The sequence below is a fragment of the Glycine max genome, chromosome 8 (genome assembly GCF_000004515.6).
Source record: "Glycine max cultivar Williams 82 chromosome 8, Glycine_max_v4.0, whole genome shotgun sequence".
Taxonomy (NCBI): domain Eukaryota; kingdom Viridiplantae; phylum Streptophyta; class Magnoliopsida; order Fabales; family Fabaceae; genus Glycine; species Glycine max.
In genome coordinates, this window is record NC_038244.2 from 39627067 (window position 1) to 39760584 (window position 133518).

At 31.5% G+C, this 133518-nt stretch overlaps 8 protein-coding genes across 14 annotated transcripts in view; 2 read left to right on the forward strand and 6 right to left on the reverse strand.

The window, feature by feature from the left end:
- LOC100818135 (RING-H2 finger protein ATL47) overlaps positions 1–539 on the reverse strand; it is a 1999-nt gene extending 1460 nt beyond the window's left edge. Inside the window, exon 1 of the mRNA XM_003531973.5 lies at positions 1–539. This exon is cut by the window's left edge and continues 1460 nt beyond it. The gene's annotated coding sequence lies outside the window, so the exon portion shown is untranslated.
- Positions 540–60040: 59501 nt separating this feature from the next.
- Positions 60041–63880, reverse strand: LOC100818479 (protein RICE SALT SENSITIVE 3). Its single transcript, XM_003530605.4, has 7 exons — positions 63744–63880; positions 62971–63021; positions 62690–62866; positions 62305–62389; positions 62028–62069; positions 60648–60704; positions 60041–60529 (listed from the first exon to the last, which is right to left on the reverse strand). The coding sequence occupies exons 1-7, from the start codon at positions 63878–63880 to the stop codon at positions 60041–60043; spliced, it is 1038 nt and encodes a 345-aa protein (XP_003530653.1).
- A 17974-nt stretch (positions 63881–81854) lies between these two features.
- Positions 81855–83898, reverse strand: LOC102670486 (uncharacterized). Its single transcript, XM_006586486.1, has 5 exons — positions 83770–83898; positions 83538–83682; positions 83077–83375; positions 82712–82899; positions 81855–82434 (listed from the first exon to the last, which is right to left on the reverse strand). The coding sequence occupies exons 1-5, from the start codon at positions 83896–83898 to the stop codon at positions 81855–81857; spliced, it is 1341 nt and encodes a 446-aa protein (XP_006586549.1).
- A 944-nt stretch (positions 83899–84842) lies between these two features.
- On the forward strand, positions 84843–90063 carry LOC100818672 (uncharacterized). 2 transcript variants are annotated; one of them, XR_003267954.2, is made up of 4 exons: positions 84874–85073; positions 85816–86014; positions 88660–88948; positions 89844–90063. XR_003267954.2 is itself a non-coding variant. In XM_003531974.4 (3 exons), exons 2-3 carry the CDS (start codon positions 85835–85837, stop codon positions 88831–88833), a joined length of 354 nt encoding a protein of 117 aa, XP_003532022.1. In that variant the 5' UTR covers positions 84843–85073; positions 85816–85834; the 3' UTR covers positions 88834–89045. The 2 variants fall into 2 exon arrangements, 1 of the variants encoding a protein (XP_003532022.1); XM_003531974.4 differs by lacking the exon at positions 89844–90063 and having other exon boundaries at positions 84843–85073; positions 88660–89045.
- Positions 90064–90751: 688 nt separating this feature from the next.
- LOC100305925 (uncharacterized) lies at positions 90752–91549 on the reverse strand. The gene is made up of 3 exons (NM_001364436.1): positions 91467–91549; positions 91158–91239; positions 90752–90996 (listed from the first exon to the last, which is right to left on the reverse strand). Exons 1-3 carry the CDS (start codon positions 91521–91523, stop codon positions 90917–90919), a joined length of 219 nt encoding a protein of 72 aa, NP_001351365.1. The 5' UTR covers positions 91524–91549; the 3' UTR covers positions 90752–90916.
- A 4222-nt stretch (positions 91550–95771) lies between these two features.
- LOC100820082 (gluconokinase) lies at positions 95772–98191 on the reverse strand. Of its 4 annotated transcripts, none has more exons than XM_006585900.3 (4): positions 98080–98191; positions 97948–97990; positions 96577–96656; positions 95772–96457 (listed from the first exon to the last, which is right to left on the reverse strand). In XM_006585900.3, the coding sequence occupies exons 1-4, from the start codon at positions 98093–98095 to the stop codon at positions 96015–96017; spliced, it is 582 nt and encodes a 193-aa protein (XP_006585963.1). In that variant the 5' UTR covers positions 98096–98191; the 3' UTR covers positions 95772–96014. The 4 variants fall into 4 exon arrangements, with proteins under 4 accessions (XP_006585963.1, XP_040874440.1, XP_014634808.1 ...); XM_041018506.1 differs by having other exon boundaries at positions 96577–96807; positions 98080–98139; XM_014779322.2 differs by lacking the exon at positions 97948–97990 and having other exon boundaries at positions 98080–98151.
- A 2726-nt stretch (positions 98192–100917) lies between these two features.
- LOC100819740 (uncharacterized) lies at positions 100918–103502 on the reverse strand. The gene is made up of 2 exons (XM_014779323.3): positions 103346–103502; positions 100918–101406 (listed from the first exon to the last, which is right to left on the reverse strand). Exon 2 carries the CDS (start codon positions 101391–101393, stop codon positions 101139–101141), a length of 255 nt encoding a protein of 84 aa, XP_014634809.1. The 5' UTR covers positions 101394–101406; positions 103346–103502; the 3' UTR covers positions 100918–101138.
- A 6027-nt stretch (positions 103503–109529) lies between these two features.
- On the forward strand, positions 109530–118036 carry LOC100820272 (transcription factor SRM1). Of its 3 annotated transcripts, none has more exons than XM_041018508.1 (4): positions 109530–109742; positions 110362–110710; positions 111357–112028; positions 117031–118036. In XM_041018508.1, exons 3-4 carry the CDS (start codon positions 111643–111645, stop codon positions 117533–117535), a joined length of 891 nt encoding a protein of 296 aa, XP_040874442.1. In that variant the 5' UTR covers positions 109530–109742; positions 110362–110710; positions 111357–111642; the 3' UTR covers positions 117536–118036. The 3 variants fall into 3 exon arrangements, with proteins under 3 accessions (XP_040874442.1, XP_040874443.1, XP_006585964.1); XM_041018509.1 differs by having other exon boundaries at positions 110408–110710; XM_006585901.4 differs by lacking the exon at positions 110362–110710.
- Positions 118037–133518: the final 15482 nt, after the last annotated feature.

Genomic DNA, 133518 nt, shown 5'->3' on the forward strand with positions numbered 1-133518 from the left:
ATAATGTGTCTCAGTGTGAGGTTAAGCACAGAAGAGACACTGATAAGTATGCCTATTTTGCTAGAACAAAGTTAGTGTCTTTGCCTCTTTTGGGATTGAACCCAACTCACACATTGTGTGGAAAGCAATCAACATACACATCAACCTTGAACTCCATAAAGGACAAAAAAAAAAAAAGAGTGGCACCTAGGGGAAGTGAAAGAGGAAACAGATAAAATAAAAATTAAGAACAACCTTACACAAATTTATGTTGCTCTTTGAAGACCAGAAAGTGTAGCAGTTACAGAGGGAGAAACATGCTAAAGGAATTTTAAGGTTGCAGTTGACCCACCTCAAGTGTTGGAGCCATTCTCAAGTTGTTATTTTTCTACCTGGGACAGTTCTCTTCTGTCTGTAAAATGAACGGAAAACGGAGTCACACTTCCAAAACAAACCCAAGGTGTTTTGGTTTTGGATCCATAGGGTGAAAAGTAGATACTTGATAGATCTAGGAATATTACTTAACTCACCACATATTTTTTTGGTGCACCCCATAAACATAATATTTCCCTTTTACTCTTCTTTTTCCTCTCTCCCACCACCTTTGTCATGGCTACCATCACCGCTCACCTCATAATTACTACAAGCCAAGATCACACGACCCTTCTTTCACCACTCCACCTCAAATCCATTCCCTCTTTCGTGCATGACTATGACATTATCATCCACAACTTCACCTCAAGCCAAAACACATTTGTGATGTATTACAAATTGATTAATTCATAATGTATTTTTTGTATTATGAATTGACCAATTCTTAAGACAAAAGAATACATTACAAATTGGTCACTTTGTAATACATTATTTTTTGCATTAGGGATCGACCAATCCATAATAGTCATTGGTGGTGAGTGCAACAAACCTCCCATTCCATTTCTCTTTAGCGCAATGCACATTCCCCTACCCGAACCTTCTTCCTTGCAAACACTCCAAACTCAACAACCTTCCTGAACCTTCTTCCCCCTCACTCCACCAACCCTTCCTCCTGAAGCTTCTCGAACCTTCCACCCCGCAACAACACCCTCCTTCCTCTTCCAAATCGAGACTGTCGAACACACCGCCAAACCTTCAGATTATTCCCAACATCACCAGTACACAATGTTGAATGAATTGAGCCGTTAAAGTTATTGAAGCTTAGATCCAACGACTCCAAAGTGTAGAGCGATTCACGGAGAGGGTCGAGGAAGCCGTTGAAAACCTCAGTGAGCTCCTTGAGGCTGGTCATTTGCATGAGAACATCCATCGACAATGCGTCGTAGAAGAGGTTGTTGAAGATGTCGAAGGACTAGAGGGAGGTGCACACGTTGGTGAGGTTGTTGGAGGAGAGTGGACCAAAGGTCTGAGAGGGAGGAATCTGGCCATGGAAGCCGGTGTTGTAGCCGTCGGAGAAGGGAGCGAGGGAGAGAGGAAGCTTGGATGAACAAGGGTAAGATGAAGACTTTACAAAATTTGGAGGGTACACCAAATAAAAATAGGGTGCACTAAGTAATTGGGTATATCTAGTTGCATTGAATAATTGTTCTTTGGTCTTTATCCAATTCTTGAGTTACTTTCTTTATGACCAAAGAATTTTGGTGCATCGAGTCTACATTATCGTTGGATAAAACTTAGAAAAGTTGTGGGGACTACTATTTGCAGTACCATTACTGTTATTGGCACTACCCATGTGGGCTTCAATCTTTTTCCCCAAAAATATTCTTCCAATGGAAACACGATTTCACCAATCAAGTCTATAATGAAATTGTAAAACATTACACACATGAGGAGTGAAAAAAAATAAAGTAACAAAATACGATTTTGTTGGTTAGTGTATAACAAAATCATATTTCGATTACACACCTGATGGATGAAAAAATAAAACAACCAAAATACAATTCTATTATACATTGGGATTGATACTAGTTACAACCTCAATGAACCACATGTCTTGCAAATTTTATTGATTTCCATTTGATATAAGTAACACTATTTCCTCACTAGTCTCAAGACAACTTGTTTTGCAGTCTTGTGATTTCTTCGGACATTCATAATGGAAATGTCCAAAATAGTCGCAGTATCAAATGCAGTACCAAAATACTTGCACTATTGCCACCTTGTCTACTAAATAGGATAGGCAATTTAAGATGAGGTTATATGTCCATATAAATATCAAATTGATATTAAGTAAATTTATTTGATACATATACAAGGTGCACTCTGAAAATTTAGATAGATGGTGTGAAACTTCACAGCATTACTCCACCTTGAAAATCACTTCTTCTATGGCATTAATTCTCATAACTTTCAACATTTTTCATGTGAATTATGGTCATTCATCCATTGAATAATTGAATAACTGTTCTTTGGTCATGCGCATAAATGAACCACTCTAGATCTCATCTACAGTCACGGAATCCAAATCTCATGAGATTCTACAACACAACACATTACATAATCGTACTAGGAGTTCTTTGAGGAGCGAATCTTTTCGACAAGACTAAGATTAGACACTTGTTCACCAAAAATAGGGAAGTTCCTTATTTGAATATTTACACAACTATAATTATATCTAATAAATAATTAAATTATAACTAGATATTATAATTATAATCATAATTAACTTTTGAAATATAAATATAATTTGATATGACTAATTTTTATTTTTAAAATATGGGTATATAACTAGTTATAAATAAACTAGTTATATATTTAATTATATAATAAGTTGTATATAAAATCAATTACATAGTTATGAATGAATAAAAATAAGTTATTTGAAATAATTATTTCTATAAAACTACTTATATTTTTTATAATTATAATTATTTTTAAAATAAAAATAAATTATTTGAAATATCAATAACTATAAAATTAATAATTTTATACATAGTTTTATATAACTAGTTATAATTATACTTATAATTATTTTTTTAAAACTAATTTTTTTGAGCTCCCTAACCATACATCCTCATCTTGTTTGCAATTGTGAGAGTTCAATCAAAATATATACTAGTTGTTAACCAATTCTTCGTTTCTTTATCTGCAGGATATGCTAATCACGTCATATATATATAGGGCCTAAAGTTGTGCTTGCCACTCTAGTTGTACTATGTTATTTTTGTTTTAAGGAATCCCTTGCAAGATCTCCTTTGGCGTCCTCTGTTGTGAAACATTTCAAGCACAACTCAATCTTGAAACAAATAATTTTTCACCATTATATCTTTCAACTAAAGCTCCTTCAATGTTTTGTTCTCGTTCTCCATTCTCAACATGTAGGGGATTCCCGCCGGGATATATATAAGATTCCAATACTCTTTTGACCTTAAAAAGTTCTCTATGAGCATTCCCAATTCTCACAGTGCTCATTTAGTTTTGGAATCATAAGTTGCATGAAGTTGTCATCATCCGTATGCATGAATATTGCAGCCTTGATTCAAGTCTACTACTTCCTTTTGCTAACAACCTGGCTCTAATATTAAATGTTAACTTAAAGAATAGTTAATTAAGAACACTATATATGAAATAACTTAAAACGGTTGGTGCATCTTATAATTAATTGTGACTAACAACATGATCTTAAAACAACAATCCCACGTATTAACAACATGGGTAACTGAACAAGAACAGATAAACATTGAAGAAAAATAAAATAAACAGAAACTGATAAATTGAAATCATCATCTAAACTGAAATTTTTTACTTATTAGTCACCATTCCAGAAGTGATTTCTTTATTATGGGAATGTTTATTAACGTGCACCCACAAAGAACCACGATCATGTGCAGTGCGTTCTCCCCCATTTGACAATTATTATGACCTTTGTTGTTCGCCAAGTATTGCTTCTTAAATCATAATGGATTCCCCTACTGCATGGGATTCTCGGGCACTGATTAAGTGGTTGTTCACCCGCGAACTATGGCCAGGGATGTTCCACATGTGTGGCAACTGAAGGCATAATTTCTAGCCCGCGCAGAAAAGCACTCGTCATGTTTCACCTTCAATAATTATTAATTTACATATGTACGTACACACCAATTCAAAGAATGTTTTTAAATATAGTCACAAGACCTTTTCCAAACACGCCAACGCTGCCAAATTAACTACGAATTTAAAAACGGGGTTATAGCCAATTATAAAAACTAAAGAAGTATTAAGTTCAAGTATGAAATATACAATGGCAATAGCATGCATTGTAAAACAAAAGTGTTAAAAGAAAAATACTCAACACAAGGAATGGAACAACTTTTGTTGTCTCTTTTGATTTTGAGGGACTATTTTCTAGATACATTCACATAAATAAGACAGAAAATAAAATAAAAAAAAAACATGGAGAATTTTAAATATTTACATCAACTTGACTTAGTTTTGGATTGCCTTGTTTGCACAATAGCTTAGCTTAACTACTATAATTATAGTCTTACGTATGGAAACCAGCAAGCGTGTTGATGGATTGGTGTGGAGTTTATTCAACTTTTAATCGGTGGTCTTGGTTTAAGTTTTGAGTATACTACATTACATATTTTATTCTTTCATAATTATTTTACTTAACTCAAACATAATTATCTTTAGTGAATGATAATTGTAATTTAGACAAAAAAAAAGTCTTACATACAAATTAAAAGATTTTAGTTTTAATTAGACATTTATAATTAAGACTTCTAGCCTTGGTCCTTTATCTATATATAAAAGAAAGTAGGTGAGGATAGTATTGAAAATATATTTTTGGCTAGTAAATGAATGAAGAAAAAAATAGGCTTTAATTGACCTTAACTAGAATAGGAAAAGAAAATAATGTATGATATTTGTCATGGACCTTGAACATTAGAACAAAATGAAAAGGTTATAACATAAGAATAATGGAAGAAAAAAATGTGTGAATAGATAATTAATATAAAAGATTTTCTACTAAGGGGTTTATCTCACTTAATAAGTAGGATGTGTAAATATTGTAAATCCATATAAGATTTTCTTTTCATATACCTTCTTCTTTTCATTATAAATAGAGAATCAATCCATATAATCAATTATCATTTTATTTTCTGTTATCCATCGATAGTAAGTATTTTTTATATATCAAATTTAATTTTTTAAATTTTTATTACTTTAATTATATTATGAGATTTTCTCTTGCATGTTCTAATGTAAAAATAGAAAATGTATTTTAAAAATAAAAAAAATATTTTTCAATACTTTAATGCTTTTTTAGAAATTCCAAAAATTAATTATAGTAAGCACTATGCATAAAAAAATGTTGTAACCACCGATACAATTAAAAATATTAAATACTATAATCAATTTCTCCCCACTATAACCTAATATAAATAGCAATTATAAGATGTTTTTAATTTCTGCACTATTTCTCTTTTCTAGATTCACGGTTCCTTCATTTCTCTCTTTCAATTACTCACACTTTCAACCTTAGCACAACCATAGGTAAATAATTTTGGATAAATTTGATTTTAAAGAATTTTTTAATTTATGTTATTTTCTCACATTTCTTCCTATTATTTCATCTTCTTGCAGTTGTGTTTGTAGAAATATTACCTTACTTACAATTTAAGCGGAGTTTTGTTTTTTCTTGCAGCTGTAATTGTTGGATTTGGTTTGTGTTTTGTTCATGGTTTAGTTTGTGTTCTATATGCATTAGTTTTTGTTTTGTTTATGGTTCATTTTGTGTGTTTCAACTTTTTTGGTAACTATGTTATTGGTACGAAATATCCATCAACTTTGTTAATGATTAATTTTCATCAAAGAACCTAAACGATCACCTTTAATAGAGTTCTCCCCTTTTAATCACATTCTTTTCAAGGCTCAAACTTAAGATCTTGTTTAGCTCATTATCACCCAGGCCACTAACTTTGCAATTGATTAAAAATATAAGAATATATGTGAAAAAATTGTACAATAATAATACAAATATAAGATAAAATAACATTAAAATGACAAACATAAAGAAAAAAATGCTTAAACTTTAACATATTAAAACTAAGCAATTTATTATTTTCTTTGCAATTGAATCAAAAGTTGTTAAATAAGTCAAACCTTTTTATATAATAAATTATCAATATAGCTAGACATGTGATATTGTTATAACTTGAAAATCAATATTAAAAATCTACACTCATTTTCTCCAAATCATGAGACACACTTTGTTGTGTGGTTATTTCAATATTTGTTCTCCAACAACAGTCACTGTCCCAGACGTTGATATTTATGGAATGAAGGTTGTAGAAGAACGATTCCTGTATAAAATTAAAATGATACTATATTAGATTATTTGGAGAAAAATGACAAAAACTTTAGACGAAATCAAATCCAACAATTGCAATTGAAAGAACACAAACTATATTTTTTCAAGTTAATGATTAATGTATAATATTTGTAATATATTATAACAATAAAAAATTCCATTTTTCTTATTTAATGCAATCAATTGCAAAGAAAATGATTAATGTATAATATTTGTAATATATTGATCTTCAACACCGGAACAAAATGAAAATGTTCTAACATATGAGTAAATGGAAGAAAAATTAACATATGGATGTGAGGGTGAAATGGAAAGGTTAGATTGAGGAAAAAAAGTTATGAGTGTGGAAGATTACTACAAGGAGATGAAGATAGTCATGATTAGAGTCAATCTTGAGGAAGACCGGGAGGTAACTATGACAAGATTCATTGGAGGTTTAAAGAAAAAGATATTTGATGTGGTTGAGTTGCAACATCATGTGAAAATGAAGTATTTGTTGTAGAAAACAATTTAGATGGAGAGACAAATGAAGTTTTCCAAATTTGCTTCATCTTCTAACTCTACATAGAGATCAAATTGGAAGAACAATAAAAATGAACAATAAAAATGATGCAAATCCTAAAGATGATGGGAAGGACAAGTACCTAGTTTTTGCACTTAAGATAAAATTGAAAAATAATACCTCTTTTAGATCACGTGACATCAAGTGTTTTAAGTGTTAAGGAGTTAGACATATTACTTCTCAATGTCCAAAGAAAAGAACAATGATTGTGAGGAATAATAGAGACATAGAAAGTGAGTACTTAAGTGATGCTAAAATGTCACTATTGGAGGATTGTAGTGATGTTAAAGTTGTTGAACCTATACATGAAGTTGCACTTGTTACAAGGCATGCTCTTAACATACATCCTAAGGAAAATGGTGATATGGAACAACGTGAACATATTTTTTATATTAAGTGCCACATAAATGATCATGTATGTAGCATGATTATTGATAGTGGGAGTTATATCAATGTTACTAACACTTTATTGATTGAGAAATTGAACTTCAAGAAACATCCTAATCCATATAAGCTTCAGTGCCTGAATGTTAGGTGGAGATATAGGGTAACTAAGCAAGTTTTGGTTTTATTTTCCATTGACAAATACAAAGATGAGGTTCTTTGTGATGTTGCACCGATTAGGGCTAGCATAATGGATGGATTAGTCCGACCAATTGAGCCAAACAATAAATAGGGTCAGTCCAGACTCGATTCATATTTTTGTAAGCTGAAATTTCTTAAGTCAAACTCAATCCTATGAAGTCATCGGGTCTATTCAGACTAATTAATTTAGAAGTGAATAACAAAAGGTTAAGAATTAATTCTTTAAAAAATAATAACTCACAAGGCCAAAAAAATTGAGCGTGGTGATTTTTTCTAGCAATTTTACTACTCTTGCCATGTGAAAAGTAAAATGGATACCACCGTATTGTTGCCAAATGCCAGTGTTGAGTGTTTTGCCAAACAAATAATTGGGCTAATTTAGCCATATGAGACCTCATCATGAATTTTTGATTTTGAATGCGTACTACTGTTGCCAATAACATTTTTTTTCCATTCCAAATAAATAAAAGAAAAAACAATTCTAGCTACTTTATATAAGGGAGGGGTAATAATATTATAAATTATAATAATAATTATTACTACTAATCAGACCAACCTGACTCAAGCCTATTTGATTAGTCGGGTTATACAGTTTAAATCAAAAAGACTCATTTCTATTTGTAAAAAAAAAAACTCATTTCTATTTGAATTGACAAGTTTTTAGCTCAGTGTGACTCTAATAGTGGACCATCGGGTCATATCCATTTTGTCAGCTATAACACCAATGCATGTTGAACATCTACTTCTTAGGCAATCTATGCAATAGAAAAGTCACATATGATAGGTACAAAAATAGACATACCCTTGCCATGAATGACCGCACCATTGTATTAATCTCACTCAAGCCTGTTGAAGCATATCTTGATCAAATTATAATTTCAAGAGAGTGCAAGTTTAGAAAAAAACAATCGAGCATTAAAAAAATAGAAAAAAATTAGATAAGTTAAAATGAACAAAAAAAAAAGAGAGAGAAATAAAAGTGAGTGCGGTGAAGGAAAAAATACTTCCATTGTTGCAGCTGTTATTTCTAGCAACATCTTTGATATAATGTTGCGCAACATATTTTGTTCAGCAATGTGCATTTGGTAGCACCCATTATTATACGAATAGATGCGGGTGACACTACAGAGGCTGCATTTTTATCAGGGCTGGTCAAACAAAAAATGGGACCTAAAACAAAAGTTGAGAGTTTTTAACTAACAAGTGTGATATTTTTTGCTTTAAAAATTAAATTAATAATTGATAATTTTTCTATGGTGAATCTAAAATTTAAGTTTTAATTGTTTTACTATATCGGTCCTTATGGTTATAAGGACTGAAACATTGGTCTTGGCTAGCTTAACTTCAAGTCTGGTTTTTCTATTATTGGATTTTAGCTTTATATCGGTTTATATCTAGAGGCATAGTAATTATGACTCCGAGAGCCTCTGCTGATGCTGTATGACAAATTAATTAGGGACTCGATTTTCCTTCGTGTATATGGTTATATTTAAGTTGATTCGACTCCTTGTAGTTTTGAAAGGTTGAACATGCATGGAAAAAATTAAGCTTTAATCTTATGTTTTTCATAACTCATTTGTTTGAAGACATCGCATTGGCACTTCTAACTCTTCAAAAAGTAGATCCTTATTCCATGTATATATTCTTTAAATCATGTAATATAGTTATAGTTTCTTACGATAAAATAGTTCATATTTTAAATTTTTTTTGAAGAAAAAATATTTTTAACTTAGAAACTACTATATCTATCATAAGTATCCAGTTTCTCTTATATAAAAGAAAAAAAAAATTATCCAGTTTCTCGACCACTGTGTATCTAGATTCAGACTTGATATACCTCATGAGTTATTAGAATTAATAACCATTGTGCTTTATTTTTGGATCCCTCTTTAAAGACTTTTTTTCCCTTTTAGAAGACACTGGAAGTACAATCAACTTGTTTGATCTCTTAATTTCTATTTCTTTTTTTTTTTCCATAGGAAAGTTCTGGTTAAAATGTAAATTATGCTATATGAGTTCACATTTAGTTTGCTATTTAAATTATTGTATAACATTCTATAACTATTGTACTGTTGACCATTTGATACTTTGGGTAATTACAACTGAGTTATAACTACATTGTGCATATAAATATTTGGTACCATACACATGTATAAAGCACAATTATATACATCTATTTTCTTATATCATAATTTCTCTTAAACTATATACGTACTACAACACAAAAGTCAATTAGCAATTATTTATCCGATTTCTATAGGAAAGTAACAAGTAAAATTAGGGGTCGGTTAGCAACAAGTAGGGCTAGCTTTAGAGAGGGGGTACTTTAAAAGTTTCCTTTTGGGTAACATGAAAATGCAAGTGTACGTACGATTAATTACCAGCTGAAACACAGCATAAAGTGGTAGAAAAAGGGAGTAGGCAAACCCTATTATGACATTTTTTTTTCTTAGGGGTTAGGTAGGTAACCACTCTTTTCAGAGTCTAGCCGAACAAGCTGGGTCATATTTTTTTTAGTTTGTTGACCGCTAATTAACCAAATTAAGACTAATCAATGATTGGTGAACTATATTATATACATGAATCGTGCGATCCATAGCTAACAGCTAACCTGATAAACCAGAAGTGAAAGAGAAAAAAAATTGAAGATAACGAAATGAGAACATACATGTGATGAAATAATTTATGATGGGTTAATATGACATATTTAACTACAAAATGATAAAAAAAAATCAGGTAATAAATAGCAAAGTACTGCAGTAAAGAGCAACTAGCTAGTAGCACCATGTTTGTCGGTATGTCAATACTCCAAAGGAAAGGCAGCATTACATGCGTAACCTATTGTGGTATACAACAGTGTCCTCAATTCCTCATTTATAATACTTTCTAATGCATCATCGTTCAATGACATGAAAAATTAAGAAGGTCAAAGGTGGGAATTAAGGAAGACAACTTTTTTATACATTAAGGAAGACAACTAAGATATGGTGTAAAGAGTCTGAATATTCAATGAAACTGAATAATCAAGTTAATAAAGAGTGGGAAACTATGTTCAAACTAACCAGATACTTCTAATCTTTTTCGTATATATATGTTTTTATATTTCATGCATCGTGTTATATTTTATCAGTTTTACCTTTTTTTTTATATATTTTCTTGATACAAATTAATAAAAGACTAACTGAGTAAGTCGCACTATAAAAAAAAAAAACTAAGTCTCAATTTAAATAGCGATAAATAAATACGAAAAACAAAGAATTGTGTTTTACTAAACCACAAGTTTAGCCCCAAATTTGATTAAAAGGGTAATAATTAATCAGAATCCTCTTTAATTAACAAAATCCCGAAGGGAAAGGAAAGTAATTCTGCCCATTAAACCCAATTCACCTCCAACCAAAAGCTGGCCATTCACACAAAGGCCAGCAAGGTAAAAACCTAACCTAATAATTGCACAAGTAAAACAACTAAACAAAACAAAAAAGAGAATGGAGGCTATGGAGGAACACTCCATTGCTCATGGCACCTACAGAAGAAGCTTAACTTAGTAATTATTGGTCATTTGTGACTGAAACTGAGTTCGCAACGGTGATGGTGTTGATTTCAGCGAGTGTGTCTGCGTATTTAATTTTAACTTACACTATATATAAAACCAACACAAAAGGACTAGGAAAGACACCTTAGACATTAATTGATAAATATATATAACAACAATTAATTCATACATATCTTCATATAATATAACACTGCCTCACTAGATAGCTAGTAAATATTAACCAATCATATATATCAGGCGTTGAAAATCTTGGAAAGGGCTTGCAACACATTGAGTTGCAATCTCAATTGCAAGATGTGCTCCGCCGTCTTGAGGAAAAGCCGGTCCGGGTTCATTCCGGCGCCGCCCGGAACAAGCCGCTGCAGCTTCTTCATCCTCCTCTCGACACCCTCTTGCCTCCTCCTCCTCCTCCTCCTCCTCCCCCACTTCACCTTTGCCATGTCCTTGCAACCCATTATGCACAACAATTTTATATTATGTATATCTCAAATTAATTTAACCCAAGAGGAACAAAATATAACTTGATAAAAATATTATGGTACACACTGCTTGTGTGAGATGAGAGAAGAAGAGAGGAAAGGAAGAAAATAATGATGGGAGTAGAAGGAAGAGAGAATGGCATGGAATGTGGCAAATGGCTGAGGGCTATAAATGAATGGAGAAAAAGGCAAAGTTGAAGAAAACGGGCCATGAGAGCCGAGCCGAGCCGAGCCGAGAATGAAACGGAACAGAGCTATGATGATATGATGTTATAAGCTGGGGGCTTGCTAGGTTTGGAGTTTGGCGTGTAATGGGCCTGTGGCCAGGCCCACGTTTGGCGTGGAGCGGCCCACGCACGTGTCTGTCAGTGGCTGGTGCCAGGCAGAGTTTTTTTTATGAACGGCTTGCGTTGCGTACACGTGTCCTAGTAATCCTCGAATCCCGACAGTTGTTCGCTCCTGTCACGGGATCGGATCGGTTGCGTCACGCCCCCATCATGAGTCAGCAGATCGTGCGGCTCAGGAAGGTCCTGCTTTGGACCCCACGCGCGAAATTCGGCTTCCCACGTGCGGGCGCACATGGCGTGTTCTTTCCTCGTGTGGGTGGTGAGGTCCAACCAGATTCCAGAAGAATTCAGTTCAGCAGCACAGACTCGCCTTGCCTTTGCCTCTGCCTCGGCCTCGCTTGCACCCACCATTATTCATGCCTTCAAATTCCTAATGGTCAAATAAAAAGAGAGAATACAATCTACATTATCTTATAACCATATATAAAGAGAGGGTATTTAATAGAAAAATATTAATTATATATTATTTATTTATTTTTATAAAAGATTTAACACTAAACATTTACATAGATTCTCATATTCATAGTGCAGGAATATAACTCATTTTTTTCATATATAAATTTAAATTTGTTTCTTATCAATTAGATTAGCATATTATCATAATTATTTTTAAAAAAATATACCTTTTAGTTGTTATAATTTTTAATTGACCGATGATAGAAAACTTCTTACAGTTATAGTGTATTGCTATAAAATTCAAGTAGAAATAATGTAAATTAAGAAAATTATATTAATCTCGATAAATACCTAATGTTTGTTAATGTTAGTGATAAATATTTTGATCTTGTTGATTAAAGTCTTTGATTTAAAACTTGTGAATATATATATATATATATATATATATATATATATATATATATATATATATATATATATTATAAAAAAATACTTGCATTGGTTTAAATTAGTGAAAGTTAAATGTGTTTTCAGGATACTGAGGATTTAAAAAAAAATAAAAGTAAATATGCTGATTTCATATAATTAATTGGTAATATTTTATTAGTGAAAAGCCTTAGAAACAACAAAAAGAAGATTCAAAATTTAAAATCCATAGATGATGCAATCAAAATCATGAGGTCATGGTCCACTTAAACAAATTGAGAAAGGTTTTGATCATTGTACTATTTTTGGGTGCGCCATAATATTGTATACACTCAAATTATAATATATATATATATATATATATATATATATATATATATATATATATATATATATATATATATTCTTTCATTTAATTAGTCTTACTTTTTTCACATATTTTCTGTTTGATTCTGCAATTTATGATGATGTAGAGAGACGACTTTTATATTTAAGGTGTATAACCAACATTTTCTTCATTTATTTTTGTGTTATTAGATAACACTGGTGGTTACACTTTAAATTAGCCATACTAAATTTAATTGAATACCATCATGCGTTGGCTGGCTAAGTTTTTTAAAATAAATATTTAAAATTTTATTGGTTAAAAAATGCAGCAAATTATGATTACCTTTTCCATATAGAGTAGTATGATGTATCATACCTCTCTCTCTCTCTATATATATATATATATGTATGTTTTATCTGGATATTTATCATTGCTAGTGGGTTACATGAAACCATATGTGTGAAAGCAACGTAGATATAATATTAAGACATGAGAGAATGGGCATGATTTTTTGCCAACGAATGCATAATGCTTGTATATTAAAATATGAGAGAAATGGGTATTGTGCATATCTTTTGTTTTTAATATATACAAGGTGCATTTCTTAAATGTTATGCCACTTCTTTATTATTTTAACTTTTTTCTAATTCCAGAAAGACCAGATTTGATTTAGTTGCCTCTACTTCTACGTCTCTCGAATTGATTAATTACATGGGACCAAACTAGCCTGGCTTCATAACTATGAACGATTTTTAGCTACATTTTTTTGTGATAATTAATATTTAATATAATTAATTAGGCCCTGCAGATTCCATTTATTAATCCCTTTTCCTTTTTGGATAACCAATAAATTAGGTATACAAAAACTCTAGCACATGTTATTAGCTATGAGCCTATGACTGAACTCGAAAGAGGAGACACATATATCAAGTTTATTTCCAAACTTCTATATTACTTTAATTGTTGGAATTAATTAGGTAGAGATTGTTATAATACTTTTTTGAACAAAAAATGAAAACCAAGAAGTTATACATCCATCAACGGGACTAAAAAAGTTTAGGACACCTACAAGACATGTAATAATAAAATCACCATGTTTAGGTTGTTGACACTTTTATATATATATATATGGAGAGATGAAATTGTATTAATGTAATTTTAATAATTATTATACTATTTTTATAACTTGATATCCGAAATACGCTTTAAGGAAAGGAAATGTTTTCAAATCTTTTACTCTTTGAATGCTATAAAATTAACTTATACTTGTACTGTATTATATTTCTCCTTTTGACTTGTTTTAAGTAATTTACACACACTTCATAGCTGCCTTATTTTTGTGAGTTGTGATTATGCATCAGTGTTATGGTTTATATGATAGTCGTGTCTAAGAGTGAGTCATGTACAATTATTCACATTTGTATATGGTTATGGCACCCTTCGTGCCATTATATTAACTACGGGAGAAAGACACTTTGTGCCTTTATCTATTTTAATTAAAAAAATTAGAAATTAAAATAAATAAGAACATGGGAATAGTGGATAATTATTAGGAGAAGTAACAGTAATTTAAAAATTAACAAAAACTAAAAGAATCTAATGAAATATGTATACCAAATAAAGGTATTTCCATTATTATTAGCATAGATATTTATATATAATTTATTTTGCTGATTTTAAACATAAAAGTTTTCATTAACCTGTTTGTTTAAAATGCCTTCACATGCACTTTAAAGTCTAATGACTCGCTCTTTTACTTATATATGCTCTTTTATTTATTTCTAAGGGTTCAATGTGAGACTTGAATGTAATTAATTAATCCTTAGACGATATTAGCGAGGGCGCGGAGCATTATAATATATTGTTTAATTGAGGTTTTACACGACAAACTGAAAGTAATTATTGTGCGGGTGGTTCAAATTGATTTTGGTTTAGCACTATACGAGATTAAATACAAGTTTGTTTATAGTAATTGGATTTTTAAAACTGTGTTATGTAGTGCAAGCACAAATTTTTAGTGCTTAACAAATTTGATCGGGAGATTTTGTTTATAATAAATTGCTATATAATAGTAGTTATAAAACTATTCTTGTATATTTTTAGAATAACTTTTCACGTGCAGGTTATGATAAATAAATAGGAAATTTTTAATTATTATTAAAAAATAATAAATTATAGATAAAAACTTTGACTATTACTTTTTAATAATATTTTTTCTCTCTAATTCAATACTTTTAATAATGATTGTCAATTGGGCTTTGAAAATTGTCATCTGCTATATATTTCAGGCACGACTTTACAACGATTGAAAGGAAAATTGTTCGCATTTTAAAAAATATTTTCTATTTTATATTTCATGGATAATTTTACAATTGTAGACAAGAAAATTATTAGCAGATAAAAACTTTTATTTATACTATATGTTTTAGGAATAAATTTCAATTACTGTTAACAATTAAACAAATTGTTTCCTATTTTATATTTTAGGCACGATTTTATAACCATTGATAATAAAAGTATTCACACTAACAAAATCGTTTTCTATTGTTTTTTTTTTGGAATTATTATTTAACTGTTGACAAGAAAAGTGTTGTTTAAAGTAAAAAAGAAATGTTGTAGTGTCACATATTACGTTTTTATTAAATAATAACTTTTTGTAAAAATTGTACTAAACTTGACCGTGTAATTATTCACTTTTATATTGGTGCTTATTGAGACTTTAATTAATAATCCATAAAAAACCCCTAAATTTTTTTTTTATGAAGTTCGTTATCCACAAAACCCACACCACATCCAAATAAAGTTCGTCCTACACCAGTGCATGTGCGTAGGTAGTGCCATGCCTTAACCATACATGTGAACTATACAATTATATAGATTACGTATTCATACGTGTATTACAGATATTATGGATATAAAAATATCAGCTGGCGGATTTATCTAATCTTAATATCAAATAATTTACGATTTTTGCTTGAATTCGTTTCAAATTATTTTAGAAAAACTCACACTCAAATTTATGAATAGATTCTAACTTAATAAATAAAATTAATAAATTGTTTATTTAAACACACCCTTAGTAAATACATTCATTGGCAACTAAACATTTTACAGTACTGTATTTGGACAGTGATATTATTGCTGAAGAAGACAAAAATTCGAACCGTCTAACTTGAGAGAGAAAATCAAATGTTCATTGTTTTGAATACTTTGTCTTTTAGAGTATAAGAAGAGAAATTATGTTGGTGAATCTACGCTTTTATCTTCTTTACCATTTTGAGCGCAGACAAGAGATTTTAAGTGAGTAAGTGAGTGTGTGTCTGCATGTGTTTGCATTGTAATCTAAAGCTTGTCAAACAAAAAAACGTTATTTTCAGCACAAAAAATTGAGAAGCAATCTTATTTTATCTCATTGAGATAAACAAAGTTATGTGATGCATGTATCTGCTATACCAAAACACACCTTAATTAATTAACTGATTTGGCATGTTTTGACCATTGTTATTACTCTTTCATCACTACAACATTTTTAGCTTTAGAACACGCTTTTATTTCTATGGTTCAAAAACTGTGGTTAGAAGATTAAAAATGTCACAATTTTTTACTGTGGCTAGGAAGCGTGGGCTATTTATATTATGTCATGATTTTATAAGTGTGATCTAAAATAGTCCACACTTTTTTATTGGAGTACATTAAGTCACAATTAGATAACCGTGATTTATAAAATCCGTGGTTTATTCAAAATCATTGATATATAAGCCCACGGCTAAATTAATGTAGCTTAACAAAAAAAAAATTGTGGGCATAATTAACTAAAAGTAAAATAAGCCCACTACTAAAACTTACACTAATGAAAGGGGAGTTGCTACGTGCACCCAACATTATTGCTGGGGCACCCAGCAAACAGTGAAGTGGCGAAACTGCCCTTCAGCAATTATTCTTCCGGAAGAAGGTTCTTCCGGAAAAGTTCCGGAAATAATTTTTCCGGAAAGTTTCCGGAAGAATCTTCTTCCGGAAGATTAATTTGTGTCTTCCGGAAATACTCACAGACAATTTCCGGAAGAACGTCATCCGGAATGTTTCCGGAAGAAGCTTCTTCCGGAAGAATTCCATTGTCTTCCGGAAGAAGCTTCTTCCGGAAGTTAGTTTTTTTTTTTAATACGTATGTAATGACGATTTTGCCCTTGTGTAAATTTCTTTAAATTAACGTCTTTAGGCTGTGTTTTACTGCGCTTTCTTTGTTTCTTCTTCCGTTTGCTTTGTTTCTTCTTCCGTTTGCTTTGTTTCTTCTTCCGTTTGCTTTGTTTGTTTCTTTCGTTTGCTGTTGTTTCGGTGGTGGTCCCTTCAGCAGTCTGTTGGTGGTCCCGTGAAGTGAAGTATTTGAAGATTTGGTGGTCCCGTGTTCCGTATTTGAAGTTTTATTAGTGGCTGTTGTTCCTATTTTGTCGGAGGTACGCATTTATTTCGTTTTCCGGTTAGCTTTTAGAGAAGAAAAACAGTAAAAAATGTATCCGGAAGAAATTTTAGGCACAGAAGGAGGAAGGTCCGGAATGACCACTTCCGGATGAAGGTCTTCCAGAAGTTACGAAGGCCAATTGCGGAAGAAGTTCTTCCGGAAACTACTTCCGGAAGCACTTCTTCCGGAATTGGCCTTCGTAACTTCCGGAAAACCTTCTTCCGGAATGTTAAATTATTAGTAATTTATTTTAATTTCTGTTTTATAATTTTTTTAATTTCTGTTTTATATATATTTCTGTTAGTTAATAATGAATTATTGGTTTAATTAGGTATAATGATATATATTGTGGATTATAATTTTTTTGTTTTATAATGGTATATATATATATATATATATATATATTTCTGTTTTATAATTTTTTTTTATTTCTGGTTTATATATGTTGTGGATTATTGATTTAATTAGGTATAATGGTATAATATTAAATGATTTAGGTAACTTAAATGTATAATGGTACAAAAATGTTTTATTAGTTGTTTATTATAGTGATAAGTTTAGTTTAAGTAAATAATGTAGTTATAAATTTAGAATATAGTGATAATTTTAATATAGTCGTGTATGATGCATATGTCCTATTAATATGTTTGTTATTTAAGGTGTAGTAAATTTTTGGATGTGGTTATATGATAATTTGAATGTACTTGTGTATGATGCATATGTCCTTAAGATGGACGAAGATCAATGGAGGTATGACTTTGCGATGTCACAAGAAGTTCATATGGATTATGATTATGATAATCAAGAAGAATGTGGAGTGAATGAACCACATGTTGATTGTTCAAATGCTTTTAATACATCTCAGGTAATCATAGATAATTTGAGTCATTGGTTGAATTGATGGTTTGTACGAAAATTAATGTGTTAGGGTTGCGTTGTAGGTATTCGCTACTCGAGATGATGTTTTGCAATGGGCTCGAACAGTTGCCCATGAAAATGGATTTGTTGCAGTGATTATGAGATCTGACACAGAGACCGGTAGCAGAGGAAGAAGTTCATTTGTGTTAATTGGGTGTGAAAGGAGTGGTACGTACAAGTGTAGAAATAAAGAATTCGTTAGAAAAGACACCGGGAGTAGGAAATGTGGTTGTCCCTTCAGGCTTCGTGGGAAACCAGTGCGTGGAGGGGAAGGTTGGATGGTGAAGTTGATCTGTGGGATTCATAATCATGAATTGGCGAAGTCCTTAGTTGGACATCCATACGCCGGGCGATTGACTAAGGAAGAAAAGAAAATTATTGCTGATATGACAAAGTCGATGGTGAAACCGAAAAACATCTTGCTAACGTTGAAGGAACACAATGCCGACAGTTACACCACGATAAAGCAAATTTACAATGCAAGAAGTGCATATCGTTCTTCAATAAGAGGAGCTGATACCGAAATGCAGCATCTGATGAAGCTTCTCGAACGTGATCAATACATTCATTGGCATAGATTGAAGGATGAAGTTGTGGTGCGTGATCTGTTTTGGTGTCACCCAGATGCAGTAAAGTTATGCAATGCATGTCATCTGGTGTTTTTTATAGACAGTACCTACAAAACAAACAGGTACAGACTCCCACTACTTGACTTTGTTGGAGTGACACCAACGGCGATGACATTCTCTGCTGGGTTTGCATATCTGGAGGCTGAGCGTGTTAATAATATTGTATGGGCTTTGGAACGATTTCGAGGCCTATTTTTAAGACACGATCGCCTCCCTCTTGTTATTGTCACTGACAGAGACCTAGCACTGATGAATGCAGTGAAAACTGTGTTTCCCGAGTCTACTAATTTGTTGTGCAGGTTTCATATCGATAAGAATGTGAAGGCGAAGTGCAAATCTTTAATCGGGGAAAAAAATGCGTGGGACTATGTAATGGATAACTGGGGTACTTTGGTTGATTGTCCGTCCGAATACGAGTTTCATGAGTCATATCAGAAGTTTCAAGTTGCTTGTTCGCCTTGGCCGATGTTCGTTGACTATGTTAACGACACATGGATTATCCCCCACAAGGAAAAATTTATTACAGCATGGACGAATAAGGTCATGCACCTAGGCAACACAACAACAAACAGGTATTAACAACTGATTTTATTTGTTAGTAACGATTAATATTAAATGGTATTTAATTGTTGTATATTTTCATGTTTGTTGTGTATTTTAAATGTAGGGTTGAATCAGCTCATTGGGCTCTCAAAAGAGTACTACAAAATAGCGTTGGAGACCTATGTAGTGTTTGGGATGCCATGAACAACATGATCACGCTGCAACACATCGAAATTAAAGCATCCTTTGAAACCAGTACGCATGTGGTTGGCCATGTATATAAAAAAACCTTATACAAGAGGCTTCTTGGGATGGTTTCGAGGGATGCTTTAAATCAGATTGCTTCTGAGATTGACCGTCTACGTTATCTCGGCAACAATCTCTCTTCTTGTGGTTGTGTGATGAGAAGCACGCACGGGCTTCCTTGTGCATGTGAGCTTTCTAGGTATACTGCTAGCAGCATCCCATTGGAGTCAGTCCATCTTTTTTGGAGGAGACTTTGCTTTTCAGACCAAGGGTTATGTGAGACGGAAGTCACCATCAAGGAAGAAATAGAGGTCATATCTAAAAGGTTTGATGAACTTGATGTGGCTGGCAAAGTAAATCTGAAGAGTAAACTTCGAGAAATCGCATACCCTGATCATAACTCTATGTGCCCTCCTCCATCAAAGGTGAACACTAAAGGTGCACCGAAGAAACCGATGAAAAGAAGTCAAACATCCACAAAGCGTGATCCGTCTTACTGGGAATATGTTGATGCTTTTCATTCTGTTCAAAGCAGCAACTCTCCAGTGAAACGAAGTGCATCATGTTCTCAACCGCGTCAGCCAACAAGGATCATCCCGATGTTGGATCAATTTGCGTCATTCTTTCAAGGTTTCATTCGTGACGTTGTGGATGTGAAAGCGGACGGTAACTGTGGATATCGGTCCATTGGCGCTTTATTAGGTATGGCGGAAGATTCGTGGCCGTTAGTGCGTAATGAATTGCTTAAAGAACTTGGCAGGTGGTCGCATGAGTACATGAACCTCTTCGGTGGCACAGAGAGATTTGAACAATTAAAGTTGTCCCTACTTGTTGATGGATTTTCAAAGGTATGTTTTTAGGTTAATTTTTTTTAATAACAATGTTTAAATTACTTACATGGGTATGTTTGGTTCATTCAGGTTAGTGTGGACAAGTGGATGGATATAACAGACATGGGATATGTGATTGCTTCACGGTATAACGTAATCCTTGTATCGTTGTCCCAACAACAAAGCATGACATTTTTCCCTCTTAGAAGTCAACCACCACCTGACTCTTCTGGCCACCGCATCATATGTGTCGGTCACGTGTTTGGAAATCATTTTGTTCAGGTACATTGAATATAGTTAGTGTAACAATTATGCAATGACTTCGCTGGTTCGTTTGGCACGGTCAGCGCATGATATAATGTTTGTTCATGTACAACAGGTTTATTTGAAAGACCATTATCCGTTGCCGCCCCCAGCGCTGTTGTGGTCAACCCATTGTTATTCTCAGGCAAAGCAATGGGCAATTCCATATATTAGTAGAATGCAGGAATACACAAGCTTGATGTCATTCAAAACACACTATGTAGACCTAAATGAAGACTAAACATTCATTGTTTATTTATTTGTATTCATTATGCGATATAATTCGTTGTAACCCGTCACTAACCAATTAATATTATCAACTACTCGTTTGGTTAAGCAAGCAAATTGTTGGTCCAACAAAAATCATTTACGCGTACAGCATACATCATTGTCATAATTGACAACACATAATGACATGCATGCGTGTTACAGTTTGAGCGTGACAACACATTGGTTGACTTCAGTACACATTTTGAAACTAGCAGTCGCTCAACAACACATTGGTTGACTTGACTACACATTAGCGACAACACATTGGCTGACTTGACTACACATTTACGCGTGTCTATTTTTTTGTAAACAAAGTTAAACAAAGGCTCGGTCACAACCATCTATATATATGGCAGACTAGGCTACTAAATCACACATTATCTTGCTTTCAAATAATCTCCCAACTGATACACAAACTATGGCATTTCTAGGAGAAACTAGCAGTCAGACGATTGTCAACTCAAGGTTGGCTTTCATTTATCCAAATGGATCGATTATTCACAATGATACTGGGGTTTACTTCCAAACTTCAACTCCGGTGCCCATTCGAGTACCAAATAGGTGTGATTTTGCAAGCCTAAAAACCAGAATACACAATACCCTTCAGCTATCCGACAAACAATTTTTGGATGAAATTCACTACCGGAAGCCATTCACCGATACAGGTAACCAAATTCGCTTTGAGTGTATCAAATTGATAAATGATGACGATGTCAACACAATGTTAATGTGTAATGATCAAAACATGGGTACTTGAACATGGAAAAAAGATTCATTTATGTAATTCTTACAAACAAAACTCATGATTCTAAAAACTTATGTTTTTTATGTAATTCTTACAAACATGGAAAAAGGGTTCATTTATGTAATTCTTACAAACATGGGTACTTGAACATGGAAAAAGGGTTCACTTATGAATTATTAATCATTTTAAAAACTTTTATTTTTTATGTAATTCTTACAAACAAAACTCATGATTCTAGGTTCCCTTTTTTTAAAAATAAATTTAAAACAACCGTAAACTTCGCTTAAGGACCACAAACAATCGGAATAACAAACTATATTATAAAATAATAAACTGTGCAAAACACGTCAACTATATTAAACAAAAACTGTAATAATTACAAATATTCATGTCAACTACAACACAACAAAATAAATACAATGATCAATGGTCCGTGCGGCGTCTCTGACGAGCCCTGACCGTCCCATCAGCACTGGGTCCCCCTCTCGCGATCGTCAGGCAGTCCTGCATAATGTCATATAACTCTGTGCCTGCAGTGACTATCCTAAGGTTGAGCACACGCTCCAACCTCTGTGCAATCGCCTCATATCCCTCGTAATCATCCTGTCAAAGTCAGTAAAAACATTTATTATGAAATTCAAAATAAACAACAACTCATAAAACATTAAACGCGCAAATAATCTTACCACATATGGAGGGGGGTCAAATGCCACTGAAACCTGGGGGCTGGGCGGCTGTATGTAGTCCTCAGGGTCTGCAGCTGGTGCATCCCTCTGCTGGTCAGCTGCCTGGGTCGGTGTCATGAAAGGGTGAGATATGCGGAAAAACCACTCAATGTAATCCGCAGATACCTGCCCAGGCACTAAACAAGGCTGACCCGCAGGTAGTAAGTGATCCGCAAACTCCATCCACCTGTCATCTATCTGATCCTGTGACAATCGTGCACTAACAGGCGGCGGAGGGATGCTCTGGATGTAACCGAACTGGCGTACCACCCTCTCCGGTCGAACTGCGACGATCATAGGACCCCATCTGAGCTGACCCTGGAACGATGAAATCTCCTGAAACGCCCTAACACCCCGATGCTCCGTGTACGGCAACCAGGACACATCTGTGACGGTCAAACCATCACAACGTGCCCTGTAGGGTGCTCCTGTGATGCCCTTCATGTGCGCCTTCGACGTCAACCACCGGGAAGCACGTGGGGACGTCTCCTGGTATGTGTCGTCAGTCACGCACTGATGCACACTAGGGAAGTGCTCATAGATCCAGCACTACACAATAATTGAGGTTAACATAACATAAAAACATGTTTAAATCATAATCGAACCTAACATATTAATAAACACAAAATTTACCTGAAATAGCGTCAAGTACCCCGCAAGCTGTCGGGTGGTGGTCCTACAAGCCTCATCTAACTGGTCGTACATATGAACCAGCGCGGCAACCCCCCAAGCGTAACCACCACTATGAGCGAGGTCCCGGAAAGCGTCAAGGTGGACCACATGCACGTATGTTGCACTCTTATTAGCAAAAAGAGTGCAACCGACAAGGTGCAGCAAATAAGCGCAAGCTGCGACAATCCACCGCCGGGCCTGACATCTGGTCTCATAAATGTCACGAACCCATCCTAATCGTACATATGCTCCACGTGTGAGTGCTGTCTCGGCTCTGGCCTCCTCCGCAGACACTTCCAGCAACTCCGTGAGCAAGAATCTGGCCTCCTCCGTAGAAAGAGCGTGGAAACTGTGCAAGGCGCCAGTGATGGGCAAATGTAGAATGGACGACACATCATCCAATGTGATCGTCAGCTCTCCTACTGGAAGGTGGAAGGTGCTAGTCTCACTGTGCCACCTCTCCACAAATGCGGATATAAGTCCAGGATCGCCAGTAATAACTGAACAATCTATCAGTGGACTTAATCCTGTGGCAGCCACCAGGCCTTCAATCTCAGGCACTGGTCTCCCAATCAGTGTCAGCTTCCTCCCATGTGACACTAACTTCAAATCAGGACGTTCCTGATTTGAAGTACAAATTATACAATTATTAAAAAAAATTAATCATAAACAAATAAATAAACAATGACAAATAATTAACAAATTAAAATACCTGTCCACTCCACACGGCATGTGCAACATGCTCGGCAAATGATGTGAGCACTGACGGGTCACGTGGACCACCAGGGAATCCCTCTGCAGCATCATCACCATCTGACCCCTCACCACTATCAGCACCCTGTGCGTCCGCACGCATCTCAGGTGCCTCCGTAGGCTGCTCAGGGACATCATCAGTCATGTCAGCGACGTCCTCAGCCATATCACGTCCCTCCGTAGTCATCTGATGAACGCGTAGCCTACGGGCTGAGGCAGTAGGCCTACGCCTCTCGGGAACATCGCCAGCATCCTCGTCAGCAGCTCTATCTCTGCCTACAACTCTACCTATGGCACGACCTAAACCTCGTGTTCTGGCCATGATCTGTAAATCATGTCGAACACGTATTTTTTTCGGTCAAAATATACACAATTTTCTTTATAAAAAATCAACTTTATTTATAAACAAATAAGACTAACTTAAATCAAATTATTTTCACACATACACGACTTAATTTTTTTAAAAAAATTAAACAACTTCATTTATATAAAAAAAAACAACTAATGTAAAATAAAATTATTAATAAACATGCACAACTTAATTTTTTTAAAAAAAAATTAAACAACTTCATTTATAAAAAAAAAACACAACTAATATAAAAATAATTCATTACTAAACATCCACAACTTAATTTTTTAAAAAAAATAAACAACTTCATTTATAAAAAAAAACACAACTAATGTAAAAAAAATTAACTAGTAAACATCCAACTCTTAATTTAAAAAAAAATAAGAAACTTCATTTCTAAAAAAAAACACAACTAAATTACTTAGTAAACATCAACAAGTTAATTTTTTTTTAAAAAAATAAACAACTTCATTTATAAAAACAAAACACAACTAATATAAAAATAATTCATTACTAAACATCCACAACTTAATTTTTAAAAAAAATTAAACAACTAATCTAAAAAAAAATTATTTAGTAAACATCCACAATTTTTTTAGTAAATAAAATACTTCATTTATAATAAAATAAACTAATTAATTATAAAAAATTAGTATTTTTATAAAACTTCCAAAACACACAACTTTAATTATAAAAATAGACAACTTCATTTTTAAAGAAAAAACACTAATTTAAAAAAATAAACAATAAACAAAAACAAACACAACTACTTTTATAAAAAAAATTAATTTACTAATTAATATTTAGTAAAAATACACAATTTAAATTATAAAAAAAATATGACATCAAAAACCCAAACTTCATTTTTCATAAAATCTAAAAAACAAAATAACCAAAATAAATAAAATAATTCATTTAAAAAAAAAACAAAACAATTTCTGTTTAAAAAAATTTTAAAAAAAAAACACAAAAAAAAAACCATTTCCGGAAGAAGTGGTTCTTCCGGAAACCTTCCGGAAGAAGGGGTTCTTCCGGAAAGGTCTTCCGGAAATTTGAAACTTCTTCCGGAAGTGCGCGTCTTCCGGAATTCTTCCGGATGAACCACTTCTTCCGGAAAGTTCCCGGAAGAGGTTTTTCCGGGAGTCTTCCGGAAGAAGTGTTCTTCCGGAAGACGTTTGGTTACTTCCGGAAGAACCCTTCTTCCGGAAACTTTCTGGAAAATGTTCTTCCGGAACTTCCGGAAGAACCCCTAACGGGTCTTCCGGAAGTCTCCGCCGTCAGCCTCCTTTCCCCATTTTTTCTGGCGTCCTCTCCTCTCGTCTTCTACCCTAAGGTTACTATCCTAAGGTAACTATCCTAAGGTTCCACTGCTACAAGCTATAACAATGTTGTATCATACAAGCAAAGGGGAGTTAGGGAGACTAACCTCGTTCGCGGAGAAGAAGAAGACAAGGTTCGCACTTGCCTTGCCGGAGAAGAAGAAGCAGTTCGCGGAGAAGGGAGAAGAAGCTTCGCGGAAGGAATGAGCAGCAGCAGAAAACTTTCTTCCGGAGAGGGGGGCGCTTTTTATAATTTTTTATTAAAGGGCAAAATTGTCCATTCATAAAAGTTGTTGGGTGCACCAGCAATATTGCTGGGTGCACCTAGCATCTCCCTAATGAAAGGATAGATTGAAAAATCTTAAAAAATAAAAAAGCAATACCTTAACGTTTCCTTTCCCTCGTGCGCACATGGTTTCAAAACGTCTTCTACTCCCTTTTTCATGTCTCACGTTTTTGGTCTGAAACCCTAGCCCCCTTGTAGCTTCCAACCCTCCACGTCCAACCAGCCATCGCCATGCCCACAGGTCGTGCCAGCCACCGCCGTGCGTGTCACCATTCACCATCCTCCACGAGCACGAGCACGTGAACGCTCAAATGCAGGACTTTTTTTCGTGCCACCATGCTTGCACCGTCGTCCACCATGCACGATCTTTACTCGTGTCGTTCTCTGCTCACTAGCGTTTCTCGTACAGGTTCGTTTCTTTGCAACCTTTATCTAGGTTTGCCCTTGCTTCTCTGGGTTTGGCTTCAACCTTTTCATGTTTGTGTTCCTTCTCTATTGTTGTCATAATTTTCTAATGTTTGACTATTGGGAAGTTTGATTGCAACCTTCTCATGTTTAATTTGTGTGCTTATTCTATTTTTTCCCAATCTTTTGGTTATCTTGTTTAATTCTTTTTGTGTGTGGTAATATGTATGATACAATAAATTGCTCTATTTCATGATTTAGTTCTGCCTCTTGTTGTTGTGTAAACAAAGCAAATCTTCTTTGTTTTTTTCTTGGATTCACTTCAAATGTGTCACTTCTCTTTGTTTAAGTTATCAACTTTCTTGACCTCTCATTAGAGGTTTTCCTAGTGGCTCTTCTTCTCTTCTCTTCTTCAACTGTCAAATGTTTATGCATTGTTGTTTGGTGTGATGGTTAAATGTTATTCCCCAACTTCCCTTCTGTCAAATCTTAATTTAGCATTGACAAATCCAATTTTTTTTCTTTAATGGAAAGTGGAATTAATAGCTTTATGCTAACCAATCAGATTTTTTAAAAAAAAATCGTTATGCATTTGCACGTTCTGTTAATTATCTTGTTTATGATTTTGTGAGTGAATTGTATTGTCTTGTAAGTTTTTGGTTTGAAACCCTTGTGCCCTTGTAGCTTCCAACAGTTCTTGCTACTCATGTATTGTCATTCTTAGATTAATTGTGCTCATTGTAGGACATCTTTTAGAATATGCTTGTTAATTTAGAATTCAATTTAAATTAAAGTGTAGCATTGGGGCTTAGGGTGGTTACAATCGGTTGTTTTGAAAATTAAGGTACCTTTAATATAATATGCTTGCTAGCTTGCTTGAAATCTAATTAAGTTTATGAATTTCTAGAGTAAGTGCAACACTATTAGTAGTAGCCTAGCTTTCTCATATATACGATATGGTGTTTCAATGAATTTCTAGAGTAAGTTGTTCGATGGTCAGCAAGTGCACCGGATCGTACAAGTGGTATAAAACGGTAAGAACCGAGTATCGAACTCTCAGGGAACTTGTTTTACTTGGTGAAGCTGTGGTTCAGTAAATTAGTTCCTTTGGATGAAAGTTTGGTGCGTGGTATGGACAGGTATATAAACTAAACTATTCAACAAAAAATCACGTGAGTAGTGGCGTGTGAAGACAGATAAAGAACGTGTTGGTCTTCCTACTGGATGACTGATGCTATTAATGATATTCTCTACCTAACAATGTTTCTATGTTCTATGTTGTCTCCTGGACTGCTAAACCCCGATGTCTCGTGCATGTTTAGTCTAATCCTAATCAAGCGTCGTCCTCAGATCCCTCTTGTTAGACTAAACTTGACCAAAATTGCATTAAGACATACATACCAACAACTAGGTTACCGTACCCTGATCCCTCATGAAAATACGATAAACTAGCCCCGTCCTATCAAGTTCTTGGGATCAAACCATTTCCCAATGTTGAATGACCCTAACTGAGCATGCATCTACGTGATCAAGGCAAAAACATACTAAAATTGAAATACTGATAGCACAGAGAACACATGCAACATCATTAGATAGACATAAGAGTATTTACATCAAGTACCCTGTAGAAAGAACCAACTGAGGATTTAGCTCTTCATCGCAGGGAGGCTTCTTCTACAACAAAGATAAGAGAAAGTGAAAGATTGAAGAATTATAGGTAGTGGGGATGTCTCCTCCACCTCTAGAAACCTCACAATCACTTAAAATCTCCTCCAATGCTCTACAAAATAGCTTCCTCTTCAAGCTCGGTTCTCTCCATTCTCTTCCACAGCCAGAACTCAACCACCTCCCTCCATTTTGAGATTCAACTTTAAATAGGCAAGTCTGTTGAGAGGCGCACGCTTAGCGGAAGATAGGCTCGCTTAGCGCATGAAAGTGACTTCTGGCTTAGCGCCAGTCATGCTCGCTCAGCCTGGAGGTTCAAGCGGTGCGCTTAGCTAACTGACTCTCGCTGAGCGCATCATGACAACTCATTTGCTTCCAGGATCTTCTACGCGCTTAGCCATGAACTGCTACGCTTAGCGGATGGCTCGCTAAGCTAGAGAATTGGCTTAGTGAGCGACTCAAAATCAGCACTTCCACAAACTTGCTTACTTAACCTGAAATTGAAATGGAAAGGTTATTAAATAAACAAAAGTGGGATACTAAGTACTTACTACCTATATTTAACAAAAAGTAATTACAAAACTACACAAAGAATTGTAAATGGCAGAAGTCGAATACAATTTACACAGTTTTTTTACACAAAAGTTAGTCGTATTAACCGACTAACATAAGTCCAACACTATTAGTGGACGTGGACCTTTAACTATCATTATACATGTCACAACCTACCCTAAGGCGGGCGTGCGGGTGAAAAGCCAAAGGTGCGTCTTCTAAAAAGAAGACGCGCGGGAGTCGCCACCAACGTTTATTCAAGAAAAAACGTTAGAAAAATCAAAAAGAGGTTTGCGAATTTTGAAAATAAAGGTTCGGGAGTTGTTTACGCATGGGGAATGTATTAGAACCCCACGCGCCCGTCACAAAGCACAACAACCTTTAATCGAGTGTGCACAGCATGACTTCAGAATTATTTTCTTTTCCCTTTTTATATTTTTATCTTTTTGGGGTCGACAAGGGTGTGCCCTTGCTCCTACGTATCCTCAGGTGCGATGAGGAATTCAGACCTACGTAGTTCTTTAAGTCTAAATGTTTGTGTGTTAAATTCATTTTATGATTTTGTAACATTTATTTTAATTGCGAACAAAGAGTCGTTTAAGGCGTTGGACCTTGAAACGATCTCAAGTGATATTTGATGAAATGAAGTTTAGTTATGAGTTGGTTTTATCTTGGTTTTGTTTATTAACTTTGAATCTCTTTAAAGACAATTTTACAACACTAGTGATCGGTTAAGATTGAACTTTACAAATAAAAACGAGATCGCCGATGGGAGAAGATGAATGTGCACATAATAACAAGGGAGACCCCTAAGGGTACACAAATCACATTCAATTCCTAAAAATAAAACTAACCGACGGTCGCACGAAGAATGCAGAACAAGAAAATGATGCAGGGAATGATTGCGATCGCGATGCAGTAGTGCCTCGACTTCGTTTCCTCTTCTTTCTTCTTCTTTCTCTCTTCTCTCAATTCTCTCCAATTCTTCTTCTTCTACCGAAACTACTTTTGATGCGATATAATTAATTTTTCTCTATTTAGCATTACTCTAGTTATCACCTACATCTATTAATGCACTCTGACTATGATTCCTCATATGGGAAATCCTAATTCCCCTATTAACTCATTGGCAAGTGCACTAAATTGTCTCAAGTAGTAAAGTACTCGGAAGTCTGAGTGTCGATTTCCACAAAGACTTTGTTTTGTACTTGTGTTGGATAATTTCCAATTTATAAAAGGAAAAGATAAGATGAGGTAAAAGATGAATTAAAAGAACACTAACTAAATAATAGATATTAATAGAAAAAAGAAATAATAGGGAATTCAATGAGATGCGAATGTTAGGATCTAGCATGCCTTATTTTCCTAAGATGTATTAATTTAGATTTTTCTCTATCAATTAGGTGAATTTTTCCTACCCACATCTATTAGAATACTTGTCCCTGATGTCTCACGATGACAAGCCTATCTTACCTATCTATCTCCTAAATGTCTTTGCAAAGATTCAATAGATAAAATGCATGAAGTTCTAATTCTAGATGTTTGTTGTGATGCATGGGCATAATTCAAACACTCTATGTCTAGCAATGATTTTATTAAGATACTCTTTCATTTTAGTTCTATTAGAAATTACCTTCTATCGAGCGACTAATCCCTAAAACTGATGCATGTAAAACCTTTCTTCTATTTTTATTAAGGATTACCTTCTTGTCGAGCACCTAACCCCCAAAGATGATGCAAGGATGAATGATACATGAAATTAAAAATAAGAAAGGATAATAGGAAAGAAAACACTTGTTTTCATTGATAGATATGAAGTATACAATACATCTTTTGGCTTTTTAGGCCTGCCAGACCCTAACTAAGGGTTTAGCCTCTCATAACCATAAGGGGCCTTACACTTGAAAGGGGTTTAAAAACTATTAGAAGAGAAGGGATGGAAAAAGGGAATAGAAAATAATGAGAGAGAAGAAAGAATTCCCTAAGGGAAAGTTCTCAGGCTTTAGGTGTGTATTAGAATGTTCTGAGATTCGGTGTGTCTTTTCTTTTTGACTTAACTCCTTTTTTATAGCTGTTGGAGTGGACTTGGACTTGACTTCTTTTTTATAGTTTTTGGAGTAGACTTGGGTCTGATTCCAAAAATCTTCCTTATTTATATTTTTGATATTTTTTGGATCATTTTTATTTTTAATCCCTCCTTTTTATATCTGTAAGCCATAAATAAGAAAAATATCATTTCCTAAGATTTAAGAAAAAAATAACTGCTAAATAAATATTTTTAAAGATATTTTCAATATATTTATTATAAAAAATAGCTCATATTTAGTAGTTATCATCCCCTAATTTCTTTCTTGATCCCTCAAGAACTAAATTAGTTGAACCGCATGACTAATGGAGATGTATAAATAGGCTAAAGAACCTCACACTATCCTTATCAATGAAGCCTTTAGATGTTCTTTCCGATTCTAAGGATTCAAAACATTTTCTAAGGTCTAAACCCTAAACATAGCATATATGTGGGTGATCAAATCAAATACATGTGAATAAGCATAAAAAGATACAATGAAACTGGAAATAACAATAAATAGATAGGGAGAGTCATTACATTAAGAGAGTTTGGTGGAAAGCTCCCCAACAATGGGTGGTTTAGCCTCTCATTGTCATGAGAGGCTTAACTATACAAAAAAAAAAAAAGATGAAAATGTGTGGAGGAATGAAAGGAAGATGAGTGTGGAGGTTTTCAATGGCTCCCAATGGTTGTCTTTCTCTTCTTCCTCGAGCTCTAGGTTTTTTATGTTGTGCTCCCCATCAGAAGTCCCCTTCTCCCTCTTTTTTCTCATTTAAAAACCATCACGATATGAGTTTTCACGATTTTTGCGCTAAGTGCGAGTAAGTGACTAGGCGCTAAACATGCAACCTGCGCTAAGTGCATCTTCACGTGACTTCAAGCTCTCCAAGCAGCTTTCTCACGCTAAATGGGATTTTTCCGCTAGCGGTTACAATGCTAAGCGAGCCTGGTGCGTTAAGCGAAAATCATCAGGCTTCAACTTCTCTTCCAATCCCTCATCTGTATTTCTACAAAACAAAAACCACCAAAACAGTATAAATCTAACAGTTTAGGCATCTACTACACAAAAACTCAGAGAATGCCAAAATATCAATGATTCACACAAAAAGAAGCAATAAAAGAGAAGAAAATTGATAATTTCTATATGTTTTAATTACAGAATATGCTTATGCACATTAGTTATCAATGGTGTCTTGCTCCTTCAACTTTTTTACCTGGTTGGAATATTTTAATGAAGGAACCTTTGATTTTTTTCAAGTCTTGTTGCAGGGGTGTTGTTTTCTTTCAAGTGAATACTACAATATGTGAATTCACATTGACTAAAAGCAAAGGAATTTATTATATAGGAACCAAAATAAAAATTCACTCATTTATATAAACTAAAAACATATTTGAGTCATTTTTATTTTATTAAAAGATACATAATTGATATTTCTTTCATTGATATATTTTGATTTGGGCATAGGTTTGAATTAGGAAAGACTATCTCTAGCTCTTGGCTTCAATTCCAAATCTATTTCTTTGTCGGTATGTATCTTTTGTTCATGTTATCCATATTTTCTTATGTACTTGTCTGATTCTTATATTTTGATTCTCCATGTGTTTAATTTTGTGAATTGGTTAATTTTATTTTCACCAAAAAGTATATATCACTAAGATCATCAAAATTTATTCATTTTAAAAAATCTTACATGCTGGTCTTTGAATTGAAATTAGTACATGTATTGTGCTAAACTTTGTTCTCCTTATAATATATTATAGTATTTTTTTGTCCATCACTGTAGAGTATAAGATAGTGCTTACAATAACTTATTTTATTTTTTTGTGCTATAGTCTAAAAGTGATGGACAAAGAGTGGACTAAACTTCCATGGTTTAGTCAAGAGTATATCGATGGTGTTGATTTTTTTTTAGATTTTGCCTACATTAAAGGAAGGCCTCAAGGAGATGAAATCGTTTATGGGAAAAGAGATATGTGGTTTATGATCACCTAATATGTGGGAAAAGAGATATTTGGGTAAACCATAGAGAGAAAATACCATTGCGTTTAGAAATGAATGATATCATGGAAGATCAAGAGGACTCACATGATGACATTGATGGCTTATTATATGACACATTTAGAAATATAGCAGAAGTAGAGGGACTAAGTGAGAGGCCTAATGGGGATGCTAGAAAGTTTTTCAATTTGGTTAACCAAGCAAAACAAGAATTGTACCCAGGATGCAAAAACTTCTCTATTTTATCATTTGTAATTCGATTGTACTTGTTGAATTGTCTTTATAGGTGGATCAATGCTTCATTCACTTCTCTCTTGGAATTACTAAAAGAAGTCGTGCTAGATTTGAACATTCTATAATCTTTTAAACAAAACAAAATCCATGATTAAGGATTTGGGCCTTGATTATAAAGAGATTCATGCATGTCCGAACGAATGCATGTTACACTGGAAAGAGCATAAGAATAATGATATTTTCCATGTTTGTAAAACTTCTTGATGGAAGGAATTTGCTCAAGTAAATGGTGAGTTTGAGCGACCAAAGCATGAATATAAAGTTCCTGCAAAGATTTTGCGATACTTTCCTTTGATCCCTAGACTTCAACGGTTATTCATGTGTTCAAGGACAACTGAGCAAATAAGGTGGCATGAACACGAACGCGTAAAGGATGGGAAACTAAGGCATCCTGTTGATGGCCAAGCATGGAAGGACTTTGATAGGCTTCATTCTAATTTTGCTTTTAAGTGTCGTAATATAAGACTTGGCTTATCAAGTGGTGGATTCAATCCATTTAGAACTATGAGCATATCACATAGTACATGGCCTGTCATGATGGTTGTATATAACTATCCACCTTGGTTGTGCATGAAACTTGAATATACAATGTTGTTATTATTGATTCCTGGACCATGTTCTCTAGGAAATGACATCAATGTGTATCTTCAACCACTGATTGAGGAACTTAAGGTGTTATGGGATTTCGGAGTGAAGACATATGATGCCTCAAAAAATCAAGTGTTTCAAATGCGTGCAACTCTTTTATGGACTATTAGTGACTACCTTGGGTACGTTATGTTGTCATGTTGGAGCACCAAAGGAAAGTTGGCATGTGCGTGTTGGTGCTACGACACTAATTCAATCTATCTGAACAATAGTCACAAGGTGTGTTATATGGATCATCGTGTCTTTTGGCCAATGAATCATTCCTGGAGAGCTAATAGGAAGTCTTTTAATGGAAAAAAAAACTTAGGTATGCGCCACTTTTGTTAGAAGGGAAAAATATCCTAGAAAGCTTAACGACTTTCGAAAATAAATTTGGGAAGGAGAAAGGCAAGAAAAAGAAAAGAATTATCGGTCCTTGGGAGAAGAGGTCAATTATTTTTAGTTGAGTTATGGGGCTCAAAATACATTACTTCATAACCTTGGTGCAATTCATATTGAAAAAACATATGTGATAATATTGTTAGGACTCTTTTGGACATCTCTGGCAAGACAAAAGATCACATTAATGCTCGTTATGATTTGCAAGAAATGGGAATTAGAAAGAACCTTCATCCAAGGGATATTGGTGGAGGTCGTGTGAAGTTTGCAAAAGCATGTTTTTTAATGACTACAAAAAAGAAGTCTATTTTTTGTGGTATCTTGAAAGATGCCAAATTGCTAGATGGGAGTGCAACAAATATTTCAAAATGCATGCATATCACTGACAAAATATCTGGCTACAAGAGTCATGATACACATATCATGTTACATTACTTATTACAAATAGCAATTAGAAGCACAATGCCTAGTGTGGTGGTTGATCTTTTAATTCACCTTGGATCCTTCTTTCGCTCTTTGTGTTAGAAAGTGATCCAGGTAGAAGATTTGGATTATATAGAATCACAAATTATTGAAATTCTTTGTCAATCAGAGATGATTTTTCCTCCAAGTTTTTTGACATAATGGTTCACTTTCCTGTTCACTTGGCAAACAAAGTTAGATTAGGTGGTCCTGTTCAATACAGGTGGATGTATCCAATAGAAAGATGCTTATGTAAAATTAAGTCTTATGTTCATAATAAAGCTCATCCTGAAGCTTCTATTGTTGTAGGGTATTTGGAAGAAGAAGCTTTAAGCTCTAGATATTTGCACAAAAGTGTAGAGACAAGGTTAAATAGAAAAGGTCAAAATGATAATGATAATGGTTCATGTCGAGTAGATTCACCTGATTACCTTCCAAACATTGGTTGACCTTTAGGCGGGAAGAGAAATAATGGTGAGCTGTTTTCTATTGAACATAAATTTATTAGAAAAAGGATTCTGATTTTGATGACACTTTATTAGACTATATGGACTAATGTACTAACTATTTCATTTTTTCATTACATAGAATTTTTGTTGGATTTCTATTTTGTCTTATGTTATTCTTGTCTTTAATTATAACATTATATTCTTTCTTGTATTACAGACCATTGTCTATAACTCAAAGGCAATATATCCCTTGGAAGAGTTGGTGAAGACTAATTCTGAGGTGTGGTGATAGCTAATTAAAGGTGAGAAATTTTAGTTATGGTCTTGTAAATGCTTTTATATTTAACTTTTTACTAAATGGTTAAGATATCTCTTAGTCATTCCTTTAGATTTTGGTCATCATATTTTAGTTTCCTAGTTGCATACATTCTATGTTGTGTTATATTATGCAACCAATTATGGTGTTGTGCATGTTGTAGTAGTATTCTATTTTCGAGCATTTTTGTTAGGCTACAACTTGTCATTTGAAATTTTAGTCATCATCTTTCATTTTGCTAGTTGTTTGCATGGTGTCTCTCTTTATACACTGACTTTAATTTTTTTTTCACTTGCTAGAAAATTAAGAATATGAAAGCTCAAGGAAAGGTTCATAATAGTAGTACATTTGATTGTGAAGTATCTCAAGTAAGATCAAGTGTTGAGTTATGTAGAAAGTTCATGAAAATCAAGCAAGAGAAAATGATCAGGAATCTTGGAGAAACTATATACATAATATATATATATATATATATATATATATATATATATATATATATATATATATATATATATATATATATATATATATAAAATAAATTAAAGGGATTTCCTTAAAGGGATAAAATTGTTTCTTTTCCTGGTTGAGGGTTTCCTTATCATACTGCATTCTTACTTTCTATCCGTCCATTTGGTCCTTTTCCGCTGATCTTTGGTATCAGAGCCTGATGGGAAAGTAGGAATAGTGTCCGTATGGGCATATGTTAACTGAATTCATGGATTTGAACTTTGTACAGTAATTTTAATTTAAACAGTATATGTTTGAATAGTATTTTCTGGAAGCACAACAGTTTGATATTTTAGTTGGATGATACTATAGCAGTAAGACCCGTGGATGATGAAGGGCAGTAAGACTAAGGTGTATTGTTCAGATAAAATATTAAGACATAATATATTAGTGGCTATGGAAGTATTGCTCAAACTATATTGACTGTAAAAAAAAATAGATTTTCTTTCAGATCCAAGAAATTTAGTTACATATATGCTTACGGATATATTTCTATGGAACCATATGACGGTAATGATATTGGAGGATAAGTTTATCATGTCTCGCCTATTACATTCCTTCTCTCGCATTTCATTTAGATCTAACTTATCTTCATCCTCTTCTTCAATGATGTCACCCAAAAACAACAATTTGCTCAATGAGCATGAAAACCAAACCCATGAGGTCGCCCCAAAACACAATCTTTTTGATGAGGAAGTCCGATTCGAAGACATACATCAAAACATGGATGACTGGAACATCCCAAAAATCCCTCAGGATACGTTGTACATTCCTGAAACAATTAAAGACAAATATAATTTTGATTATATAATCAAAACAATAGAAAATAATATTCCTCTAGGACAAGACATAGGGAAAGAATTTCATTTGCTTTCAAAAAATTCAATTTATGAACATAGCCGTAAATACAAGTATTTACATATCGGTTGTGTCCAAGTAGCCATCAAGCCCTTAATTGATATGGGCATAGATGCAATAGTTTTAATGTGCCTTAGAGATATTAGGCAAAACAAATTTGAAGATTCCTTAATTGGAACAGTAGAAACAAGCTTAGGACAAGGTCCAGTATACTTCAATTGTTATCTAAACAAAACGGTGAGTCTAATGGATATAAACATTCTTGACTCTCTGTTTTTAAATATCCACTTACATGGCCTTGACATGAAAGAAGGATCAATTCTAGCAGCTTTGATCTATAGGATTCAGTACAAAGTCATGAATACTTGTGTGTCTAGAGTCCTGTTAAAACCTCTAAGAGGAGAGACAACTTTGTTTATCACTGATATGACAAAGGCTAATGTTTCTCTCCCAAGAACAATAAAACGGGATGACGTAACTCTTTCCGAAAAATGGGTTATGGATAAGGCCACACCGTCTATTCCTCGACCCGCTCCAACCATAGAGCAAATTAAGCAAGATAACTTCGGCAATGTAGAAATAACCTTCAATAGGAGAAATTCTTTTTCATCAAGAATAGAAGCCTCTAGGTCTGAATATGAGTCAGCCAGTAGGACTAACCAGATCTGAGTCACACAACCAGTTTCCTACTGTAAACCTCCAAGGATTAGATACCACCTCTAGTATACCTAGAACAACTTACAACCAAGAGCAGGAGGATGACCAAAAGTTGATCCAATCCCCAACTTATTCTTCTATGGAACCTTATGATGTTATCTGACAACTTTAGCATTGATAAGGAAACCCTTAGGAAAGACTTCTATTCTCTGGAGAATGAACCTCAAAGGAGATGTTTTTTCCAACATTACAAGGGTGTAAACAGAAAACAGATCCAAGACAAGTTCTACGAATTTGTCGAAAAAGTCAAAATTAATGTCCTTTTTTTATTGGTTTCATGCTTATACCATAAGAAAGGATATAGATTACCCTTGGAAACAAGATATCATAGGTGATCCAACAACAAATGTCATAACAAACTGGCAAATGAAGGACGGTGAGTTAATCCAATCGGAATTACCTCCCGCAACATAATATCAACTACCGAATGTCAAAGACAGTAACAATAAACCTGTCATGGCAGTTCCATTCAAAACAAAAGATGTCAATGAGGAAGTAACCTCCAAAGACATTAAGAGCCTAATGGAACAGGCAAATTATACCAACAAACATTTACAAGTTTTAGGAGAAACCATTAAAACTAAGGTAGTTCCTAAACAAAAATCAGTTGAGGAAGCTTCACTAAGTATTCCCATTGAAAAAACATTGTTCAAGCCTTTCAAAATTAGCGATAAAGCTAAACAAAAAATTAGGGAACTTAGAAAAAATAAATCCTTAATTGAAGCAGTAGGAGACAACCATAGTGAATTACTAAACAAAATTGGTAGTTTACTTAAGGTCATTCCAGAAACTCCCCAAACTTCGGAGAACACATAAAAAATGGTAACAAGAAGTACCTCCAAATTAATTAATGTCATTAATGAGGATAGTGACCAAAACTCAGAAAATATATCTAAGATAAGATCAGTATCAGGAAGAGATATAAATCCAATTAATTCCAAACACTTAAAAACACCCTCTAAATTATATTATCAACGTCCAACTGCCCTTGATTTTCTACTAGAAGAAAGAGGTGAAAACAATTTTAAGAGTTTTAGTGCAAACAATATCTATGAATGGAACATAGATGCACAAACGGAGTATAACATTATGAACACACTCCAACATATGACCATGGTAGCCACAGCCTACCAAACCTCCCATGAGTGTTCGGAAGAAACCATTATAGATATCTTAGTGGCAAGATTTTCCGGACAGTTGAAAGGATGGTGGGATAATTATCTCACTAACAAAGAGAAATAAAAAATTTACAGTGCAATTAAGACTGATCTCAATGAAAAAGTCATTACTAATGACGATGATAAAGAGATTCCTGACGCTGTTAGCACATTAATCTTTACAATAGCTCAAGATTTCATTGGAGACCCATCCTTGTGGAAAGATAGGTCTGCAGAATTATTATCAAATCTTAAGTGTAAAACCTTAGCAGATTTTAGGTGGTACAAAGATACTTTCCTAACTAGGGTCTACACCAGAGAAGATAGTCAACAACCTTTCTGGAAAGAAAAATTTCTAGCCGGTCTTCCAAGATCTTTAAGAGATAAGGTTAGAGATAAAATCCGTAGCCAGTCTGTTAATGGAGACATTCCATATGAAAGCCTTAGTTATGGTCAATTAATTTCTTATGTCCAAAAGGTAGCCTTAACAGTTTGTCAAGATGACAAAATCCAAAGACAATTAGCCAAAGAAAAGGCCTAAACAAAGAAGGATTTAGGTTCTTTCTGTGAACAGTTTGGATTACCAGCTTGTCCAAAATAAAAGAAAAAACAAACCTCTAGGAGAGAAATTCATGAGAATAAACCTATCCACAAAAAGAGATTTCCAAAAAAGAGATACTCGCACAAACCTTCAACCAGTAAAGAAATAGAAAATCCCAGACAAAAATCAAAATTGAAAATAACATGTTATAATTGTGAAAAACAAGGCCACATTAGTAAATATTGTATGTTAAAGAAAAAATTAAGAAATCTTAACCTAGAACCAGACATTGAAGAGAAGATCAATAATTTGCTTATAGAAACCTCGGAGGAAGAAACAGAAACTTCATCCTCCGTGCTCTCTGATGAAAACCTAAACATAATCCAACAAGATGACCAACTAGCATCAACAGATGATGATGGGCAAATCAATACTCTAACAAGAGAACAAGATCTCTTGTTTGAAGCAATCAATTCTATACCCGATCCCCAGGAAAAGAAGGTTTTTCTGGAAAAACTCAAGAAAACATTAGAGGTAAAACCTAAACAAAAGGAATTTATTACAAATAATAAATTTGATGTAAGTAACATATTCAAAAGATTAGAAAACTCTTCAGTCAAACCAACAACAATCCAAGATCTCCAAACAGAGATAAACAATCTAAAAAGGGAAGTGAAAGAACTTCGTCAACAACAAGAAATTCATCGGATCATTCTTTCTCAACTTGAGGAAGATAGTGATTCTAAAAGTGTCAACAACAGTGAAGAAAACCAACCAGAAAATCTAGAAGATGATATGTTTATGGGATTAATCAACAAGATTAAAATCCAAAAATTTTACATAAACATTAAGATTATAATTAATGATTTTGTGCTTGATATAATAGCCTTATTTGACACATGGGCCGATTCAAATTGTATTCTGAAAGGTTTAATTCCAACAAAATTCTTTGAGAAAACCTCAGAAAAATTAAGCACAGCAAATGGCTCAAAATTAAAGATTAATTTTAAAAATAACAAGACATATAATTTCCCGAACTGGTTCCTCCAATGGTGGAATTATTTCGGACCAATCTCACAAATTTACCCAGAAGAAGTCCAACAAGGATTTACCCAATTTAACAAAATGTATAATAATCAAGAATCAAGAATCTCGACTGATCTGATGTACTTCTCCAGCTTTGCTTTGTCATGGATCTTTTCATGGCAATATAGGTATGGGAAAATAGAGAATAGCAAACAATTTCCACATTTACAAAGAAATGCTTTTGTTAAATGGTAGTCACAGTTCGATACTTCAAAGGCAGCTCCAGACCAGGTCAAGAACTGGTTCCAAATCCACCCAGAATTCCTAAAACTTGCTGATCCAGAAACATCATTATTTTTGAATAAAAAATCTCAGCTAGCAGCATTTCTGGCTGGATCCAAATCTAAAGAAATTCTTGCAAAGAATCTGAACGAAGTCCTCCCTCCATCTACTTCAACAGGAAGAAGAAGAAGAAAAACCTTCAAAAAAGGAAATTGAGTCCTCCGATGAAACTGATGATCAAGACGATGATCCCTTTTACCAGAATGAGGATGATTGTTTCGGCATTTCTCTAGAGGATGATTAATCCAATGTAATGATTGTTTAATGATTGTAATTAATTTTCCAGTTAAGTTACCGATATTTTGCTTCAATTATTGTAAAAGTTCCGGTCATGTCACCGGTACTGTAGCAACAGTGCTTCATATGGCTATAAAAGGAGTCCTCGTCTACATTGTGAGGTACCCTTTTATTTGAGTCATTTCAGGTTTCTGAGAGGAGGTGCTCTACACAAAGAACAACTTTTGTAAGCACTTCTTTCAAGTTTTAATAAATTTCAAGTTTTCATCTATCTCTCTTCTCCCGCTTTACCGATCATATGCGGCTCTGCCGCCGCTTCGATTTCTCTGTTTACGAAAATATAGGATTTGTAAGTTGGTTTTCAGTGTGCCCTTGATATTTGTTTTCAACGTAGAGTTTTCGATTTCTATTTATCATACTGCATTCTTACTTCCTATCCGTCTGTTTAATCCTTATTCGTTGATATCTGAATATATATATATATATATATATATATATATATATATATATATCAATGTTTAGATATTATCACACATTAACATAATACTTTCTTTTTGTAGGAAATTAAGTACAATATTCATGATAAAGGCAAAAAAGCTATGTTTTCTCATATAAATGATTCTTGGAGACATTACAAGAGTTACATCAAGAAGAAGCATTTTGAGAAATATTCTACTTTGAAGGAAAGGTTAACAAATCGCCTTGGGACTATACCTGAAGCTCATTTTAGGAAATTGATGACTTATTGCAGAAATAATATCATTCAAGTAAGATAATTGTATGATTTACTAAATTTAATTTTAAATCATACAATAGAGCTAAGAACTTTATTTGATTTATCCATGATGTAGGAGGTCAGTAAGAAATTAAAAATGCTATGAATAGAGCTAAGCAAAAGTCTTTGCATCAGACGAGACCTACAAATTTCGCAATAATTCGTGCAAGATTGGTAATGGACCTATAAATCTGTTTGCCTTGGGTCATGATTAATTGCATGAAAATTTTGTGCCATTTTTCTAGAATAGAAAATAGAGATGATGGAGATTCTCCTATAAAAAAATTGAGAATTGACAAAACTCTTCAAGATTCTTAATTCTCAATGTACAATGTTCATAGATCTTTTGATTTGTTATTTTACATATAGGTAGCCACTAATTTAGTTTATACTATGTTTATCACAGATATTGGATATATGCACATGCATATGAGATGCTTTTGTTTTGCATAGTAACCTAGTAATTTATAATATTCATGTTGGATGCTCTGGACAATGTACATCTTCAAACATATCTTTGTTGAATCAATGTAGCGTCCAAAGAAGAATGAAGAAGAAGTCACTCAAGCGAAAATGTTTATTGAGACTCGCAAAGCCCGACCGAAAGGAAAAAAAAGTGGATGAAGAAACACAAGTTGCTATTGTAAGTTCATCAAGTATATGTTTAGTGTTGATTATATTTGACATTTATTATCTTTTTTTATTAATTAAGAAAAAATTTAAGATTCAATTCAGGATTCAACTACTTTTGTTGAATAAGCATTTAAATTGTTGCTTGGAAAAGCAAAATCTAGTAGAGTGCGTTGCTTTGGAAGAATTGTCACACCATCATAGTTAAAAAGAAAAGAAGAAATTTCTTCTCTTAAGAAGGAGCATGCAAATGAGTTGAATAACTGGGCTAGGAGGTTTGAAGGATTGGAAGCACTTCTAAGATGCTTCATGAAGCAAAGCAACCCAAATTTGGATGATGAAGCTTTGGATGACATGATAAGAAATATTGTAGCTAATGAAAATAGTAACGCAACAATGCGATCCTCTGCATCAACTAACGTTCCTAATTTTGAAAAGGTGTAATTACTCATTAAATTAGTGTCTTATTCACGTTTCAAAATGAAGGACTTCTAAAATATGATTTGATTTGATTTATATGTATATATAGAACAATTACTAAATTGTTAAATATATTTGTAGGTTGGAGACCAAGAAGATCGTGTTCAAGATACAGGAGATTGATGTTCATACAAAAAACTTGATTTTATTTTTGGATTTATACTTTTGATCACAAAGTAGTTGGTATTAAATTTTTAATATATACTTTAATGTTTTAGAAATGTCAAAGTGTTTTATGCACACGAGCGTATTGACTTCAATATATATGAAGTACTTCGACATTGACTACTAATATATAAATAGATAAGATTTTATATTTGATGTGTTATATTTTGATTATTTATATTTAGTATTTTGTGAATGTACACATGTTTGTTATAAATTGTAGATTCATTTTCGTTCCTTATTTTATTCATCTTTGATAAAAAAAAAATTGTGTACTAATAATAATAATAATTCAATTGTTTTATTTGTTAAACATTTTTTTAATTATTTATAACTTAAATAATTAAGCCTTAACACTAACTAAATTATATATATATATATATATATATATATATATATATATATATATATATATATATATATATATATATTAGGAACAAAATAAATGTTTGCTTATGACAATACCAAAACCAAAACTAAATAAATAAATGAAACACTAAAATTAAAGGGAGAAAAAACATAATCTAAACCTTTAGACCATGATTAAATAATCATTTACACTACTTATTTAGAATTTCATGCATTGTTTAAAATACATGCATGTCCACATTTTTATAACCGTTTGCTTAAACATATGATATGTACGGTGACACTCCAAAAATCATGGTCTAAACGTTTAGACAACGGTTATAGAAGACACAAATTTAATAATATAGGTGTTGCTTTTTTAATTTGACCACAATTAAAAATGTGTGCTTTATATGTATGATTATATCTTAAAAAGAGTGGTCTTTTCATTATTTTAAGTCACGGTTGCAAAAAACTGTGGCCTATGGACAAACACCACAACCACTTAGAGCACGTATGCAAAATCGTGATCAATATGTGGCTTAAACTAAAGGCCATGATTTTTACACATCTAACCACGATTTTTTTTTTTCGGGTCTAAAGCCAAAAATGTTATAGCGCATTAACCATATATTATAAGTAATTAATAAAATACAATGGATAAACAGGTCTTTTACATAATTTATCTATTTTTTTCTACTTTTTTCTTATGCTCATTCAAATAGGTAATGACAAATTTCTCCATTTCTATTTTTATTTTTATCATCTAAATAATTAATATATTCTTTTTTGTTATTTTTTCCCTTTTATTTTATTTTTCTTATTTTTGCTTTAGCTAAACATATTGTTAACTAGTGTCACGCACCTTAGCACCTAATATTTTTATTATTATTATATTATATATGAAATATGTATCAACTTTATTAGTAAATTATTGTAAAAAAATCTATCATACTGTATGCATATTTAGTGAATCTCTTTTTAATCATATTTTTCTATTCATAAAATTTAAATTGAAAAGCTTACAAAATGTGAATCCAATTTTTATGGGCATTCTCATTTAAATATGTTACTAACATGTTTGAAAACACTAATATATAATAGATGAATATTCAGGTTTATTAGAATGTACCTAGAAAACTTTTATTTTCTGAAAATCATATCTAAAATGTGAAATCAAACATATTCTATAATATTTGATGACTTGCCGGAGCTTCCTGGCTGGCTAGCTAGCTATATATATAAAACCAGTCCCCTAGTTGAAGACTGTTTCCAGGGTTCACGAAAGGGTCTCATTGAAACCCATGCCATGTGAGGGTTGATGATGACGTTTGTCCACGGATCAAGACGTGCAAGTTAAAATAAAAGTTACACATAAGACATGTAAAACTGAACACGTACGTACCCTAGTACTCCTTCAGTCAGAGCACACAAACACGACATCATAAATTCTAAATAGTACTAGTAATTGTCATCACTGAATCACAGTATGGCTCTGTTTGGTCGTTGCCATCAAAGCCAACGTACGTTTCTTTGTATTTTTTTATAATTATATTATTGATATAAAGTATTTTTTCTCAAATAAAAAAATAGCATGCTAATTAAAAAATTTAATTAATTATATTTAATTACATTATTTTTAATTAAAATACTATGATTTATTTTTTATTGTAATTTTATACGGAGGAGAAGAAAGAATTATTGCAACTAACACATAAATTAAATAAAAAATATTTTAAAAATATTAAGATTAAAAAAGATAAAGTTAATTGAAATTTTCTTATATTTAAAATTAAGATTAAGATGTTTTTTTAATATTTATTAATAATCTTTATTAAAAAAATTGATTAATTATTTTTAATGAAAATTTTCTTTTTAATTATATACTTTTAATTTTAAGATGATAAATTTAACATCTTAAGAAGAAATTTAACATCTTACTTAAGAAGAAGAATGATGACTTCGTATTATTATTAACCAGACCAATAATATCTTATTGACATATAATATTGTGCTTGTTGGTTTGAGTTAATGCGCATCATGGCTGAGCAACAGAGGTGAAAGTAAACTACAGTTGCCAAGAATTTGGAGAATTCACGTGGCTTGTCGTGGCCACATAACTTAACTTGCCTACGTAAGTGGTAGTAAATTCAATTCGTAGACTGAGTCCTATCTACTTACACAACACTAGGATGTGCAAATCATTAATAACGTGACAGGACTTGCTTTTGTCTGTGAATAATTAGCCTACTTACACATAAATTACTTGCACCGGCATAAATGGTGCTATTCGAAGTGCGTGTAAGGGGCATTAATTAACCAATTAATACTTAAGGCTTTCTTCTCTGATTCACTCAAACTTTAAAAAGTTTATCATGTGAAGCACTGATTGCAAAAACGGGTACTATATATCTTTGTATCATGTTAATAAATGGAAAATGTTAAAATATCTAATGAGAGCGGTTAAATTGATAACAAACAATGAGCTAATGAGCTTATGAATGAGAATTTGAGTTTAATTCTTGAAGAGCACCTTCTTAAAAAGAGATAAAGAAACTACTAGTATAAGTTAGGAAGCACAAATACTTTTCTAAAATAATGTGACAACATGTCATATACTTTTGAGATACTTGTTGAAAACATCATTAACACGTGTCAAACAAATCTCAATTGTGATGTAATTAAAATTTAAATTTTTTGGCTCAAATACCTCTTCCACGCACCTTGCACACCTTTCCAACACAACTTGAGCACGATGTCAAGAGAGCCAGTACGTAAATCGACACCTATTCTTAGCTAATCACTTCCTAGATATCCTTATCATAAAAAAATCAACTTATATATTACAAATATTGCAAGGCTCGTAACATTTTTTTTGTAAGGTTTATAATTAATTAGTTGTTGTAACTATATATTAAGAGATTAGTATTCCAACTATGAGGCACGAAGGGCTCACCTGGTCATGCTGGATCCCTCCTAATTGTGGCACTATTAAGTGGTGTTATTCTTGGATGCTTTTCGATCTACTTAGGTATTTAATCAGTTTTTTTTTTTTTTTCCAGAAGTTTACGCTGCTATGGGAATTGCTAGCAGTCGAGGTTGGACAAATTTGTGGTTGGAGGGTGACTCCCAATTAACTATTTTAGCCATCAAGAATCCCGATATGTTTCCTTGGAAGATTAGAAGTCACTGGAAACATGCATTAACTCTTTGTAAAGATTTTTCCTTTATTTACTCTCATGTCATAGGAAACACTTGCGGCTGATAAATTAGCCAACTTTAATTTGGCACAGTCTCGAAGGTTGACTATACTTGGTGGGATTTAGTTCCTCATTTTTCGAAGAGTTTGTATGTATATATAATAGGAGTGCTCTTCCTAAATACAGGTTAATTTGTGTAGTTTGTTTCATGGATTTTTGCCTAGTCCTCTCCCATGCTTTTGTTCCTTCTCCTTTATATTTTTATATATTTGGAGTGAGCTAGCACTCCAATTTTCTAAAAATTATATTTAATCTATAAGGCCCATGTTATAAAGTTGCTAAGCTTTATCATTTTCATATAATAATGAGAGTTTTCTCCCCTCAATTCAACAATACAAAAAGTGTGAATTGATACAATGATAAAAGCATAAATGAGGGGATATCTATCTATACTCAAGGGTCAGACCTAAAAATACAAAAATATAATTTTATTTTAAGTGTTAACTTGTTCAACCACGATTCTGACTTAACTAAATGACAAAATCTGCTATTCCAGAAATTTGTTACCTCAACTAACCCTTTGAAGCTTCGGTACTTTAGAATCAATCTCCAAAATTTATTCTACATCTTCAGACCTCTCTTCTTCTACAAAATGGGGAGAATATAGGTAACCAAGAAACTAAACTTCTAGACTAAAATTTAACTACTAATGAAATTAAAGCAATTTGAGTCAAAAACAACCATCTAAATAAGAATAAGAGAAAGATAATTGCCTCAAAAAACACTCACAAAAATAACTAATTTAAGCACTTTTCACTGGTTCACTCAAGTAAATGATGAGTGCTAAGATGGAAACAAGTGATAAGTTTAGGAGCAAATACACGACTATTTATTCATAAACATGTGGAGGTGATGAGCAGTAATTAGTAAGTGGGTATCAAACATTCTAAAAAGAATAATATTTAATTCTTCTATAACATTCTCTTTTAAGTTATTTTATGATAAGTTACGTCAAAAAGTTGTTTTATGATACGTATTAACTATTAACTATATTTTACATTTTCAAGATATTAAACAAAACCACTAATTTAATCTCATATATATATATATATGGAGTTCTAGATATTTTTTTGCAGTAAAACCAAAGCCACTAGTTGGCTAACATATAGAACTACCACTTTTACGAAGACCATTATTTCTTCTAATTATGCAAGCTAGAAGTTGAATTTCCACTTTTTCTCTTGGCGAGAAGCACTCGAATACTCTATTCAAATAATTTTCAACCAGAATATTTAAATATTTCCTCAAGTATTTAGATACTTGTGTCAGAAATACATTTTCCACCTCGCTGAACATATTTTAAACATATTTAGTTGAGTCTTCCACTCATATTAATTATGACTTAAGTTTGATTATTAAATTTTTTCTATTAGTAGGTGATATATATGTAAATTGCACCATAAATCCTCACTAAAGTTGGTGATATTCTTTGGCCTTACAAGGGGACACGCATTCCATTAATTTAAACTCTTTTTTTACCAAAACAACGGTATTATAATTAACTAAATTTTGTCTTATATACAATATAATTAGGTTCAGAATTTATGCTAAACCATCCATGACGAAGCGTTTATTTTGCACACTATATTTTCCTTGACCAAAGTTTATTTACTAAATAAACTAATTCAATGTTTTATATAAGATAGTAGTATAAAATGTTAAATTTTAAGTCATTCGAAGATACTTTTATGTCTGTCAATACTTGTGGTCTATACAGCAAAGAGTTTAATTTTTCTGGAAAATGTATTCATTTTAGTTTCACAAATGAAAGAAATAGGTACTGAAAGAGATTAAATTATTATTATTATTATTATTATCATTATTATTATTATTGATTTGAAAATTATAAATAATTATAAATTATCCAACAAAATTCTTTTAACAATATTTTTTTAAAAATGTTTCATTTATAATTTTAACACTATAATAGGGCTAATAATAAAAGAAAACAATAAAAAAATATTTTTAATTAACAATTATAAATATATTTTATTTGTGAAAATATATTTTCTCACTTTAAAGGAAAGCAAAGCAACTTCATTGTTGAAAGCGGCAAGTTTTTTTTCCTAATATATTTTTATCTTTGTACAATTTAGTCCTCTGATATTTAAAGTTGACAGAATAATATTAGCAATGATTATCGAAGGGAATAAAAGTGAGTAATTTTAAACTTTCAGGAATAAAATTGTGAATGAGCCCTTAAAATAGTATTCTACAGTACCCGTAGAACTAATTAAACCATTCTAAAACACAATCTATAATATTTCAAATAATCTCTATCAACAATTTATATATATTTTTTTTTTCTGAAAGTAAAATATTCTATCGAAAGTGATGAGACTAATTTCCGAGAAAATTAAATACTTAGTTAAGGGATAATTCATCTCCCCACAAATAATGCTCATAGGAATTGAATTTCTGTCAAATGATTTAAGAGTGCAAACTACTAGGCACTTGAGCTACACGTGGGTTACCAACATTTTGTATTGATATAGTGTCATTGCTATAGCTAATTAATAAAAATTTCATCTGTTAGATGAAAAGAAAAAATTAAAAAAGATTATCCCTTTAAAATATAAGATTAAAAAAAATGAATTATTTAACTCCCGAGGTGGACTGAATGAATGTCTCAAAACTTGAGAAGTTATGAGTAAAGCTAGCTAGCTAGCTAAAACTAAAAGAGAGAATAGATGGTGGAGTGATTGGAGTTGTAGTGGGGAGCGTGTTCAGCGGAAGGATGGCCAGGCTCATGGTGTGTGGTCCATTTGGGGACGTTGGGTCAGTTTTCTTTACAGGGCTTTCATGTGTTGGCGGACTTCTAGGCCTTGTCTCCCTCGTGGCAATCAAATTATTAGGTTCTTTGGGAGCTCAATATGCTTCTATGTGCAAATTCACCTCATTACAAAACCAATATGATTGCCTTATTACATTATGCATATTCATGATGCCTACTATATATATATATATATATTCAATTACTATTCTGTTGTTAATTATAAAATCTTTTCAACTAATTTATACTTCTTAAATAAATAGTTAATTTGTTAGTTATTTATATTATTATTTTAAATTTTTTTCTTATCTCTTTGTCAACTTATTTCAAAATAACTAATGTATCTAAAAATTAAAAAAAATATATCTAATAAAAAGAACAAATAAATTTTTTTAAAAAAATCTTATAATTAGAAATGGAAAAATACTTTTCAATACCTTGCTTATCTCTCTCCATATATCTATCTACCTATAAATATATAAGAATTATGAAGTATTTTGAAACAATGGACTTTGAAACAAAAATGATCTATGTAATAAACTTTCAATCTAACAATGAACTTTGAAACAAAACTATTCAACTAAAAATTATTAAGTAAAGTGATAAATAATGTAAATTACATTGATATAATTTAATGTCTCCCTCTCTTTGTGTTAAACATATTGCATTTTTGGTGTGATACAAATAATAGAAACTTGTTTGCATATCTTATTTAACCCTATATAAATGCATAACATCTATATTATTTGTTTCTGTTTATATCTATGAATTAGCAAAGTTTTTATCGTTTCAAATTCAAAGTCTTTTAGTGATAGAAATTTTTATTATGTTATTTTTATCATTTTAAAAAATATTTTTAGATTTATATGTAAAACTAGTAAATATTTTTGTGGATTTTATTATTTTTTAAAACAGTATTTATTAAAAATATTTTTTTAAATAATTTCAAAAGAAGATAAAAAATGGGTTCCCTAAACTTCTTGATTTGTTTGTGATAAACACATGCCATTAGATCATATTATGAATCATTAACATTAAAATGTATAATTAATGAAGCAAAAAAGGAAAAATTAAAATATATAAGTCATGTGAGCTTTTTTTTATATAAAAAAATCATAGGTTTTTTTAAGAAATCATTGATTTTAAAAAAAAAGTTTTATTTTTTTACTTTAAGAATTTTAAAAAAAGTTAATCATTTGCATTTATATGACCTTAAATCATCTTGAAATAATTAAATGATTCATATTCTTCTATATTTTAAAGGAATATACTATGTTAATTTTGATGTATCTATATGAGATACTAAATAATTTTATATATTTCTTCAAATTGTTTATATATATTAACATAACTTTTTGTTGGTATATATGATCTATGATAAAAAAAAATTAATTTAATCCTATATATGGTGAATTTTGAGATAAATGGTTTAATTAAAAATTATTAAATAATGTAGTAATCTATATAAGTTACACCGGCCAGTTATATGTGTGCGAGCGCAGTTGTTATCCTTACACAGATATAACCCTAATCAACTTCATTACACTGCCAATAACTTTATATAAAAGGTAAATTTTGTTAATTCAACCTTTTGAATTATAAATTTTTATTATTTTAATTTTTATGTCAAATTTTATTAAAATTGATTAACAATAAAAAGTAATTGAAATGATTAGTATTTTAATACATTTTGAAAAATACATAATTAATTTTGATCTATATGAATAAGATATCAAATTAAATAATTTTAAATTAATATGAATTTTTTATAAATGATCTAATAGTAAGATTTAAAAATATTATTCAATTAAAATTTATTAAATGACCCAATTAATAATTAGTATAAATTACACCAACATAATACATATCAGTAAAAAATATCTTAATTGTTTTGACAAATGAATACATTTTTATTAAGAAAAGTATTACATTAGTAATTAAGGAGCATTAATTAGGGTTGCTCCAACCCGTGTACAGGAACCACCTTACATCATTTACATAACAACTCAACACACGATAGCTCATAACAGATTACATATTTTATTACAACTCTCATGTGTGTTTCTTTTTTTTTAATTAAATATTATTGTTGCCTATAAAAACTTGATTATATGAACTTCTTTTTGTTCTGAAACATTATACTCCAGAGTATAAACTTTATAATTAAATACAGAGTCTAAACTATTAATTTAAATTTAATAATTGAGTGTTCTCATTTCTCATAATATAACTAAAAAGTTGTTACCTTATATATATCCTCTCTACAGATACGCACATTTGGATATCTGATGATTCCTGTACTATAAATGTTGAATCTTTACAATAGATCCAGATACAGTCCATGTGGGTGCTAAGTCATTGATCATGACTTTTCATAGGCCAGCAAATTATAAGTTATGATCATATTTACTATTCATTCATGAATATTGTTGACAAGTACTCATCTATCTTAGAGCAAGTTGTAGTCATTAAGAAGTGCATCCCGAAAAATATCTTCTAAATTCCAAGGTTCAATTAGTTAACCAAACTCTCTATTGTGCTGCAGGTATTTCAATTGAATTATTGGAGAGATCGATTTACTTGTCTGATAGGCAGAGATTCAGATAATAATATGCATGCCTGATGATATATGATCTAGCTAGATGAAAGAGCAGGGAAAGATTTTAGCCATCCATTCAATTAGTGACGGAGATTAAGTTTAGAGACAATGAATGACAGATATATAGATTCAATTATGTTTTGGCAAATTATTAGAAGGATTGCGCACGTTTCAAAATATAGTGATGCTATATACATTACGAAAAAAAAAAGTCCTATATTAACATAATAAAAGTAGCATTAGTTATTTTACTTGATATAGATTTTATCTGACAAAATAAATTAAACTCTTATTATATATAATGTGAGCCTTTGTTATCATACTAATAGTATCTGAATTGATTGTATATATAGGAAATTGATATATATATATATATATATATATATATATATATATATATATATATATATATATATATATCAACGGATTTAACTATTAATTAAGATGCATTTAGTATCATATTGGTAGATAAAGTTTATATTCATAAAATGACAAGTCTAAATATTTTGTTTTCTATAGCATATGAATTTTCTTATAACAATTAGAGTAAATTAAATAAATTTAATTAGCTTTTGTGAAGTTTAAGAGTTTTGTTGAATAACTCAAAGTGGTGGAGTGCAGGGCATTCTCATGTGAGATGTGATACACAAAATAATTCATACAAAAATTTTTAAACATTTTTTTTATCATTATCACATGTAATAAATGATGCATAGATGAAAGATAGATAAAAAAATGTTATTGTACAAATTGATGTATGGATAGTTTTTTATCTTTTAAAGAAATTGAAGTATGAATAGTTGTACAAATAATATTTTTCATCTCATAATGGCAAGTTCTCATTTTGATTTTTTTTTCTTCTTGGTTTGGTTATGTGTAACTTCCTACGAAGGAAGTTCAATGAATGAATTAATTGACCAATTAAATGGAACTGGTTTATTATTAATGGATAGGGAGAGCTCTTCCATTTGAAAGGAGGGGGGGCTCATGAGAGAATGATTAATTTGTTAAATAGTGAGAATAGCATTTAATGCGAGAAAACAAAGGTAACGAATGAGCAAGTGATAAATTAAATTGCGTACAAACTGATGATAACGATGATAAAATATACTCCTTCCTTCCGTTATATAAGTCGTTTAAAATTATTATAAATAATTAAAAAATAATTAATTTGTTAAATTTAATAAAAAAAAATATAGGTGATTTTTTTAATATATCATTTTATTTTGAATTAAATAGTACTATCCTCCTACTCATTTACTCTCATTAAACAGAATTTTCAACAATAATAATAAATTTTTATACAAACTTGATGGACTAAGACCTTTCTACTTCACATAATTAATTAAAAGTATTTCTTGTATCCGGCATTACTTGTGGAAAAATAAATGATTTTTGAAATTAATCAATTATATAAACACATGACTAAATAGTAGTGGTTTAAGAAAAAAAGTTCACCAGAATTAAAAAGACTTACATTAATGCATGAAGTATTTATTAAGGATAATTTTGGGAAAAAACCATTACTTCCTTGATTCTTAATTATAAAATTCTTTTTAAGAATTTATTTGTCCTTTTTTAGAAGATAATTTTTTTAATTTCTAAATACATTAATTATTTTTTCTTATATACCTTTACTCAATTATTTTCTTTCCAAACATTAATGAGAAACAAGTGAATAGAGAGAGAAAAAAGGGATAATTTTGAAATCATAGTATAAATAATCAACAAATTTAATGTGATAACTACTTTTCTTAAGGGAGTGTGAATTAGTTGAAAGAGTTTTATAATTAGGGACGATGAAAATAATATTTTTTTATTGATTGTCTCTTTTTATAAGATTCTCTTCTAATTGTTTGGTGCATTAATTATTTATTTTCTATAATACCCTTGATTAATTACACTCTCTCTTATTTGGATTGGAGAATAAAAGAAACAACATTAGTTAATTAGGTGAGAAGTAATTAAGTGGAGAGAAAAACCAAGGATAATCTTGGAAGAATAATACTCCCTTCATTCTTAATTATAAGATGATTTCAAAAATGTGTTTGTCCCTTTTCTATAAGATCATTTTTTAATGTTTAGATGCATTAATTACTTTTTCTTCTGAGAATCTTGTTAACTAGTGTCCTAAGAACATTTGTTAAAGAATTAAAAGAATGAAGTTTTTAATGTGTAAATTACAGGAGAGCGCAAAAAAATCACGAGAAGCACAATTTTATACCTCCCAATAAAAAATGTTCTGCTCTTAGTTCCTTAACTAGTGTCCTAGGACACTTGTTAGCATTTGTCTTCTCTTAAACACCCTTAATTATTTTCTCTCCAAAAATTAATAAAAAATAATTAAGTGGATAAAGTGATAAGAAAATGGTACTCCCTCCATTCTAAAATATAAGTTATTTAAAGTTATTGCACAAGTATTAAGAAAAATAATTAATTTGTTGAATTTCATAAAAAATATTAGTGATTTTCCTAATATACTCTTTTATCTCTAATTAAATAGTGCTCTTACTCATTTACTCCAACTACACAAAATTCTCATTAATAATAACAAATTCCTATACAACTTGATAAACTAATACCTCTCCACTTCACCTAACTCCATGGTATCTCATCTACTTGTGAAAAAGCAAGTGATTTTTGTAATTAATCAACTATATAAATGTATGAGTAAATACTAGTGACTTACAAAAAATAGTTCATGAGAATTAAAAAGGTTGTTGTATTAATACATGAAATATTAATTGAGAGTAATTTTGGAAAAATATTTAATGTAATATTAATTTTGTAAAATGACTTATATTTTGGAACAATTTTTTTTCTCTAAAATGACTTTTATTTTGAAATGAAGGGAGTAATTTTGAAATAATAGTGCACATAATTGACATATTTAATATGATTAACTAAATTTATTATTTTTCTTAAAGAATATGAATTAATTGAAAGGATCTTATATAAAGACAAAGGTAGTACCCTATATTTAATATGCTAAATCGCTTGAGTTAGATTAAGTTATAATGTGAGTTTGTTTAAATTAAAAAAACAACTCTGAAATAAGTGTTTTTTTATAAGCATTTTTTAAGAAGCATATAAAATTTATTTCTTAAAATAAGCAAAAAAAGCGTTTTTTTAATAGAAGTAATTTAAACAAACACACTAACAAATAAAAAGCTACTCCTTTTATTAAAATAAGTGTTTATTTGAACAAATAAATTTAAACTAATATAATATAATTAATATTTTGATAAGTTTAACCCACTAATTTAATGGGTAAAAAAATGGGTTGAATTGATTTATTGGATCAAGTCTGTTTTTTTGTTTTGGTTAGACATTATTTTGTTGGACAAAGTATTTTGTAAAGAACATTTAATTACTGCATATGCCAAAAATATACTGTGTAAACTATTATAGATTTTATGTAGTTTCATACTATATTTATTTAATTTATGATGCTGGTTTCTAGAAAATATTTGTACCAAGATAATTTAGTGTGATAATATTCTTATGGTTGTGACAATATGTATATATTTAGATGGTTGATATTTCTTATTTAATATTCAATTTATAGAATATTTGCTTTTTGAATTTTGACATACTAACCCAACTTAATTAGCAATTCACTAAAATTGGGTTAACTCAACCTAACTCATCTTTAGACAAATTAGGTTTCTATAACTCCCTTTGCTCCACTTTGAAGGTATAGGTGAAGTGATGGTAATAGATAAAATAAAATAAAAAAACAACGAATGCAAAAAAAAAAAAAAGAGTTTAATAATTACGCATTGTCAGTATAATTTTTTTTATACGTCAATCAATTAAAATTTATTATTGATATGATACTTATATACTTATTATAAAAATTAATAAATTTATTATACATATTTATTTATAATTAAGTAACAGTTTAAATTTATTATAAATAATGTCACTAAAACGTGTGTTCTTGCACGTGTAGGGCTAGAAAGGGAGCAAGCTTTATTTTTATTTTTACGCATGGTGTGATTGAGAAGCAGCGAGCAGATTGTGTTTGATGCTATCAATGTGGCCTTGCATTGATTCTTGGCTGGACCTTGTGGTGGGAACGGGACGCACATGTGTGCACATGTTTCTTGTTCTACGTTTTTTGCCATGTTTTTTAGTATCATCTTAGGCCTTAATTTGCACAGTATATACACTCCAATGGGTTGGACACGTTCAACTTGGCTTTCCAATTAGAGGAGAGAATGCCCTCCACACAATGCAACTTGAATTTGTCCCCATGATGCATGTCATCTCATGAATCTATCTCACTTAATTTGGAGCCATATATGCATGTTCCTTTGCTCCACTTTGCACCCTTTTGTGCCCAACCAATGCTTGTGTCTTGGCCCCTTTTCGAACACACACAAACAAGTCGTGTACAATTTCTCGTTTGCTCTTTAGTCTTTGTTTTGATTTGAAGATTTTTTTTTCTTTCAGCCCGCAAGTTTCGTGGGTAGGGTCTTGACTCCCGTGTTGAGCCAAGTTAGTTTCATTGTATTTTGGGAAAATTTATGCGCAACCTAAACCGCTTTTAAATATGTTTACCTAAACAACTTACAAAGATAATCGAGAAAATCTAACTATAGTTAGTTGAATAAAGCATGTAAGTTATTATGATTTTTTAGTATATGTATTCAATTTCCAAAAATAATCTAATTAATTGCTTATTTGTGTTATAAATTCAACTATGCATGATACTGAAATAAATTAAGAGTTTACAAAAATCATATATTGTTTTCGTAAATCAAAATATATAAGCTAGTCTAAGCTCTTTTAATTATTTGTCTCCCATACTATATATAACTATTTTCCTAATTAAATTATAGAAAAGAGTCCCTTGAGTAAAAAATGAGTACTAAAATAACTAATGATTAAGGTTTTTTTAAACATAATAGTTAGTATTTAGAGAAAAATAGTATTTATTAGAGGTGTAAGGGACACAATAAGTATTTCCTCCATCTCAAACTATCTGATCTTTAAGGGCTTTTTTTTTTTACATAAATTAAGAAATTAGTATTTTAAGAAAATAGTATTTATTAGAGGATAATTTTACTAAAATAATTATTCTTTTCTTAATTTCAATAAATATATTATTAAGTATTTCAAGATAATAATATTTATTAGAGGATAAAATTAGAATATGTGTTTGAATATCGCATTGAAAACTGAGAACATAAGTCAATATAGATTTTTTTTTTTCAATGCTAAAACATCGGTTAATTTGGGACTGAGGAAGTATTTTTTAATGTTTAGCTTTTATAAAAAGAAACAAAATGTTGTTGATCCGTCAAAATTTTTTGAAAGGTTAGTTTTAGTTCTTATAAAATTTCAATATAATTTTAGTTCCTACATTTTTGCCTAGAAACTGATTTTTTTTGTCCCAAGTGAAAGACAAATGACAACAGTTTTAATAAATATAAAGACTCAAAAGCTATTATTAAATTTTTAAAGGAACTAAAACCAATATTTTGAAATATTTTGAGAAATGTTACTACAAGTACCTTTTATATCAGTTAAAACAAACTTTTATGGGCTGGTTGTACACCCGATCGAAATAGATAGGTACAGATAATGTAATTTGTTTTTCTTACACTGGTTACGTTATAACTGATTTAGAATAATATGATTTTATTTTTTACTCTTTCATGTACACTAAATATTAGTATCGAAAATGAAAAGACTAATGTTGAAACAACTATTGATTTCAGTAAACTTTTAACAAAGTTAACGAAAATTAAATAAAGGACTTAAAAGGGATGATTTTGAAAATTTGAAGAGCCAAATATAATGAAAGTATTTTTGAAGCACTAAAATTAATATAGATCAATACATATTTAAATAAACAAAATTATATTTAATTCTTTATTTACTTTTACTTATAAATGTTTGTTTGATGAATTTTTTTTACAATCCTAGAAATATCAAAATTTAACCAGATGCATAAATGTATTGTTAGATATATCCAGAAATAATATTTTTAGTTAGAATATTTTTGAGAATATGATTCCTAAAATTACGACCTCGTAACAAAGAAACACTCCTTTGTTTTGTCATGATGAGTATACAGCCTTACGTATAGAAATGGGCTTCTTTAAAGCTCTTGGACTTAGCCCATAATGTGTTTCTATCACCCAAGTGAAGCAATGACATAAATGCAGACAAAAATATCACGGGTGTATATATAGTTTAAATAAAAAATTTCAATATTTATGTATTACTTTTTTATACACTCATTTAATTTAAATTAATTTAAGATAATTATATTTTAAAAGTCGACAAATTTAATTTATCATATATAATGGATGTAATTAGATGGTTATTTAAAACTTTTTACACTCCATCTTTTTTTCTCATGTTTTTATTTTGATCTTCAAATTATGATTATGAATATATAACAAATTTTATCCGGTACAATTTTTTCTTTAAAAAAATAATAAAAATTTGAAAAAACAGAAAAACAGATTCATAGAGGACGAATTGGAGAACAAGACAAGATACAAAGTTAGTTGCAACAATCACATGGCTGAATGTGAGAAAACCGTGGAATAAGTTAGTTACAATTAGACTTGTTTTGCTATAAAAATTCTACAAAGACTCAGTAAGGATACGCAAAAAACGATCTGAAACCAACCACTAATTAAGAGAGAAAACTTCTTCCATCAATTGTTTCAAAAGATACTGAACATACCCTTGTTTTCTCCAAATCACCATTGATCCTTGTGGTTGCATGTAAATTGATGGTTATCCTTTGGTTGTTGGAGTGTTCCCATTTGAGCTTTCCATTTCCAGAGATCGTAGTTTCTCTATAATCTACGTCATTTGAGCTTTTCACTCCTTAGCTCCTCATTGCACTGCTCCATCTCATCCATCACCCTAGCTTGGGAGCATTTCCTATAAAGATGCTGCGAAAACACTTTTCCTTCTTAATTACTATTCTCTATACAGAAAACATTGTTAGCATCAAAGAGAAGGATTAAAAAAGAAACATAATATCAATTATGAAAATATTTTATCCAAGTATTCAATATTTAAAGATATCCCCCACATCTTAACACTAGAATCTCCCTCTTAGGTTTGGTTAACATTCATTCCAAGGTAGCATATTCACTCAATAAACGAGGTCTTATGTACTATAAATGTAAGGTGAGCCTCACATTTTCAAACAAGGACCAATCATCTGAAGGTAAAAATATGGTTGTTAGTTATCCAAGGGAGAATTTACTCCTTAATGGATAATGTCCAAAACAAAGCCAATAGCTAGCAAAACAATATGTCCAACCTCATTTGATTTTATTTATTTTTAAAGTACATCCTATGTTAGAAATTGATTACAATAAGCACTTGACATTGCATTTCATTTTATTTGAAGATACTACTTGGGTTCTTACAATATTTCACAAGCTTAAAGATCTCCCAAGGAAGCTTCATTCCAGGATTTAAGTTTATCTCCTCATTTGCTTCATGGTCTTATGTTGCCAATTTTGCAACATGGTTTTGGACTCAATGGCTCATACCTCACATATGTCTTCATCCATTTCTTCTTATTTTCAATATGGTGCTCAGCAATCAAATGCAAGCCCTTATAGTGACTGAATTAGTGACTAAATAAATAGTATAATTCTATTGCTATGATGCTCATTTATCGACAAAATTAGCAATAGGTTTCAATTGTATTTTCTTTTAAAACAATATAATTCATTTTAATGTAGTGCAGAAGTAGCAGCTATACCTGTGGTTGCTAATGAGGTCCCCATGCCAATTAAAAGAGACCAAAATACAACTTGTTATTAATTAATTTGTGATTGTTTATATTAATAGCTATTACATTGTCTAATTAATTTGATCTCAACATATTAAAATCTAGATATATTGTAATTATTTTGTGATAATCGCTAGTTTATTGGTTAAATAACTTAACAATTGAGATTATGGATATTCTGTAACTCATTAAATTGTAAACTAATCTTGTTCGCAGTGCATGACTGTCATTAATTTAAAGAAATTTTGCATATGATTAAAATTGAACATGAATTCTCTTATTAAATAGATCATTATCACTTATATAAGCTCAACAAAACCTTACACTATTGTACCAATCCTTTAGGATACTTAACAATAATTGAATTTAGTTATATCATTAGCACATGAATGTTTCAGTAGCTAAATGGTTAATTTCTTGTAGTAACGATAAAAGAATAAAAATTAAAACACCGATAAAACCAAGCTAGATTAAAAGTAGCTTCAGCTGATAACCCAAGGTGATTATCCTACATTCATAAAAATAAAGAAGCTAGCCATATATAGCAACTCACTACAATGTTGGGACTTAACTAATTAGGACTAATTTACAACCAACCGATTCCCATCTGACGTAATTAGCCTAATACCAAAATCCATTATTGGCTCCACTACCACTAATAACATTCTGATCTTGGTACCTATGGTGGTACCTTGACATGAAATTGCTACTCTCACCCACATCTAGTTCAGTCCAATGCACCACATCATCTAACTTTTTCTCTGCCACTTCATTTTGCAAACCCATAAACTCCAAGTCCCTTTGAGATGGAAACAAATGAGACTGTGTTGGTGGTGGTGGTGACTCCACTGAAGGCAGGTTAAAGAGTAGGGCCTCAAGGCTGTTTATTGAGTAATAATGGCCCCATTGGTCATGATATAATTCATTTGGGGCTTTAACATTATTATAATTGTCTTGGAAATGCCGTTGCTCTGAGGCACCATAGTCTTCCACCTTACAACATTGGTATGCAGAAAATGATGATGGGTGTGGTAAGAGCACGCCAGGGATGCTCTCAATGTAGCTGAACTTTTTTCTCAATAGAAATACGTAGTTTTGGTCTTCAATCACCTTGAGTGCCATGAACAAAAACCACAATTTACATTATTCGTGTGAGTGCAATTGTAAGTAGAATTTTGCTTTAATTATTTGAGTGTAGAGAGAGAGAGAGAGTGTGAGAGAGGGAAACCTTGTGAACTCCTCCTAATTGAATAACTCCTTCTCTTACTGCAATAAGGGCTATGGTCTGCAATTATACAATTGAATCAAACAAAGAAAGAAGATCATGTGTGAAAACTATTTTACACGGTGTTCTGTAAAAATTAACAAATAATGACTACATAATATTTTCTCTTTCTCTGTATGTAAAGGAATTTTATTTAATAAAATACGACAAAATTAATTACGTATAGAAATAAAAACGTAAGTAAAATTTACAACATAAATAAATACTTATACAGTATTATGAAAATATCAATTTGAGGTAAAATAATTAAATTAAATTAAGAAACCCAAATTGGTGTGTTGAATCCTTCAAATTGCACACTACCATTATTAGTCGGGTTGCTCTCCCAATTCACAGTCAACAGTGCGTACAATAGGAAAGTCTCCGCTCAGAACTCCCATGTAAGACAAATTAGTTTAATTGAACATATAGACAAAAATGAAAAATAAAAAGGAAGGAAAAGAAGAAAAAAACAAAAATAAATTTCATCTTGGTCGAAAAATTAGCATATTTTAAGGGGGGAAAGGCCTAACCAACCAGTACTTTAAATCATATCCACTGGTACTCATTCGATCACATCAGAGCCGTAACTCAAGCTATTTACCCATTTGGGTTTTAAAAAAATATAATTTTGACAGACTTAAATATTTGTTCCTCCATGTAAATATATATCAATTTCTAGCTAAATATATCACCTAAAATTTAAGTTTAAACCTAACTTAATTTTTCTTTAATTAATATGTGAAAATTAATTTCAACACACTCTTATATATATTACATCGAACATCTTAACAAAACTAACAAGATTGAATATATGTGAGTGTACATGATTCAATAATGACCTATGACTCCATAAACTTAACAATTATTAAAATAGACTATAATGTTTTAGAATTTAGTTTGATGTCTAATTTAATCTTAAAAATTATCTAGAATTAAGAGTTTTTTCCGTTTATCTATACTATTTTTCCTGTATTTTTAATCAATGTGAATTTTCAATACTATCATCAATTTTTTTATTTTTGTATATTTTTGTGATCTTTGTAATATCTAAACCTTTTATTTTTTTATTTTTAGCGTCAGGTCCCCTAGCCTGTTACAAAAATGCTTACATGGTTTCATCTAGTGTGCCATATAAGCATTTTTGCAACATGAAATTGCCACATGTCAATACTGATCAATTCACGTAAAAGTTTTTGTAACAAAAGGACAACATAAGAAAACTACTAATAGAGATGAATAATGAAAAGAACTATGCCAAAACATTATAAACCTGAACTTGAAACTACTACAACTCACAAATATATTTAATGAGATAATATTAGCTCATTCTGTCATACATACCTTTATACCAGACTGAAACTGGGCTTCCCAGGTCCTAGGGTACTGTAAAAGAACATGTATATATGTTATATAATGATATTAACATGTTTCTCATTTTCTTTTTGTAGTTATTAAGAATCATATGATACCACGCACTGTGTAGATGAAAATCTTTTCAGGGAACTTTTTCCATTAACATATAATCCTAATTTAAACGTTGAATACACTAGCAAGAATTTAACATTTTTTTAATGCTCACTGTGTAAGTACAAGCAAGATGCCACTTTTTACCCCTCACCAAATCTGCTGGATTGTTACATGATGACAAGAAGTTGATGTCTATCCACTTGTGACTCTGATCCTCGGCTACTTTCCCTATCAAGCTGGCCCATGTGAAATATATATGAGAAATGATATTTGTATAATAAAATATACAACTGACAGAAAAAGAGAAAATGAAAAGAAATTTGAATTTGAAACATAAGGAGGAGGAGACAGATAGATATAATATAATGTTGTATAGTGTTATACAAATTATACATTGTACGTGTATAGCATCTCAATATATATAACACTACCTCTTTGCTTTGAATCACAAATCTCAAAAGAACAAAAATTGAGGCATCATATGCCACTAAAAATTAATATGGGATATACTTTACTATTATAATTGATATGCATACCCTTCTCCATAGTTATAGATTTCATGTGACATCTTGAAGAAAAGCTCAGGTTGGAGCCCTTGGTAGGGCTGGCATTCATAGTTCCCATAAACTGATAAGGGAGGATAATCGCCTGAATTAATTTCAGGTGCTGATGAGGTAGCAAAGTTGCAGAAACCATCTTCCCAGACCAATATCCTGCATGCACGTACATATATATATAATTAAGTATTAAACCAAACACAATATAGTCCTGCATAAATTTAGCAATAAATTTTGCATGAAAATCAAGAAAATATTACCAGTTCCTTCTGTTTCCTCTGGATTTATCATTAGCCGCTTCACTTTCCCATCTACATATATCACGAAGATATATACAAGCATCAAAATTCAACATATTCACGCAAAATAACTTGGAAATCTGTTTGCATGTATATACTTAGGCAAGTATATATATGTGCCTAAATTGTCAAATTTATGGGTTTTTTTTTTTTTACTTCTTCAGAAATTATTGTTTACAAAGTTCGACACTATGTGATCCCCACCAATACTCATAAGTGACAGATTCAAGACCGTCAGTGAAGACAAATTATTTAAAAAAATAAAAATTAATAATAATCATTATCATGCATATGAAAACAAAGACCTAAATCTTGAAATTAATCTAGTCTTGTGAGCTGAAAAAGAAATGAAATGTTCAAATGAATAAAACCAAGTATCTAGTAAACTAAAAATAGAACAAAATGTAAAGATTAGGGAGTGCAAATTAGTCAATAAAAATCATAATTTGAAACTAACTAGTTCAAATTATAAAATTAGGGGGTGCAAAAGGAATTATTACAATGAATATATACTTGTATTTTTCTCAAAGTTAAAATCAGGAGGTGCATTTACATCCTTCAAATATATATGTGTCCATCCTATTAATTGTTTTTTTGTAAATTAAAATGTGTGGTTACATAACAAGTGGAAATTGATGGAAATCACATAATTCTGGATCATGTATATAATAATTCTCTTGAGATAGAGTATGTTAATTTTATTATTGTACATGCATATATTTTTGTCTCCTTACTTGGGTGGTGGATAGTTTCTTGGCACGATCCTCCAGAAGACTACATAGACCCATTGAGAATTTTGATGGATGCATAAGCTTCTGAGTGTTTGTTGAAGAAGATGTGTAACAGCTAATGGACTGAGATATTCTTCCATTAACTCATCAATCAAATACAAGTGCTATCTGATCCTTTCTCCTGCTAGCTCCCCCTTTTACTTGGTCATACTTATAGTACTACAAGGGCAACGGCAACATTATATCCTGCTTTATACATGCCAACCATGAATATCTCATGTTATTCCTCCCTCCCTGTTGCTGTGCAGTGAGAAAACATCACAGCCATGAACAATCACACATATATAAGTAAATGTAATACCACATTTTAATCTAAAATCTTAAAAGTTTAAGTTTATAAATTTTCTTTTGGTATTTTTTTTCTTAGGTTTATCTGATATGAGATTTCACCTTATACTTATATTTCAGCATCTCTTCTGCATATACTTTTTGGTGGGATCAAATTAATGAATCATACATATTTTTCAATTTACTCAATATTTTTGTTTCTCTTTGGGGCTATTTTAAAATATCCTCATCCATATTCACGAATCATATCTGTCAGTAGCAAAGACAGGAACGTTATTATTATTATATTACATTTGTGGTTGCAACAACAGTCATACGTAGCTTCATTTCTTTGAAGACTTGTATCTTCCTACCTAGCTATCTCGTGACCCCCCATGCAGTGTCTTTGATGATATAGTAACGGTTAGGTATTGGATTTATTTTTATTGATATATAATCTTTATCAAAAGAAATAAACTGTTAATATAAATATGGTGTTTTCTAATAAGACAAAATTTACATCCAGCTCTATAGGTGTTGTTGTCCAATTAAAATTAGAATTTTACATTGATAATATGCATAATTCTTTAATGCAGATTTTTTTCTTTCATATTAGTGAGAGGAAACTCTAATTATAATTGAAAAATAGTATATATAGCACCGATAGAACTGAAAGTTTTTTCCTTGCTAATATATATGATATATCATCATATTTTCAGAAGAAGCTAGGACATTACTAAATTACATTTGAGTGTATTTTAAAAATAAAAGAAAGTTATAACTAATCCATTGATGAGAATCTAAAATTGTCTAAATACAGGGACTTATGATCAGGAGTAGGATGAAACAGTCAGATGATATCTTCCCACAAATGATATTAGACATACTTAGCAAGACCTAAGTGGAGAAGGATGAAGGCCCAGAGACACTACCAAAGAATCTTAATTGTTACTGAAGGCCCAAACTAATTTGAAGACACATGCCAAATATGTTTTTTTCGTTATCATTTTGGTCCAAACTAATTTGAAGGCCATATCAAATAATTTTTTTTATTTCTATTTTTCATTTTCCTTTTAATTAAATAAAATTGGTGTCTTTTTAACTACACCTTAGATACACTGTATGTATTGAACTCATTTTTAATAAAGGGATTTTTGGCATTTTGTAAACATTTTGTGAGAGCTTCTCTCTGAGTTTCTTGTTGAACCAATCTCTGACTTATCAAGGTAATTCTTGTGACGTCTATCCTCTCTAGAAGCGGCATCCTCCAAATTCTGTGACATGTGTCAAGCAATCCGCTCCTAGTAAAGATCACATCACCCATCTATAAAAACTAGTGAAAATTCATCTATAAAATTAAGACAGTAGTTAATTGCTTCCTTACATCCAGGGGTTTTCTATGCTAACAAATTTGGTTCTATTTTTCTATCTTCTACATATAATTTTGCTTCCCATAATCCTTATTTTACTTTTACAATTTTTGGCACAAAGAGCAGGGGTTTTAGTTTGATGATTTCCAACCAAAAGAAAGATATAATGTAATACAAAATGTATAAATATAATTATTGCTATTGGAATTATTAGATAACTATGTAAGACAAAAGAGGTAAAAATAATAACTAAAACAAAGAAGTGTTTATGTAATTACATGAAATCTCAAAAAATATTATAATTTATTCTAGTTTTTGTCATATTAATTTTCTTATGTCATTTTTGTTATTTATTATGTTCTTATTAGTTTTTTTAATTATATTAATTTTTTATTATACTAGTTTTATCATAATAATTACATAAAATCTCAGAAAATGTTGTTATAATGACTAAAAAAAAGTAGTGTTCCAAACAAAGAAGTAGATGTGACCCATTTCATCCTAACCATCCCACCTCATGCATGCTAGCTTGTCAATCATGGGTCCCTTACGGGACTTTATAATAACTGTTTTGTAAACAAAAATATTTGAAAAAAATTAACTAAAAAATTAGTTAGCTAATTTATAGTTAGAAATTAATAACTGATATTGTAGGAGATTTCATATTAATTAGAGATATGATTAAAATAGTATATATAATAAGTAAAAGACAATTCTCATCTTATAAGTTGATTTGATAGGACTAAATTAAAATATATTGAAGTATAATTTTAAAATGATAAAATAAATAACAATAGTGTAATGATTAAGTAAACAGCGTAATTGAAAAAAAAACATTTTAAAAAAGAAATGAAATAAAATAAACCCGTATTAATTTTGTCACTATCAATATCCTAAAGCATAATATTAAATAATAAAATAAATACTGCCAATGTTGTAATGTAATGGTTAAAGCAAACAACTTAATATAAAATATTAAAAAAGGAGAAAGATAAAACAAAAAAAAAAGAGTAATAAAACCTCACGTTTATGAAAAAAATGGTTAAAAACAATCTCGATTAATAAGATTAAACCAGTTGAAACTAGTAAATAAAGTTAAAAGCGAGATGAAAAAGTGGTTACCAAACATAGTCATTGGGGTACTGATTTTTAGTTATAAGTTTAAAAATTTTCAAAAACTGCAACCAATTTTTAGTATTTTTTTTCTTCTAACTTTTTGTTTAAGAATAACCTCAATCCAAAAGTTTTCTATTTTGTTAAAATTAGTTTAAGGATGTGTATTGTGATAATGGCAAGGACGACAACAATGATGTAATGATATAATAATGGTTGACAATGATTGATATGTTTATGGTGGTGTGACAATATTGATGGTGATAATAATAAGGATGATGATAGAGATTATAACAATGATATTAGTAGTGGTAGTAATGATAATTGACAATGTTATTATCAAATATAGAACAAGAGTGGGTATTTTTTTAAAAAAAATTAAAAATCAAGTTGACGAATCTTTTCTTTTTTGTTCTGAAAATAAAAATAGAAGTACTTTATTTTAGAAATTATATTTAAAAACAAAAAACCAGACACCAATAACCATCTCAAACGAATTTTAGTCAAACTAGCTTAAAAGTTATTCTTATTAGTTATTCAAAGTGACTCACAAACTACTATAATGATTTAATTAATTAATTGATTTGTAGAAAGTACACTTTACACCAAATATACAAAAAGTACACGTGTCATGTTTTTAAAGAAACGGCAACTATTTAATTACTTGCATTTGGCAGGAACCAAAAGATAACTATAACCAATTAAAAACATTCATCTTTTTGTGATTTCCTTCTTCCCATAGTTAAAGCATTTTCCATAGAAATATTATTTGAAATATATAGTTTACATGCTTTATGGATTTGGGTGAAATCAGAATAATCTTAATTATCTTCACATTTGATTGAAGGAAGTTTGAGTTGGATTAATACAAATGTTGATAGCTATTATTGTTTTGGAATATTCTACATGTACCATTTTTATTTAGAGAGATAGAACCAAAAGAAAATATAAGAGACATGTCATGTGGTAGCATGCATAAGGTTATGATTATTAGGCCACAGTCCAAACTGAAGATGTGCTGCACTGTGCTATTCCCCTCTTCAATTTTCCCGTCCTTTGTAATAAACGCAGCAGCCAGCATGCATGAGTGAAGTAGGAAAAAGAAGGGAGACGTACTTGTACTAGCAGCCAAAGGGGGATGCACCAAGTAGTAATTTTAATATCTCTATGCAACTTAAAGGAGTAGAGAAACATGCATGATGCATATATATGTGCTTGTATGAGAGGACACTCACCAACCATTCTTGTCGGGAGAAGAAATTAAGAAACCAAGGGACACAAGCATCTTCAGTCTGAATCTGATCAATTCCCCCTCCTTCCCCTAGCTAGCCATGTGATTAATTATCACGTGATTTTATCAACATGTGTTGCATGCTACAACCCTATTAATTGGAAAAACCTGCACCAATCCACCCAACAACTTCACCGTAAGTGTAGCTAATTAATTAATTAGCCTTGGTTCTCCACGGAATCAATAGATAGATGAATTGACGTGGAATTATTTTTGTTTAGGAAGCATAATGTGATATAATTAATGTCTAAAATTTAAGACACATAAACATTACATGACATACAAATAAAAAGATTCTAATGAAATGAAATGAGTAATATAAAATAAAATATAAATTGATGGTATATTCATACTTTTTTAATCAATCTTTTATATTTTTTCAAGTGTATAAGTTGTGTAAAGATGATAGGTTAAGTGTTCAAACCAGTAAAAAATAATTGAAAAATATTAGAAACACACTCTTTTGAATAAATGTTTATTGATTGGATGAAATTTATTCAAAATGATAAAAAAAATTTAAGTTTTACATCATATTTAATATTTCTCTTTCTTGATTTTATAATTTTTAACAAATTTTAATCAATTAAAGAGAATGTGTTTAAGAGAGTGTGTCAAAGAGTACATTTCCAGCACTCCTCAAAATGATTTTTAAATTAAACATCTAAAAAAAAGTGTCCAACAAGTATTGGTATTGAAGACATATATGATACGACAACATTTCAAACAATAAAGGTACATGTGTTTCATAAGTTCTAGTTTAATCAAAAGTTGAGTTTGAATTTTAAGTATATAATTACATTAAAAAAAGAAAATTTCTACTACTCCTAATGGTCTAATTTAACTTAAATATAATTATCTTTAATAGATAAGATCTGCCGTGTATACCAAAATTATTAATCATCTTTCTTAATCATTCCTATGGTTGGTTATTACATCATTCTCTTGACACATGTTAGTCTGAAATTTATCTCAGCTATTGCTACTGATCTAATTTTTGTCATTGCTTTGGATATAAGTATGCATGGCAACAGGACGGATCAGGGATGAGTTTTGCTTATCCCACCCCGACTCCCATTTCCCCCACCCCACCTTCGAAATCTGACAAGAATGTAGATTTACCCCATTGTTATGCCTAATGGATTGGTAGTTGTGTCACTTTATGTTATTCCAAGTTGTGATAGTTTTCAACTTTGTTATTTTGGAATTACGGAAACTGCCAATAATATGAGAAATGCCAGCCATAGATGTAGTTGTGCTGCAAAATATTGGATTCTATTGCTTTAACATGTGTCTGGACGTGGGGAAAAAAGGGAAAGAAAATAGTAAAGACACTATGATAGATAAAATAATAATTTTTATATTGGTTTAATTACATTTTTTTTATTTTAATACAATTAATTCGTAATTTTAGTCTCTTAATTTTTATAAGAAAGTATAATATTTCTTACAATTATTTCATTTTTTATATAGAAAGTATAATATGTTATCATATGTTTCTAAATTTTTAATAAAAAAATAAAATAGGATAAGTCGACTTTTTTTTATCAGCCACTAAAGTATATAATAATATAAGGATACAAGGAATATTCCAACCCATATACAAAATTACAATCATTGTTACAAAACTAATTTCAGCTCAAAAAAGCCTTGACACACACATAATATAACTTAAACAAGGATCCCATAAAGACATAAACTCCATCTTACAAATTGTTGTAATAAGGGATGGACAAAATTGATGAGCTGAACAAAACTAAAACAATAGTTTGGGGGAACTTATTTATGTTATAGTTCAGGTGAACTGAATTGAATTGTGTAACAATTCGGGTGAACTAGTCTAAATTGAACTATTTTGAACTACTCCAAACTATCTTGAATTGTTTGAATTGTTGTAAACTACCTGAATTGCTCTCGAAATATTCTCAATAAGCATATTATTTTGAAGCAAAATTTTCACATTTTTTAATCTCATATGTTACCTATCATTTCAGTTTTGGAGCAATTCAATTTTTTAAAACTGAACTATGAAAAAGTTCAATTCATTTTTTTGTTTAAATAGTTCAATTTTTGTGAACATAGTTCAGTTCAATTGACACCAATTTCGTTTAGCTTATTTTTTTTAACAATTTATACTTGTACAACAAACACTACTACACATGTAAGCTTTAGCAACATTTTTTTGCCTAACACTTGATAAAAATATTACTAAAACCTTTTAACAACATTTAAAAAATATCGTCAAATATAAATAAATATTACTAATATATTTTCGCGACATTTTATAAAACGTACCCCATGTCGCAACATTTATTCGTTTAGTGATGTTGTGTTACTGGTCAACGTGTGAATTTACTGTATGGTTGCAATTAACATTCGTTTGGGCCATGCCACGTGTTTCTATTAATGTGTTAGGCCATCAACTCTTCAAAGTCAGTTTTAAGCAACTTGAATTTGTGTTTATCTTTGGTAGGTTTAGAAAGTCAGTTTTAAGCAACCTGAATCTATGTTTATTTGTGTTTATCTATGGTGGGTTTAAAAATTCACCTGAGTGAATAGACTTCACTCCAAAACTTCAATTCCTTTCTCAATGTACTAACTCTCTTTACAACATAATAAAAATCCAACTAAATTCCTAAAACTATCTAGACAAAAGTTAAATCCTTAAAGAAGATAATTCCTAACTAAAAGGGAACTAAACAAGTAATAAGTAAAAAAAAGTGTGATAACTGTTGTAGAAATTAAGTGCAATTGTAAGTATACATAACAATTATCACCTAGTCATTGTTAGCACCTGTTCCAAATGGATGAAGAGAACTTACATGTGAAAAACAAATGATTCATTGTTTCTTCACCTTGTAGGCAAAATAGGCAATTGTAATTCCCTCCTATTAGTTGTACCTTTCTACTTTTTAGATTGGCCTTTTTGTTTGAAGTTTATTAATTATGATCCTCCTAGAAAATGCAACTAGGTATTGCATCTTTCCACATTCTTCAGTGCACCTTGTCCAATTCCATACAGAATTGTTGTTGTAACATCAAACTATAAGCATCCTTTACAACATAACTCCTTAATCAATTGCTTTTCCATCTCCACAAAACTTTCTCACACTGACAGAATTATGCCTCATATAACTCGGCCTTAAAGGATTCCACCATTAGTTTCACTACTAAAAAATGTCATTTAGAGACCGACAAAATATTGCAACACTTAGTCGCTATTTATAGCAAAAACCAAAAGGATATGGTCCCAAAAACCCAAGTCACTACACTCTTCATGACCTAACTTTGTGTTGGTCACTGTGTCACGAACAATATATTTAGTTGCTAATAAAAACTGCTCAGTCATTGATAATCCGATCACTTTTATTGCCAAGGGACTAACTCAATCACTGAAACTGTTGTCTCTAATTTGGTCGCTGAAGTTTATTTAAAATGATTTAAAAAATATTAAAAATGTTGTTGGTTGTGGTTTTGGTGGCTGTTCAACATCTTGCAAATAACAACACTTTTAATATGCTATGATACCAACATTGTAGACAATGTTAAACACTTCCAACCCATGGTTCACAATTTTACAATGCAATTGCATTGTCAACCTATAAAACACAACATCATCAAGTAATGTTAAAAGCAGGGACTCTATGCCATAATTGATTTATACACCCCTCTAGCTCCACACAACTTACCACCTAAAACACCACCTCATGATCATTAACTCATGAATAATTATCAACAAGTGTATTCTATGGAAAATAGTTGCTTTTTGGCATGTTTTGGAACACAAGTATCCATCACCAACTCTCCCACATTTAGCATACATATCCAAGAGGGCATTACTAAAAAACACATTTTTTTATAGCTCCACCTTGAGCATGACGAAATGCAATTGTTGCCCAAGCTAGAACTTGCCAGTACAGGCAATACTCTTGAGAATGCTTCCCAAAGTGTAACTGTCAAATGTGAGCATAGACCTTCTCATGGCTCTAAGGAGTTTCCATTGGCATCTAGTTTACCAGAGTTAACATATGCAAAAATTATGGTGTCCCAAGACAATGTTTTTGTGGGAAATTTTGTGAAACACTTGGTGAGCCGAGGTTAATTCTATGCATTTTGTGCAATAAGTTACGGGGTTGTTGGAAGTGTAAAGGTTTGCTATGGAACATATCTTGATGGCTTGGCAATGGGTTACTTTGAGGCCAAGCAAAGTGAGGGAGTGCAACCTCTTCATTCATGAGCATTTCAAAGAGATAATAGTGTGATTTTTAAATATACAAGACTTTGTGCTAAAAAATTTTGTGTTCCAAAGTTTTATGTTAATTTCACATAACCCACTCGTGCAATAACTCAAAAAGGGATCCTTTAGTTTTATGTATGTGATTTTTAAAATTTTGTGTCCATCTTTCTTTGTGAATATACAAAAATTTTAATATAGTCTTAACTCTATTATTTAATATGTTTAAATAAAATTTTTGGTCCCTCATAAAAAAAATTGTCCATTTTCAATTTGACAAAATTTAGACTACTAATTTTAATCCCTTTAAGTTTTTTTGATCATTTTTAATTTCTCATTTATTTTTATTTCTCAAAATTAGTCTCAATTATAAAATAAAGGAAGAACTAAAAATGGGTAAATATTTTTAAAGGGTATTAAATTAGTCAACTAAAATTCATTAGGTACTAAAAATGAACAAACTCTTTAACAATGGACAAAAGTTCAAAATTTGAAACCGTTAAGGGTAAAAAACATATTAAGCCCATATTTAATTACTAAAAAAAGAGAGAAAGACGCAACTTTTACAAAAGAGGATCCTTTTCTGCAACAACCCACCATTCATACAGCCCTAAAAAAATATATACTAAAGAGCTTTGAAGGATACCAAGGGGTTGGTCTTGGTAGGGACGAGCTTTGTCTAATAAATACATCAAATATTTTGTAATATCTTAAAACTATAGTATACTCTATCCTATAAAAATATATAAGAAAAATAATTAGTTTTATATTAATTAAGAAAAACAATTAACATTATATAATTTTCCTATTCTCCTAAAAAATATTTTTTTTCTAAAATATCCTTAATTAGAATTCAATATCATGAATGAAAAAAGTCACTCAAAACAGAATTATTATTAAATAAAGAGTATTTTAAGAAAGGTATAATTAAATAGAATAAAATAGTTAAATTTGTTTATGTTTAAGTCTACCTTATATCATATATGACATTTTTGTTTTTGTTTTTGTTTTTATAAAATATAATGAGAGTATTTATACCCCCAAACTTTACAATGAAGGAAGGACCTTAGCAATATTGACAAGGTAAGGCATGTAATGTAAACAATCTTCTACACAATATTTTTTTGGATCATATGAATTAAACACAATATTAAAAGATTTACAATATTTATATATCTTCAATCAAATCAATTTAACTAGACCTCTTGGTTTCTACGCAATAATTTGAACACATGCCACTTGAATGTGCATACTAGTAGTCTCATGTAGGAACGAACTCACCACAAATTTTTTTCCAATAAATTATAGAATTATGTTTTATTCTAAATTCCAAAAGTACTGAGAGACAAAAAAAAAAGGCAAAAAATGTATAGGCTGAAATAAAAGAACAGAAAGTGGGACACAACATGGGCTCAGTGAAAGTCCCTCTCTTCATTATTCAACTGGGTGTTACTTGGGGCACCCAGCACCCTAGGTGAAAGGGCAAAAATACTTTTCACCCTAATAATATAAATTGGACTACAGTGTTGTCCGTACGCCACTTTTCCTTCCTCTTCCTCCTCCTCTCACCGTATACTCTTTCCTCTTCGTCTTATATGCCGCTTTTCCGTCCTCTTCCTCTCATTGTATACTCCTTCCTCCCCTACCGTGCTCTCGTTCATTGTATTCCTCTTCATTCTCCTTGTGGTTGATTGTTCTCCTTGATGCACCTTGATTGTGGTTGTTGCTGTTGGTGGTTCGTGGTTGTTTGCCTTCCTAGCAGTTCTTCTTCTTCTTCGTTGGGTCATCTTCTTCGAGGTAAGTGGTTCGTTCCCTCTCAAGTCATTTTTGTTGAAGTCTTATGATTATTTCCTATATTGATGTTGTTGAATGATTGTATTGTTTTATGTTATTGGGTTGAATGGTTTTTGTTGTTGTTCTCCGTATGAAGCGCTATCGGAAAACATGACGTTTTGTCGAAAAAAATCCATACGGATTGACGATCCATATGGGTCATACAGATTACCAATCCATTTTTTATATTTTTTTTTAAAATTATTTAGTGTTGTGACCATATGGATCTGTGATCCGAATGGTATTCTTTATATTTTTTTATTAATTCAAAATAATAAACTGGAAATTATGTTTAAAAATCTTATTTTTGTTCCTATTTTTTTTAAAAAAATTGTGAGTGATTTTTAAAAAAAAATTAATTGTTGTTATGTATGGTAAAAAAAATTAGTTATTTACTAAAATTTATTTAATGTTGTGGCCATACGGATCCGTGATTTGTATGATTCATACGAATTATCAATCCGTATGAACCACTAATCCGTATGGTATTTTTTTTAAAAAAAAATTATTAATTCAAAATAATAAACTGGAAATTATGTTCTAAATTTTTTTTTGTTGCTATTTTTTTAAAAAAATAATTTTTTTTAGTTGTTTTTATGTATGGTAAAAAAAGTTAGTTATTTATTAAAATTTATTTAGTGTTGTGGCCATACGAATCCGTATGGTTCATACAAATTGTCAGTCCATATGAATCATACGGATTAGTGATTCGTATGGTATTTTTTTAAAAAAAATTATTAATTCAAAAGAATAAACTAGACATTATGTTTAAAAAAATATTTTTGTTGCTATTTTTTTAAAAAAAATTGTGAGTTATTTTCAAAAAAATTTTAATTATTGTTATTATGGTAAAAAATTATTTATTTATGAAAATTTAATTAGTGTTGTTGCCATACAGATCAATGATCTGTATGGTTTATATGAACTGTCAATCCGTATGAACTATACAGATTGTCAAATCCGTATGAACCATACGGATCCCTGATCCGTATGATTTTTTTTTAATTTTTTATTAATTCAAAATAATAAACTGGAGTTTGTGTTAAAAACAATTTTTGTTGCTGTATGGTATTTTTATAAAATCTTTTATTAATTCAAAATAATAAATTGGAAATTATGTTTAAAAATTTTATTTTTGTTGCTATTTTTTTTAAAAAAAATTGTGAGTTATTTTTTAAAAAAATTAATTGTTGTTATGTATGATAAAAAAGTTTAATTATTTATTAAAATTTAATTAGTGTTGTTGCCATACGGATCAATGATCCCTATGGTATATTTAGTATAGTTATTTTTTAGTGTATTGTAATAATTTGTGAAATTTAATAATGTATTGAAATTTTATTATGTATGGACTTATTTGGTAAGTCTTCTAATTTATATTACTCCAGTGATAATTTTTCTTATTTATATGTTAGTCTTCCTTTTTATATTATTTGGTTAGTTTTGTTTATTTAGTTATCTATGATAATATAAGATTAGATTAGCTTAGATTAGATTTCCAAAATTAAGACTAAGATTAGATTAGATAAGATTTCCAAAACTAACACTATATTTAAATTAATTAAAATTTGTTAGTTATAAAAATAATTCAATCAAAACTTATAAATAATTTAAATTTATTATACAAAATATCGAAACAAATATTTTAATTGTATAACAAATTTGTAAGTTATAAAAAATTATTGAAATAAAATATTAAAATATATTCATTTTGGTAGTTTTATTACTTAAAAAAATTTACTTTTAATACTTTTAAAATAATTTAAATTTTGTTAGTTAGTTTAAAAATTACTGAAAATAATTTTATTTTATTACTTTTAAAAAAATTTGAAACAACCATTTAAAATAATTTAAATTAGTTAGTTAGTTTAAAACAATTGTTGAAAACAAAATTTAAAATATATTAAAATTTAAAAATGATTGAATGAAAAATTCAAAATACTTTTACATTTTTAGTTATTAAAAATGATTTAAGAAAATATTCAAAATAATTAAACATTTTAAAAAATGATTGAATATAAAATAACACGATAATTTTAATGATATTATGTAGATAATGGTTAAAACTAGAGGTCTTGGTCGTGCTTTAGACCCAGCAATAGGAAAAACCCTAGGGAGGAGACAAGGGAGTGATGATGAAAATGATGTGTTGGATCAAGTGACCTCAGAATAATTAAGAAGAGGGGTTGAATTAATTATTCTTAAACATTTACTAATTGAAAATTTACTCTTCTAAGACTTTTACTTATGTTGTTAAGAGAATAAGGAGTAGAAGAGAAACTTAACCAAAAGTAAAAGCAGAAATTAAAATGCACAGCGGAAAGTAAAAGAGTATGGAAGAAGGAGACAAACACACATGAGTTTTTATACTGGTTCGACAACAACTTGTGCCTACATCCAGTCCCCAAGCGACCTGCGGTCCTTGAGATTTCTTTCAACCTTCTAAAAATTTTTTTACAAGCAAAGATCCACAAAAGATGTATCCTCCCTTGTTCTCTTTGAACCTAGTGGATGTACCCTCCACTAGAACTAATCCACAAGAGATGTACCCTCTCTTGTTCTCAGTCAACAACCCAAGTAGATGTACCCTCTACTTGTACCACAAAGGATGTACCCTCCAATGTGTTAAGACAAATATCTCAGGCGGTTAAACCTTTGATACTTTGTGAATGGGGATACAAAAGAATTCTCAGGCGGTTAGTCCTTTGAAAACTTTTGTATAAGGGAAAGGGAAGAATCAAAAGAATTCTCAGACTGTGTCGTTTTGAATTCTTTGACAAGGGAGAAGGGAGACACAAAAGAATTCAGGCGGTTAGTCATTTGTTCTTTTGGAAAAGGGAGAAGAGAGACACCAAAAGAATTCAGGCGGTTAGTCCTTGGCGAATTCTTTTTGGCAAAGGGAGAAGAGATGAAAAGAATGAATAGCACAAGTTTTCAAGGTTTAGAAAACCAGAAAACTTTGGAAAGCTTTTGGCACAAAGAAGAAGAAGAAGTTCAAAGAGATTCAAGGCTTGTAAAGGATTGTATAAGATTGATTGGATTGATTAAAAATGCAAAACAAAGTCGTGCTTTTATAGACTCTTCATGTCTGGACAAGAGGACCATTTAAAAGAGTTATGACTTTTAGAAAAACTTAAAACCAATTTGAAATAGTCAAAAACCATTTGAAGAGTTACATCTTTTGATTTATTCAGAAACAATCACTGATAATCAATTACCAAATCAGTGTAATCGATTACACAAAGCTTTTATGTGAAAGGATGTGACTCTTCACATTTGAATTTGAATTTCAACGTTCAAAGGCACTGGTAATCGATTACCAAAACATTGTAATCGATTACAACTTTTTTGAAATCAATTGGAACGTTGTAAATTCATTTGAAAACTTTTTCAAATTCATTTTGCTACTGGTAGTTGATTACAACAATCTGGTAATCGATTACCAGAGAGTAAAAACTCTTTGGTAAACATGTTTTGAGAAATATCCATGTGCTACTCAGTTTTTGAAAAAACCTTTTCATACTTATCTTGATTAAGTCTTCTCTTGATTCTTGAATCTTGAATCTTGATTAAGTCTTCTCTTGAATCTTGAATCTTGAATCTTGAGTCTTGAATCTTGATCTTGATCCTTGAAATCAACTTTCCTCTTGAATCTTGAAGTGTTGAAGTGTTCTTGATTCTATCTTGAACATCTTGAACTCATTCTTTGATTGACCTTTGAGCTTTTTGTCATCACCTTTGTTATCATCAAAACATCTTTGAATCAATCTTGATTCATCATGAAGTTTTGCTTCTACATGATGCCCCCTAGAGGCAAAGACCTACCGCATCTACTCGCAGGAAGCAACAGCAAGAGCGTGTTCTTGAGGATCCTCTTGCGACTGTAGAGGAATTGCACAACAAGGAATGACAACAAGAAGCACCTGTTGAGGATCCTCCTATTGATGTTGAGGGTTTTCCAGGCGGACCCCATGATACACTAGTTCTAAGAGATTATGAAAATCACATTGCTCCCAGAATCTGGAATGGAGAGGTTTTGTATTTGTGTAAAAAAAAACATGTAATTTACAACTTAATAATGTTTTTACATGGTCAATATTAATATTTGCAGGAACATCCTGAGTTGAAGCTATCTTCTCATGGAAGAAAGATGGCTAAGTTCAGGAGGTATGCTCTAGAGATTGAAGGCCTTGTGGTTGCCAGTGGACTAAGTCCTTTGATCACTTGTTCCCTAAATACGGGCGATCGGAGACTAATGTATGCTTTTATGGAACGCTAGCATAAGGAAACTAGTAGTTTCCATTTGCCCATCGAAGAGGTGACTATCACCTTGGATGACGTCACATCGTTGCTACATCTGCTTATTGTAGGGGCATTCCACAGCTTCGAGCAATTTTATGTCGACGACGCTATCAATATGCTGGTGGAATTACTCGAGGTCAACGCCACAGAGGCGAGAGCTGAGACGATTCAATATCATGACTCTTATGTTCGACTATCGTGGCTGCGCGACGTGTATCAGATGAAAATCGAGGTATGTCACTAGATTGTAGCGGCACTGGCGTATTTATTACATCTGCTTGGATGCATACTCTTTGCTAACAAGAGTGCCACACATGTGCATGTAACATTCTTGGATGCACTGCGTGACTTGACGTAAAGTGAGAGTTACGCTTGGGGCGCTGCTGCACTTGTGCACATGTATGATACTTTAAATGAGGCGTCAAAGAGCACGGCGAGACAACTTGCAGGATATATCACTCTGTTACAGGTTAGTTAAGATGTTACAATTTTTTTTCATTGGAGTTGAATATTACATGTTGTCACGTATTTTAATGAATATGATTGCAAAATATATTTAGTGTTGAATTTACGAGCATTTTCTGTCTGTTGGTTCCGTCGTACCTGCCAATGATTATGATGAGAGGAGACCGCGTGCATGTGGATGGACCTCTGGCAAGGCACTGCCAATTTCTACGTATCGCAGGCGTCTAGACAAACTGACCCATGATGTGGTGTGCTGGATTCCATATGGTGACCACCGTTCATTTAGAGAATTTGAGGTCATCTCATTATTTTCTGGTCATCTCAGATGGGGTCCCTTGATGGTCATTCATCGACCGAAGAAGGTTGTACGACAGTTTGGATACATCCAGACTATTCTGCCATATTCTGCTGCATCTTCGCTCTCTGTTGAAGAAATCGATGATAGATGGATACAGTTCAGTGATTAAATTGCACCTGTAGGAAAAATCTGTGTAGTGTCTGGCCACTGTTCGCCAGATTACATGGATTAGTTCTACATGATTTTGCACCTATTCATGAGTACAACACAGGAAGGGGATCCTCCTAGAGTTCCGCCAGTTTAGCAATATGACACATTTGTTGAACCAGATGTGTATCAGCAACCGATGGCGGCAGCGGCACCTGATGAGGCAGACATCGATGTGCATCATTTTCGACGTGCAATGGTAATATTTTTTTTTGTATTTGTGTTTAATGTTTTATTTTGTATTTTATTACTAACAATTGTTATGTTTGTTTTTTCACTTACTAGGAACAGAAGTGTATGTTGTTGCTTAAGAATGTCTAGGCATCACAAGAAACTACATTAGCCAACCAACTGTAGGTCACAGATCGAGGCGTAGGCGGCGTACGGACGGTCATTGAAATTGTTTTATTTTTGCCTTATATATGTCAATTATAATTTTTTGTATAATTTATTTATTTGGTACATTTATTTATTGACAGTAACATTTGGTTATTTATTTGGTACATTTTTATTTTTTGGATAATTTATTTATTTGGTTCATTTATGTATGGACACATTTTTTATTATGCGATATAAATTTTTGTCATTCATTTATCGTTAATTAGCCGTTAATGATGCGTTAAGAAATAAATTAATTCGTGCAACAAAAATAAAGCACGTATAGTCATAAATCGTTGTCAAAGTTGACAACACAATGTCAAACAGTCAGACCATTGTGAACTCCAGATTAGCTTTTATTTTTTTGAATGGATCGATTATTCACAATGAAACTGATGTTTATTCCAAAGTTCCACTCTAATACCCATTCAAGTACCTAAGGATTGTGGTTTTGAAATGCTAAAAAGCAGAATGCACAATACCCTTAAGCTAACCGACGATCAATATTTGGATGAAATTTACTACTAGCAGTCATTCACACATGCAGGTAACCAATTTGGCTTTCAATCTATGCAATTGAAAAATGATGATGATGTTAACACAATGTTAATATGTAATGATCAATTCTCGTGTGTTGGCCCGTTGAGTTATTATGCACCATTGGTAGAGCACTGGATGGTATACTAAACTTACTTCAAGCCACTATGACCCCTACTCATGATGCCCTGTTATATTACAACGGGAGGTGGAACACGCCACGCCAACACGACTTTGTTGGTTACTCGTTCACAGGAAAAAATCCAAAAAGATTTGACATTCCTTCGGGATGTACCATCGATGAACTGAAGGATTTGATCAAGCAAGTTTCACCTCAAGGGATTCCCCTTTATGGTATTCATGAATCACAAATGGTAAGACAATTATTTTTTCGACAACCAGGTCATTATGAGTATTCAGACAAAGTTATCAAATTTGAAATTGTTGAGCTGAAAACTGACGATGACGTGTTAAAGATCTTAGTACAGTCTAACTACTAGAAACAATTTGGCCCAATAGGAATTTTAGCTATTTTTAGTAAACAGGTAATCAAAATGGAAAACGACATGCCTCGGTCGCAACATGATTCAATGCAAAATTAACGTTAGTTAATTGTAGTTTTTCATGCATTTTTTGTTTGTTTCAACTATGTTGAAGTTAATGTAATGTTTAAATTCGTGTTCATTAGCTAATGAAACCACATCTTTATTATTTTCAAAGTACTTAATTATATCCTACCTTTTAAAAATAATGACTGAAAATAAATTATTATTTATAGAATTGTCAACAAAATTATGAATGTCAAGAAAATAATTAATTATACAAACGTTAGTGGTAATAACATATTTTATGTTCATTGTTCACCTAAATCAATAAATTCGGTTTTCAGCCTAGACAAATTTGTGTAACGCTGCATTCTACCTATGTACGAGGGTGGACCATTGCTTTGCCTGAGAATGACAATGTGTATTCCACAACAACGCCAATGGTGATAAAGGACAATGGTCTCATAAAAAAACCTGTTAAATAACGACAAACAAATTGAACGTCAGATAACCAACTACAGTGTCACCACGTATACTAACATCATAATTATGCAATTACCTGTACAAAATGATTTCATACACATGACCAATGCATATTACGCGATGCACAAAAGAATCTGGTAGCGGCTACCTTCGAAGAGGAAAAAATGTCATGTTTTGTTGTCGTGAAAGAGAAACAACGATCACATTGTATTGTGAAGCAATGACATATCCCGTATCTGTAATATTCATCCACTTGTCCATGATAACCTACATGTAAAAGATAACAAATAGTGATTACTTAAATGTTATTTTAAGAAAAAGTGACATAACAATGAACTTACACACCATAGATAATCCGTTAACAAGTAGGGAACGCTTTAATTCCTCAAATCTCTCTATGCCACCAACCAGGTTGATATACTCTTTCGACTAGTTTGTCAGTTCTTTATGCAGATGGTTATGCACCAATGACCACGATTCTTCACCCATACCCAATAAGGAAACTATTGCCCGATAACCACAATTACCATCTGCGTTGACATTAATAATGTTTTCAATAGAATCCTAGATGCACGGATGAAATTGATCCAACATTGGAATATTCTGTCTCTGTATTGGTTACTCAGATGATGATGCACTATATTTCACTAAAGAATTACTATTTTGCACAGAGTGTAACACATTAACATACTCCCAATAAGACGGATCGCATTTTGTTGACTTCTGTTGTTTGGTCAGCGGTTTTTTTTGCAGCCCTTAGTCTTCACCTTTTCTGAAGGAGGACACATGGAGTTCATATCAGGATAAGCAATTTCTTGCAGCTTTGTCTTCAAATGTACTTTGCCACAAACATCGAGTTGCTCAAAGCGTTTCGATATGGTTTCCATCTTCTCAGTTATGGTCACTTGTGCTTCACATAACCCTTGATCTGAAAAACTAAGTCTCCGCCAAAAAATGTGGATTGCCTCTAATGGTATGAAGCCAACAACATATTTATACAACTCGCATGCACATGGAAGACCGTGGGTACTCCTCATGACACATCCACAACATGAAGGATTTTTGTCTGCATAAGGTACACACTCATACTCAGCAGCAATCTCATTTAAAGCGTACCTTGATACCATGCCAAGTAGTTTTTTGTACAAGATAACTTTAAACACATGCCCAACAACGTGCGTGCTTGTCTCAAAAGATGCTTTGATCTGAGTGTGTTGAAGTGTCATCATATTATTCATTGCTTCCCAAACACTGCATATGTCACCAAGAGAGTTTTGTAGAAGTCTCTTTAATGACCAATGAACACTCTCAACCCTACAAATGAAATATACAACAACATATAAACAACTGCAACATTTTCATTTAAGTCAACACTTAAACAAATCAACACAAACAAAAAACAATATTGATACCTGTTAGTGGTTGTGTTTCCTAGATGCATCACTTTGTTGGTCCATGCTTTCACAAATTTTTCTCTGTGCAGAATCACCCATGTTTGACACACATAGTCCACAAGCATAGGCCATGAAGAGCAAGCCATTTCAATTTTTTTAATGTACTCATCAAAAGAACTTTCACATGGACAATCAACCAACATGCATTCTTTTGAGCAACCAGGGTTTTGCACTTTGCCTTCACATTCTTGTCAATCTGGAACCGATACAACAAGTTTATAGCATCTGGGAATACAATTTTCACTGCATTCATCAAAGACAAATCTCTGTCGTTGACAATAACCCCGGGGAGTGCATCAACTCTCATGAAAATACCTCGAAACCGCTGTGGAGCCCAAACAACATTATTAACACGCTCTCATTCCAAGTAAGCAAAAGTAGCGGAGAATGTCATTCTTGTTGGTGTAACACCAACAATATCAAGCAACGACAATTTGTACCTATTTGTTTTGTAGGTACTGCCGATCAAGAAAACCAAATTACAAGAATTTGTTAACTTTACTGCATCAGGATGACTCCAGAACAAGTCACGTACAACATTATCATCCTTCAGCCTATGCCAGTGAATATATTGATCTCGATAAAGCAGTATCATGAGTTGTTGCATTTCGGTGTTACTCCCTCTTATGGAAGAACGGTAAGCATGTCTGACATTGTAAATTTGTTTGATTGTTGTATAACTGTTGTCATTGTACTCCTTCAACGTCAACAGAATATTTCTTGGCTTCACCATGGACCTCGTCATATCAACAACAACAATCTTCTCATCCTTTGTCAGTCGACCCGCATATGGATGCTTAACTAATGACTTTGTCATTTCATGATTGTGAATCCCACAAATTAACTTCACCATCCATCCTTCTCCTCCCAAAACTGGCTTCACATGCAACTTAAACAGACATCTACATTTTCTATTGTCAGTGCATGTTCTTACCAAATTATACTTCTTAGGCTTATACGTACCACTCCTTTCGCAAACTATCAACAGAAATGAGGCTCTTCCTCGAACATTAGTATTAGTGTCTGGCTTCATTATAACGGCAACAAATCCAATGTCATGAGCTACCGATCGAACCCATTGTAAAACTTCATCACGACTAGCAAACAACTATAACACAAATCAAATAAGGTCTGACATCAATAAACATCTATGTCATATAATTATTATACCAACAACAACAAATTACACAAATACCTGAGAAGTATTAAAGGCATCAGAGTAATCAATGTGTTCTACTTTAACGCCAGCATCTTCCTTATTTTCAACATTCATATCAACTTCTTCAGACATGATACTATCATACACCCGCTGTTCTACGTCCATCTTAATAAAACATTTTAACAAATTCAATGATAAAAAATTATACAATCATTCCATTTGTTATCGACACAAATATAGTTGTATACAAAAATAAAATAAACATGTATTGTACATCATATAACCACAAACTACATTTTTATTACACATTTTCATTAAAATGTCATATAAATGTAATAAATACATCATTCAATAAAATACATAATTCAGTTAAACATGTAAATACATAATGATTGTCATATAAATTTGTTTAATTATTAATCATTAGTAAATTAATTTTTAAGTAATGTAATGTTAGTTTTAGCAATTTTTAAAAGTTTAAGCAATCTAACGTTGTTTAATTAGTAATCATTAGCATTTTTTTTACCATTCTAATTACTGAATACATTTTTTATATCACTATAAAATAATATCACCAAATCAAATTTTCTAAAATTACTAAAACTAGTACAAAATAAATTACACTTCAAAATAAATTAAATATAAAATTAACAATATTTAAATTGCAATTTAATAAATAAGATTAAAAACAAAGCAATTTGTAAGAACCTACGGATTGACAATCCATATGATCCATATGGATTGACAATCCGTATAGTCATACAGTTTGACAATCCGTATGAATCATACGGATTGTCAATCCATAGGTTTTTAAATTTTTTTCACGTACCTCTTCTTCTCTTGGTGACAAAAACCGATCAAATTTGACCGTATACTCCTGAACAACGCTCGTAAACCATCAGAGACCAAATATGCTTCAAAAACAATCTTAACAGAAGCAACTTACACTGAATGACCGAGATTTCGCGAAAAAAAAATAGCACTGCAGAAATTAAAAACTGCTGCTGCTATTTATAATTAAAAATACCCATAATGGTGTTTTCGGAATTTATGAAAACTGCTGGGTGCCCAACAAAAAATACTGGGTGCCCCAAGGAATTCCTTATTCAACTATGAGTTTAAGCTTAAGACCCAATTGGAGTTTTCAACTTGGTTCACGCATTGCATTCTCCTTTCGCGTGTGGCTTCGTCTCACAGTGCTGAATAATAATGGTGATGGCTTCGTAGTTGTAAGTTGTGATAATAATAACAGAAAACGAAACCCTCAAACGAAGGGAACAATGCGAATATAAGTGAGAGAAGAATATATCAATATCGTCTCCAAATACGACGTCGTTCAGGTACACCTTCTCAATTCTCATTATGGGGTTCCGTTTCGATTATATATATATATAGTTTCATAATAATCAGTTTTTTTAGACTTAATTTGGACTGAGCTGAATTTCACAAACTTCAAATTATGGAGGATTTATTTTTAGCTTTGTTATTTTCGCATAAAAACAGAATTCAAGGGAATAAAAGAAATAAAAAAAAAAAAAAAAACCAAAGAGGTGTGTTTCATGTATGCATCATTGTTTTTGGTTTGGTTTGTTTTTTCTATTAAATATTCTATTGAGAACAAGTTATTAGGGTATTTCAAAGAATATAGTAGAACCTTGAGAGATGCATAATGCGTGTGTTTTATTTTATATATATATATATATATATATATATATATATATATATATATATATATATATATATATTTCTGTTGCTTGTTCTTGGCTCTATGAATTTTCATTTTTTTTTAATGATATGAAATTGTGTTCTCATTGGGAGCCTTTGTTGAAAAGCCTAAATTTGAAATTCAGGGGAATGGCAAATTCATTGCAAAGGGATTGAAATGCAAATGAAAGTGTTTGGTTTGGATTAAATTTCGAGGAAATGATTGTTGTGTGGCTTTAAAGCTTTCTCAAGAAGCTCACAAAAAAATATAAAATAAAAAAATGTTGGGAATGAGCTGCACTAATGTGCAAGTGAATTCCATTTCTCAAACTGAGTAATTGGATATAGTAGGATTATTTTGAATGTGTGTGGTCTCAGGTTGGAGTTTTAGCACAAGATGTCTCTGAGAATAAAAGCAGTAGTAGATAAGTTTGTCCAAGAGTTGCAGGAAGCGTTAGATGCTGATATTCAGGATAGGATCATGAAGGACAGAGAGATGCAAAGTTACATTGAGGAGCGTGAACGAGAGGTTGCTGAGCGTGAAGCTGCTTGGAAGGCTGATCTTTCTCGTCGTGAGGTATCTACAGAATACCCATTTATCTCAAATTCTTAACCTTTTTAGTTTTTCTTAGTTTAATGTACGCTCTCCTATTGGGATAAGACTATTGTTGTTGTTGTTGTAATGTGCACTCTGCATTTTCTTTCCTATATGGATTGGCAGGGGAAGGTAATGAACAAAATGCAAAAACTCTGATCTCTCACTATGCAACAACCTAAATTTGTCACTGCTGCTTTAATATTTTAAGTTTTTGGATTAACATAGCTGCAATGCCCTCCACACAATGACTATGGATTTCTGTAATTTACATTTACATTAACTTTTTTATTTTTAATTATTGGTAATGAAGTGTAATTAACTGATGAATTGAAAATGGAAGATATGATCTTTGACTCTACCTGAGCTAATTCCAGGTGGTGTGAAATTAATTATCATTTATGCATACTAAATAACTATTAAACTCTCTCCCCGTAGCTCCTATTTTTGGTTCAAGGGAGGACTCACCACAGAAGTGGGCCTTGGAGGAAGCCCATAGGGGCATGGGAAGGGGATGAACTGCATTACAGGGTTTGAACCCATGTTATTTGGAGGGAGCCCATTGTGTCATTGGGACACTCCCTATAGCTTTGCCTCTAATCATTTTTACTTATAATTTTGTCATTGTTATGCTGACTACTGATAAAGTTGAAATCAAATTACATTGTTACTGTTGCTGTAAGGATCTAGTACTATTCAGTATTCACAGTAATCAATCAAAATTCACAATTTAATTGGTTGTAAACTGCTGTTTATGGTTGATGAGATATAATGAGAATATAGTTGTTCCTATTTTAGTTTTATTTATTTTTATTAACAATAACTATAATCACTCGGTTTGGGGTTTAATCACAGTTAAGGCTCTTCACCTGTTTCCAAGAGTGTATTTTGCGGGAATCAAACCCAGGTCCTCCCCCACAAACTCAGCGTGTGTTGTCAACTGAACTATACCCATTGGGTTCCTATTTTAGTTTTATTGGTAGAACTTTGATTACATTCCTTGTAATCATTTTTCCCCTTCATTAACTATGTGTAATTTGTTGAACAAGGCCCCCTCCCCACCCCCCCTCCCCTCTTCCTTCTTTGAGTGTTTAACTGAGTATGTATTTTGTACCTTTTCCTTAATTTTCTACTACTGTGACTCCTTTGATATTTTGATGCTAGATCCGTGATAGCAATGCAGCAATTACCAATTTCACTTGACTTGTGATAGGAAAATCCTATGATGGGATATATGGCCGACATTTGGTCTAGATGTAGCCTTCCTTTTTTATTTTTAATTTCTGAATTGTGAGCTTGCATTACTCTGGTGAGTATCTTTTCTTACCTTGCATGACTTAGGAATGACTGTATCCTAGACAAATGCTGGTTTTCTTCTTTAGGTGAATAATTGACAAAGTGAAATGCACTGAATCAATTTGAGGTTGATGGTAACAGATATATTGATATTTGATATTGATGCAATTTTAGTAAACTGCTTCTGAAATTGAAGAAAGAAAGCAAAGTGGCTTTTAGGCAGTAATCTGAGGTAGATTCATTTGAACTTTTGGCACCACATTGTTGATGCAACTTTAGTGAACTGATTCCGAAATTGAAAAAAAGAAAGCATAGTGGCTTTTATGCACCAAGCACTATATGTAGAAAATGATTCTTTAACTATCACAAGCTGAATTAATGAAGCTTTCTAGCTCCTAAATATGTCTAGTAAGTGTTTGATACATGATAAACCCCTTGATGGGAGTGATGGCTCAACTAGTGATTGTGGAGCAAATTTAGATATAAACAAAATGCCCTTAAATTTGAAGCAAGAGATAACAAATATAACTAACAGTTGCTTTGTTGCAAGAAACAGAATAAATGTATAATATAGAAAAATGAAAATAATAGTTAAACAGGTGACATAGTTAGCCTCTAGAATCTGATATATGCCCTTAAAAGTTAGTTTTAGATCTAAAGTTGAAATTCCTTTGCCCTTGGAATCTACCTTTGGGATGTTGTTTTAGTGATCATTGTTCTTGCATTCAAATTATCAGATAATCACCAGATAAGGCTTTCTGCAAGAGATAACAAATATAACTAACAGTTGCTTCTTTGTTGCAAGAAACAGAATAAATGTATAATATAGAAAAATGAAAATAATAGTTAAACAAGTGACATAGTTAGCTCCTAGAATCTGATATATGCCCTTAAAAGTTAGTTTTAGATCTAAAGTTGAAATTCCTTTGCCCTTGGAATCTACCTTTGGGATGTTAGTGATCATTGTTCTTGCATTCGAATTATCACATGATCACCAGATAAGGCTTTCTGCAGATTGTTTCTTCCTTGGAGTAGAGGGATATATTTTCCAGGCATTTCTACTCAACGCTGCACTTTTTAATGTTTTGATTAATAAATAATAACATGCTCAAACATGCTCCGGGGATCTAATTTTCTATGTTCTGTTAAGATTTGTGTATATTACCTGTGAAGCATAAATATTGTTGCACTTGTGTATAATTTTCTATGTTCTGTTAAGATTATTCTAACAATACTTCCATTCATCAAACAGAAATTTATGATCCTGCTATTAAAGAAAATAAAATAAAATAAACATTGCCTTCATTACCCTCAATTTTTTAATGTTCCAGGCAGAGATTGCTCGTCAAGAAGCAAGGCTGAAAATGGAGAGAGACAATCTCGAGAAAGAGAAAAGTGTCTTAATGGGAACTGCATCAAATCAAGATAACCAAGATGGAGCTCTTGAAATTACAGTAAGTGGCGAAAAATACCGTTGCCTCAGATTTGCCAAGGCAAAAAAATAAGGCTTGGCTGGGGTGACAAAAAGGAAAACCATGCTTTCACTTTTCTCTGCCAGGGCTAGTGCTGTCGAGGAATCACATGAGATGCCAAGCTCAGTTTATGTACTTCAAGGAACAAGTATTGAAATTTAACTGTTTAGTTGTGGTTTACAATGCCTGTTAGATTTGTGTTAAGTGTTATGACTTGCTCAATTAATTTTTTATTTCATTCTTTACTTTGATGGTGTTGATGGCTTGATGTTTTGTTTTGCTGAAATTATGTTTCTGGGTAAATTATTTTTTAGTTTAAATATGTTTTTAGTCTCTCAAATATGAGTCATATTTTTTTTAGTCTTCTAAATTTAAAGTTATTTTTTTTAGTCCTTCAAATTTACAAAATGTTCTTTTTAGTCCTTTTTGTAAAGTGAGTCAAATAAGAAATAATTTTGTCATTTTTTACCATTAGAATTTATTTTTTATTTTTTATTTTAAAATACAATTTTTTTACGGTTTTAAATGGTCAGAGTCAAGTCAATAAAAAAATTAATGCAATTTTTAAAGTAGTTAATGTTTAACCTCCAGAAATGTATTTTAAAATAGAAAATCAAATTTTGAGGGTAAAAAATTGTTACAAATCATGAATTTCTTTTTTCATATTTGGCTGCATTGTGTAGCAGAACTAAAAAAAAGTATTTGGTGGATTTCAATGACTGAAAAAACCAACTTTAAATGTGGAAGGACTAAAAATAAAATTACTTACATTTAAATGATTAAAAATATATTTAAATCTTATGACATTACTAAATTTAGTTACCAATTTTAACGTCATGCAGAAAATTCTTGTATGAAAATTATGTAACTGTTACAACTATTTTCATTTGAAATAATACTTACAAGAACGAGGTTAGAGAAAAGATTCAACAAATTTTACGATTTGAAAGTCAGTTGCAATTATGTAATTCAAAGTTTATAAATTTTACAAAAGGAAAAGTCAAATTAAGGATTGAACCAACTCTCGCTGTTAAAATGTGCAGGTAAGCGCATGCACAACCAAGCACGGTCAAAGTTCTTCCCAACCAAAACTTGCAAAGGAAATGGGGCTGTGATGGGCAGCCATCATGGCTGCCCAACTATGTTTTTACTTTTTACTTTGAGTAACCTTTGAAATGGACTGCAGATATGGTAAGCCTGGTCATGAGGCAAGTTGTTTCCATGGAATAGTTAATGAATGTCAGTCTCATGCACTTTGGACTCTCTCTCTCTCTCTCTCTCTCTCTCTCTCTCTCTCTCTCTCTCTCTCTCTCTCTCTCTCCTTTACCAAATGCTGAGGCAATATGGCAGCAAGATAGCTAAATTAGCTTTTTCGGTAACATCCAATTCATTCTTAAAAAAATGATTAAAACAAACTAAATTGTGATTCAAATTATTTGGTGTTTTAGTTTGGACGATAACTTAATCGTGTACAATTATGATGTCATTTAAGTTTAATTAAAGAGTAAGTTGCACTAACTTCAAAGAATTAGTCAAATTTCTCCCAATACTGTTCCGTATTCTTCCCCTGTACTAACCTTTCCTAATTGTTTAAAAAGCAGTTTGAAAAATACTACAGCAAATATCCTTATAAAAGGGTTGCTGTAAACGTAAAGAAAAAACAGGGGCTGTGCGTAATCTCAAACAACCTTAAAGTTCTTTCAGAAAAAAAAAAAAAAAAACCTTAGAGAGAGTTAGTGTAATTTGCTCTTAAATCAAATTATTATACGAAAAAATTTCAGATACAATACAATGGTCTATATAAACTTACAATTTTCTATATATACAAAATATTGGTGAAAAAGATATAGAATGGCACGAATCAATCCATGGAATGTTAAAAAATCATTTACAGCTTGCCTTTTATTTTTCCTATTGGTTATCCTGCTTTGAACCATTCTTTCCCCCCTTTCAGGCATAATCTTATTCTTCCTTTTATTTATACAAAACTACATTTGAAGCCTAAAATAATGATCCCATTTTATCAATGAGATTCAATACAATTATGATTGAAATAGCCCTGAAACTGGTGCATGTTTAGAATGATGTTTACAATTATGATGTTTCACATATACATTTATGGTATCACGTAGATGTAGTGATTCAAGCCATGGCATCGGTCTTCATCTGTAAGTGGGATTCCCATACACATCTTTTCTGTTGTGCAGGAAAAGTGAGATGAAAACGAAGTAAAAGAAAAAAAATGAAAAACAGATGGAAACAAGTCCGTTATTGAGGGTTAATCAATGTGCCTATCTATTGTATCAGCTAAATATGCATTAAAATATGTGTAATTCTGTATACTCATATATACACACCTTTGTTTGATTCAGAATGAGAATCATCAGCATGAAGATACTTGTATTTCATCTCTTTTTCCAGCCTCTCCAACCTATTGTGCTGTTGAATAAATATCCAATAGATAAGTTTTGCAACAAAAAATGATAACCAATCAATGCCATTCAACAGCTTGAAAATGGATAAATGTCCCACATATCATCACCAGAACAAGCAATCATTCACGAAAGCCATATTTAAGAATAATCATCCCTTTTCTATACACACACACACATATAAAATTGTCCTGCCTTTTGATGATGACTGGTGTGAAATAGTGAAACATTTACCGTTGTTTGAAGCCATATTGATCTATTGGATTGGGATGCAGAGATGAGAAAATGCATATTTTGACTTTGGGAACCTGAACAGCAGAGTGATCCTTGAAATATATAGACATTATATATGCACTAAGGCAATGATAAAGTTCACAATTGTGTGCCTTATCAGAATTTAAGTCTTTATTGAACTGTGATTGTTGTTGTTGTTGTTGTGGATATACGTAGGATCCAACTCATCCCATCAAGTTATACTAATCCATTGCAACTGCAACTGATTTTGACAAGTATGGGTTTTTAAAATTAGATCTGGTGTAAAAAGTTAAATCTCAGTGACCAACTTCATATCACATCTTGTCAAAAGACACTGTGTACAGTACAGAATCCTTGAAAGCTTCCAACCAAATCCAGCAAACAAAATACAAGAATCATAAAATCTTTCGATCACTAGAAACATCTAGATTATCTAAACTGATCGACAAAATTATCAAATAACTTAATTCCCTCTTTTAGGTGTTGTAGTAGTATGTATATCTCCTCACATTGGGGATGGGAATGATCTTCAGCATTGAAAGCGTGCACTTTATTTTTCGCTTCTATCCAACTCCAACCTGGAACCTTTTTCACTCCCCTATCTCGAATCATCCTTGTTACACTAGCCTTCTCATCCCACATCTTGAAACACCCATACATTTCGGAGAGTATAACATACGTGCAGGGCTCCTCAGGCTCCGGCTCTAGCAAATTTTTTGCTATTTGACTAGCTAATTCAATATCAACGCAAAATCTACAGGCACCTAATAAATTTTTCAACACCATTTCATCAGCTTCAAAAGGCATTGTTTCAACCAAAGCTTTTGCCTTCTTAAGATGCCCTGCCCTACCATAGAGATCAATTGCACAAGCAAAGTGCTCCTATCGTGATGGAATACCAAAATCAGACTCCATAGACTCTATAAAGTTGCAGCCTTCTTCTACCAGCCCATTATGACTACACGCAGTAAGAACTGCAACAAAGGCTATATGATCAGGTTTCACCTTTCTCTCTTTCATTAAGTAAAAGAGGTCAAGTGCAATGTTTCCTTGTCCATGTTGTGCATAACCAAAGATGATTGGATTCCAAACAATTGCAGCATCTTTGGAAGTTGCTTCAAAATATTTCCTAGCATCTTCTATGATCCCAAATTTAGAATACATGAAGATCAACGAACTCCCAACATAATTATTGGTATCAAAGCCTACTTTAAGTGCTAAGACTTGAACTTGTTGACCTAACTGTAGAGTTGCTAAATCTGAGCAAGATCTTATGACAGCTGAAAAAGTATAATGGTCAATTTCTATGACCAGACATCTCATCAGTAAAAATAACCTCAAGGCATCTTCACTCAAACCACCTTGTACACATCCTACCAAAATGGAGTTCCAAGTGCAACAATCTTTAAGATCCATGGAAAAGAATATTCTAAATGCATCTTCCATGCTATCATTAAATCTGATATACAAGGTAATCAAAGCATTAGAAACTGGCACAGAATAGTCAAGACTGCTTTTTATCACCAACCCTTGTAAACATTTTCCACAAGTTTTATTCTCTTGCACAGAACAAGCACTGACAATCCCAGTGTATGTATAAGGATCAGGCTCAAACCCAAAATTCTGCATATCAACGAAAACTTTAAATGCAAGATCTTCTTTCTCATGCATTAAGTAAGCACCAAGCATGGAATTCCATGCAACCAGATCACGACACTGGACAGCACCATCAAACACTCTCTCAGCATCTTCGAAGGAGCAGCACTCTGAATAAGCCATGATAGTGGCATTGCAGACAGTGTTAAACAATTCCAGCCCATGTTTCACAATTTTACAATCAACTGCATTGTCAACCTATAAAACTCGGCATTATCAAGCAATGTTAAAAGTGGAGACACTGTGCCATCATCAATCTCTACACCTTCAAGATCCATACAACTTAGCACCCAAAACACTATGTCACAATCACCAACTCATGAGTAACCGGCAACAAGCGTATTCCATGACACGTAATTGCACACTGGCATGCTTTGGAATACAACGTATCCATCGTCAACTCTCCCACACTTGGCCTACATATCCAAGAGGGCACTACCAGAAATCACATTTTTTGATAGCCCCACCTTGAGCATGACAGAATGAAGCTGTTACCCGAGCTGGAGCTCGCCAGCACGGGCAACACCCTTGAGAATGCTCCCAAATGTGCAGCTTTCAAATGCAAGTGCAGACCTTCTCATGGCACCGAGGATTTTCCATGTGGTGTCCCGGTCACCGGAGCTTACATAAGCAGAAATTATGGTGTTCCAAGACACGGTATCTCTGTGGCGCATTTCGTCAAACACGTGGTGAGCAGTGGTTAACTCTGCATTTTGCGTGGGCAATTATGAGGTTGTTGGTGGTGTAAATATCTGCGATGGAGGCTAACTTGATTGCTTGGCAATGGGTTGCTTTGAGGCCAAGCAAAGTGAGGGAGTGCAACCTCTTCATTCAAAGAGACGATGGCGTCGTTTTAAATTTTAAAATACATAAGATTTTGATGCACAAAATGGAATTTGAATGAGACAGTGAAAGAGCTCTTAATTAACCAAAACGTTGCACTCCCAGGTTTTAGTTTCACATTGCACCAAAAATTACGAGTTTTGAAGGATACCAAGAGGTTGGTCATGGTACGGACGAGCTTTGTATACATCCATCGAAACCCAAATTCAGTTTTCAACTTGGTTCACGCATTTTCGTCTCACTGTGCTCAATGGTGATGGCTTCGTAGTTGTAACAGAAAGCGAAACCCTCAAACATTAGCATATTCAGACTCAAGTCAGAGAAGAATATATCAATGCCATCTCGAAATACGACGTCGTTCAGCTACACCTTCTCAATTCTCTTGCCTTTTACTATTTATTTTTTTTAATCTTCAAATGTTAGTTGTAACTATTGTTAGTTTTTGTTAGCGAACCGATTTAAACCCGCGATCTTTCTTTTCATTCCTTTTTCCTGCACCACTAAACCAATTTTATATTTTTAATATTATTATTTATATATATAGTTTCATAATTAGTTCTTGGAGACTTATTTTGATCTGAGCTGGAATTGACAAAGAGTAAATTATAGAGGATTTTTTATTATAAGGAATAAAAGAAAAAGAAACAAAGAGGTTGTGCTTCTTGTATACATCATTCTTAGATTGCAGATAAGTGCTATGACTTGTTCAATTAAATTTTTTATTGCATTTTTGCTGGGATGGTGTTGATGCTTTGTTTTGCTGAAATTGTTTACAGCATTAGCTAAATTTAGTGACCAATTTTAATGTCATGCAGAAGAATTTTGTATGAAAAGTATGTAGCCTTGTAACTTTTTTTTCATTGAAAAAAAGAGTAATACTTGCAAGTACAATGAAGTTAGAAAAGAAATTCAATAAATTTTTCAGATTTGAAGATCACTCGCCAATTAGTGCATGTCTGGCTAATCGCTGCATATGAATTTGGAACCAAACGGAGGTTTGCAAAAGCATCTCCACCCTACCTTTTGTGTTCCGTTTGTGTTGAGTCATTGGATTTGGTCTTTAGAATTCGTGCACAACACTTAAACTGCAAACCAAACATGCTCTAAGATATTCAGTTCCAAATTTATGAACTTTTACAAAAACAAGTCAAAATTCAGGATCAAACCAAACTCTCTTGTTGTTGAAATGTCTCTAGTCCTAGAAAAAATTATCTTGCAGTAGTTCTTGGAATTAAGGCAGTGGAGAGTCACCAGAAATATTTGGGCCTTCCTATCTTAATAGGAGATCAAAATAACAAATATTCAACTGTCTGGGATATGGTGGCATAAATTAAGCAAATATTGTTGCATCAGTATCCAATATCCAAGTATGGTGTTACAGGAGACTTGGCATCATTTTCAGGGATCATAGTGGCCTGGTACTTGCTTGTGCAACCAAGCACTATCAAAGTTCATATTTACATTGAATATGAATAGTTAATGAATGTCAGATTGTCAGTCTTATGCACATACTTTGGCCTTTTTCTTAGGCAATATAGCAGAACACAAGTTAGCCAAGTTAGTCTTTCTTTAGATAAGATGCATTTATCCAATCTGATGTACAACAGCCTTAGGCCAATGTTGAAATTCAATAACATCCAATTCATTCTTCAAAAAACAGAAGGATCAAAACAAACTGAATTGTGATTCAAATTACTTGGTGTTTTAGATTGGACAATACACTATCCTGTTCTAAGTCGAATCATTAAAGTTTAATTAAATGATTGTAAGAAAAAATTCAGTTACAAAACAATGGTCTATTTAGACATGCAATGTTCTATATATAGACACCATATGGTGAAAAAGAAATTGAATGGCATGAATCAATCCAGGGAATGCTAAAAATTCATATTTGCAGCTTGCCCCTATTTTTTCTATTGGTTATCCTGCTCTGAACCATTCCCTTCTCCATTTCTCTCAAGCATAATCCTATTCTTCCTTTTATTTGTACAACCTATATTTGAAACCTAAAATAATTATCCAAATCTATCAAAGAGATTCAACAAAATCATGATTGAAACAGCCCTGAAACTGATCCATGTTTAGAATGGTGTTTACAATGTCTTGGGGTCTCAAAGTAGCATCAACTCTAAGTACTCCCTCAGGCTCATCAATCTTAAGCAAATCTAACTGAGATTGCAAAAGCGATGCAGGCATATAATGTTTTCCTTCTGCAGCTCTCTTATTCACTCGAACACTTAGCACTTCAGCAGGAGCATCCAAGAGAATGAAGTTGACAGCACTTGCATAAGTCCCCCAATTATAACTAGTATCACCTGATCTAAGAATTTCTCTATATTCCTTCTTCAAAGCAGAACAACCAAGAACCAGACCCTTTTTGTTATTCAAGTATTCTTTTATGGCGTAGCATAGCGATTCAAGCCATGGCATCCGGTCTTCATCGGTTAGGGGGATTCCCATTCGCATCTTTTCTGTTGTATTGTAAGAAATGAGGTTGAAACATAGTACAAGGAATAAAGGGGAAGAAGAAAACATATTGAAATAGTCCTTTGTGGAGGGTTAATCAAGTTGTGCATACTGATATACACACCTTTGTTTGATTCTAAGTGAAAATCATCAGCATCAAGATACTTGTATTTCAACTCTTTTTCCAGCATCTGACCTATTGTGCTGTTGAATATATATCCAATAGATAAGTTTTACAACAAAAAAGTTTAACCAATAAGTCTGGTTTAACAGCTTGAAAATTAATAAATGTCCCACTTATGATCACCAGAGAAGGCAAACACTTGCACAAGCCACATATTTAACAATGATCATCCTATTTCAAAATATATAAAAGGAAATTGTAAGAGATATAAGATGAGTCTAATGGTTAAGGGAGAAGGGAAGAGACGAAAGGTTATGGGTTTGATATCCTTTTTGAACAAAATTAACATTCTAACAACTAACATGTTAACCATAAAAAAAAAAAATTGTCATGCTTTATATGCTGAGTATGTGATAGTGGGCATATTAATGTCTATTTTTTGGTGCCGCATAATGATATCTTAAAATTTATCACCAAAGGAAGTACTAGAAATAACAAGTAAGGAGGATAATTGATAACCTAGTTAGATTAAGGTTATCTTCTAAGTAATAGAAGAGTTCAAAAATATTACGCTCCACAGCTGCAAGCATTTTCATAAAGTTAACGTACATAACACTAAAAGTGTCTGCTACTTTCCCTTACAAGGAAGATGGTAGTATAAGAATGGGATAGTTAGGCTCTCTCAAAAATAAATGTCAATACAAAAATGAGATTTAACTCTAGTAGTAAAGTAAGTAAAAGTGTAAAGTGAGAAAATGAAGGTATATTTATCATTGAGGTAAAGTTAGTAAAGATTACAAAGTACTTTAATTGAAATCAATGGTGAATGTACTTTCACTCTTCATTTTACAGAAGCGCCAAGAAGACAAAATCCTTTTATACATATATTATGACCTCTTTTTTAGTTTTAGTCCCAAAATCACAACTATAAATGTAGTTTAAAATCTTATTTTATATAAGTATTAATGGATATCAATTTTTTTTAATCCCGAGTATTCTTTGATCGAGAACCGAGTGAGATACCAAATTCATTTAAGAAATTGATATCTCTTGATAGATGTTTTTTCATATTTGCACAAATCTAGGATTGAATTCTTGAAGTGACATGATTATATGTCAATCATGTTATACCATATTTTTGTCTTTATATTTGATCCCTAAAAAATTAAATGGGTAGCTCTATCCTAATCCCTAGGGGATAAACACAATTAATGTTCTCAATCCTATTACCATATCCATTGCCATTTAAAAAAAATTTGGTCAAAGAGCCAGCAAAATAGAATAATAATAACACAAAATGAAATGCAATGCCTATCTAATTCTTATCTAAGGTTTATTTCATTAGATGAAATATTGGAGTTGGACACTTACGTTTTTCCAGCACCGCTGACACCCATGACCACGATAACTATACCTGTGAATATTTTCGGTTTCGGATATGGATTTAAATATTGATACACCAAAAATGAAGTAAAATATTGAGGAAGAGAAATAGTTATTTACCATCGTTTGAAGGCATATTTGATCTATTGGATTGAGATGCAGAGATCAGAAATTGTATATTGACTTTGGAACCTAAACAATAGAGAGAGCCTTGAAAAGTATATAGATATTAGTATTATATCATATCATATGCACTTAGACAATGAAATAAAGTTCAAAATCACACGCATTTTTTTTGGAGTCAACGTCACGCGGTTTCTACCAAATAAAATAATAAGGTAATGTTACGTTACCTCTATTAACTTTGCGTGTGTTATCAGAATTTAAGTCACTATTGAACTGTGAACTGTGAACTGTGATTGTCATTTTCGTTGTCGTAGGATCCGATTCATCCCATCAAGTTATGCTGATTCATTGCAACTGCAACTGATTTTGACAAGTATGGGTTTTAAAACATTAGATCTGGAGTGCTATGAACAAAACGAAATCAAATTATACTTTAATTGTTACATTCTTTTAAAATTTATACTTTTTTTAATAACATTTTTCCATCTGACCAATGTTGCACACTATAGTGAAATTAGTTAGGTACTTACTTTAACTATAAAGATCAATATTTTTTAGGTGATCAAACATAAGAGTATTTTTTTTCAGGGAATCTTTTATCATTATTAAAAATGTTATCAAAATATCATTCTTTTGCATTTTGAAGAAAAAAAAATATGTTTGGTTACATTTTTAACATTCTCATAAATAACTTTAAAAATTCAAAATAATTTAAATAAAAATACATAAAAAAATAAATTAATAATATTTTATAAAATATTTTATCTTATTCTCAAGTGAATATCTAGTTTTCATTCCTCTTCATGGAAATAAATGAAAATAAAAGTGTGGGAAAGTATGATAAAAATGGAAGTTATTACATTCCTAAAAATCAATAATAGCTGAGAACAATTTTGTAAAACTTGTAACAAAAATAGGTATATGGTATTCTTATGTTATATTCTCGAGAATGAACTTTTAATATGTGAAACAAGTACAATTTATAAAAGATCAATATATTCTTTTAAAAAAATCAATATATTAGTTATTGAGATTCCTTTAAATAAATAATTATTTATTTATTTAATATATTTACTTTCTATAATGTATTTTCTTAAAAAAAATTATAATCACTCATTTTCTATTGTTTTCACCACTACACCATGACAATGATAATACTAGAGATGATTATTACCATTACTATTATTGTTATCTATATCATATTTATTATTATTATTATTGTCATTGTTATCACAACTGCTAGTTATTGAGATTCCTTTAAATAAATAATTATTTATTTATTTAATATATTTACTTTCTATAATGTATTTTCTTAAAAAAAATTATAATCACTCATTTTCTATTGTTATCACCACCACACCATGACAATGATAATACTAGAGATGATTATTACCATTACTATTATTGTTATCTATATCATATTTATTATTATTATTATTGTCATTGTTATCACAACTGCTAGTCATGGTGACAATAACAATAAGGTGATGATAGAGATGACAACAATGATAAAGTTTTTTTTTTTGCTGAATACGATAATAATAATAATAATGGTGGTGGCAATAGCAAAAGTAAGAGTATTTTTTTTTAATAGAGATGTTATAAAAGGTGAATTAAAGAAATAAGAAAGAAATAATTATTTATTTAAAAGAATCATTGGTAATTATTATATGAATCTTTTTTAGTTAAAAGTAAATAACTAATTATTCTTATTAAGTTAGAAAAAAAAACAAAATAATATTTCATTATGTAAAATTTGCTCAATTTTTTAAACTAAAGTCAGTATCTATTTTTTTTTTTTGTAAACGTATCTATTTTTACTTTAAATCCATATTTTCTGTTATTAATGAAATAAATTAGAAATGAAAAATAACAAACCATAATATTTTTGTCTTGGTAAATTAATATTGATGTTAACTTTTAAACTAGTGTTTTCCACTTTTTTTATTTATCCAATAACTCTTATGGAATTCATATGTTACCTAATTGAATTTTAGCAATTTTTTAATCTGTGTAGAATTTTTAATTAAAAAATCAAGGTTGGCAAGCAATGGAGTGCTTTTTTTTTTTTTGCTGATTAAACATTAAAGGGTTTTATTGTTATTCTAATGGACTATTGTTACTCTTATTTAATTAAATTTTAAATTTTATTCTAAATTATTAGTTTAATCAACGAGAAGAATAGAACATTTTAATAAAGGTGATGAATAAGAATGATAAAAAACACACGACAGTTATAAATAATAGACACTCACATTGAGTACAAGCACAAGATATTTTTTTGGTAAGATATAAGAAATCTCGTACTATTTTATCGAAAAAGTGCTTGAATAACACATGTTATCTTACCATTTTATTGAAACATTACTTGAGCACATGATAACAAGTGAGGCCTCCCTCAATCTATTATTTCTAGGTAGGATTATGATACAACCAATTAGAATGTTTGTTGGGTACATATTTGAATTTAGAATAATGCTACTTACACATCAGTATATGACATGTTTTGTTTCTATCGTTTAATAATTTTGTTTTATTTTATTTTTTATGTACCTTCTCTTGATTTTGATACCGTACATAGATGGGATGGAATGTCTACCAAATTGTACACCAAACATTATCCTTGCAATTCATTGTCAAAATTCTTAATCATTTCCTAGTGCCACAATTACTATTCATTACGACCAAAACTTCCTTGGTTAAGAATTCAGTCAGAGAGGGTGTTCACATCATTACATGGCTATTACAAATGTTGATAAACTTCCAAACGTGACAAATCACAGGCTACTTTCTTATGCCAACAAACATACTATTAAGAACAATAGAACATGATTGAACAAAAAATTCTATTGTATAACATATAGCATGTTTCTGTACCCACTGGTGAGTGGTGATCAACACTAGGGTTTCAGAATACAACCATCTACAGGAATTTTATAGCCAACCCAAAGCAACAATGTGATTATCATTTTTTTCGCTCTCTGAACAATTTAATGTAATCATAATGCAGCTACAAAGTCATGCTAACTGCCAATATGGCATATAGAAATTATCTACTTGAACAAATGAGCAAGATCAGGATCATCCAAGTCCACATCCAGCCATCCATTCAACTTCATATGTTCTACATAATGATCCGGCGGCTGCACTGCACGAATACGTTTTGGAGTAAAGCTGTGAATTCTTGCAAGGTCTCTGGCAAGCCATTTAGCATAAATCTGGTCCACGGGAGGTACAATCTTGAGTAATATTATGTCATCCTTTTCTTGCTTCTCCAATTTGTTTCCCCTGACAAATCTGTTTCCCATGACAATTTATAACCTGAATGAAGAGTTTTGAAAAATGTATGAGTTGTACAAGCTATTTAAGTGGAACTAGCAGAGATGATGTTTATTGCAGTTATTAAAACAGTGAAATCAACATATGTTTGGTTTGCTTGTGCTCCTAAATTATATTTTTGCTGAGCAGAAACAGCAAGCAACACTAAAATCACTTTGGTCCTGTTTCGAATGAATTGTTCCAATTAAGTACTTAAGAGGAAACTGGAAAAGTGCTTATCATAAAAGCATTGATGTCAAAAACTACTTCTCAATAAGTTGTTTCGTGTTCAGATGTACACTTGCATGAGTACATAAATAATAAGTGCCGTTTAGATGTATTTGATGAAATCACTGAAAGGTACACATTTGTAATTACAGTATCAAATGTAGAGAGTAGAGGCCAGTCAAAAAAAATATATCAAGTGTAGAGTAGCTAATAACAATGAATTCAATAATTTTATAATGTTTTATGTAATATCCAACAGCATACAACATCCAAAATAGTATTATCCCACATTGGCTTATGAAAGACATAGTACCGAAGAAAAACATGATTTCACATTGCCTCTATAGTGGAATTTGATCTCTTAATGTTAAAAAATCATTAAACCTTGAAAACCGGTAAACAAGTGATGGTTTTAAAAAATGAGGTGAGGTGGACCAATATGAAAGATTGTGTTTGAAAGAGTGTGATTGAGAGTGTGATCCTAGCTAGCATTCCTCTAGTTACAAACATAGTTGATACGTGTGCTATATAGACAGTGTCTGACCATCCATAGAATGTTATAACCAAACTACTCCCCTCTTTGATCCAACCATTGGGTCATTCTGCTGTCAAAAATTCTCCTACAGCTCAATATCCACAATCGTTAACTCCACTAGCAAGGTAAGTTTCAATACAGACACTGGGGTTTCTGGTTCTGAAGTCATTAGAACTCCTATTGTAACTAATGGTCGCATGACACCTTCTACTACCTCTCATTTGTAAACACAGCAAAAAGCATTCACTAAAAAGTCTATACTTCTGGTAAGATGCTAAATTGACATATTGAATCTTCTAAGCAGCCTAATATAAATCAAGCACACAGTTTCTAGATTTACCTGTATATAAAACAACAAGTTACTATAATCTATCAAAAATTTTACATAACATAATAACATATATGGTTCTCAAACAGAGATCTCCTTCTTGTTTTTTTTTCTCCTATTTTAGCTCCTCCGATTCAACAGGGTATTCAACAGAGGTTACTGCTTTAAATAAATGAACCCAATTTTTTCCAATAAAAAATTGTCATAGGCACCAATGTTCAGCATAAAAACGTTTATAAACTAAAGGTTGAGATACAAAAAAAAAATAAAAAAATACTAGTCTTCCATAAGCATTTAAATCAGCTTTCAACAAAACCGGTTTAGTTAGGAAAAGTTATCCATTTCAAACCCCCTCTTTCTCAAAACACAGCATATGTCAATTTCAACCAACAATACCAAAAGATACTGAATCAAATCATAAAAGACCAACTTGGATGCCTTTCATGTAAACATCATTAAGTGAGTGTCTTCAAAAAAAAAAAACAAAACAAAACATTAAGTGAACCCCATTCCTAGTTTATAGTTCAACTTATCATCTGTGGTCTCTGCATACACTACCCTGTTAGCAATAATCTTTTGAATTAATAGAATTAATTCATATGACTGAAAATAAAAACAAGCATCAAAGAGTGTTAAACTTAATTACTTAAACATAAGATAACACCATACCCCAGTTCCCCATTTTGATTTACCCTCATAATCACTGCTGAAAATCCATCGAATTTAACAACTGAAAATAAAAATAAATAAAAGAAACCTAGAAGCACCAATTACAAATATAATATTCTCAGAAGCAATAATCGAATTCGAAACTTAACACGAAAAATCAATTGCATCGGAATGTACAATACCTTCGCCAACTCAAAGCAGAGCGATTTTGGATGGTTCAGCGATAAGTGGTTCCGAATTACACAGAGTTGGTTTCAGGGATGGATAATATAAGGAGGAAAATGGTTCATCCACGCCTCACATTCACTCATACATTATTATATTTTCCTGGGAGGTATTAAATAATTTTCAATTTATGTAAAATTATATATCTTCTTATGAATTCTGTTCATTTTCTTTCATTTGCTCTTTTATTATATTATATATTTATATTATATAATATTTAATTTGATGGTCACGATGCCATCATACTTACGATTATGATACCATTTTTATCATAGTAAATTACATTTAAATAAGATTTTGTGATATTGTATAATTTTTTTTAATATTTACAACAATTTTATGAGATATATAGTGTAATATTTTTTAAATAATTAAAAATAGTATAATAAATAAGTGATGCTAACAGTAGTATGATATTTTTTAAGCAATTAAAGAATTAAAGAGTTGATGTAAGGGTAGGAAAAAAATTGTATAAAAACGAGTTGATAAGTTAGTTAAAATTTCTAAGTTAAATGAAAAGTTAAAAGCTTATAAGATAATTAATTTAATAAAAGTGTTTGACAAAATTCATTCATGAGCTAATTGATAAATGTTAAATAATATAATTAATTATTTGATTATTTAATAGCTTGTCATCTTTGGTAAACAACAATATCTTAAAAAGTAGGATAATTTATTTTTTAATTTTGTATTATAAAAGAATGATAAAGATTTAATGATTTTACTTATTTTGTTTAAATCATTTTCTTAATAAACTTATATTGTTAAAAACTTTTGAAAATATAAAGAATCAAAATAAAATTTTTAAAAATATAATGTACTAAAATTAGACATTTAAAATTTAGTACCAAAATAAAACTTTTAAAATTTAATGTATCAAATAAAAAACACATTAAAATATAATAAACTAAAAGTAACATTTTCCTAAATAAAATGAGTTTAATATATAAATCTATTTTGAATATTATTTCATGTGAATATTTTTCTTCATTTTAGTTTGGAAAAACTTTCTTTACACTTAAAATGTATGATTCTTTCCTAGGTTAAATTTTTTTTATATAATACTACCTTTGTTACTATTTATAACCCAAATTAAAAATGGTTTTGGTTCCTTTTTATAAGATATAATATCCTTAATTAAATTAGAGTGACATTGTATTGACAAACATTTTTTAAAAAAAAAAGAGAGAACATTATGACAATGGTATTTTTGAAAAAATATATAAATTTAGGACATATTTTTTGCTTTCAACTAAATTAACTACTTTCTTACCATCAAGTGTATGGATAAATTGACGTGGAGTTGTGGGGTTATTTTAACTTAACCATATGTCTCATATTCAAGTCGTGTATGCGAATGTGTTAAATATTTAGAGTGAGAGTTTTGTCGTTATCTTAAGTTTATCCGATTTGAATAAGATTGTCTAGATCATAAAATTAACTATTTTTCTTTGTGGAAAATAAAGTTATTGCATTTCATCCATAATTTGTGAAACAATCATGTAATAAAGGTCATGAGAGTTAGCATAAAATCTTGAAGTCCTTGATAAGCTATGAACTACTTGACTAACTTGCATCTTAACAAAACTTACTCTAGAATTTGGAATAGAAGAAAATGATGTTTTACACTTGTTTAGAATAACATAAAAAGAGACCATTTGAAGAATTGTTGAAACTTTCAACCACTAATTTAGAGTCAAATTTGAAGATCCAGATCTTTATGTGCAAAACGTGATCTTCGAACTATTTTCCTTAATCAATCACGTAAATTGAATCTTATAAATATGAGGAAAATAATAGTAAATATAAGAAAAATAATCCAAAAATTTCGGAGTGGCTATGTTCACTCCCCATATTTATTTTATACACTTTTTAAAATCTTTTTCTCTAAATTACCCTTTAAACAAACTCATCATCCTTCATCTATTTCCTTAATGTCAGCTTTGTCGCCTTGTGTTAGCTGGTTGAGTCCTCTATGAAACACAATTCAAGCATGGCTAAACTACATATTTGATCTTTCATGTTTTAGTTTTTGTCCAATTCAATCTTTTATGTTTCAGAAGCTTCATTTTAATCCTTAACATTTTCAAATAGTTTTAAATTTTTCATCGTTGTCAAACGCTAAACTTTATATAAAAGAAATGAAAACAATGTTTTTAAACATTTAAATGTATTTCTTAATTGTAACTACACAACTATACAAACAAATTATTATCCTGAAATTTTTTATTAGTATAATATTTAAACTTTGTTTGTTTCCTAACTCATATATGAAGGGTTCCAACTCAGAAAAATAGAGAAAGAGGAGTGTATAAAGTAGAAAAAGGCATTGGATATAGCAATTTTCAATTTATTCTCTTGGCCCAAATTGCCTTTTTTATTTTGATATAGAATGTTAAAATGAAGGATATGCAGTGAATCTACTAGCATACCGACAATTTGATCCTTAAAGTATGACATTTAATGTCATAGCGGTCTTAAAACTATACTACTTATTGACATATAGTCCATAACATACATGGCTTATAATAAACGGTTGAACTAATTTGTCACAATATTTGCATGTTTGTGGACTAAATTGGTCATTTAAAAAATGTTGGAACTAAATTGACGGTCAATGTATAGTTCATAGACTAAATAGGCTATTTACCCTAAAATGAATGTTAACAATATGCAGTTTGTGGATTTTGTTACACATTTATCAGCATCATTTGGTCACTCTATTATTTGGGTAGTTTGTGATCACTTATCCAAATTTCTACATTTCGTGACACTGCCCTCCAAGTTCAGTGCTAAGGATTTAGCCTCCTACTTCTCTGTAGAAATATGCTAGCTCCATGGTTTCCCAAAGACAATCACCTCAGATTGTGATCACATATTTATTGGCTCTTTTTGGAAGAAACTTTTTTTTATTTAAGATACAACCCTATAGTATAGTACAACTTATCGTCCAAAGATGAACAGACAATTTGAACTTATTAATCATAGTCTAGATGCATACTTATGTTCTTTTACCAATTATCTGTTGAATCCACATCCCTAGTTTTAATTATGACAAACCAATAACAATGAAAAGTGAAATGATTATAGGCTTAAAGTGATGGCTAATATTTTACTTAAGTGTTTCAATGTTTATTCCTTTAAGAAGCAAAGTGTTCTTTCATTCGAAGGAACTCAGACTGATGCTCAGAAAGGTTCAAAGAAATGTTGTCAGAGTTAAGAATTTGAAAAAATTCTTGAAACTCATCAAAATGATGAAGATTGCTTCCTACTGAGTACTAGGTTCTTGGCAAGATAATGAACAACAAAGGCCTTACATAAAAGATGTATTAGAGGCTACATGGAGAACATCATGGTTAAGAATGAAGTTATGCAGAGTTTGCATCAGAATGATGAAAGACCTTGACTCTGAGTTTTTGAATGTCAGAATAACTCAGAAAGACTCATAATGCATCACTTGAACAATATCAACAAACTGAAGTTTGATAGTTCTTCACTTTCCATATGCTGCCACAATCAATGAAGGCATATCAGAAAGGAAGAACTATTTGCATAAAAAGATGCATGATTATTGAATGATAAAGTTATCCATGAGAGATACCAATGTGAAGCATTAGATTGAAGGATGAAGAAATCTACTCAGTTTGACCTTGGACAAAACATTAACACACCAACAACTGAAATTCTACTAAGTCTTTTTGAAGTAATCAACTTCAGAATGCTTGAAGATTTGAAGAAGTGTTAAGAGTGATAAAGTCACACTACATCAGAATGGAACACCAATCTAATCTTCATCAAAACATGGATTCATTCTTTGTAAACACTAGAATGCCCATTAGAAAGGTTCCTCATAATGGATGTATATTGTCACTTCATGATAGTTGTAAAAGTGAACCTACTTACTCCAGAAGTGTGGAGTCCACTACAATGGTTTTTCTTGGGAGTTTTATAAGGCAAATTTGAAGGCTATGAAGAACAAGTTGAAGCATTCCAAAACTACAACACATTGTGCTAGTTCTCTGAGTGAGAAATCTGTGTTTTAGCTTTAACCCTCTTTATGAGAGTGACCCACTTTTGTATGGTGCTTACAAAGCTTGTAATAATCTTAGATAGAAATAAGAGATTAAGTTCCTAAGTGGAATCCCTCTTGTGAGGTGAAGATCCGTTCTATGTGCATTAAAATCACATATCCTCTTTTTCTGTAAAGTTCAGTATTGTCTGGCAAAGATAAAATTTTGTGGTGTAGTTGGTTTATCAAAGGCTAGGATTGAAGTCCAATGTGAAACTGACAAGGTTGGGAAATCCAATAGTTGTTGGTCCAATTGTGAACTGGTTGTGTTAGTGAATCTTATCTTTAAGGGTGAAGGTTGAATGTTGCCCAAGGTTGGGATGAACCAATATAAAAAAAATTTGTGTACACTCTCTCTTTCTCTTCCTCTTTACTTTGTCTTTACACAAATCTAAAACTGCTTTTGTATAAAACACTTAATTTGTTAACTCATTGTTTAAATAACTAAATAAAACTTTGTTTTATCAAAAGTTTTTAGTAAAGGAATATCTTTGAAACGAAAACCTTAAAACTATAGAATAAATATTTTTCAAAACTGTTTACATTTTCATTCAGAGCTGCTTGAATTTCAATTCTAAGCTTTGAACAATTTTTGTACTATGAACTTATTCATTCTGAACTACCTTCATAAACCTTTTGGTTTTCAAAGGAAGATTAAAAGTTTTCAAAACCCCAATTCAACCTCCCTTTCTTGGTATTTTTTTCACTTCATTATCAACCTCATCTTTGGGTTACGTTTCTCAATCTTGTCGAATACTAGTTCAACACTTCATTTCATTCTGCCATCAGACTGTCTCCTTTTAGAGCCCTCTATAGTCGTGCTTCTCCAACATTACTAGATTATGTTCACGACTCAACTTCCATTAACTTGTTGGATTCCTCCTGACATGAAAGACAAATGATTATGAAAGAGATGAAACAAACTCTACAATGCAATTATAGAGCATGAAAGAGCATGCAAAAATAGAAAAGATCATACCTTCAAACCTAGGGATTTTATGTGGCTGAAACTTCAACCATACCTCTCAGAAGCTTGCAAAACACTTCTTTGGATCTTTTGAAGTCTTTAAACCATTACTAGGCTCGCTAAAATAGAGGTCATTATAATTGTAGGCTTTGTAGGTTGCATGTTCTACGGACAAATTTACATGTATGCCCAACTCTAGTTTTAGGTAACACACTTAATTCTAAACCATTATTGATACTTGTTTCTATTTTTACGTCTCTAACTTTTCATCATAATATCTTTGTAAATACATCTCACGACTATACTAGGAAGATAGTATTGAGGAGCACCACCACATTGAGATTCTGTCAAATTTGGTAAGAACAAAATTAGTTACTTATTATAATTATTAAATTTTAAAAAATAAATAAAGATGATGGAAAATAATTATTTTAAAATTATTCTTGAAATGATTTGATCTTTTTTAGCTTCAATTTGACCCAATTCTTTCTTTCTTCCCTTTCCAAAATTTTTGTACCCCACCCTAAACTTAAAACTTTTGCTTGTTTCCATGCAATTGGTATTCTATTTTAGAATAAAAGGTTTAAAATAAGTAAAAGTAAAATAATTATAAAAATAAAACTTGAAGGATTTGAACTATTCATGTAAATTATTCATATAGTTAACCTATAATTTAAATGATAAATAGAGAGAGAGAGAAAAAAGATGAAATAGTGTTTGTTACTAGCTTGTTTTTAAAATGGAAATATTATTACAACATTGCCAGCATGTAAATAGACATAATAATTGAATGTCGCATACCATGTGCAATCTCTCCGTCCTTTCGATTTTAGCCGGCGAAATTTGACTTGCATCTGATGTGGTGTGCAATGATTGATTCACCACAAGTGTTGTTGCAACTTGGCTGGTTTGGTTGTGTAATGTGGACTTTATCCAAAACCAGCCAAAAAAAGGTAACATCCTTTAATTAATTATTATCCAATTTCATTTATAATATAATACAATAATATAATAATGTTGAAAAATCACATTCAATCCTTCATGATTAGTTTTCTTAAACCATCACATATTTATTATTAGTTTATATGCATTTACTGTTCTGATAAGATAAAAAAAAAGAAATTTTTTGCATAGCTCCAAAAATAGGAATCAGATCATGAGAGAGAAGAAGCATGTTACTGATCAAGTTCAGTACCTATATATATAGACCCTTACAGTTTTATTAGACTCTTTTCTGTGTGCAACAGTCTCTGATGAGCTGAAGGTAGTTTGCAGCCAAAAAAGATATTGAAGCAAGCACTGTAGAAGGAAGATAAAGGTACTGGAACGAATGGCTTCATTAAAATTTTTCACAAACTCCCAAAATTCATAGCAATAGATTTTTAATCTTTTTCTGCTGTTTATGCTCCAGGGTCATGATTGTTATCTTACCCTGATCTTCTGCTACTTGATAGAGTATCATTTTCTATTTTTCTATTTTTTTGGGATGCGAAAAATATTTGAAAGCAAAAGGGGTTAAAAAAAATTCAATCTTTCTCTCTCTCTAACTTTCCTTTTGGTTTATTCCTCAGTCTTTTGTTTCTCTCCTCTTCATGTTGTATTATCATTTGTCAGATATTAATGAGTCCTGCAAATTCCAGTGGTTGCAACTTGGGTTCTGGCATTTTCAATATCAGCTGTCCTATTTGTGGCAAAGCTGTTGTTGAGATGGGACCAATTGTGGCCCATCTTTGCATCTCTGTGGTATCTCAGGATAACCATCAATGTCATTTATGATTTCCTTGTTCTGCCCTTAATAAATTCTTACCCAGTTGGGGCTTTTTTTCTTAAATCTAGTTCTTTTCTGCTTTTACCTTTTTTTTTATTTATATCTAGATTCTCTTCATCTGCCTTTACTAGGATAATTAATATTAATTTCATTTTATTTTTTTACTTAGGCTGAAAACAATTCAAAAATCAAAATGAAATATTTTGAATTTACAGGATTCTTTTTGAAGAAACTAACTAGGGACACATAAAGTAAGTCTTTTACAGTCAGAAATAGGTTTTTAACTTTTTACTACTTGACTGTCAATTGAATCAGTTAAATGGTGTGAAAGACAAACTTATGTTGGTTAGTTACAGTGTCAGAAGCCTGGGAGTGCTTTCTGGTTGTAGCTTTGGCTTTATATGTTTTTCAGGGAATTACTTACTTATCACTCTGATAAAAAAAGAAAAAAGAAAAAGCGTAGCAAATTAGCAATACATCAACTGAAGGGAGTCTACAGTTGATTTTACTATTATGAGGTATGTTGAACTGAGTTTCTAACTAGGGTGTTTGATCAAACTATTGAGATTGGACATGTTTTCCAACAATCTCTTGTATGGTTATCACTATAATATTTTAATTACATTCTTGTCTTTCTGAAATTTCAATCTTAGAAGTCTCAGTGATGCAGGCTGGGCCTTGAGGCCTTGTTTATTGCTGTTAGTCTTCAGGGTTGAAGGCTTTGATTTTTTACTGATGTAGCAAGAATAGAAAACAAAGTATGAGGGTGTTGAATGTGTTCAGTGAAAGTGAGGTTTACTGCAGTTATAGGTTTTAGTTGTGGTGGTGGAAAGACATATTTTTGTGGTCCTATGCAGTTAAAACTGTTCCTATCAGCAGAGCTATGGATAATTTGGAATTTTTTTTAAAGTATGGAATATAGCAATTTGAATGCTCTTGTTGTGCATTATAGTCTTCTCGTTTTTTCTACTTTGTTTGTTTATGAAACGTTTCTTTCGTACATTAGAAATCCATAGCCCTAATTACCATCTCATTGACTAACTTCACATCAATGTCCCAATTTTCTCTTCTCTTAAAATGCCAAGTATTGCATCTTTGTATTAATGATTGTCAGATATTTCTCATGTCCTAACTGTACTTTGTTGCCTTTTCGTTCATGGATAGGTAGGAAATTCACAAGAGTCCAGCTTTTTGAATTCTGAAGCAAAATCACTATTGAAGTTTTACACACCTCAGTGTGTTTTGAGCTTTAATTGGTATTGAACTCTGTTCTGCTTCCTGGTATTTTCTGCCTCTGCTGGCTCTACTTCAGGACTGGACCATAGTCCAACATATCTGCTCCAATAGTTTAGTATATCATCAAAGTTAATATTAAGGTACTCATCATAGGAGTAATATAGATCCATAATTCCCATTAACGAACCTCCATAGTTGATTCAAATAAGACTAGATGACTGTGGATGAAGTCGGTAGTAGCTCTGAGTGGAGCAAAGAACAGGATAAAGCATTTGAAAATGCCTTGGCAATTCATCCTGAGGATGCTTCAGACCGATGGGAGAAGATTGCGGCTGATGTACCGGGGAAAACCTTGGAAGAGATTAAACACCACTATGAGCTATTGGTTGAAGATGTTAACCAGATTGAATCTGGTTGTGTGCCTTTACCATCTTATAATTCTTCTCCAGAGGGCTCAACAAGCCATGCTAGTGATGAAGGAGCTGGCAAGAAGGGAGGCCACTCTTGGAATAGTAACAACGAATCTAATCATGGAACCAAAGCTTCAAGATCAGATCAGGAACGGCGAAAGGGTATTGCATGGACAGAGGATGAACACAGGTTAGTTTATCTTTGCTTCAATATTTAGAAAATCTATATATTCTAGTATATGTCATTGTGAACAGCACAAGGCAGGTTACTTATTTTTAATTTGATGCTGTTTGGGTTTGTTTCTGTCTCAACATTGTTTTTTTAACCATATGCTTTTTAGGTTGTTGGAACTTGTATCTGATTGTAAACTCATAGGTCCTCATGTTCCTTAACTGATTATTTCTTCTGATCTTTGTCAACTTAATTTCCATTCAGTCTTAATTCTCTTGACAGTTATTAGCACTAACTATTTTCAAACAATATTTTACCAAACCATACTTATCCTTTTCAAATTACTTAAATCATCTGTTTGGGTTACATCAGTGGGTTGTGTTTGTAACAGTATTTTAGTGCTGATCCTTCCAGAAATATCAGTTTCGATTGTACTGTGGAAGAGGCAATTTTGACAGGAAGCTTACTTGTTACCTCTTTTGTTTGTCATGCTTCATGATTTCCAAAAGTTAAATGCTCTTCTTGTAGTTTCTTATCTAGATTAATGTTATGGAACTATCAACAGGTGATTAACTTAGGGTATCTATGAGGGTATGGGATCTTAAAACCTGTGTTGTTAAATAGCGGCCATGGCGCCGCCATGCTGGAAAGGCATGACAGATTTTTTGCCAACCGCCATAGGAAATTTGTGAAGGGAGGCCTGCCACAAGGTGCATTGGCGTGTTTATATGGCAGAATTTCGGCCTTCCCCTGTGTTCCTCCATCCGCCATTGATAACACTGCTTAAAACTGAGATAGTTAATATATAATTTGGTCCTTAGATGTGGCCACTTGTGTTCCTTTGGTGTTTGAAAGTTTGTTTTTACAAATTAGGCCTTTGATGGATGAAATTCTTTAGAAATTTATAACTTGGTAGGGTAACCTTCCTGGCAAGTTGAAACTTTAAAGAACCAATTTGTATAGGTGTTCACTTTCAAGAAAAAGAAAAAAGGCAACACAAGCTTCCACTTTCAAGGACCAAATTGGATATTAACTCCATATTATTTATTTTGCCAACCTCAAATGTGAATTGTATCTTCTTGCATCCATAGATGTTCATGAGCAGTATTCAGACTAAGTTTCTGCTTAAGGGAAGGGTAAGATAAACTTGGTTTTTTTATGGCTTGGTGTATATATTAAGTTGAAATTTTACTTATTTATTATCATATTAATGCTGCATTGGAGCAATTGTAGTATCTCATTTACATGTGACATGTATGATGATAGTTTTGGGAATTCTACCTGAAAGAATACACTAAGAAGAAATGTTTAGATGGTGAGTTAATCAATAAATAATTTTTGTGAAGCTGTGGACTTCTTTGAAATGGAAATAGTATAGTACATTATTGCTAATACGGTCTCTTACCTGAGCCAAAAAATTGCATAAGGTTTGGGAAGGTCTTTCTGCAGGAATTTTTTCTCTCCTACATTTGTTTATAATTTATGTCTGATGTGGGAAACACACTGGATTAATAATGGAAATATCATGCTGCTATAATTTAGTAAATCAGCATGTCGGCCATTGGATGGTTAAGCTATTCAAGTTTATTTATATAAGCACCATGTGGTGCTTATTCCAAAGTAGAATGTAGTTCATAATAACAGTAATTTTAAGTTGTGGACTTATTAAAGATATTGTGTATAATGGAACCGTAAAAATTCTGATTTTGGGTTTACTTCGGGTCTCTGCAAGTTTATTAGTTACGATTTTCAAATTTATGTTTCTTGGTGAATGATGACTGAAGCCTTGGATTCCCTCTTTTGTTTTCTTCTTTTCTATCCCTTGTATCCTATTACTTTTTGGTATAATGGATGCAGCATGTGTTTGGAACTTGTGTTATGGATTTTTTTTTTCCTTTAATCTTTTTTATGTTCTGTGAGAGTTTGATTTTTACAGTCAAAGTCATAGAACTTATGAGTCTCACACAAGCATGATAAGACCTGGATATGAGAGTATGAAAAATTCTTAAATGTTCTATCTACAAATAACTTAGATATGTTAAAATGGAAAAAAAAAAAAACTTACATTTCATTTCTCTTTAATACATAGTCATATCAGTGGATGATGGTTACAAAAAAAAGAAAAACTTTTGGCTATAACAAGAAATCATAGTTACAAACTTTTTCCTTACCCATATTAGAATATATTCTTTCCCAAATGAACATCTCTCAAAATTGCATATTTTCCCCAACCGATCTCAACTTTGTTACAATAATCATCATTATTAGTCCTGTTCAAAAACAGTCTTGACTGTAGATAATTTTCTACTACTACGATGTAACTTTAAGGATACAAAGGAAAAGAAAGAGTCATATTGGTGCTGTATCCCAAACGTATCAGTCCATAAAATTTTGTAAAAGTAAAAAATAAATATATTAGAGGTACTCCTTGGATAGGTATCCAGGCATATCATATGCTTATTGGTATAAGATATGGGTACAACACTAATAATTTGCCATTTTTCCTTTAGGAGTATCTAGGCCTCAGAGCATAGAACAGAACCATGAATTCATTTTTTGTTTTGTTACAAAACCATGAATTTATTGAGCCATAGGCCATAGGGAATAGATTTTGCAACATTTTCCAGAATTAGTGCAATGCACTTGAAAATTAGGTATGATGCTTTAGACCTTATCCTACTCATTTCCTATTTCGGTAAAGGAAATATTTTTATCTCAAATCCCTATTGCCCAGTTTTTTTTTTTTTTTTATGGTTCCCAACTCATTAAAAAAAGTACTGTTAGTTAGATCTGTTGAGTTACCACTTTTTTAGAGTACTATTCAGGATTGTTATAGTGTGGTCCACCTAAGTTTTGAACCACCAAGATTCACTTATTTTAATTGGTTGGTGAATTATTTTACTATTAATACTTTTAAATTTTATGCCTTCACATTCAACAGATATCTATGCTGGACCACCAATCGGACCCTATATCCTACCATTCGTAGTCATAACCAAGCATTGAAAATTCCGTGTAACCTCTTCAACAACCCTCGATAAAATTTGTTCTGCAGCTGAGGTTGACCAGAAATTGTGCTTATGTTGGACCCTAAGGATTAAGTTCTGGACCTTCAAAACTGTAGACCTTTTAGAGTCTAAAACTAGTAATGTACTAGCCACGTTAGTATTTTATTCCATCTAATCTGTCTACATTAAACTCTGGATTAATTACAATTATGGTTCACCTGTGTTTGGTAGTGAAATAATATCATATTATTGATTGTTTGGTTCGTTTACCCTTCAGTTCTTCACCTCTAAAGCCCTTGTGATATGTTTTGAATTTCTATAGAAATGTAGCAAAAAAGCAGTGAATTTCCTTTGACCTCCCAAGTTCTTTCTACATTTCTTGGGTTTATGTTTGAAGTCTTACATTACATTTACCAAAATGATGTTAGACATTATATTGGTGGTTGTTAAAAACATCTAACAAGTTCGATTCTTATCAATATCATTATTACATCAGAGTTGGTTTATTGACTGGATTTATTTGTTACTTGTTAAGAAAATCCATGTGCCATTTTAGCATTCTATCATCTTGGCAACTTAAAACTTATCAAACTTTGGGCTGTTCAAACCAGGAAGTTTGGTAAGTACAGCTATACAAGTCATGGGATTAGTTAAATTTAATGAATGCTAAATGATGAAGTTTTGGACTTGTTTGGAGTTAAGTTATTTATGTTATCACTCTTCTGCATCTTATATTTCTAATATGGTTGCATCCAAGAAACCAGAGTTTCTCTTTCCTCACTTTAAACCTTGTATTGATATGTTTTTCTGAGTTATAAAACACTTGTTTTATTCTATTCCAATTAGAATGGCTCTCAAGAGTAGTCTCTTCCAACTTAGCCCTATTTTACCCCCTTATTTTTAGTCTATAAAGCTGGTAGAATTCTTTGAGCATACAGTACTTCATTATGTTCTATGGCTCGATACAAAATTCTTTAGGGAAGTTTCTAAACCATCACAGATAAATTCCTGATGTTTTGTTCTGGGAATTCTTTTCCGGTTTTTATCAGATTAGAGTGATAAATTCTGATCCATTTCTACTTAATAGACACCTGAACCAGCATTCCTTTTATCCCTTCTGGAATAATGAATAGCACTTCAAATTATTTGAGCAAACCAAGTTTTTCTATTACCATAAACTGTGATCTTCCATCCATAAGTGGTTTATAACTTATGAATGGGGAATAAGTGGCCAAGTCAGTGTCAATCTGCCAAGAACTATGTATTTTTATTTGACTTCAGTTTGGCACTACGGAATGACCGGCCAACGTCAAAGCTTCTTATTCCTCTAAATAATAAGAACCTTGTTCTTTAAGCCATTTGTATTGCAAGTATTTGTAAGAAATGGATGACAGCAATTACGATTCCATAGTATAGGTGGACATACTTTTGTAATATAGGGTTGGTGCTTATTAGTTCTGGGTCTTGTGTGTTTCTTAGAACCAAATTAACTTTGCATAAAGTCTAATCTTTTGCACTTTGTTCCAGATATTGTCAATCCATGCATAGAACTTTTCAATTTATAGCAATTAATTGATAGTACCTATGGAATCTTTATGGCTTTAAGTGTGATGTTTAGCCAATAGCGATGCTAATATTATTGCCAGTAATATTAGTCATAGAGATTAAAAATAATGACTGTCAGTGTCATATTAACCATATAGCTACTAAAGAATAAAATGCAGCTTAAGGTACCATACCTGTCAAAGCAAATTAATAGGGGATTAGGGAATAATGCTATCATGAATTTTTGTCTACAAGATACATTAAAGACTTCAATCATTCTAGAGGTTTTCTTCTGTTGGAAGTTAAAAATTGAGGATCTGTAGTTGCATGAGGGTTATACAATTTTATGGCTACTGATGTTCATTTGATTGGTACTTTTTCTTATGTTATCTTGACTAGCTTCCATATGCTAAACTTTCTTTTATCTAATTACTTGTTTTTAAAAAAAATTCAAATTGCTTTAACAGGTTATTCCTCCTTGGCTTGGAAAAGTATGGAAAAGGTGACTGGCGAAGTATATCAAGAAACTTTGTGGTGACAAGAACACCTACACAAGTAGCAAGCCACGCCCAAAAATACTTTATTCGCTTGAACTCCATGAATAAAGACAGAAGGCGATCCAGCATACACGATATCACCAGTGTCAACAATGGAGACGTTTCAGCACTTCAAGGACCAATTACTGGCCAAACAAATGGTTCTGCAGCGAATTGTGCCGGAAAATCAACCAAACCACCCCCTCCAACCCCAACTGCTGCCCCAGGTGTAGGAATATATGCTGCTCCTACCATTGGACAACCTATAGGTGGACCCCTTGTATCTGCTGTTGGCACCCCAGTGATGAACCTTCCTCCCCCGGCACACATAGCATATGGTCTTGGAGCACCAGTTCCCAGGGCAGTTGTTGCTGGAGCACCAATGAACTTAGGTCCTGTGCCATACCCTATGTCACATACATCTGCTCATAGATGAAGTTCTGTTCAGAGACCTAATGTACAAAGAGAAAACAGCGGATTAGAGAAGGCTTATGAATGTAATGTAATTCTTTTCCTATTCCTATAGCTGCTTATGTGCAAGAGTTTTATGCTACATCAATTATTTCAAATAAGGGATACTAAGAAGCATTAGAATGTATCTGCATCGGCTGCGATGGATGGAAATATCTGACAGCCTTGACATACGACAGCATGAAAGTAAGGTTGTTTTATAGACACTTAAATTGTTGTAGTTAGTCATATAAAGTGACACATGCTGTAGAGGAAGGTTCTGTGGCTTTGATAAGTTATTGTTGTATTTTGATCACTTGGTTTCTGATTTTCTGTAGGATCTTCTAAATTTCCCATCTAGCTTCACTTATTTTCAGGTCAGTTGCTATGATTGACATGATATGTTATAGCAAATATTTGTCCATTCTGGCAACATTGCCATCAAAATGTTTCAACTATGAAATATAAAATTCTTCCATTGGTAGGAGTTTTTAATTGTCCCTGCAGAGGTACAAGGCCACTTCTCTTACGTTTATTAATAGGTTTTGATTGAGGTGCTGTTGATAATTTTTCCCATAAATACTTATAGGAGAAAGAAATAAGAATGCAAAGTGGATTGAGTTTCTCTTGTAAACTAAAATCCATGCACTCCATAAAGTTGAAGTGCCCGTAAGTTAATTTTAGCTGTGAGAAATTCAATTTATTTTTAAAAAATTTCTCATTCAAATGTTTACGGAGAAGTATATTCAAACAGAATGATAGTGTTTCTTTTTTATTTATCTTTTCTAAACCAAGTGCAATATTATTTAAAACATAAGTAAAGATGAAAATGAGATAAGACGAAAAACATGCAGGTTAAGGAGAGAACGATGAACATAATGCCCACGTGATGGTTTTAGTTAAAAATTAGTTTTGATATAATGATTCTTCTTGCTAAATGATTTAAAATTCTCACTTGACATGCATATTTTATATATAAAAGAATTAACAAATAATATTAGAGGAAGGAAAAGTAGTTAATTCAACACCTTCACCCAAAACAGAACTAGCAGCATTGCCATCATCCTCTATAATCAATGTTTTTGCAATCACGTGGCAATACCTTGGGAAATATCTTTGCAGAGTCCTTGATAGCACCCTAGAACATGTCTGCATTAGACTTTACTTCAATTTCTGCCTCTAGCTTTCCGCTGGTAGCCATTGTTTATCAATGACAAGAAATGAGGAAACTAACAACCCAGATGTAGATTACATAGATTGGATATGTTAGAGAACCTAGTATGGGAATCACATATATATAGATATAACCGTTAGGCTCACGACAAAGGCTATATAAATTTATTTATTTTTATTTGTAGAAAATTGAATACAGTATTAGAGGATTTACAACACTCACTCATCTTGTTCAATCAACTGAATTAGACTTTCTTAGTATATAAATTTCATTTGCATGTTATTCATCTACCAGTCTTCCACCACGTGATGATACAATGAAAGTTTGGTCCCAAATTAAGGACTAATATGTTCATAAGTTAGGTTTAAGGAGATTTCAGAGTTAAAGGATGAACGATGTGAGCGTAATAGTGTTTAAAGACTCAATTGAATAGTTGGTCTTTGGTCAAGTAAGAATCTGCATTGAATTGTATTAATAAATAGTGTAACAGAATTGTCAGTATGTGACGAAAGCCGCATGATCTATATTGATTGAGAAGATGGTGATGGGAATCAAATGAAACAGGATCATTGCACCCAAAGACAAGAGATTTATTTTATAGGTGTTCGCATGTGCATGGGATTTTGTTTGGTCAAAAAGAGCAATTGGTTTAATAGCAAAGCTGTCTTTATTATGCACCGGGACCAACTCATGATGGATAATGGATGATGGTTTGGTTCCCACTTCCCACATCTAGCTTAACCCAGAAAGTCATTTGTTTCCTGTACTCTCCTTATTAAATCTTATATTTCTCATTATATTCTAAAAAACCTATTCCGAATGCTAATTTATATTTTGGAATGGACATGTAATGGGAGGTGCAAGATTAAAATAAGAGAGTACAGAATTCAAATGCTACCCAGAATGTCTAAGAGCCCATGGTTAGTTTCACTAGCAGCCCTAATTTCCATGACCAAAATCTTGTTCCTTTCTTTTCAAACCTTTATTCTTTTCACATTTTTAAATACTCAAATTACCATTCACTTTTCAGCAAAAAGTCTTCCCTTTCCTTCCCCGCACCCTCTCTGACGCACTCTACCCCACACATATATGTACTAATAATAAAAAAAATAAGAAATCATAATGAATTAAAAGTTCTTAAAACACATTTAAATAAAATTCTTTCAAAAGGGTAAAAAACTCACATTTACTTCATTATTACCAGATAAACTTGTCAGAAACATTTTTTTTGCTCAAAACATCATGTAATTAAACAAAACTCATGTCCGAATGTTATATCCTATCAGAGCATTGTGTCCCGACGTTTTTCAGCACAAGGTTTCTTAAAGCAATTCACCTAGTCATCTGCTCTCACGAACATAAAGTTTGAGATCATCATAAGATCTAAACAAAAACAACACACGAGGAGTGAGTTATCACATTTATAACTAATGGAGAGAAACATGACAACATGTAGGTATAAATATCATATAAACAAAATAATACTTACTTAAACATAGTTCACGTCATTTTACCACTTTGTCACCTAACATCACATCACAACACAACATGTCTCATTCATTTTCACAACATTCGCGCACTCAAGGATCAAAACACAATATCACCAAGTCAATCAATATCAATCAATACACAAACGTTATGCAACATATACACTAAGACTCAATCCTATATGCAATGTGGTACCATGTCAATGAAAAACCTCGTTGGGCGCTTAAGATACATGACAAGACAAACCACACACTGGTAAGTCAGGTCACTCACTAGGTAAAATCATAGGGAGATCAGTCAGGTTCACGCTATTTTGCGAGAATGCTCCAACCATGTGGGATCGGCACAAGCTTAAAGGAACACTCAAACCGGGTGTATTTACCCCCAAGGCCTACACTTCGAAGAGTCCATCAGGGCCTCTCCCTCCTGATTCAGGTTCAACCCAGAAAATATTTTAACACACAGACTCTATCTATGAACTGTACAAAACACACGACTCCTCAATTGTTCTCAAAATAGTTTTATCTCGTCGCGCTTGTGATTAAACTCGTCGAGTCTCCACAATGATTCCCATCACAATACTCATCGCACATTAACTCGTTGCCCTTAAAGGGTCTTAGCATTAACTTTTCACCCTTAAAGGGTCTTAGCATTAACTCTTCGCCCTTAAAGGGTCTTAGCATTAACTCTTCGCCCTTAAAGGGTCTTATAGTCGTGTGATTATACAATTCATAGCTCACAACTCAATGCACATATATATTACGAGTCAATACATACTCAATTTATCACATATATTCGGTCTCAATCACAATGGTATAATCCCAAAGTAGCATGTTCTCACACCTCATGAATCATATACACTTTACCTATGAACTATGCAATACACACAACTACTCAATTGTTTTCAAAATCACTTTAACTCGTCGAGTTCCCACAGTGGATACCATCACAATACTTGTCGCCCTTAAAGGGTCTTACAATTGTGTAATTACACAGTTCATAACTCACAATTCAATACACACATCTTAATACACATGTATTTCACCTTTCATCACAGGTTCAATTTATCACATACTCACGATTTGAATCACAATTTCATAATCTCAATGTAACAATTTACACAAAAGGTTTATCACAACATGGGAAGTAAAACCCCTCAAATAATTTTGCACAATTATATCAAAATCAATTAATCAAAATCATAGGTCTGAAAAACGAAAACACCAAGAAAACTCAATTTTATCAACCAATTTACATCAGGACATCAATATTGTATTTATAATCATAAAGGAAAAAGTTCAATAAACATTCCAAAATAAACCCAATTTAATCCTCTAAGAATCCCTAAATGTGACACCCTCTACCCCACACATATATGTACTAATAATAAAAGAAATAATTAAAAAAAATTAAACTTAATTCAAGTTTTTAAAACATATTTAAATACAAGCCTTTCAAGAGGGTAGCAGGCTCACATTCACCTTTCTAACATCATCATAAAATTTTTCTAAATAAATAATAAATTCACTTCGGCTCAAACAAGACCGTCTATAAAACCCTATACCCCAATGTCACATCCTATCATAGCGTTGTGTCCCGACGTCCTTCAGCACATTGTTCCTTAAAGCAATTCACCTAGTCATCTGTTCCCCCGAACACAAAGTTCAAGATCATCACAGGATCCAAATACAAACAACACACGGGGAGTGAGTTATCACATTCCTAACTAATAGAGAAACAAGACAACTAAATATACATATCATATAAACCAAATAAAACTTAGTTACACGTAATTCACGTAATTCCACCACTTTGTCATTCAAAGTTCACTTTTTTAATCATCAACCACATTACACAAGAATCACACGCTCTGATCAAGACATAATAACACATCAATTTCATAATAAACAATTAGCAAGCGCATGAGACAGTTATGCTAAGACTCAAGCCTATATGCAATGTGGTACCATGTCAGTGAAAAACCACTCTGGGGCGCTTAGGAGTACATAACAAGACACACCAAACAATGGGTTTGTCAGGTCACTCTCACTAAGTAAGATCATAGGAAGACCAGTCAGGGTCACGATGTTTTGTGAGAATGCTCCAACCATATGGGATCAGCATAGGCTTAAAGGAGCACTCAAACCCGGTGACCCCCAAGGCCTACACTCCGAAGAGTCCGTCAGGGTCTCTCCCTCCTGATTCAGGTCCAATCCCTAAAATCATTTTAGCACACAGACACTGCTCGTGAATTATACAATATCCATGACCTCACACTCGTGTGTTAAAAACGTACAACATATTGCGCAACAATTTAACACTGGTTCCTAAATAGGAACCTACACTTTCTCTTTAACACTGCGCATTTACACTTTTCTCAACATAACACTGGTCGGGTTATTGTACAATTCACAGCTTACAACACAAATAATGTCACATCAAGAGTTAATCACACACTTATTCACAACCAAAACTCATTCACAATTTCACATCTCATAATGTCACAATCCGCCATCACATGTTTTCACGTATCTCACAATTCAATACATATTCTACTTTACACTTTTACTCAATCTCAATAACAATATTATAATCTCAAGGCAACATATTATTCCATAATTCATCACATATTTCATTTATAAACACTACACATGAATTATACAATACCACGACCTCACACTCATGTTTCAAACATGTTTAACACAATTGCGCTACAATTTAACACTGGTTCCTAACTAGGGACCTACATTTTCTCTTTAACACTGCGCATAAACACTGGTCGGATTATTGTATAATTCATAGCTCACAATATAATTAATGTAACATCAAGTGATAACACATCCACTTATTCACAATCGAATATCATGTTCACACTTTAACATCTCATAACATCACATCAACCATCTCATAACATTCCCAATGATATTCATAAGGTACAACATACACATGTTCATGAAATTTAACCATAATATTCTCCAACACTTAATAATTTTTGGAATCATACTATAACTCTCTACAATATTATTTACATAAATTATTAATATAAATAACTATCTCTATATCTATAAACTAGCATAAATCATATTGAATCACAAATTTTAAAGTAAGCTTTCAATGCACAAATTCTAAATAATTATATGAACACTTTGGTCAGTTTCAATTATGATATTAATTTTTTTAAATTATATATAAAAACCTAAACAACAAGAAAAAGAGAAAATACAAAATCAATATCTCTCTCTAAATTTCTCTTTACTTTATTTCATCAATTCATATTAATTAGAAAAAGTACTCGATTTATATGGTTTACGCTCAACACAATAGCATATCAATTTCACAAAAATTGGTCTGTCAAACATATATAATTCACTATAATAATTATAAGGATAAAATGAAAATTGCAAAAACACCCCAAAACTCATTCCAATTGATATCTCTAAGGATCCCTACACATGTTCTCACTAATTTCCAATTGTGAATAACTCATCCCTTACCACCTCTAAGCGGACTCACGTGTCTTCAGCCTGCAATAGCAGCATCTCTAGTGGTTCCCTGAGATCCCTCCAGTTATTCCTCTGACTGCTCCGATAGAATTCCCAAACGTCAAAGAGACGGAGAAGAGATTGAAGCCTCCACTTATACTATCTTCATGCGATTCCTTTTTCTCCCTCCACGAATATTATCTCACAAATCCCAACGGTGACAGTGTGTGAAATTGAATTTCGAACAACATATCCAAATTTCCTGAAAATCCAACGGTTAACGAAACTGGGATCATAATTTTACTGAGATCGTTTTGGGTTTCTGCGGGAAAGGGAAAAGCTACAATGCGAAAGGTATTTCTCTCAGATCAAACATGATATCAAAATTCCCAACGGTGAGAATCCTCGGAATTGGGATGCGAACGTAGTGCTCAAATTTCACGACGATCCAACGGTGAATCAGTTCGAGATCGTTGTTTTTCTGAGACAGGTTAGGTGGCTTGCGAGAAAAAGAGAGGGTTTTGGGAGAAGAGAGAAGAAACGAAATTGTGAGGCAGAGGAGAATGAGGAGTCAGTCTGAAAACTGACCTAGCATGTTGCTATTTATAGCTAGGGGCATTTACGACCTATTATTTACTCTATTTACTTATTTATTATTTATTATTTTATAAAAACAAACTTTATTTTATTCTCTATCAAACAAATAAATAAAATACCCTTTTTATTTTCTCTCAAATCATTATTTTAATTAATAATTATATCTCCTTATTTATTTATTTATAAAATCTCATCATTTCTTAAAAACTCCATTTATTTATAAATAACAATCTTTTTTTAATCTAGTTTACGAAAATTGGGATATTGCACTACACATGTTCATTCTAACCCCAATTGCGATAAACTCATCTCTTACCTCTAAGCAGGCTCACATGTGTATTGTAACCATGATAGCGACATCTTTAGTGGTTTCCTGAGATTTCTCAAGCTTTTCCTATGATTGCTCTGATAGGGTTTCCAAGCGTTAGAGAGAAAGAGAAGAGATTGAAGCCTCCATTTCACTATCTGCGTGCGATGAATATTTCTCCTTCCACATACATTATTTTTCAAATCCCAACGGTAAAGATGTGAGGAAATTAATTGTGAATCACATATCAAAATTTCACGACAATCCAACGGTTAACGAATCTAGGATTGTTTTACTGAGACAGTTTTTGGTTTTTGCGAGAAAAGAAAAAGCTATGATGCAAAGGGTATTTCTCTCAGCTCCGACATGTTTTCATAATTACCAACGGTGACAATGTTCGGAAATGAGTTCCGAACTTGGTGCTCAAATTTCACGACGATCCAACGGTAAATGAGTCTGAGATCATCATTTTTATGAGACAACTTTGGTGGTACGCGGGAAAAAAGAGGGTTTTGGGAGGATAAGAAGGGAAAACAAAATTAAGAGGAAGAGAAAGCGTAGAGAGTATCGTCACAAAACTGACCTAAGATGCCTCTAGCTAGGGTAGTCACAACCTATTATTTACTCTATTTTTTTATTACTTTATAAATAAATACTGTTTTATTTCCTATCAAATGAATAAATCAAATATCTTTTTTTTATTATTTTTCCTTCAAACCATTATTTTAATTATTAACATTATTTTTCCTTATTTATTTTATTATAAAAAATCTCAAAATTTTTCTAAAACTATATTTTTTAACTAAAAAAAAACTTTTTTAATTTATTTACGAAAAATGGGATGTTACACCCTCCATTTGCACCCTTCTCTCCTCCCTCATTTCTCTAGCCACATACCTCTTATTCTTAATTTTTTTTCTCACCAAAGTTTCTCATCATGCCGTCATTTTTTTCTCACATTTTCTTCTAATAAAAACTAACAACTAACAGTTGCTAATAAAAAAAATGTTGGAATACATTATGTAATGTTAAAGTATTGAGTTCTAATGCTTTTTGCAAATTTTTTACATACGTGTGTTTTGTGATGAATGTATAATTAAATTCCTATATAGCACATATGAAAGTTGTTTTAGAGAAAAGCATGAACAGTCCATTTTTAGATGCATGCTACCACATGGTGGACAAAGGCCTTTTATCTACTTTTGTTGAGAGTTAGTAGAAAGACACTGGTTCCTTCCACCTTCTATTTGGAGAGATGAACACTCTCTCGCTGATGTGTCATCTATTTTACATTTTCTTGTATATGAGGGCTATAAGGTCAAGATGGACGTGGCACTTCGATCTTGGTTGATGATGACCCAAGAAGCACACATGCGATTCAGCTTGGCTGCAAGACTATATATAGTATGTATACCATGCACACATTTGATATTGTTACATTGACTTTGAAACAAAGATATTAGGTTGATTTGGTGGTAAGAGTATGAGAGAGGGAGAGAGGAATAGATCGTGGGTTCCAGTCTTCCCGTTAACAAAAACTCACAATTAACAACTAATATTTGCTGATAAAATAAAAATTGACTTTGCAACTAGATTTTGTGCTACATTTGGAAGGGGTTGTACCATTTTTACTGACAAAAGTTTCACATATATATAGGGATGAGGAGTTCTTTGGACCTTTTCCATGACCTTGACACCAGGGTGTACAGATATTTTGGTGCCTACGGCGAAAATGTTAAAGAGGTCTTTTTTTATAAGAATTTTAAAGAGACTTAGTATATTATATAAAATATCAATTTTTATATTAATCTTCTAGCTTTTTTAACTACAAAATCAGTATTATCTATAGGTGATTGTTCTATAACATTTTCCTCGTTGTCAGTATGATCTATCAGTGGTTTGTTCTATCACATTTTCACCTATTGAACTTGCTTCTGCGTCATTTTTATGAATAATAACAAATTTATCAAGGGCACCACGTTGAGATTCAATTAGCTTTTCAACTTTTCGTTTTTTCTTCAATTTTTCATAACTAGATTCATACTTTCTATTTGACATTTTCTTTTGTAAATAATCAAAATAAAAAATTAACTAAATATTAAAGAAATCTAAATAAACTAAACTCTAAAATAAACTCTAAAATAAATATAGAAAATGATGATCGATGAACAGAACGATAAAACCTAGAATTGAAAACAGACGGAGATTTTGTTATTTAGATGTTGTGTCAGGTGCAAGGGTGTTATGTGATACATGTTGTATTGCTGCCTACTCAGAGTCATGCCCGTAAAATAAATCGTTCCACCAATCCACCAGAATGGAGATGAAAAGGCTTCATACGCGGGACGCCGGGATGTATGCAGTTTATAGGCGTTCAGAATCCAGACGATGTCAAATCCAGAGAGGTTGAGTTGCGGAGACAAAGTTTGATCAATAGACAATAGTTTTATTCAGAAGAATAAATTTTTTTAATGAACAAAAGATGATGAGATGAAAAAACGTGAAGGATAGAGTCTGGAGAGTGAGATACGTTAGTTAGGGAATTGAGACGGGTTAAAGGAAAGTTAATAGGGATTTACTTTTTTGGGATAAATAAAATACTTTAAATGACATTAATTGTGATATTGGTTAATTTTTTAAAAAATAATATTGATTGACTAATTTTTAGGGAAGAGAGAGATTCTAAATTATTTTATTTTGATCAGTTAAAATTTGTTAATAGTTAGTAAAAAAAATTTTAGGGACCTAAAAATATTTTTTTTAAGCCTTAGGTTGATGCCTAATTTGTCTACTAATTTGCACGGCCCTGCTTTGACACATGCAGTGAGTATGCATATGGTGTCTCTACCTTAGCATACCTTTACAATCAACTCAGTTAAGCTAATATGCATTATATGAAGTAGTTTGGAAGATAAATGGTTCTTCTACATAACAGGTACCAAAGTTGTTTCTTATTTTCTGTAACTTTGGTGTTTTCTAGGGTTACGATAATTAATGAGGTTAATGTTGTTACAAAATGAACCTTTGAGCATTTTTTGACCATTTGACTCTCTCACCAATTGGCAACTAGATGTACTAAGCACTCACCCTATGCTTGTCAATGGAATTGTTATATAGCCAGGGGCTCCAATAATGACTTGTTCATCATCAAGACTACGTTGGATGTGTTGTATTAGGTGGAGGAAGTAATCTAGATGCCATATTCAATCCACAAATTAACATGATCGAGCACCCTTTTCAGGAGATCTCTCTCTTCTTTGGCTTCAACATATCAGGCTTATTTGTGCACACATCAACAGAAAAGGTGCAATGATGGTTTGGGTATTTATAGGGAATTCCTCACTTATTATTCATGCGATTATTGGTCATATGTATGCCTTCGAGGAATGTGATCTTAGGTTTATTCACTACCACAATCACATTATTGGGAATGCCATTAGAGCACTAAAATTGAATATGCACTGCATGGATAGATACATTCCTTGATTCACCTCATTTCCATCCGTTCATCATAACCCCACAAAAGGGAGATCCTTTGAGAAATCCTCTGCAAATACTTATTTGCCAAGCAAAGTCTAGTTCGAGTAACTTTAATTCTCATCCGGGTAAGTATATATATATATATTTATCATTTACTATATGTATTCAATGATATCACAATTTTATGGTGCTTAATTATGTTAAATTCTTTTGTAGGAATGATTTAAAAGGATTTCCAAGCTACTTGAATCATGTTTGATTTTAGGATGGTCATTGAGGGGATTATCGCTTGGAACAACTCACATGATGTATTGAACATCGATCTTAGGGGCAGACACTGGCATGAGTTGTATATATAAAAGAGGGGAAAGACTTGTACATGATCATTTTGTTTTTTCATTGTATTTGAGTTGTATCTAAACTATTTTCTATTAGACTTATATATTATATTTAACTATGTTGACTTGTTTAATTTTATTTGATTAATATTTTTGTCTCGTTTAATTTATCAAGTTGTTTAACTTAAAACGTTATTAGGTTATTTATAAAAAAAATAAATTTATAACATGGAAATTAATAAATTAACTCAAATTATTTAAAACTACTGATTAATGTGTGCGATTTCTATTAGTTATTGGTTAAATTCGCATATTTATCTGGCTAAATGTGCATCTAATGTATAGTTATTAGTTTGTTGATCGGGGATTATTGTGATAATTGATATGAATTTATAATTAAATAGATAAGATGAAATGAATTTTAAATTTTATCAAATATAATTAAGTTAAATTGTCAAACTTTCTAATTAATGCATGTTCAAGAATGTAAATCGAATTTTATTTAGAAAATTCTTTTCTTGTTTTTTTATTTATATTTAAAATTTATTTCAATTTAGTCATGCATCATGAAATAAAATAGAAATCAAAATTCAAAATATATAATTGTATAATATAATAATCTAATCTAGTTATATACTATTAATTATATCAAAATTCAAAATATATAATTGTATAATATAATAATCTAATCTAGTTATATACTATTAATTATATATATAACATGATTAAGATAAATTGAGCAACCAGTTTTCTATTACATTGAATATGATGAAATTGAAAACAGAACATAAACATAATGAACATTATGAGCAACTCATGTAATTTTGAATATGAAACATAAACATAAAGACATAATTTTTTCCAAATTTAAAATAAAAAAGGGAATATATAAGAAGTGTTATTAATTAGTATTAAAAAATTATTAACATTTCCAACATGCAAAGATTAAATTTGCATATGTCTTTATTGTGAATATATAAGAAGTGTTTATAACTATTGTTATAAAAAAATTAGAGATTAAATTCTTAAAATTTAATATTATTATTTTTCAGAAAAATAAATTAAAAGATATAGTAGGAAAACTAATTTTGCAACATTTTTTATGTTTTCTCTGTTCACACGTTATCTCACTTTTAACCTACCATTATTCTCTTCGTTCACACATTCTCATTTATTTACGCTATTTCTTTGTTTGCCATTGATTTTCACTTCTATAGTATCTTCTTACTCTTTTACTCCTTTTGTTTTTATACTACCTTACCTTCCACAATACAAACTATACTGGTTTATTCCCAATAAAAGTTTGATGGAACTTGATCATGTCATTGTATATTAGAAATAAATTGTTGCAAAGTATATTATTTGTGTTTATACTACCTTATACAACATAACTGGTTAGATGTCCATGTATATTAGAAATATAAAATCATAACAATAAATTGTTGCAAAGTATATTATTTGTGTTTTTTTTTCATTTTGTTTTTTATTCATAATTTCTATGGATTTTTTTTCATTCTGTATCTTTTTTTTTCACAATTTTTATGGTGAATAAATTAGAATATTCAATAAATTAAGCTAGAAGATAGGAAGTACACAAAAATATATTTATATTAAAGTAATTTTTAATAATGAATAAAATATATTAGTGTGATTCATCCTAGGTTGGTAATCTCCATATTTATTTTTATTAAAAAAATGTTCATGTGTACAAGTTATATCTTAAATATACAAATTTTACATTAATAAATAATTTAAATATATATATATATATATATATATTAATGTATAAATATATAATTTTTAAATTTTGAGTATAATGTGAAAGCGATTACTTAGAATAGACTACATAGGGTGTATTATTCTCCAAGACAATGGTTAGTCCAGATGAATTAACTGTGACTCTTAATAATTAACTGGGGAAAAGTTCAGATAAATTTTAAAACATTATATAGATGATTGAAATATAATTATATGAGTCTAGAATCATGTTCTACCTAGTTAAATATGTCTATGATAATGTTTTTTAGAAAATTTAGAGACTTTTAGAAAATTTAACTATATATATATATATATATATATATATATATATATATATATATATATATATTAGATGATCTGCTGAGAAAGATTAATGTCAAAACTTGATGAAATTAACAAAGCCATTTTATTATTTGATTAAACACATAAAATTATTTTTTTTGGTGAAAATGTGAGAATTTTCAAGTTAAAATGAATTTAATATGAATTTTTACTTGAAAATACTAATCAATTATCATAAAATTCAAAATTAATTATAAATAATTAAATTTAATTCATGACAATTATCTACAATGTTGAAATAATATTATCACAAAGTTTCATGAAAAAATAAATAAATTAGTTAGACATACATCATTACAATTATAATTACCTGCACTCCTTTATCTCTATCTCAAGATGCAATGAGTCATTTAACAAGTTTTAAGCAATGCAATGAAGAAAGAATGATATATCTTAGAATAAAAGTGCACAAAGGTAAAGTTATATAGAAACAAAGCAAAGCACGTCCATGAGACAAGAAAAACAAACACTTTGGGTGTAAAAATGACTTGCCCATATTTTTGTAAAAGTGTAATGATAAAGGATTTTTCATTATTTAAACATATTCCAGGTATTATATTCACTTGTTCTAGTATGATTCTTTGTGTGAAAGAAAGTGACTTGATTTTACTCTTAATCTCTTAGACAAATAAAATAAAAAGGAACTTATTCTAAGAATAAAGATGCATAAATAAGACTTACCAACCCTATTCCACCCCAAGATATGGGTCATTTAAGAAGTTCTTTCAAGTTATTAGTGTATAAACATTTTCCCATTATTAAAACACTGTAATATGGGTGATCAAACAAAAAACAAAACAATAAACATAGAAATGAGGCAATAATATTAAAATGACATCAAATGGATAGTAGAGATGATTCTGGCATCCAAGCCTCCCAACACAAGTAGGTTAGGACCATGAGAGACCTAAAACAACAAGAGGAAACAAAGAAGATGGAGAGCATGGAAGAAGAAGAGCTCACAAAGTGGTTTTTGTCTCAAAAAATGACCTAGGTGATTTACTTTTTGTTGCAATAAGACTGCATGTGCATGTTGGGCTGCATGTGGAGAACAACGGGATGTTTGACCAATGTTCTTCGCACCAATGGGAGCTCAACAAGCTACTCTATTTCTTCAAATATCTTCTAGTCCATTATTGTTGTACCAAGACTCTACAAGATAAGGCTAAACAAGGTAAAAAGTCACTAACTTTGATTTTCTTAAGCTAAAAATTTAAAATAACCTAAATTTCTATGTTTTTGGATCGATTGTAGCATTAACAAAGAAAAAAATGAGAGAATTGTTATGTAATTTAAATGTAAAAATTAGATATGCATATACATGTTAGATTACTCATACCATACCAACATGTACTTAGAACAAAAGCATTGTCATCTAACCCAGCACTAGCACCTTCTTGCTAGACCGTATCTTTGTCTTGTTTATCATAATCGCAAGAAACTTAACCATGTTTCCATTGTCTAGATTTCTAGAATAAATATAGAATGTTTTCTTAAAAAATAAAAATATCACAATGTTTATACATGTGTTTGGGATCTACCATAAATGTGCTAGTTGGTTCAATGTTGTCTGGAAATTCAAGTTTATCCCTTCAACTTTTGATTTAGTTGGAATAAATGGTAGAGAATTTGTAAAAAAAAAATATATGTTGTAATATTATGTCTTAGGATTCTAACAAAAAAAGATTGGATTGATTTCACTAAGATTGCGTTTGGATAGAGAATTTTAAATGAGAAAAGTAATTTGTCAGATAATTTGAATTTCTGTCATTTAGAATTCATTGTTTGGATGCTTTTTACGAAGAATTTAAAATTTTGGAATTTTAAAACAGAATTTTAAACAACTAAAAATCTAGAGTTTCAATTTCCTTCTAAAATGTGAGAAATTGAAATTCTCTTCTCATCGTCTTCTTCAACAAACACCGTCTGAGCTCCTAAAATATCGATCGATCAGGTGTGAGCATAGAGAAACAACACGTATAACTAACACATCAATCATATCTTTTCTTTTTTTCATTCATTTTTTTCATCCTCATAATTTTAATTTTTTTTATCCAAATACAAAATTTTGAAAATAAAAGAATTTCAATTGAAGTATTTAAAATTCTTAAAATTTAAAATTTCTCCGAATTTTAATTTCTCCATCCAAACACACTCTAAGTTCATGTCAAATAAAAAATCTGGAATCTAAAACAGCCCAAAAATATATAGAAAATTCTAGGCATGTTCTTCATGTGTTTTGTTGAAAGTTTTGGTTATGACCTTGAAAACTTATAATTTAAATTCTTTTTTTCATTCTCAAAACAAGGTTTGATCCTAAATAATTAATTTTCTAGATAGAAAAGTGTTGGTAAGATCAAGTGTAGGCCCAAACACATTTTTTTGATAAAAAAAAAAGGTTTAATTTAGGATACAATTCATAGTCATAAAATTTGGTAATCGTCATATAACTAGATCTTAATTTATACAATATAATTTTATTATGTTAGTAGGTTCCTTAAATTAAATATAAGAACTATGATAAAAAAAATATAATTAAGACAGTATCTAAATTAATTTTAAGAATAAAACATTTTCAAGTATAATTGATCATCACTGATACTTAAAAAGAAGTTCTTTTATTAGTTTGATATATGAACTATTGTATCTTTGTAAAGAAGTACACATTATTTTATTGTATTTTCATTATAATCGTATGTTTTTAATATTGTGACAATAAATCTCTGCTGGAGGCAGAGATCTGTAACTGACTGTAGTGTGACACATACAAACAAAAATGGTACTGTGTACTGGTGAAACACAAACTCGCAACCTGACTAACAGGAGTGAGAGCAGGAGCTCACTAATCAGAACATTTCCGGTGTGTCTTCAAGGTCTGTAGATTTATTTTGTACATTAGGAACTTGAGTTTATAATGACAGAAGACAATTTCTTTATGTAATTATTCACAAAACATGAGTTGGGTCAAAGTAACAAGGTGTTACACCAAACATAAACAAAGAT

Coding starts and splice junctions, on each gene's coding strand:
- LOC100305925 (NM_001364436.1), bottom strand. CDS start 91,523: ATGCATTTTCTCATCTCTGCATCCCAATCCAATAGATCAATATGGCTT. Junction 91,240..91,466: donor CAATATGGCTTCAAACAACG/GTAAATGTTTCA, acceptor TTTATTCAACAG/CACAATAGGTTGGAGAGGCT. Junction 90,997..91,157: donor TCATTCTGAATCAAACAAAG/GTGTGTATATAT, acceptor CCTGCACAACAG/AAAAGATGTGTATGGGAATC.
- LOC102670486 (XM_006586486.1), bottom strand. CDS start 83,898: ATGGACGTAGAACAGCGGGTGTATGATAGTATCATGTCTGAAGAAGTT. Junction 83,683..83,769: donor ATGCCTTTAATACTTCTCAG/GTATTTGTGTAA, acceptor TTTGTGTTATAG/TTGTTTGCTAGTCGTGATGA. Junction 82,900..83,076: donor TCTGGAGTCATCCTGATGCA/GTAAAGTTAACA, acceptor TGGGCTCCACAG/CGGTTTCGAGGTATTTTCAT.
- LOC100819740 (XM_014779323.3), bottom strand. CDS start 101,393: ATGGGAAACAGATTTGTCAGGGGAAACAAATTGGAGAAGCAAGAAAAG.
- LOC100818479 (XM_003530605.4), bottom strand. CDS start 63,880: ATGGAAGAATATCTCAGTCCATTAGCTGTTACACATCTTCTTCAACAA. Junction 62,390..62,689: donor ATCTATAACTATGGAGAAGG/GTATGCATATCA, acceptor CACATGGGCCAG/CTTGATAGGGAAAGTAGCCG. Junction 60,705..62,027: donor AGTTTCAGTCTGGTATAAAG/GTATGTATGACA, acceptor GTATAATTGCAG/ACCATAGCCCTTATTGCAGT.
- LOC100818672 (XM_003531974.4), top strand. CDS start 85,835: ATGTCTCTGAGAATAAAAGCAGTAGTAGATAAGTTTGTCCAAGAGTTG. Junction 86,015..88,659: donor CTGATCTTTCTCGTCGTGAG/GTATCTACAGAA, acceptor TTAATGTTCCAG/GCAGAGATTGCTCGTCAAGA.
- LOC100820272 (XM_041018508.1), top strand. CDS start 111,643: ATGACTGTGGATGAAGTCGGTAGTAGCTCTGAGTGGAGCAAAGAACAG. Junction 112,029..117,030: donor TGGACAGAGGATGAACACAG/GTTAGTTTATCT, acceptor TTGCTTTAACAG/GTTATTCCTCCTTGGCTTGG.
- LOC100820082 (XM_006585900.3), bottom strand. Junction 96,657..97,947: donor GTCAGCGGTGCTGGAAAAAC/GTAAGTGTCCAA, acceptor TATATTCAACAG/CACAATAGGTCAGATGCTGG. Junction 96,458..96,576: donor TCACTTAGAATCAAACAAAG/GTGTGTATATCA, acceptor ACAATACAACAG/AAAAGATGCGAATGGGAATC.